Source organism: Lepeophtheirus salmonis, chromosome 10 (genome assembly GCF_016086655.4).
Source record: "Lepeophtheirus salmonis chromosome 10, UVic_Lsal_1.4, whole genome shotgun sequence".
Lineage (NCBI taxonomy): Eukaryota > Metazoa > Arthropoda > Copepoda > Siphonostomatoida > Caligidae > Lepeophtheirus > Lepeophtheirus salmonis.
In genome coordinates, this window is record NC_052140.2 from 12856014 (window position 1) to 13000192 (window position 144179).

At 33.0% G+C, this 144179-nt stretch overlaps 1 protein-coding gene across 2 annotated transcripts; it reads right to left on the reverse strand.

Annotated features, from left to right (window-relative positions):
- Nucleotides 1–310: 310 nt before the first annotated feature.
- spri (Src homology 2 domain-containing protein sprint) lies at nucleotides 311–73898 on the reverse strand. Of its 2 annotated transcripts, none has more exons than XM_040720304.2 (14): nucleotides 73603–73898; nucleotides 20814–20972; nucleotides 20647–20757; nucleotides 17761–17939; nucleotides 15207–15298; nucleotides 11771–11911; nucleotides 7114–7755; nucleotides 5916–6215; nucleotides 3757–4017; nucleotides 2617–2858; nucleotides 2304–2555; nucleotides 1663–1920; nucleotides 1396–1603; nucleotides 311–519 (listed from the first exon to the last, which is right to left on the reverse strand). In XM_040720304.2, the coding sequence occupies exons 2-14, from the start codon at nucleotides 20943–20945 to the stop codon at nucleotides 395–397; spliced, it is 2943 nt and encodes a 980-aa protein (XP_040576238.1). In that variant the 5' UTR covers nucleotides 20946–20972; nucleotides 73603–73898; the 3' UTR covers nucleotides 311–394. The 2 variants fall into 2 exon arrangements, with proteins under 2 accessions (XP_040576238.1, XP_071747679.1); XM_071891578.1 differs by lacking the exon at nucleotides 73603–73898 and adding an exon at nucleotides 50510–50564.
- Nucleotides 73899–144179: the final 70281 nt, after the last annotated feature.

Genomic DNA, 144179 nt, shown 5'->3' on the forward strand with positions numbered 1-144179 from the left:
CTTCATTCTTTGTTTCTATTCCCCTCTATTCAGCTCTGCAAAACGGGTATCCTATATCAGAAACTTTTAAGGGGATCCACCCCCTCCCATGGGTCTATCGACGCCAATGCTGAGCAGTGTTAAAATGTTCCAAAGCGACATCTAATTATAAAGTGTGTGTACTCAATATAATGAAACGTCATGACAGCTAAGTTGTTCTCTACCTAAACATTCTTTAAATTGAGAGGGTTACGGCGTTATTTTTTGGTTTTTTTTTTTACATATCTGGTACATCTATAATTTTTATGAATTAAAACAAAATGTACAGTGATTGTAGGTAGTCATTTTCTTTATTGGAATAACTAGACTTGGGATATACTTATATGTATTCAAAAATAAACATTAATAATAACTTTCATGAATTGAGCTGCTTTAAGGGAGGCAGTAAAAAAGATATGTCTTTGCGCTTGTAAACGAGAACAGTTTGATCCTTTTGAAGGCAATCCTGATTAAATTCGTAGAAAACATTCAACGCTTGTTCTAAAAGAAACAAAAATGTATTTAGTAAGTTATTTATCATCAACGGTGAAGTTGTAATTGTATTAGGGGTGACCTTACGGCATTCGCAGAGGCGGGGGGAGGGGGATTATTTTTTAACATAAATAAAAAAACTTTTTTTCTAAAATTGAAATTAAATTATTTTTGGGTTGACCTTAAATTTTAACAAGTGACCTAATTGACCTGTTTTGTCTTGAATTTTTTGTGAAGGCATTTTTTTTTTTTTTTTTTTTTGGGGGGTCCTCGCTCTGTGGATGCCCCTAATAAATAACTGTTCCTCCTCATTTATTCAAATAACAATCACATTGAAAGTTGCGGGAACAGCAGCTCTTAAAATTCAATTGAACAACGTAACTCAATGGAGAACGCGCTCGGTAGAAATTATTATCTTGAACAGGATTTGCTTAGATTCATGCCCGGTCGTTCCTAGAGAGGGAATGCACTTTATTTATAAGGAATTTCAAGACAATTTTAGGTCAGATGGAGTAAATGTAATACTTAAAGTGAAGACGCACTAACAATTAGAAGTAGTTCTTTCACTTATTACAATTTGACAGAGAATCCACTATAAATCATAATTTATTTCAAAAGTTTGAATAATCACTCGATTAAGCAAGAATGGGAACGCGCTCATTGATTCTAAAAAAGTGTAAGAGCGCACTCGCAAAATGGGGGTAGTGAGCTGGAAAGAGAGAGAGCGCTCTTGATTTCTTTAGTGGCTCTAATGTTTTGATATGACGTCATTAATATTAAACTGCTCCCCCAATTTTGAGCGTCCTTCACTATAGACGGAGTTTGCGGTATGAACAGGGGCCAGGCTACCTCAAGATTGGTCACCCTTATTGGTATTAATCTTACCGCCTTCTTCAGACAAGCATGAGAGATCAAATTCCTGCGAATCCTTCAGGTTCTTTTCTTCTTGAATCATTTTGATCAAATCCGTCTTGGATACAGTTTTATTGAGATTGAGCTTGGAGCGCAGGAGTGAGCCATCATTCTCATTGGGGATGAGAACAGTGACCATGGAAGAAGATAAATCCAAGGAATCATCCGAGTTTTCCATATCCTATAAAAAAATTATTTTAAGGCCCATTTCATTTATTGAGTCAATTTTTAATGTCTTACCCATTTGGACTCAAATTTACCAAATATACAACTCTGACGAAATAGAGAAGTTTTGACACGTGAACGAAAGGCCACAGATGATGAAACAATGGATAAATATCTACGAGATTCTCCATCAAGACAATATTGAGGTAAAAGACAGAGAACATACTCCATCTGTGACCGAAACCAGTCTTGGCAGTTATAGCGATTGAGAAATTGTGAGACGTAGGACTTGAGCCTTGTGTCCAAAGTCTCATCTCCATCTTTACCCTTGAGCTAAAATAGATATTTATGAGTATATATTAAAAAAAACCAAAAAAACATTACTTATAACACATGGGCTGAAAAGTCCTGGCTTAACAAAGAAAATATGTTTTTGTCGTTGAAATTGACTATTTTAAAATTACTCTTATTTTTTATTCACTTAACGGACCAAAGTACCGAGTTTCACAGATAGATGGATCTATTTTTTTAATTTTACCTCATTTTCAGTTTGTACCAATCTTCAAAAGAGAGCTGTCAAAATCTAATGACAATCTGTTCGATTATTTGTGAGTTATTCTGCTAATAAATGAACTATTGAGAGGGAAAAAAGAAACCAGCTTTACTTTGTTAAGCCTAGGACTTTTCGGCCATGTGCTATATGGAATTCAACCTACCATTCTTTGAATAAATTGTAGAGCACTCAAAAGGTGTCCTATTTTCTTGCTCGGAGAAAACTCTGAATTGATCTTAAGGAAGTATTTAAAAGTAATTTTATGTATCTTTAATTCGTCCTTTTGAAGTGCCTTATCATCCAAAACATGATTACCAAGAACAGACAATAACTTCCCATATAAAGGCTTGAGAACAATGTCATATAAAACCTCTTCGTAAATGGAGTTTAAATTCATGCACTCATTGGATTTCAGCTTTAAGAAAAAAAAATAAAAAATGATGGATTCTTAAGTACTTAAATCAAATGAACTAAACCTTTTTTCTCTCATTTTGAATAATGCTCTTGAGACTTCCCTCACCGGATCCAACCAAATAGTTTCGAATTCCGTTCAAAAACTGCCGCACATTTCGAAGTAAAATTCTAGATTCCACCTCCTTGCTCTCGCATGTACAAAGTATAAATTGCTTGACTAGAGTACCGAAGGTAGAACTTTCATTTGCATAGAGTGAGTTGATGTAATTTTGAATCTTTTGAGAAGCATGGATCTCTTCTTTATCTAAGAATATGAATAAAGACCATTTGAAGATTTTATTAAAACACTTTTATGAGTGTTGAGACTCGGTCCTAAAACGAGTTGGGCACTATGTAATTTTTAGAGACCGATTTGGACCGGGGAGCGAAATTTAATTGTTTTTAAATCGTGGTTGATTTTCAGTCTCATTTTATGGACCGATTTTATCCACTATTCAGATATTATGAAAGGTGTATACATATGAAACACATTAAACCTCGTATGACGTCATGGTACCAAATGTTTGCAATGTGGAAGCAAATACATGACGTCACACGCAATTCATCTAAAAAATCGGTATTGATTGGTTGGACTGCACAGCGTTACATTACCAACAAAACATGTACACTAAATTTGTTGTCAGCTGTCGATTTTTCTGCCCCCCCCCTCTTATCAATGTTCTGAACATTGATTGGTTGAATTTGAATTCACTCTTGTTACACTCCGTTAGTCATCATCCTTTTTATAACGCAGTTAGTGTATTGGGTAAAAAATAAATCCCAAAAATAAAACGTATTTAATTATATGATAAACAGTTGACCAATTATAATAATTACATACATTATTTAAATTTTGCATTATTTTTGCAGCTATTTCATCCATTTTGAACTTATAAGTACCAATAATATAGGTAAAATGTATTCTATGAATAGAATACATCGAGAAAAAAATAAATCCTTACTTTGAAGTAATCTTAAATATTTGAGAATTAAAAATTAATTATTGTTAAAACACCATTTTCACAATAAATAATTTGTTATTCTTATAGTAACGGCCTAAATTCTTTAAAAGACCGAATTAGTTTGGTTCAACCAAAGTTATAACAGTCTCTGACTAAACTAGAATTTCCGAACCTAGGCCAACACTAATTGTTATCTCTTACCGATATCGATATATGTATCATAGTTCCGGAGACAGAGCTCCTCCTTGTTGAGTTGACTGGATGTGGTTGTAGTCGTGGAGGACGTATTATTGTTCTTACTACTATTTAGAGATCCGTCATTGGAGGAAGAGCCTTTGCTTTTATTGCTATGATTCATTGGATTCCTCTCTGATTCTTCTTCAGCCTCTTCCTGCTCTTCTTCTTCGAACAGATACTCCCAACTCGACGAATCCACTTGCCCCTCATGAAAACTAGCAAATTCTACAAAAATAGATTGTAAAATATTGTCAGTACAGGATTTTATAGTGACTCAAAGGAAGGAATACTCTAATACGGAGCTAGGTAATTTCGCCTTAAACCATTTAAAGCCAATTTAACTCAAGAAGATTTCTCCTTTATAAACTAATAAATGAGGTTTATAATATGTTGTTACAAGGGCTTCAGAAGGGGGTCGGATGGAGGGACTGTGTATATACCCCACTCCCAAAAAAAAGTAAATACATTTTTACTATTTTTAGCTAAAATTGATGTTCCTTTCGAATTTTTTTATTTGAAAATATGTAACTATAAAACGCATTAAATAGTTGTTATCTGTTGACAAAATATTTTGGAATTATGGCCCAAAAATTTCAATGTATACATACTAGTGTTGGGTTTCGGTCTGGAAATCCTAGCCCGGTCTGAGACCGTCTTATTTTTTATTGGACCAATTAGCTCGGTCCAACAAAAAAGCTTGGTCATGACCATTTTTATATCAAAATTCGCTTTAGATAGGTCCAAAGGATAAATTGTTTATAACTTGACATCATTTGTTTTTCAAGTACAATGACGTTATACGAAGTTTAAACAGAGATAGCTCGGATTAATATTGATCCCGCCGTCTCTTATATGTATACAGTATTTTTTCTAAAACTTATCGTTAACTTTTTTCTTTTTTTCCAAAAAAAACAAAAAAACGAATGATAGTTGATCTAGAAAAAAAAGAAGATCTCTCTTAATATATGAGACTGAAAAAAATCTTTCAATAAATTGAGACCGAATCAAAATCGGTCTACAAAAGTAAGACCAAAATAATCTGTTCACGGTCTGGACTTAAAAATCGTTCAAGAAAAAATCACGTAAGACCGAATCGAAAAAAAAAAATTCTGTGCTGGACCGAGTTTCAACACTAATACATAGCATTAAAATCCCACTTTGTAATGAGTTCCAAGTATAGACAAAATGTGTTAATATTATTAGTATAAAAAGAAAAAATAACAAACACGACAACAGTTCCAATAGAAGAAGTGCTTATCACTTATCATTAGACATGATGGATATTTCATATTGAAAATACTCATGGATTGACGAACATGCATCATATGAGGCAAGAGCATTAGTTAACAATTATTTAACACGTTTTATAATAGTGCATTTGATTAAAAAGTTCTAAGGGAATATCCATTTCTATCAAAATATTTGACAATAACGACAATAAACTTCGTGCATTTCTGTTTATCTTGATGAGGTCTTGGAGCCACATCTATATAAGCATTTGGACCACGTGATAATTGCTCACAAACACAAAAATGTACACTGTGTTTGGTTGTCAGCTGTCGATCTTTCCTCTTCTTTCATATAATCAGTGTTCTTAACATTAATAGGTTGGACACTAAATAATTGTTATCAAGTTGTGAAAAATGATCAACTTATATATTATTGAATAATTATTCCATATATCTTATTTTAACTACCAACTGATTTTGGGCCTTTTATGTGTGTTTCTTTTTAAGAAAGAGGTTGCGAGATACAAGAAAGGAAACGACGTTTTCATAAAAAAATCATTATAATATAAAGAAATAATTATGTTTTAATAATAAAAAATTGGGGGATTTATTGTTTCGGCATCGGTAATTTGTAAAAATGTAATCTTATTATCCGGATTCTATTTTATTAAGATCCGAACGTCGGCTAAAATGCTCATACAATTTGAGATAAGTATATGTCTTAATTTGGTTTGGCATACCCGAAATTTACTCGTATATTTAGCTCTAAATATCTGAAGAGACTCGGATCCGAGAAAAAACGGATCCTTCCTTTCATAAGCCCTTCTTAGTTAGTCAAAAAAAGAAATGGGGAAAAAGAGGAATTTAGAGTATTCCTTGCCCAAATAAACAAACCTTTATTAGATGCTGTCCGTTGAATGTATTTATTAATGATAAGACTAAATCTCCTTGTTTCTTGAACCAATTTGGGCAAGGACTTCTTACGAGAGGGCTGCATAACAGGGCCACAACTTATTTTTCTAGGTTTGACATTAATATTTTCAGCACTACTGGACTTTTGTACCCGTTTAAAATGCGTGATTGAGTTTCTTCTCAGAGGGTAATTGTCTTTTGATGAGGATAAGACTTCGTTGTTATTCACCTCTGTCTCATGGGTTCCAAAGGCCTGTTTCATACTATTTGCTTCTTCTATAGCTGAAAAAATAATAAAAAAATACTTAAATTCATTTTGTTAAATATATAAAGTTGTAAATTAAACCAAAAATCAACATGGTCAACCTGACAATTTGAAAAATGTAGCAAGTAGATATTTATGGAGCTAGGTATTTTCGCCTTATACTATCTTGCCTCAGGACATTTTGCCTCAAGGATATTTTCGCCTTATACTATCTTGCCTCAGGACATTTTGCCTCAAGGATATTTCGCCTTAATATTTAAATAAATGAGACTTATATGTCATTTTAGTTATTTTTGGTCAAAATTGATGTTCATTAGGAACTTTTTAATAAAAATATGTAATGTAGATTACTGCAAAATAGACAAAATGGTTTTATTCTCTTGGAAAAATGATGGAATTTAAGTCCTAAAATTTCAATAAATGCACCAACAAAATCCATTATCTCAAAAAATTGTGAACAGCTGTGGAAATATTTCAAATTTATTTTCCAACATTTTTTTTATGTGATTTTTTATTTTTTGTCAATAACTGTGGATTTTTAATCTTTTTCAAAAAAAATAATAATTTTCTATGAGTACCTATGGATTTTGATTTTTTTTTTCAAAAAATTTCATATTTAAAATTTAATTATGTCGAAAAAATTTTAATTTAGCCTTTTTTTCAAAAAAGAAGCCCCTACGAATTGATATGGACGCATATCGAAGAAGTATCCATGGTGAAGTCCCCTTTTTATTAGCCTTACAACATTGGTGCCCCCTGCTCTTATAGGTCCACATAAATTAACCCTATTTATATAAGTAATTATACATATAATGGTGTTGATAATTTTTGGGGCTACGATCCCTCCCCAAATGAAGAAAACCCTGTGACCAATTATAAAAATGCTTTAAATTTACAACCTTAATCAAAACATACTTAGAGTGTTTGGCTCGGATGATGAACTTCGTGACGAATCAGGATCTATTGAGTCGTACACTTCCGTATCCACAGCATTTTCCAGAGCATCCAAAGGATCAGAATAGAGCTCTTTTTCTTTGTCTTCCATGGATTCCACATCGAAATCCGTGAGACAAATATCAATTATATCTTTGGAACTGGCACTATCACAAATGATTGAGGATGAAGTAAAAATATTGGATGAGATGAGGGAACGAAGACAGGATGAAGACTCTTCAGTATCCTCTTCTTCATAATCCTCATGGTTAAGAACTTTATCATCCTCATCATAGCTCGGACTCAATTGGATTATTTTATCCTCAGAAATGGGACTTGCCGAACTCATTTTCAGTTTTCGATGTAAATACTGTTTGAATTTTTTCTCAGACTGAGAGAGTGTTAGATCCTTATCCTCCCAAATGTCCTCATAGTCGGAAATCTTGTCAGTGATGGAGCTACGGTTATAGGATGAGGATATTGAGGGATAATCGCTGGGAGATCGAGAAATGTGACTGTTTCTCTTTGGGAGTTGAATGACTGGAGATATTGGTTTTTGATGATGACTTAATCGACGATTTGGATGAGGTTCCATGAATGAATACTGAAGTAAATCCGTGATATCTACATAAATCATATGGAAACTAAATTATTATTTTTGTTTAATAAGATAGGGTGGGTTTAAAAGTTTAAGGTATGATCGTAAGCATTACAGGTCTTAGGTATAAATTCCACCTATGCAGCGTTAATTTGGAAATAAATAAAATGGGTGGTAGAACCGGACCAAATATCCATGGGTGTAAACTGAGTGAGTCGATGGACCACGGTCTGTACCGACAAGAATTAGAGAAAGAAAACATGTGACGTCACATCCTTTTTTATAATAATATGTATGAATTATGATAATTCATTTTGTTGCTATTTTCAAAGGACAACTCTATGCCTCTGCAGGCCGGTTGTATAATTTTAAAAGCTTTTTTTGTGGTCTATGTCTTAAGTCCGCAGACCGATGCAGGACCGAGTCACGTGTCTAGGGATTTATTATTGGTTCATTTTTTTGGATTGACCCAGTGAGTCGATCACGTGATCCACTCAGACCCATAATTATAGACCTACCAATCACTGGTAGTAGATAATGTTGTTTCAGTCCAGTCTGTACTAGAACTGATTAAAAAAAAAAAAAAAAAAGTTGTGTGACATAATAAAGGACTGAACTTTATAAATTTTACGATTGATATGTAGCCTCAACCGAACTGAGACTAAACTAGACGGTACACCAGTCTTCAGTCCTAATTAAGGACTGACACAATACTATACTAGACTAAAGAGTCTACTAGGAAAGATGCGACAAACATTTAATATATTTAAAACGCTCTATGTTCATCATCTGACTCACGTCATTGTTTTATAATTTGCGTGCTCAACATAAGTCCCATCCCTAGTCATTTTTTGATTGAATGTGGATGTGAATTAGTGAATATAATTTACATATGTGTTTTTTTGTTTCATTTTATTGCAAACCCCTTGTCCCCTCATTCCTTACACGGGGAAGAGAGCATTATATACACAGAGAGTACACTTATTTTCAGAAAATGCATAGGTTGACATAAACAATCATCTTTAGTATATCTAGGTAGTGTTTGACTGGATAAAAGATTATACGTAGATATACTAAAGATGTTACTTCGCTTACGATAAAATAACCTATGTATGTAGTTATCAGCTGTCAATCCTCTCGTCTCGCTTGATGGCTATTTCATAATTTATTATTTTTGATAAATAAGCAAAGTAATAAGTTATTATATACCAAGATTAATAGAAATACTAGGTTATACAATAACGCATCTACGACTGATGTTTGACTTCCACCACGCTTTTAATATTAACCTGATAGTGTATGAGTGGTTGTGTGTTTTGCCAAAATCTGTTTTTCTTCCCTAACAGTCGGTACGATACATTAAATTGAAAATTCTATCAATAGCGACGTCAAAGACTAAGAGTGGTTGCGTGTTTGGTCAAAATCTGTCTGTCTTGCCGTGCAGTCTGTACAATACATCAGATTGAAAATTCTACCCGATTACATGATGGTCTAACGTCTTATTTCTATTAACCTTGTTCTGTAATTATGCTCCGTTTCCAAAAGAACAGGAATCCAATCTCTTGTTGATACCTCCTTGTTTATATAATATATATATATTGTCCATTTTATTATTTAAGGGAAGAAATTTGGCTATGATATAGACATATAAACATATAGCTACGCTTTTAATAAAATAATACGAAGCAATATTATAACACAGTATCGAAAAAAATACTATGTATGTTAGTATTTAATCATATTATGTAATTCATTTTCAAAATGGTGAGGATATAATGTGACAGGGATAGTCTGGCAGTAAATAAAATATAAATAGTAGTTGGTATAATGGCCTTATTTGTCTAACTACCAGATGATTTCGGGCCTTTTTTCTCTTTCTTTTTAGAGGAAAGTTTTCGTGGTAAACTTTTGTGCATAGAGTTTATTTAGAGACACCTATTTCACTCCAACCCTGTGGTCAAAGTTCTGTACTATACGTCTTCGTACACCACTAAAAAAATGAAAACTTTATTGAAGCACTTTGTGTAGAAGTTCATTAATAAGGTAGGATTAATTGAACTATTGTCCACTTTTTACTTCTACTGATAACCTCCTTTTTTTAAAGTACCATAAAACAAGTTTTTTAATAAAATAAAAAAAAGTCTTGCTTTTGTTTAAAAAAATGATAGTTCACACTTGTAGTTTTGTTATACACAGTTTTAAAAATCATATCATATAGATGACGTGTCCCATTGCCCATATACCAAACTGATTCTTTCATTTCTCTTTCAATAACTTTTTATTGGGACGTTTTAGAGGGGATACCTATTTAATACATCCATATGCAAATTTAATTGGCAACATATCTTAATTTATAGTTGTGGATGGTAAGTTGATTAAATAATTAATTATTGGCAATTTGCAAATGCCTTAAAAATGTTGGATTTTTCAAAATAAATCAAGTTGGAATTCTCCGATTGGAATAAATTGCACCAATTTAGAATCTTTGCATAACACCAAATCTGATGGTTTCAATTTTATATCTCTAGCATAGTTATTTGTTGAGTTTTTGGCGTTCAAAGAATTTTAGTAATTTTAAATTAGGAAAATGAATTGAAAAAATTCTTATTTGGATAATAGAAATCGAAGCAATTAACAGATTTTCATAAACCTCAACAATAAAAACTCAAGAGCTAAATTGAAAATAGTTTCATTTTATAAAATATTATGTGCATTCATTTATTTTTGACGGCAAACGCACGTTCCTAACTACCCCGACCCACAATATCGACCCAAAAAAAAATCAAAACTCGCCTCTAGGCTAAAACCCCGCCCATTCTGCTACTAATTCTAATCCGTACTTGCCACGCATTATAAATAAGGAATTTATAATGCCGCACCCTGTATTCCTTATTGTATTTTATTTACTGTATTGAATAACTTATATACAAAAAATCAAATCATTATTTTCTTTTAGTTTTTAGGAGCTTTACTTTTAATCATTTTTTCCCTACTACTATTTTTTAAAGCCCCCCAAACATAGAGTCCCTTGAATAAATTCGTTCACCACTATTGGCTACATTCAAGTATTTAAGTAGTAAAAATTGAATTTACTATTTGAAAGTGACGAGTGAATGTAGGAAGGGAGAGCGGAAATACACACATTTTGAACACACTCTACTCTACTCTATTTTTGTACCGAGTGTGTTCTTGAAATCTGGACACTTATAAAAGAGATAAATAAGAAGAGTACATTATTATTCATCCCATCAGCTCACAATCTGTGGTTATTGAGACTCTCCTGCCAAAAAAATTACACAAATACTTTGTACATAGCCTTACAAAGAGACAAAGGAATCGAAATTCCTGATCTATTTCCTACAGAACACTCATCAACAGAGATCCAAAACTGGAATAAAGAAAGGTAGGTAGACGTATTTAAGAAGAGCATTAATCGAAAAGTTGAGGACTGAGTTGATTCACTAGATGAAGGAGAAGTTTCTGGATGGAATTCTGTAGACACAACAAAAGTTACATGGTGCTTTTTCGTGGCCCAACATTCCATTGTGACTCACAACATTGTCACCTCCATATTCGCCAGATACCAGACCACTCGACTTTTCCATTGACTGAATGTCGAGGTCAGGCCCTGAGCGCAGAATCTCTCAAGGCTTCTCTTGATGAGCATTTGAACTCTATGAGTCTCAATGACACTATTACCATCTGTCAACAGCTTCCAGCGGAGTATTAAGGCCATGATCAAAGTTGATGTTTTAATTTTTTTGGGGTGTGTGAATAACCATAGCTTGTCAGCCGATGGAAGGAATGTGTTTTATGTGTTTTTCTTATTCCTCTCTTTTAGGTATAAGTGCTCAGATTTTAACAATGCACTCAATACAAAAGAAGATTAGAAATCGGTTCAAAACATCTACCAACATCTGTACAAAATTTAGTTAATACAGCTTCTATAGTTTCTGACATATAACTGGCAAAAATTCCAGATTCAAAGTGTCTAGTTTTCAATTATTCACTCCATATAATATACATAGTTAAAATACTCACCCTGAAGCCCGCTTAGGGCATCATCCAGGAGTTGAGGAAGGGATAAATTACTTTTAAAGGATTTGCCCTTCTTGCTATCAAATGATGAATGAGAACTTAGCTCCTCCAAGGGTGGAAAAGACATGGGATAGTTCCAGAAATCTAAAAAAGGATAAACCAATTTATATACTGCTCATTATATACATTTCTTCATGAATAAATAGATTATTATAACTGATAAGTGATAGGTTCATACATATACCTATAGGTAGATCGATCGTAGTTATTTGAAAATTCTTATCTAATCCTTTAAATTTATTATACGTACTCCTCTACTTTATATGTCTAAGCAGATGTATCTAAAATAGTGTTGTGTTGACTCAAACAATTACAAACTCGGTTCGACTTCGCTTGAGTCGATGTTCAAATGCTTTGAATTTTGTGGCACTGCCTCTCAAAGTTATTTTCTAATCTATCTTCTTCTTAATCTTATTAATAAAGCAAAGTTTATCTGTATGAAAAATAGTCACAGGGTGCACTGTATAGAGTGCTCCCTGATGTACATATTTCCTAATCATATTTTGATCTAAGAAATAACAATGTAGTCGTATTAATGAACTGTTGAAAGGGTTAACATATAGCATCGAACGTGCATACAGAGTGCTTTCTATAAAGTACTCTCATACACATATCGTAGTTAGTGTTGAATCAGTTTAAAAAAACTAAAAATACTACCGTGCTATCACTTCGGTACTAATAAAATTTGTCGGTCCTAGAATCGTTCTTTATGGTAATTACCCCATCTGAAATGACGTAGTTACTGACTATGTCAGTTCATCTGATGGAACTTTGTCATATGCTCTTTCAAAGTAGGAGGTGTGTGGTTAGATATCATCTAAGTTAAGTATTGAGTAACTACGTGTGAGTCTGCTGATGCAAAACGCAAAGTAACACTATGATTCCTTGGAGAGCTTCCTTTTATATCCGTAACAACATGACTCGGTCCAAATCGACGTCAAAACAACAACACTAATATAAAACAAATCATGTTTTGCTTAATGGAGAAAAAATATATATTTTGGATTTAAACAAGTGCTTTTATCTGTCAATATAATTTATATTTGAAATAGACACAATATGGGTTAAATAAACATTTCAATCCTTGGATCGGAGGAGTTATGTGCAAGACACAAAGTCATTTCAAGTCCATTTGTTGGGGAGAGAGACAAAAAAATCATGATTAATATAATACAAAATTAATCACAGATGACTTATTATAAGAATTACTCGTTGTAACAATACATATTTTACTCTCATTACGCCCGTTTAAAATCATGACACACTATACAAAAAACAAAAGATCAGAACAAAGTTGATATTTGAAAGAATGGCTTTTGATATAATGAGTCATCATATTTTTTAATTGAGTAATTAATTTTCAAGTAGTAGCTTTTCAACTTCAGTCGAGGCGTACTGATTTGAAGGTAGTATTGTATCGGCCCTATTTTTAAAGTCCAGTCCAGGCGTAGTATCGGCCCATCAGACTGACGGTCCTTGGAACTAGTTTTTACATATGTAAGCCCTTTAATTTAAGTTTAAAATAGGTTAGTTTTATTAACCCAAATAAGATGTAGGTATGAATTTAGAATTGTTACAAAATAAGAAACTTGGGGTACGAGATCCATTACAATTCAACTGATTTTTAAAACAGCAGTCTGTCAAAAATTGTGAGGATTCATGCCTCTCTCACTAAATTAATATCATTATAATAAAATACTAGAATATCATTACAGGTGTATAGGTATAGAGTTATATATTTGGAAATGAATAATATAATAAAGAATAGAAAAAAAACACTTCCTTTTTGGATGGAAAAAACAGTTGAATATAATCAGGGTTGCCAATAGGTGATAATATGGCCAGATATGCAAAAGACTCGGACTCCAACACATGTCATTCCCTGGAATTTTTCTCAAAAGCTTCAATGACGTCACGAAGGATCAAATTTACCTTCTTCCATGACTGAAAAACAGGACCGGTCATGAACATAGTCCTAAATAAGGCCCAACACAACCCATGTTAAGGCAAATAAAGTTATCAACGAAACATATGGCTATTTCATGGGGATTTTCGGTAGTTACATAAATTATTTATAAGAGTTTTCTTTCTTAATTTATTTTTCTTTCCACAAAAATACAATTTTGAATTTAAATCTACAAACAATAAATATATTAATTAATATTTATCATTGAGGGAGTAGTATTATTTTGCCGCAAGAGTGTGCCACTCTCTACCAATTTGTTCACAAACGAAGAACCTCAGTAAACAATAGTCATGTTTTATTAAAGTATGAATGTTTATGATCAGTATCAAGTAGTGTTCAATGCGGATGTTAAGTTTGTTTTGATTATGAAAGCTATTTAAAGAAGTTGAATCAAGATTTATTGGAAATTTGTTCCTTTTGCCGACTGTTAATTTTGACTTAAACTATTTTGCTTCAAGGATATTTTGCATTCATGTATAAATAAATTAGCTTTATACTAACTGAGTTTCATATGCTTGCCCTAGGAATTGAAATATATATATAAATCAGTGTTGGAGTCCATACTCGTGTCTTTTTTAATGGGCCCGAGTACATACACTGATAACTCTAACTTGACTCAGAAAATATGTACTACACTTCATTTCTGTTATAACCCATATTATTCAATAAACATATAAAAATTAAATATTTAGTAAAAAAGTTACCTAATGGTTTTAGAGGAAAACGCTCAATCCAATTCTTACCGTTATAGACTTTTTGAACGACTCATGATACAATTCAAATGTAGGAAACACGAAAAATGTGGTTATTTCTAAATGGTTACTTTCAAGTAAATTTCCAGTACAAACCTGCAAATTTGAATAATCATCTTTGTACGTCCCCCACCACATCTTTTTTTGTTTTGTCTTTTAGTCTTGCTATTTTACTGATTTGTAAGCATAATTTTATCTCCAAAAATGAGTTCAAATTAGGTATATTATCCATTTAAATAATTAAGGATAGGTATCGGTGGAATCGGTAATATTGAACCTATTCCGATAACCGATTCGGCTACTTCAAAAACGTCCGATTTTTGCCGATTCCGATGCAACGGTACACCCCTAGTAAAAATATCAACTTTTAGTTCCCAAGATGGCGTCTCCTTCAATTATGATGGAATTTATGACGTCATTAATACAGCTCTATATTATTAAAGCAAAGTTTATCTGACTTTTTGTTCATTCATCGACGAGGAATAAACACGAGCAATACCGGATACTCCCGTTAGTATTTAGGCCTGCTTTTCAATCTTTTTCCATGAAAACTGATATACTTTGTTTATAAGACTATAGGTTTCTTGGTCGAGTCGAACCGAGTTGATAATTGTTTGAGTTCACACAAAACTATTTTTAAAGCAATTCAAGTCATATATACCTTTTCCTAAAAGAGCCATGGAAGTTAAATTACTTCTCGAATGAGTTATCATCAAAAGATGTGGTAGCTTCAACAAGATGGGGAAATCCTCTCTGTGAAAAGAAAAAAAATAATAAACTAAAATATGTGAATACTTATTGTTTTAACGGAATAATATACAGTGTACCCGGAAATAAATTTAAATGGCTTTTATGGTAATTTACGATGACACCTGGCAAACTTTTTTTAAATTGTGTTAGAGCAAACACCTACTTCTTTTTTCTCACCAATTTTCGTTCAGATAGCTTGAACAATGAATTCACAGGAGCAAAATTAAACAGCCATTGCCACGGTCCTTCAAACTCAAAAGGAGATTGTCGCCAAAGGCAGGGGTGTCCCTGGTTATTGTCTATGCCGTAAAAAAGAGGATGAAGGATAACCCCACCAAGCATTCTGCCTCCATCATGGAGTGATAGGGAGAGGATGGGGACTTACTTACCTTTTGAAAAAAGGATAGTCTGTCGATAGGAGGCCTACTATAAGGGATTTAGGTGCACCATATTGTCATGGTTGAAGGTTAATTACACCCAAGGGTATTATTTGTGGCAGCAGGATAGAGCTCCCTGCCACACAGCCAAACATAATTTGCAAATTTATGGGCCTTGGACTTCTAGCCCCCATCATTCTCTACCTGAACCCTCCAGACCAGGGATGTCCAACCCGTTTCCCAAGGGCTGCAATACGGCCCGCTTAATGTCTAAGTACAGCCCACTACTCATTCTAACTTCAATTAGTATTTTCTTAGCAAAATTGTCAATACATCATCAGTACGCTTAGAACGCGCGTAATACATATAAACATTGAAAAATATTTCCCAAATTAAGAAAATTTTTGAGAAATGATCCCTCTGGAAGGAATTTTTTTAAAGTCAAAACCGAGGAAAAAATATTTTTTTTATGATTTATTTTCCAAAAAAGGTCATTCGATCAAATTATGGAGGGGAGTAAAAATTTTAATTAAAAAAAAAAAAAAAATCCAAATAACCAAGCCCCCCCAAAATATAATCCTAGAGACACCCCTTAGCAAGATTGCTAGATTGGCCAATTTTGAAGCAGTTTGGCGTTGAAAAATTAGATTTTGCATTTTTTTTGGTCTAAATCTTAAATAAATATGTACTTAATAGTTTTGTTTTATGAAGTTATTTTTCATAAAATCTAATTGAATAGGTTTTCTAGCCCATTAAAATATTTCAAGTGACAATACGGCCCATTATATTAAAAGGTTGGACATGCCTCTATTGGTAGAGCAACGTGGGCACAAGTGCAACAGCACCCACCTCAACAGTATTGACTCCATCAAGACAGCCATGAGGGGGGGGGGGTACGGGAAGCCCAGTCCATGAAAGAGATTCATTTCGACAAAGTATAAAAGCTGTCATAGCAGCTGAGGGAAAATGCTTTAAATACCTCAAATAGAAGCTATTGAACTCTCAATGCACCAATTTTCAATTCAAAAGTCATATAAATAAGAAATTTATGGCTGTGAAACTGTTTTTTGAATAATTTAAGTTTATTTACGGCCACCCCGTACACAATTAGTATCAGCAGATGAGTACAAAAATATTTATCCACACGTTTATAGTTTATGATGCTACTTTTTATTTAGCTGGTTAAAAATTATCAGTCGTTATCATTTACCAGGCTTTATAAATATGTAAATTAGGGTGGTTTGTCTTTCAATTTTTTTTGAATTTCGATTATGGCGGGTGTCATGTGTATGAAAATTATCCATGCAAAATTGCATTGTCCTAACAGGTCATCTTTAGGTCGCACATCTCGATAAAATTATGAAAAAGGACAGCTTTTTACTTTGTAAGACGAAGAAGTTTTTTTTGTTATTTTCTATCAATTCATTTGAGAAATATTTTTTGACCTATAAAAAGTGTTTAAATCGTTTTTTTCTAAAAAAATTCTATGGAACAGAAATGTAGAAAGAAGTTAGGATATCGTGTAAATCATTTTTTTAACATTTTTTGAAAGGAAAGGTCTTTTGTTATTATATATATATATTTTTTTTTTTGCTGCATAGGGTTTAAGTAGAAAATAACTTTGTTAATATTTTTATAGATTAGAATAATGTCTATCATAATTAACAAATAAAAAACAATGATTAATTTTGTATTTTAATCTCGAGTTTGTGGTACCTTTACCTCTCAAAAATGTGAATAAATATTATCTTAGTACCAAGTTCCATTAAAATGGATCATAATTAAATAAACAGGGGCAAAAAGATAATCTTGGTTGGTGAGAGTAAAAATACATAATCCACCATAACTTTGGAAAAAATTCAGATACATAAATCAGTTTAATTTTAGATAGAGTTTTTGTGCTCCACCGAGTGTCCGTTCTAGTTATGATTAAAATCATCGGTTATGAACATCCATAACAATGCTTTGAACTTCATTTAGTCAACTTTCAAAAATTAAAGGGTGATAAACCTGCAACACCCGGTGTCAACGAATCAAGAGGAACTTTAAAACTAATAAAATAATTTAAAAAAAAAAAAGGCTCCTTACTTGACGGTCATATAATGATATACAAGAGAAAGTATGTTGTCAAAGGTCCGATCCGATATTTCCAACTTCAATCTCTTGGATTCAGGGATTTGATGAATGAGATAATGTTCCACAAGAGTTCCTTGACGTATCGTAAGAGCAAGTGTACGCTTTTTACTGGACTTTCGTATCAAAAATGTCTGGAGATTCATTGTGAAATATAAAAAACATAAGTATATTAATAACTAATTGTAAGAAATACATTTCATTGAATAACAAAGAAATACTACTTATAAATGGAACCCCCTAGTTTTTTTCTTCCTTTTTTTTTTTTGACTAACTAAGGGCTATTTTTCTATGAGAGAAATAGTTCTGAAATGAAAGAGATACTTGAATTAAAACAATTGTGTGATGATTTTTTTAAGGAATTAAAATATTTTATTCAGTTAATCTATTTGTTTTATATGAACAGAGTAGTCTATTTTAATAAATCAAAGTTTATCTGTATGAATATTTGTCTGTATAAAAACAGTAACAAGGTGCACTTTATCTAGTGTTGCCTGATGTATTCTATATATGAATATGGCATAAAGAAATAAAAGGGGGTAAAATATACACGGGGCACTGTATAAAATGAATGAAATCTCGCACGCATTTAGTTCAATTTATATTAAAAAAGAAAAGAAAAAGGAAGTACTTTATACAAAAAAAAAAAAAAAAAAAAAATGTGACTTTAGATGAGTCTTACAAACGAGCTAAAGTACTCCCAGGATCATCAAACCATATTAGGTTTTTTTTCAAGCTTTTATTATTAGTTACAAGTTTCAGGAGGGAACGTCTAAGTATTGAGAGAGTGTGTAAAAATAGGAGAGTGAAACCCAGTATTTGTTGTGGAGTTATCTTTTATGTTATTTTAATTCCTTAAGACAATCATAAAGCTATTGCAATGGTTGTACCCTGTTCGGATCTCAGATTTTTCATTTCACACGTCTCGGTCAAAGTTTTGCCACTCCGATCTTGGTTCAGTAATCGTTTCAAATTTTTATTTGCCCAACTATTGTAATTTTTTAGGAAATAACAAATTTTGCCCTATTATCTGGGACTATATTTTTATCTCTTAATTAATAACACCGGAACAGATAAGCAATAAGATCCGGTCTGAGTTAGAGTTTGTAGGCTCTAGTTCTAAAAGTTCAAAAACAAAAACCAATAGGCTGTACTCAGTTAAGGTTCAATCGGTTCTTGTATCAGGTTTTTCATTTCACCAGTCTCGGGGAAGCTTTCATTTGTCCCAATAATGATAATTTGTTAGCAGGTAACACATTTTTGCCGAATATTTGGGAGATCCATAACCTTTCTTTGAGAAAAAAAAAACACATCTTGCAATTTATTGAACCATTACAGATAAACAATATTATCCAGTCTTTTAAATACTGGAGTTTTTAGACTCTAGTTGTAACGGTTCGAGAACCGGAACCGATAAAGAAACAGCCTTGCACTATTAGAAATATGGCAGGATTTGGATCCCGATTTGAAGTAACCGGATACGGTATAAGTAAAATTGCATTATCTGAAAAGATCCAAGACCCGAACCGGCTTCGGATTCTCAAACTTTTACGGATTATAAGAATGATTTGTGGGATTTTCCTGATCTCAAAAACCTTAGTGTACTACTTAATACTTAATCCTCGTTATGAAGAAAGATATTATAGATATCGAACGTCACATCTCTATTTATCTTGATTACTGTTTGGTGCCACATCTACCTGAACAGATGCATTGCGTAGTTATTCTTCTTTTCTTCTAATCAGTGTTCTTAACATTGATAGGTTGAATAAGTATTAGTTCTTATTATGCTGTGAACAATGATCAACTATTATAAATATAATAATTCGATAATTGGAAGAATTGGCTAACTACCGAAGGATTTTGGGCCTTTTTCTATTTATTTTTGGATGAGAGGTGACATATACAAAAAAAGTACTGACGTACCAAGAATCTAATGTTTTTAAGTGTATTTAGGCCTAAATTAAGGATAAAAGAAACTATGCTCCTGCTTGAAAAATACTTAAAGTAATAACTACAACTAATAATCTTGTTCAAATTGCTATAACATTAGATTCTTCATTCTTTCGGCATCTGTATTCGGTAAAAATGTAACCTTAATCCAGATCCTAATTAATTCAGGTCTGAACTTTGGGTAAAATGGTCCAAAAATTTGAAATTTTTGGATCTGAATCTGAAAGTTAGGGTACCCGAAATTTGTTCTAATATTTAAATCTAAATACCCAAAATGACCCGGATCCAAGAAAAATTTGATCCGTCATATCTTTCATTCCATAACTATTTGAATAATAGACAAAAAGACACAATAATTTGGTCCAAAATAAAGAACTAATAGATTGTGCCCAGTTTAGGTTCAATCGGTCAGGTCTCAGGTTTTTCCTTTTACCAATCTCTGAAGATTTTACGATTTCCATTGGAATTCATCAATTGTCTCAAATTTATTTTTGGGCCAAATTATTATAATTTTGTAGAAGGCTACAAATTTAGGCTAACATTTTTTATGGTTTAAAAAAAAATAATACATTTATTGATGACTTTTTTCCCTTTTTGAACAACATTCTTTGTGACCTTTTTAAAAAAAAAACAGAACAATTTATTGAACTGAGACAATTCCACACAATATTATACTGTATCGGATCGACTATGTAGGATCTGGGTCTAACGCTTCAAAAAATATGAACCGATAAATCTACCAGAACGATAATGTTACGGCCTTGCACGTTTGCATTAATTTAATTATCTCTATTCTACTTATAAAAAATATCCTTAAGTTGGTCAAAAAAAGAAAGGGGAAAAAAGATTGCGGCTTCCATGCATTAAATATTCCTTGGAGTAACTTACACCCTCCTCTTTTCCTCGAAGCATTCGTTCCCCGTCCATCCTATTCTTCTCTGGTAAGAACCAAATCGGATGTGCTCGAATAATCCTTTCTAACTTGGTAATGGGGATCGTCTGTGTAATAGAAAGATGAATGTATATAAATCAAATTACAATAATGAAATACTTACGTCATTGCTCTCCTCTGACTTTTGACGAACCATGGTGCTTTCCTCAGAGGTTGAAGTGGATTGGCTTTGCTTTTCTAAGAAGGAAAGTAACCGAACAGCTGAGCTTTTGCTAAAAGCTGGACCTGAATCCATTCTCGTGGCATGAAAAATCTTGTCTACCTAAAATATCAATAAATAATTAAAAATATGTAAATATTTGTCAAATTAACATAAAAACAATCTTGAATACAATGAAGAAACGGAGATAGATTTTTTTGCATAATATATGTCTTTGAAATATTTTGTAAATTATAATCTTTGCCTTCAAATTCATTTATGGGAATAAATTTTGAATAATTTATATAAAATCCATCAAAAAATAACAACATTTATATACCTTTATTCATGGAATAATCAAATATTACTTAATCCTTATCCCAAGCGTGAGTGGACAATAAGCCGAAAACTCTTTTGCCCATCTACAATTTGTGGAACGGTCATTTTGCCGAAGGAGCGTTTGGGATTTTGGGCCGAAAATAATGTTTAATATACTGAGATTGTATTTTTTAAATTGTCAAAAATGTAGATTAAAAAAATAGAGAACGACGAGTCCAACCGTCATCATGTAAGCGCTGTTTTGATAGCCAAGTTTTTAAGATTTTGTATAGAGTTAATGGAATAATCCAATAGAAATGTGTGTTTATAACAGTCTGTATATTTATAGTATTGTATAATACATTTAATTTTATCAGGTATTTAAACTCTAACCCATGCTGGCTTATAGGCTTAAACAAAGTTTATAGGTCAGGACTTCATAAAGACACTAGGGTGATGATGATTGAACAAGATGTTTATAAATATTATAATCTTATAACAGGGGCAAGCGTAATATTTTTTTCATTAGGAAGGAGAGCTAGTCTCTAGTTCGTGATGTTAATATTTATGGCCCAATTTTCTGCAAAGGCAATAATACATCAATTTAAGGGTAATAAACTTGAAAATTATTGAAGGGACGGTATTATTTTCGATTTAATACGAGATTGATGTAATACCGAGTTGCCCATTAAAATCCAAACACCTTGAATTTTAAACTTCAACAAAATATACATAATTTATTAATTAACAGATTAATTTCAACAAAATTAATACTATGAATAGATGTGTGTCTGAGTTCTCTTAATAATTAATGAAGCCGCCCTTAGCGGCTATGATGGCGTCCAGGTGGTGGAAGGCCTGGCAATAACTGGGGATATACTCCTCTGTGATGACATCCCAGTGTTGGATGACAGTGGAATTGAAAGGTTTGGTGTTTGGGTTGTAAAAGGTGTTGGTATCAGGACTGTAGGGGACCAAAAGTGTCAAAAAAGAGTTCAAAAGAACTCAAGACTCATTCAAATGAGTCTAAGCAACAGATGAGAGGAGTTTTCTTAATTACAGGTGTAAAAAATGGCCTCTGCACCCTCACAAGGCTCTTTTCACCCATTTTTTTAATAGCTCTTTACAGAGTCTGGTGTGAAACCCGGAGATCATAGGTGCTCATGGATTTAAAGTGATTGGCCTGGGCTGTTTTCTTTAACTCCTCTGGATCCAGTTTGGCCTTTTTGACAGAGGCCTTCTTCCTCTCCAACGTTTTGGACTTGCTGACTGTGTAGACGGTGGTCCTGGTGATGCCTAACTGCTTGGAGTGCGCAAACCCCTTGCAGAAACCTCTGTCTTGCTGGTGTGAGGACCTGAACTTGAACTCAAGATAGTTCCAGACAAAGTAATAATAATCTCTCGGATTCAGGTCAAGGAAGGTAGGAGGCCAAATATCCTTGCATACACAGTCATAGCAGTACTCCAGGAGCCAATCCTAAGTCATTCGTCTCCACTAGGGCCTTGTTCAACTCCGCAACCCTTCTTCTGTAAATCCCTGTCATCTTTGAAACCTCAGGTTTGCTAATATCCAGATCGTTGTTCCCCAACACAACCTGCGTAGGGTCTATGAAAATCTAATAGGCTTAGAAATCTTCTGTTGTTGACTCAATGGTGGTATTTGGCGTCTAAGTCAAAAGTTCATAACTATATTTTACCATTAAAAACATTGCACAATTTCGTCGTCATATATTCTGGGAAAATCCGGAAATTCCGGATTCCGTTGTGTCACCTTAACTAAGTTTTAAATAACCACAATTTAATCTCATAATTCAATCTATGGTAAAACCCTTAAGAAATACCAGAAAAAAAGTGGATCTCAGGAACCTGGGACTAGTTTCCCTTGTAAACCCTAGTTTCAATAGATTGCAATAATAGCATTTGCACGAATATATCTTACTATAACATACTTATAAAATATTTGGTAATTGTTGTATACCGCCCACATCCAAATGAATTTTGACCATTATTATTTTTTAAATATTAAATAAAAATCTCCGAAAAGCAAGGTATATCTTTTACAAAAAGAAAGAAATGCAGAGTTTATTGCCTTTTTTTGGTTGCCTCCATCAACAGGTTTCCCAGCTTAAAGAAGTCTGTGCACCACCTCATAGGTACATTCTTATGTAGTTGTGAGTTAACACAATTATAATTTTTTTTTTTGTATAAAAATCAAGAAATCAGATGAGAGGTCCAATTGATTTTTATGCATCATATACAATACATCCCAATATTTCATGGGCATATTTTGATCCATCATACTCTATTTACATTTCTAGAATAAATTGAGACAGACAAGAAGTTTAACCAAGGTTTAAAACAGGGGTCAGGTAACTTTTCTTAAGGTTACCCCAAAATAACTTCTAGTAATATTAAGTTACACCAAACTAGTGAACAGGTTTATAATTATGAAAATCCTACAATATTTATTTTTTTTGAAATTTTTTTAAAAATTTCAAAAATCCGCATCTGTTAAACAATTTTTTTTTGAAAAAAAAAATTCAAAAATTAAACAATTTTTTGGAATCAAATTTCAAAAATTCATGCTTATATAAAGGATTTTATTAAAATAATTAAATGTTTTGTAAAAAAAATTAAAATTTCTTAGAAAAAATGTGAAAAGTTAAATTTTTTGAAAAAAAAAATTCAAAAAGCCACACTTACTCACAAAAAGTTAAATTTTTGGCAAAACTAATTATAAAATCCATAGCTATTCACAAAAAAAAAAAAATAAGTAACCCTAATTTTGCGTTAATTTTTTTAATCCTGACAAAAAAAATCTTCCCTTTTCATCTAAAAGGCTGTTATATGATACCGAATGTACTTGTCTTGTATTTTCGTATTAATATCAAAATTCCATAACTATAATAATCAACTAAACTACAATTTCAGATTGCCCAAGATGAATAGGAAATGAAATATAATGAGGGTTTTTTAAGCATGGATATACTTTTATAATTGAAAACAAAACAAAACAATATGTCATTTGCAAAGAAATGATGTCAGCCGAATCGATGAAACCCAACAAAATTCAAAGCCATTCTTTTGCGGGGATGTCTAGTATTTTAAGAACAAAGCTGATAGTGTCAAAAAAATAGCGGCAAATACCAACAACAAATTATGGTAGCTATTTAATCTTCATATTTGGTAGTTCTCAGAATCACCAAAACCAAGAAACCTCACACCATTACCAAGGAGTTGCTTCTACCAGCGTCCAAAGGCAGTGTTCGAGTATTGAGTAGGTGCTTAATATGTATACAAATGGAATACAATATCCTTTTCTAAAAACACTTTCACTACTTAGCCCCAAAAGGCAATGTAGGAGGATCAACTCAACTAATTGTTTCTTTAGTATATCAAGGGGCAACGGCCCCAGAAAGGTTGGGAACCGTTGGTCTAGAGTCTTTATTTGATTTATAAAACTTACATTGGATGGATGTTACAGCCTCTTTCAAATACAGAGCACGTATCAAAGTTGTTGCGCTCAAAAAAGTATATGTAATCTAACAACTCAGATATTTTGTGCAAAAACTTTGGTCAGAATTTTATGCATCAAAGCCTCTTGAAACAAAAAAAAAAAGAAAATGAGACGAGGATGGAGGAGGCCAAAAGGAAAAGGATCGTGGATCTTGCTCACGCCCAAGTTAGCAAAACGGAGATTGCAGAGATTGTATAGGCATTGTATCGATAACAATTATGCTGGGATCGACTATGTACGGCAACAGGATGGATTCCCTAGCCACAAGGATTCTCTAAAGTGGCTAGCGGAGAATATAAAGGATTTCTCACGAGCATCAATGTGACCTTCATCTTCCCTAGATCGTTCACCTTTGGACTATGGAATATGGGGCTTCGCGAAAGGCCAAGACTGTGTTACTCCTCACAAGAATGTGGACGACTTCAAAGCTGCTGTGGAGAGTGAGTGAGCCTTCAGGCCTCGTGCGGAGGCTATGGTTACTCCTGTAGGACCACATGCTGAATATAAAATATAGTTAACAGTTTCGTTAATAAATTTAAAAAAGTATTAGAGTTGTAAACTTATTTTCTCAAATCAGTTCCTTTTCATAGTATCTTGGGTGAAGTGTACATAATAATTTGGTTCGACCACACTGTACATATATAGCATCTATCAATTTATAATTCTGTCATTGTGACAATGCGTTTTTACTTTAATTTAATCAACTATTGGTCAATGGGCTTGCACCGATAAGTTATAAATTGACATCCTAGTACTACAATTAATCCATTTGACCTAGGAAATTGAAGATAGTCTAGATATTGACATGCATATTCCTTTTCATAGGAAGAGTTTTTGGTTGTGTAGAGAGTTTTTACAGACGGTATAAATTGCATCATAGTACATAAAAAGGACATATTTACAATAAACTTTGATAAAAAAATTACAAGTGGCTTCAAGAATTAAGAAAACTCAATAACTCCCTTAAATACTTTTTGATACAAATAATTAACACTGATATTCGAATTTAATTAAAGGAATATCTACTGAAAATCTCTAAAAAGGGGTGGATGTGTACAATTTTTTGTTTTGTTAATTGATTACAGACGAGAAAAAAATATTTCAAGAAGAGGAAAATAAGATTGTATAACGATGTAATAGCATATTTTTAATAGATTTAAGGATCACATCCATAATACAACTAGACATTTCATTTATTGGTCCAATTTTGATGTACAATAGTTAATTATTTTCCTTAGTATTAATGAAAAAAGGGTTTAATTGTTATATAACTTTGTTGTTTAGGGTCTTAAAATGGACGAATCAAAGTTGCGACGTCACTTGAAAACACTCAATAAGTGAAATTTACGATGTCTTCAAAGGATTAATCATAATTTTTGTTAATGGAAATTGGCGATAATTATTAAGCAATATATATAAGCATATTAATTATATATTAATATATTCAATTTTGAGAAAAATTACTTCAGCGGGATTTTGAGCTAACGATATTTATTAAAAATATATATGTATAATGTTTGTTTTTTCTTTTGACAAAACATTTTTGGCATTAAAGGATATATAATTATGTTCCATCAAATCTCTAAAGAAAATGCCCAACAGGTGTGAAGAAAGGTTGGCTTATTCCACATTTTACCACATAATAAATAAATATGCAAATTGGGAGAGGATTTTATGACATACATAAATAACACTATTATATAATTAAGAACCTCACTTAATTGGGAGTATGTGCCAATAAAGTGGTAAGGATCAAACCAAGGTCTATACAGGGTTGATTTTATCTAGTGGTAGACATTTTATTATTAATTATGCACATTTTTTCAGCGTCGATGTCACTGTGAATAAGCGGAAAAGCCGCTACATCACAACTAAACATCCAGAGAATGTCCCAGCTTCTGTGAGACATTAATTCGGAACATTCGGAGTTGTGGAGTCTTCCCTCCCATTATTGTGAAACAGAAGGTTTTCACTCAAGACGGAGACCTCTGTCATCACGCCGCTAAGCCTTTCCTGAGATAAAATTTCCGATTTTTTTGGACCTCAACATGTGGCCGTCCTCATATCAAGACTCGAACCAGTTGAACTACTCCATCTAGGCGAGTCTGGAGGAGATGATGTGTGATACTCCTCAGAGGAGTGTCTAGTCCCTAGAGGCTTCCATCAAGAAGGAGTTGATCAAGAACGAGTTTGACTACATAAACAAAGCCTGCAAGGGATTTAGGCCTCGAATTGATGCAATTATTAGAAATGAAGGCACAGATTATGAATAAAAGTTGTGCAAACACTATTTTGAGATGATTTTGTTCCATAAATGTACTCACAAAACCTTTTGTTTGAATTTTACTCTTGAAAAATTGAAATAAATAAAATGTGTAACTCTTGATAAGATAAACCCTGTATAATAAGATCCGTTAAGAGAACAGTAATTCCAAGAAGTTTGGAATATCCAAATGTATTATAAATAGTTCGAACTAATGATAGAACCCAGCATTGCCCATATATATTTAACGTCGTCAAACAGACAAACTTTGCTTTAAAAAAATCGAAGACAACTCCCCGAAAAATAATTATTGTTCCTCTCCGCTTTTCGTGAGCTCACTCTCACTTAGTTACTTAAATGTTATCTATTTAATTTGAAACCATAATAATAAGAGCTTGACAAAAAAGAAATAACATGATGAGTTAGGGAGTACTTTAGTCTCTAGAACGCTACCTAGCAGTGTTGTAGCTCTACACGCCCGTTGCTAAGCCTCATCTAAAGTAACATTCATTATTTTTATTCAATATAATCTACTTATTTCCGTTTATTCTTTAAAATGAAGTGCACACTCGGGACTACATGCAAAACGCTTATAAAATTGAATGAATATGACTACATTATCAAAAACGAGTGTACGAATTACACACGTACATACATTCAGACAAACTTTGCTTTATTAATATATAACCAATAATTGGTTTAAATGGATTCCTACATGTTGATTTTCAGTTTCATTTTTAAACCGTGTCTGGTAATTGCATTCCTAGTAAATTCATTCCGAGTAATTTCATTTCTAGCAAACTAATCCTTTGAAAAATAAATACATCCCCAGATATTGCATTCCCATTTTGAAGAGGGGTATTTAGTGACGTCATACGGTTTATGCTTTTAAACTAATTAGTAGTTTTGTGTAATGTTGTACAATGAGGGATGAGTTGGCAGTAGGCACTCGATATAACAAGTGATGGATGGGAGACAGATACTGGTTATGGATTAGAAATGACGTCGTCAGCATATTTAGTATTGAGTAGGAATGGAATCACGTGATATTATTGGTAGCTTAGCTTAGAAAATACAAGTAAATCTCGTGATTAATCTTCCCAGTATTATTGTCGATCTCTACTCATCCAGCAACAATCATAATCATTAGTTCTCTTTCTATTATCTCTCTACAATTGAAACCTGAAATTGCTGACTGACAGTGCCTTTGAGAGACTCGGTATTTGCAGGCCTTCCCCTCTACATGTATAGGTGTAATCGAGGGGGTTGGGATTAGGACTGTAGGGGGGGCAAAAATGTCGAAAAATAATCAAAAAACCTCCTTTAAAAGAGTCTTGCAACGGAGGTGATGATGGGCTTCTTTCATTGTTGTTGTCAAAGTTTACCTATCCAACCTCACAGGCTCTTTCCATAAACTTTTTTGATAGCTTTCTGGATAATCTGGAGTGAAACACCGAGATCTCTTGTATGAACTCCCATGGACTTGAGGGGATTGGCCTGGCTGTTTTCTTTAACTTCAAAAGGCTAGTTTTAATCTTTTGGACAGAACCCTTCTTCCTCTCCAAAGTTTCGCACTTGCTGATGGCGTAGAGGGTCGTCCTGGAGACGCCCAACTGCTTGGAGTGCGCAAATGGAAATTCGTCAATCACGTTCAAGTGTCATTTTCTCGATTTGTAAGTAAGCTAGAGAGCTTAGGTTTGTTTTATTTTGTAACTAACTGTTTATGATTTAATATATCTAGTTATATCGAAATATGAATTAATTTCAATCTCTCAACCTTCGTTAATTATTTTATTAGTTAGTGTTCCGATTTCATGTAGATTTCATGTTCGCTTGGTATGTAGAAAAGATATAACAACAAATTAGTTATAATACCCCGTTCTACTCGGTTCGACAAAAAAAATATAATAATACTCGTACCCATTCCTAGTAAGTGTATAATTCGATGAACCTTGTGAGTAGGTTTTCATTGAGAAAATCAATAGGAATAACAATAATTATATCATGATCAAAGAATTGCATTGAACATACATTAGTTAAACTACGTACAACGATCTTTGATTCTACTTTTGTTTGCAATTATTATCATATTATGGTTCTAACTATGTACCTATATAATAATAATATATACAAACATTGTTGTTCATATACGGTCAAAAAAATGTGGGTATTTTCCAGAGTTGGGGCACTTACATTAGGGTGGGTTGTTTTTGAGGGATTCAATCCATTTTTTGAAATTTTGAAATTTTCAGCCTCAATGACGGCCGTCAGCCTCTTTCTGAAGAAATGAGATACTGGAGAGAAAAATGCAAGTAATAAACATTGCAGCTGATTAATCAAGGAACCTTTTGTATTCCAGACTTTTTTAAACAAATGTCATGAAACACATCAAGAAAGAAAGTTATCCTTTTGTAAAGATTAAAAATTAGTTTGCGGTGGTTAAAACGATTATGGTCTCTTACTATGGTCGTCAAAAATGTAGATACAATAATGAAAATCCTCGAGTTGGACCGACATGTGAGTAATTATTCAATTGCTCAGGAACTGAAGATTAGCCAGAAAACCGTTTGGAACCATTTAAATTGGATAACCCTAATTATGTTAATTGTATTGTAAAAATAAAGAGAAAAAAAACGCTCAAAACTGTTTACTCTACCTATTATTAATAAAGTAATGTTTATCTGTCTTTCTATTTGTGTATCGGATAATATATTACTGTGTGTAGGTAAAGTACAACCAGTGAGGATTCTAGAGACTAAAGTATAGTCTGGTTCATCCCATAATAATCTTGTTATTATTCTTTTATTTTAGAAGAGAAAACATCTTTCATATGTGAGTATCCTCATGAAAAACGGAGGGTAACATTGATGATATTTTAGAAAGATTCCTTCCATATTATTTGAGCAAAGTTTATCTGTTCGTCGACGCCTAAAAAATCAATATTTATAAAGAGGTTCTTCTCATCTCTGACGAGATAGGACTAGACTTATGTATGGTGCTGAAAATCCTAAGCATTTTCAGAATGCCAAAAAAATGAAACCGAGAATTAATATGGTAACGCAGACAATTTGAAGAATGTTTCAGAGGAGAGCAGCTTCTAATTAGAACAGCTGCAATCAGCTATTAAAGGAAAGAGCTTTATACAGAGGTTCTACTCCGTATCAAGCAAGGATATACATAGACGGAGATTACTCCGATGTCTATCCTCAATTCTACTCTAAGATCAACAGTCACTTAAAAGTATATTATTCAACGGCCAATTACTCCGGAAAATGCCGGGAACTAACAATAGTGTATAAATACAGTTTATACTTAATTAAGGAACCTTCAAAATGCGTTCAATCGTCCTTAAATTTGGCTTAGAGTAGTCTTTCATAATTGTAATATATTTCATAATGACACCATCATCGATTTCCAAAATTTTGATTTTCGGCCCACCCTAATATACATATGGATACATATGTATACGTAAACATTTTCAATCTCGATAAACAATTTGTGTAGGTATGATAGACATAAAGTACCAATTTTTTTAACTCAATTGCTACATAATTAATAAGGACATACGGGGTTATTTTTATATAATTCCATCATAGGTACGCCATATTTTTTTTTTATACAGAGACAAAGAAATACAGATTTTTCACTGACGTCATAAATTACATCATAGTTGAAGGAGATTTCATTTTTGGCGGCTCAAAGTTGATATTTTTACAACATAAAATGGACAAATTTCCCATAAATCTTCATGAAAGTTCATTAATTGACTTTAAAGTTATAAAAAAAACGAATTAAAAGATGTACCTCAATTTGTTACAAAGTTATGGCCGATTGCAATTTTTTTTACAGTGACCTTGACCTCTTACTGCTATTAAATACATATTGATGATCAAAAACTTGTAGTAGTATGCCTAAATTACGAATAACGTGATTTTTTTTAGAAACAACTCAAGACTAACTGATGCTATGTTTAAACACTATATTTAGCCAAGGTTATTACAAATATAAGGCTATGCCATGATGAAATTGGACTTTCCATAATTTTCAACTTGATGTACCTTATCAACTACTGAGCAAGATAGACAGATATGACATCATAGAGTATTCCAAAGGAAATTCTAACAGTAACAGTAAAGGAAAGCGATATATAGCTAATCTTGATAGCAGTTATACTACTTGACGTCACTCTTAAAAAGCGGGGTGGAAGTTAAACATAAGTAGGAAAAGTATTTTTGGCAATTAAGGGCGTGCATATGGGGTATCATAATGTCATGATGGCAGCTTGGAGTGAATCCAAACTTGAACCAGAGGTGTGGCAGAAATTCTTTTCGAAGACGCCCCAAATTGGAAATGGTAGGGGGTTGACGTCATGGCGGTTTTGGTTCCTATTGGCTGTATGGGACTATAATTTATATCTTGATATTGAAGGCATTACGGATGGAGATGCCTGCTAGTATATAAGTGATCTCAAGATAGCCTTCAAAAGCATAGATAAAGAGGATCAAATAAAAAATATAATTGACTCTAACACATTCATTTTTCTGGTATCTTGTAAAGTTTTCAAAAAATAACTGCAGGTGTCTGCAGCCTGGTCAGCACTGACTTCGGCGTGGAGATGATCACACACGCGTTGCCTTGTTTGTTGTTGCTCCGAGATTTTATACTTATAGACGTTACATAACAACAAAGCTTATTTATTTATGTTTCATCTGTTGTTCTGTTTCGTAATTAAAGATAACGTTGATAAAATTGTAATTAAATGTCACTTCAAGTTTTTTCGGTATGTAAATTTAAAATTGTAAGCAGCGTGGGGTCCCAATCATGAGCAGGGACATGCCTCTTGCTCCTAAAGACCCCTAAAACTACCCCTGGCTCCCAGTTAATTCTGGTTCTAAAATGGTTCCAATTTCATGTAATAATGACCTCTACAGTCTTCTCAGTGCTGATATGAGGCGGAGAGAACGTGGCACGTGCGGCAGCCTTTCTGTTATTCCAACATTTTTAAAAATAGAGAAATGGGATAAAAACAAAAGTTATTTATTTTTGTTGCAGCTGTGGTTTGGTTGCATAATGAAACCTCGTAATGGAAAATAAGGGGAATAAAATCGTAACTAAGTGTTACTGAAAGTTTTGAGTCCAGCCTCTCTATAATCTTCCTACAAAGTCTAACCAAAATCGGTTCCTAACTTTTACGTTGTCACGCTTACGAACAAACCCAGACGAAAACCTAACTTCGTTGCTGGCGGAATTGAAGACCCCACCCCAAAAACATTCTGTTTCGGACCGAGTTTCAACACTAGTTGTTACTAATCGTAAGATGGCCCATATCAACAATGCTGTTGCCACATGAAAACGCTCTATACAAGCTGCAATACGCAAATAATGGTACTTTGCAATATATGTAATAATTGTAATTATTGAGACATTGACTCCTATATGGGTAGAATGCAAATATTTAAATATTGTATGATTTGATAGGCACACAAAACGCATCAGCATCACTACATACTACTTCATACTTTAAAAGAATGGAGTGGGATGGCAAAATAAAAAATATATACATACATACATATACTTGAACACGTCACGTCATTAGAAAATACAATAAGTGCACAACACACTGAAAAAGGCTAACAAAAATATACCCTACATATATTTTACTATTGACCTTACTGTATAGATAGGGCTGGCCGTGGACCTGGATACGAATTACCCAGGTACAATATAAGTAAATGTGTAGTATCCGAAAAGATCCGATACCCGAACCAGCTTCGTTTATTTGAAATTTTGAAGATCTTAAGAAGATTTATGAGTTGTACTTTGAACGCTGATTAGATTAAACTCAAATGATTTCTTGTTAAGCTGGTGTGATCATTTTTCCAAAATTAATGGAAGCAGTTGGCAAGTCGTTATCTTGATTGTATCCCGCAACCTTTGCTACAAAAAGAAATAGAAAAAAGGCCCAAAATCATTTGGTAGTTAGCCAAATAATTCAATTATACCAACTGCTATTTATCTCTTATTTACTCCCATTGATTAATGTTAAGTTATACATTAGTAATTGTGTATGATAGCCAAAATTTCTTCATAGAAATAATAAAATAGCCAATATATATATTATATAAACGAAATTGAGCAGGAATTGTATTCCTGTTCTTTTGGAAACGGAGCATATGTATAGAATAACTGATTACTTTGTTTATTTATCAAAAAGAATGAATTATGAAATAGCTTTGACGCATCAAGGGAAAGGGGGGAATCAACAGCTGACAACAAAGTACATGGGTATTTTTTGCTAACAATCAACTGATTTTAACCCTACTGTGCTGTCTCTCTTTGAAGAAAAGACGAAAGGGCTTTATATTTAAATTGTGGGATATTTCAGATTTCTGATACATCAGTGAAAAGTACTAGTTATGGTTAAGTTCATAAATGATACTCCTTGAAACTCACTTGGAAATAGAAATAAGACGGGTCGTGGACCAGGATCTGAAGTACACGTCTACGGTATAAGTCAACTTGTATTATGCGAAAAGATACAAGCCCCGAACCGGGTATTCTTACTTTTACAGATCTTAAAAAAAGCTACGAGGAATTTTTCGGATCTTAAAAATATCTTATTGTATTGCTTAGTCCATAGATTTATAAAGATATTATATATATGGAGCGTAGCATCTCGTATTTATCGTGATTAGTGCTTATAACCTCATCTACACCAACAGTTGCATCACCCACGTCGTTACTTTTATTATATCACGCAACTTTTCCTCCGAAAAGAAACAGAAAAAAGCCCCAAAATCAGTTGGATTTATTATTATTCATAATTTGTTGGTTAAACTGCTCATAAAACTTGAGACAAGAGTCCGTCTAATTTTAGTGTCGGATCTGAAACCAAAAATTCGGGTACTTGTTTGGAATATTTCTTTCTAAAGATATATACCGATCCAGATCCAAGGCAAACTAGATCCGTCCTATCTTTACCATGCGGTGACGTCATATGTACGAGATCTCACCAAAATGAAACCACTATTTTATATTGCGTATTCCATTATCATTCGATTTGCCAATTATTTTTCTTTATCAAGTTAGAACACATGTCAACAACGTTATTTACCTTTTGAGACAACGCTTTTTGAATCAAATTGCAAGAAGGACAAATGGGTTTGGGTTTCGATACTTTGTGTCAAGATAAAGAGTGAAAAACACTTTGTTTCATCATTCGCAATTTTTTGATGAAATACAAAATAGTAAACTACTTACTCCTTCTGGGTAATGTGTCTGGTAAGACTAATGAAGTGAGAATTTACTTCTTTTTCAAAGATATTAAGGCATTTTTTATTAGAATGTGATATTTTTGTAAATATCTGGGATTTAAGGTGTGTTTTTTAATTTGAATTGTAAAATATTATTAAATAATAATAAATAAAAATATTGCTACAAAAGTGCAGAGAATCTTAGAAAAATCCTAGTTCCCTAGAAGGCAATTACCTGATAATAATGTCCATATTATTAATAAATGTATATAAATATTTTTATTCAACTCTTATTTGATCTATTTTTGTCTTTCTTTGATGCATTAGGTGTAAATTTACCTTCTCATTATACGTAATTCAAAATACAATAAATTGAAATATAATTGCACTTGGGTAAAAAAACAAAAAATATATATATATTTGAATATAAAAGTTTAAAAAAATCCCATTCTAAATTGATTTTTCCTTCCATTTTTTCAATATTAGAGAATCCCAAAGCACACCAAAAAATTGTCTAACATTTTTATCTATCAAAAACAAAGTAACGATGCAAAAGAACCGTTAATGTCACCATACATTGTGGCCAAATGTACCAACAAAATTAAAAAACAAATTGAATTCTAATTAGAAAATAGGGGACGTACAATTTAGATTTTTTAAAATAAAATAAGAGATCTATAGATCAATAAATGTTAGGTTCCTTTTTGATTAGACTAATATGTAATACCCCTAGTAGGTATTCGAGGAAAATAATATAATATTTGTACTTCTCCAGAGAAGATTAGTGAAATGAAAGTTTTTGGCATGAATAATGATCACTACATGTCACAGAGGAAATGTATTAGAACTGTATGAATCATGACAATGATGACTCCTTCAAATTTCAAATAATTTCCTCAGATAAATCACTCTCAAGTAATGATGTTACTTACATATGAAGTGAAACTGAGTTCTCACATAATATATGATACATATACACGAAAGAGACTCACTCACTCTAAGAAAAGAGACATTTACTCGGGTGATTTGTTAGGGATGGGATTTTTTGTAGATATTAAAAGTGTTATTCAATTCGATGTCTACAAAAAAGTTCCATCCCTATTGTCATTTTATTGTTTTCAACGAGGTTGAACATAATTAAAGGGCATGTACTTTTTTTACCCAGTATCGTTTCAACTGATTCTTCACTTCTTTCCCTGGCTTAGTATCTCTTTAGTGTACACACGATAGGTTGTTTTTAATTAAGATTAATTGTTCTATCATGAAGGTTTATTATATATTGTCAACTAGGAGTAGTACCCAGCATTGCCCGGAGTTATTATACAGTTTTTTTTTCCAAAATAGTCTAATCGTAACTCTATATAATTCTCCGAACAAAATTACAGACGGGACAGGTTATACAGATGGGAGCATCGCCGGAAGAAGTTTGTCGAGGTACAAGGAATCAATGTTGAAATATAAAATTAAGAATTTTTTTTTCTTACAAAACCGCTACTCGCTAAAACGGCTAAAAATTTGGTGTGTAGCTGTCAATAGATGCTAAATAGATATGATTAGTATTTATGTACGAGGTCAAAAACTTTTCTTAGTTCTTAGAGCCACTGATCTTAAGATTGTACCATACTGTACCCAAGAAAGTCGGACTGACACAACACTATAAACGATCATATTTTGCCTCCTTAAAAGTCTACATAAAATTTCTCCCCAGCATTTTTATTTGTTTACATTGAAGGAACAGCATCCTGGCTACAATTATTAACGTACTCTTGTTTCATTTTTCTGTTTATGGATAGACATTTAACAAAATAGACTAAACACCTAATAAAAAAAATCAATAAAACCGACAAATAGTTATACATTAATGTATAAGTACATTATTTCGGCTCCTTATGATCGGGGATGTGTAGGAATTTGATCCACGTGTTTTGAACTTTTAAAACTATAATAAAAAGCTCCATCAGTGAACGATAGAGTAAACATCAGAGGAGTCGCTAGTCCCTTTATTTATGCCGTTTTCATTCCAAGTAAACGGGCTTATTGCAGTTTTAGGGAACGATAAAAATCCGTGTTATATTGAAATCCGGATTGTAAGGGGATTTTTTTAGTACTAAACCCCATAAAATGGGAGACATAATTTACGAATATATGTGGGGAATTTACTGCACTATATGGCGAGTCAAACACAGCGTTATGCCAAATCTTTGGGATTTTGAAACCTTGTTATGTGGGCCCCCATTATATCTAGATTTCTGTGTTCTACATATGCTTAGCTGTTCTTTACTCAATAACAATTCTAACAGATTTGGAAAATATATGTGTTGGGGCGAGAGCCAACCTAAAAGTTTCTGAAGTTCCCCCGCCCTAATTTTATCATATCATATATATATTTATAAGTGTGTTTTTCGTTTTTAACATATGATCAGTCTGAAATTTAGCAAATATACGGATAAAATAACCAAACGGGTTGTACCGATATTTTTTTTGATTCTTGAAAGTAAATAAGAGCCTGTTTTTAACGGAAATAAAACATTTTTTTCCTTTTCTGTTCCTACAAGGGTGGTCTGAAAAGTTTCTAACCTAAGAAAAATTCTTAAAACATTTTTTCTGATTTTTGTATTCTTATTTTTCAAACTGGCTTCCGTGTATCTCTACACACTTCTCCTAGTGATATTCCCATCTCTGTAACCCATTCAAATAGTACTCTGTGTTTATCCCTGCAAAATAATTATTCTAGAGAAACTTTATATTTTTTGGCTCAATTACTCCGAGTTGCATTGACTCAGATCCGTCAAATTTTAACACATCAAACCTTTATATGCCTGCTATATTTTGAATCTATTTATAGCTCACACTTTGAAAAACAAATATTTAATGATACTCGATTTTGTTCATTTTGACACAAACACTCACATCAACGACTCTTACATGACAATTACACCTCCAAAATGGATGAAACTTTGGTGAGTAACTTTCAATAGATTCTAGATAGATGTGACTCGCGTTTATTTACCAGTTCAGGTCGGTAATTTTTTCAAATCACCCACTCCTTCTCTCTGCTCTTCCCTATTCTCTTCTACCCCTATCTCTTTTTACATCCCACTCTCTGTTTCTTTTCTTAAACCTTCATTCTTTGTTTCTATTCCCCTCTATTCACAACTGCAACACCGACACCGTTTCCTAGTATATATGTAAAATAGGGAAGTACCCATACCAAAATTATACGATCTTGAACAAAAATCACAAATAAGAAAAATGTCTAATATATTTTTGTACATGATATATTTACATATACATAGCTAAATATTTCATGGACGGATTTCGGTCAATTATCGACTTTTAGGGATATCATTCCCTGTCAGAAGCATCAACAGAAAGAGTTGAAGGTAATCAATAATCGTAATCGGATGTACAAGTAAGGTAGCATTAGCTAGTGCTGATTTCTTACGATTAAATTATTCTTTTAATTCCATATTAGGCTCAATCCTGACTTTGATGAGAGAAGCTTTGGTCATGAGAGCTCCTTTTTAGTAGTTGAGGGAAAGGTCGTAGAAGTTTAGCCATACCAGGAACAAATCGATGTCGATCTATAACCACTCCGAGTTAGATTTACTTAGACATGTCAAATTTTAACACAGCAAGTCTTTATATGTTTGCTATTGGTTGAACATATTTAAAGATTACTCTTTAAAATACAAATATTTAATGACAGCTTGATATTCGATTTTGTTCTTTTTCACGTAAACGCTCACATCAACTCACTCAAACGACTGTTATACAAGAACTGGGCGTCCAAAATACTGGAAACTTTGGTGAGTACTTTTACTGAATAAACTTTAATTTTCAATGGATGTACCTGAATTTTGTTATGTAGGTTTTTAATTATTATTGCACTTCTTTTAAATTAAAATTAAGTAAGTAGAGCTCTAGTCTTAAGCCTATGTTAGTCTATACTATGATATATGGTTTTTACTCAATAATGTATATAAATAAATATGCACAGGTATAGGGTGGAATCCGCATTATTGTGCCAATTCCGATGCATTGCCCCACCCCTATATAACCCTTTATATAACCTTTTAATATCAGTAATTATGTAACGGGTTTAATATTTTTTTGGGGGGCTAAGACCCCCCCCCCCTTCCCCAAATGACGAAGGCTAGCAACAGCCCTGGTAAACATACCGAATTACACAATAAAGTAGGATTTACATGAATTTATTGTTAAATCTTTTTTTAATATCTTTGTTTGAGTCAGGAGGGGTCACGCATAAGAGTTATTTAAAGAGGGTTTTTTCACCTCTCCTTTCCTTTTCTTCTTTCTTATGTAGATGTCTACATTTTTTACAAGATTTAAATATTAAATGTCATGGGAATGTTGTCATCAATCACTTTTAGTCGAGCCCACGAAATAAATTGAAATCCATCTCATGTCGTCAGTTGAAAGAACAGGAATCGTGTAAAATGTGTATATGAAGAATGACTTATTGTGAGGTGAGTAAACACACACACACACAAAAAACAATCTCTGGCAAAAATCACGAAGAAAAGGAGAAATCTCCAATTGACCCAAAGGAAATAGGCGATTAGTCGAGTGAATTAAAAATAAATCAAAAAAACATTTACCAAAATTATGCTGACTCGTTCACAAATCCTCAATCAAAAATGACTAAGGATTAAGGATAGTACTGAATCACATTTTCTTAGATCTGGGTGGTTCAGATCTTTTGACGTAAATATTCGAGTAAATTTCGTGTCCAGATTAGGCGGCTACTAGTCTTCAATTTTATGAGCATTTTACCCAATGTTTGGACCTTTATAAATTTTTTTTTACTGATAATGATTGATTCTGAAGCAATGAACTACCCAATGTTATTGCTATTGAAACAGATTTATTATAATCATATTGGGCACGATAATAGCTATATTGTATTTCGCAACCTCTCATCCGAAAAGAAACAGAAACAAGCCCAACATCAGTTGTTATTTTGCCAATTCTTCCAACTATGGAATTATTATTCAATAGTTGTTGAGAATTATAAACAGCTTAGAAGGAGCTAATAAAAATCCAGGTAGTCACTATTAAGAACCCTGATTAAAGGGGAAAAAGACGATCAATCGACAGTTGATAACCAAATATAGAGTAAAATTTTGTGTTAGTAAGGTAGTACCGGGTTTAATAACTTGAGCACCGCGTTACTTCGCTAACACAAAAATATAAATAATATGTTTGTTATCAGCTGTTGATGTTTCTACTTCTTTTTCTCTTGACTAAACCTATAGAAAAATACGTCTTCCTTTTAATATTCATTGTTTGAAATGAAAAATATCAAGAATGCATAAGGATGGTCGACCCAGGATATTACAATGCTATTTCAGTATTCAGGGTAAATTGAAACCCCTTGAAAGTAATGAAAAGGTTAAGGACAATTTATGACGCCTCCAAAAGATTAATTATAATAATTTGTTTATAGAAATTGAGGATAGTTCTTCGTAGTGTACAAAATATAATCTGGACTCAATTTGTAGAAAAATCATTCTAGTTTACTTTTATATTAACGAACCACATAAGCTGTGGGCCTACATTGTATATACTTATTACATCCACATAAATCCGAAAAATGAACATAATTTACTCGTAATTAATGGATAAATAGAGCTAACTAAGAGCAAACGTAATGATAGAATTGCCTCAACTATTATATAACATAACATTATATTTTTGATAGGAAATATTCATATTTGGTCACAATATGTACTAGAGCAATAGTCCATAGTGCACTTTTTTTTATTGTTGATAACAGCCATTTTGGGGGTCTAAACAATCAAGTTTTATAATAATTAATTCCCTTTTTTATTTATATTACGAAAAGTATTGAACTATTTGGTGTCAAAATGGAACCAAGAATTGAAAAGGACTTAAACCTTATTGTTTATCAAAAATATATCACCTTTTGCCTTATTTTATTTAATAACTGACCTTAAAGTGTATTATAAGTATGTATCGGTCGTTGGATCTATTTTTTACAAGTGAATAATTTAGCATGGAGTTAGTGTGAATGGGTATTTAAAAAAAAGGAGGACATTACTTAGCACCGGTAGAAACCATTGGTGGCAATGGGCTCACCCCCTACCAATATTATTGGGTAGAGAAAGTTGGTTTTGCCATAAAAATAACATTTAGGCTAATAATACCTACATCATTTACATATTTTTGTCAACTTTTTAATTTTATTATTAAATAATTTTTGCTGGATGAAATACACTCACGGGCCAGACTTGATCTCTCTCCTAAGAAAATAAATTATCTCTTTCTTTTTCATTTCGTTTTATTCCATATATAAAAATGTCCACCACAAATATTTAGAATTATTTACCAAGATATCTCATAGAGCAGGACGAAAGGTTAAGTCAAGGACAATGATGCAATTAGCCACAGTATATTGCAACCAATATATATGCATATAACTATTAAATATTATTTACACGAAGGAAAATGCCATTATCACGTTCTTGCCTTACTTTCAAATCTCTAATCCGATTAAAAAGACAAACAAACACCGTCGAGGACAGTGGAAATTCCAGTCAAATGATTCAAATATGATATTTAATGCATTGCAAATTTGTGTCGTAAGTTATCTCGCTAATACTCTGATATTTTACATATATAAAAGCATATAGTCATATTGACAATGCATTAAAGGTACTTTTGTAAGGTGACGTTTGTGGGCCTTTGAAGTAGCGTGTGGACATGAGTACATAAAGTATTTTAATATTAATGATCTGAATGGATTGTGGGTTGATTGGAGCAGGTATAGCAATACAGAGTGCAGGAGAAAAAAATTCCGAAATTCAATCATTTAAAAAAAGTGTGCAATATGGAAAAAGAAGCACTTATTATTCAAAAACTCTTATAACAAAAAATGTTCATCTGTGTGAAAATGAGCACCATTTTATGGGTGCAAGAGTGCAGTTGTACAACAATTTTCTTGTACAAGTGATAATATCATGGTTGCAACTTGTCCAAGCAAATTGTAGAATTATATTCTTGTACGTATAGAATGTACCTCAATGTATCGCAACCGTCTACTGAGTCAAGGAGCCCCCAAATATAATGGTGCGGAGCCCCCAGGAGTCGTCAACCAAGAAAATTTACTACTCAAGCTGTAATAAAAACCTTTAAAGAAAAGATGGATCTCTCCATGACGACCATGGACGTCAATATCTCATTGTCCACAGTGTCTCATTGACCAAGGAGATATGTAGGTGGTCAATTTTTGTCTTTCAACAGAATGAAACTCTCCTCCACACGGTCAAGATTGTACAGAAATGGCTAGGATACAATTGTGAATTGTGGGACAATAACTCTTGACCACTCGAATCATCAGATCTGAATCTCCTGGATTATAGTATAGGGCGGAAAGTAGAATCCATGGCCTGCAGAATCAGACATCCAAATTTTAAAATACTCTGTCAATAAGCAGCGGATCTCTATATCAGAGGTTTACATCAAGAGCACCTGCATTAAATTTAACCTCCACCTGGAAGCCGTTATTACTGCTTAAGGTGGTCATATTCAAGACGAATGATTATTTATATGTTAAATATATATAAAATATTTTTGGATATTAATTTATAGAAAACTATACATCATTGTTTAATTCGTTCATACGACATGGTATAGTAGATCATATGAAGATGGAGCCTGAAGGATTTGCCCTAGTATGAAGCAAAATTGTATATGAAAACTTTTGGTTTATTAGAGATATATAAAGTAAAGACCCATCCCGAGTCCACACCTAATTTTCCTCCGTGTAATTGGCCTTCAACCTCGACAATACGGTTAATCTCAAAAACCTTGTAATATGAATCAAAATGAACTTTTTCCTAATGTTTCAAGAAATATGAGTCCATCCTCTTCTCATCACACACTACAACGCCCAGACACATAATCTAGGCCCCTGAATGCTTTGTTTTGAAGGTCACCTTAACCCCTTGTAATGACCTTGCAGACAATCTGTCATTTGGACGGCTTAGGACCTTGTCCACAGTGAAGTTCCTTTGGCTATAGAAAGATTTAACTGTCCAAAAGATCAGACACTCATTGCCTTTTGGCTTGCTAAATCTAAGGGTAAAAGGAATATCCAACTTGTCAGCTGCTTGTATTTTGTTTTTTTCACACCTTAGATAATACTATAAATCAATTAAAACAGTGTGCAAAAATTACCACCTGCACTCTGTAGTCTGTATATAGAATGAACAAAACAATTTATTTTACGCCATTGTTTGGCCTATAATCAATTAGCAAGAACCAATTATAAGTATTACTGAAACTAAATGATAAAATATTTTTGGGAGTCCTTGAACAACATTAAATATCAAATAATAATTAATCTATCACAATTATTATTAAAATTTGTAAATAGGATTTGAAATTTCATCATTTTTGAATAAAGAACTCAGGTTATTTATGATTTTTTTTTGGACATAGCCCAACTTACGTGGGCTGATTATGTCTAGGGGAGACGTTGCAACAGAGGATGGTTGCAAAACTTCCAAAAAAATCTTTAAAAAAACAACACTTCCCAATTGTAAAATATAATGCAAATAATTGTCAAGCTTTTGAGGGGTAAAAATAATATTTTTGAGTAGCATTTTTTTTGTAATAATGTAGTCATTTTTTGATTGTATTTTGTGTAACTTATATAATTTGAATCATTGATTATTTTCTATCCGTTGATATAATTTGATCAAGGATCTAAACTCACTCAGTGAGGATAATTTTGTACATATGGTATCACTGCGTACAAAGGAGAAAGTTACTACAAATATTACAATTTCCTTTGCATTATTTATTATTCTAAATTAATTTACTACTACACGGCATTACCCAGAGTTATAAGGCCTCGTCGAACAAACACACTTTGGCTAAAAAAATATAGAAGATAATTAGGTGATCCTTAGTTTTACTCGCCTTTTTTCATTGTCAAACTCAATCGTAGTCATTAAATATATATTAATGTTTTCTTCTAAATAATAAAATACCGAGTGGTCCCTTAAAATCTCAACATATCTGTCTGAGCTCTCTTAATCATTAATATAGGCGCCCTTAGTAGTAATGATGGCTTCCAGGCGGTGGCGGATATGGTCTTCTGTGCTGAGTGACAGTTGTTTTGAGAGCCTAAATGTTGGGATGATGGGCACTGCAGGCCTTCCCTTGGCATGCGCCCAAAAAGTGTAGTCGAGGGCGTTGGCATCTGGGCTGTAGAGGGCTAAAAGTGTCTTAAAAGAGTTCAAAAGACTCATTCAAAACTCATGAAATAAAGTAATGTAACGGAAGAGACGGGTTTCTCCCTTTGCTGATGTCAAAAGTGGTCTCTCCATCCTCATAAGGCTCTTTCCACCCACTTTTTTGATATTTTTTTTTATACAGTCTGGTGTGAAATCCTGAGATATCGCGGGAATGGAAACTTGTGGATCATGTTCAAGTGTCATTTTCTCGACATGAAGTAAAGCTGGAGAGCTCAGATTTTTATATATTTTGTAACCTATTGCTAATACTTTAACATATCGACATATCAATTAATTTTTATCACTCAACCTTAATCAATTATCGAATTAGTAAGTGTTCAGATTTCAATGGACCACCTGATAATAATAATTAAAACAGCTTGACCAATAAAAAAATCACGTTATGACCATAAATGGAAGTAATTTTATATTGGAAGAGGTCTTTTTGTAGTTGCTGACTGAATATTTGTTTTTATTGCCCAAAGTTATTACTTTCTTGATGAGAGAAGAAATAAGTATAAAATAATCACTAGTGTTTAAAAGACAAAAAGTAACATTGATATTTGTTGCAGAGTTAGAAGTGTTTGACCCTTGTTGAACTCGGAGTGGAATTGACCTATATACCTTTTAAATAATTTCAAAGAGTTTATTTAAAACAGCTCCAAGTAATTGATCCCAAAACGAAAAGTGTTACGATTGACCTCGGTCTCCCATATTTATTAAGGATAGTCAATCAAAAATATCAACAATTTTGCATATGTGGAATCGTTAATGATCAATATCTCAGGATTTTATTTGACCATAATAAAAGAGTGCAAATTTAACTGCAATAATGTATCAAGGCCAAACATTAAAAAGATATCAATCATTTATACTATGGTTTTTTTTCTCTTCTTTCAAATATAAATGTACTTAGTTTGAAAATATCATTAGAACTTGACAAATGATCTTAATTGCAAAAAAATAAAAAAAAGGATTGGAAGTTTTTAGAAAAATATATATTCTGAAGGACATTTTAAGCCATTGAATGAACAAATATAAGGTTACTGTTGAATTCCTGGATCGGTCTTAGAATAAAATATTTTTTGCCAAACCAAACTATTTAGTTCCTTTAATCTAGTTTGGCCTGGATCGATCTCATAGACAAATTCGATGTCAATCAGTTCCAAGATAAAAATCATTTTATATTGTACCCACAAAAAAGTGTCTTTTAATGGGTGTTATTTAAAAATCGAGCTGGATTAATTTCATAGATGATTTGCTCATGAGACCATGCTGTGTATTTCTAAATTTTGAACATCGGTAATATGACGTCAGCCAAAGTTTAAAGTGTTAAAACAATGAAAACATTTGCAAACCGTGGTGTTAAAACGGTCCATTCCTTATCAGTCTTTTTCGTAATCGGCCCATTTTTGTTCACCATTTATCAATTCATAAGGACTAATCAGTCGGTCCTTCAGCTTTCTCTCTAACAAAAAGATGTGGACGGTTGACTTGTCTTGAAAGAGCCAAAATAATAGAAATGTACATAAAATCGGGGTTTGAGTGTATTTACGCACACAAATACTATTTTATGTGAATGAATTTTTTAAACAAAGATTGATGACGTAATTATAATATTTGTTATAAAAGTATTTAGTATTTATCAATTTTAGGAATGACAAGGATCGACACTTATGAGTCATGTTGTTACACATTAAGGAAAAGGGTGGTATTTTCTCTAGTTAAGAATCTACAAAAACATATTAGAAATGAGTAATATTTAAATGAAATTCTTGTCAGGGATTTTGAATGCATTTAAATATTTGCTAAGAAGGAAATTCCTGTATCATGACACATTTCCTTATGAGATGTCTGTGGGTGTTTATACTTTTGATGAAATATTGATTCATCCGTAATGGTACTCCCAGTTAGTATCGAGGCTCGGACCGAAACTGATTTTATTTTTTCGTTTCGGTATTAAGTTATTTTTTTCTATATGGATTTGTATCGATATTTATGTACAGACTGCGGGCTCAGGCCGTTGAATCGAAACTACATCGTGTTCAAATCGAGGAAAGATAATTTCGACCTCACTCTACAGTGCCGTAATCACAGTATTTTTTAGTGCCTATATATGACTCATCAGGGTTTTTATACGATAAATACTAATTCAAAAAATATTATTGGTCATACTCAGTAGGGCGATAATAATTATATATTTTTTGACAAGTAAATGCAAAAAAAAAAAAACATTTAAAAAAAGTATGAACAGTTTTGAAGAGTATTAAATGGTAAGCTCAACGGCCCATTAGCTTTGAAAATTTGAGTATTTTCTTGCATACTAACTATATACTTTAAATTAAGGGTTTTTTATGTCAAAATAATAAATTGAGATTAATCAAAGTTAATAGAAATACAAGGTTATACCATCATGTAATTGGCTTGCCAGAATTTTCAATTTGGTGTACCCTTCCGACTACTGGGAAGGAGAGTCATATTTTAATGTCATAGAGAATGATCGGTAAATGGCAGATTACTAGCATATAATTCGAGAAATTATATGATCAACATTAACAGTATATTATATTCTTAGACGTCACTATTAAAAAGCAGAGTGGAAGTCAAACATCCGTCGTTATGGTATATTCTTCAATTTTAATAAACATTGAGCTTATAAAATTTACAATAAAATATATTTAATAATTATTTCGAAAAAAAAGTTATATATTTTCGTTTATATACAAAATAACGTTAATTGATTGAAATTTAGCTCATGAGCAAATCGCAACCAGAATATTGGACTGATCAATATTACATTTAGAAATACATGTAATTGACATTAAATTAAGCGAAAAAAATATAAATTTTAGACAACTATTCCCTAAGTGACCTTTTTATAACCAATCAAAAGCTAAAAACCAGCTTTAATATAAATCTACAAACCTATAAAATGACACATCATACAGCTCAATCCGAATGTTGCCGAAAAAAATAATTTATTTTTAATAAGGAGAGTCAGAAACAGTTAATTGTTAGTTACTTTCTAAGTTTTAATTAAAAAATTCAAAAATGATCTTTTTCTGAGTCATAACTCAAAAATCTTCGATTTTGACCAATTTTCTAAAAACAGTATTTTTGATAATAAAAAAAGGCAAACATTTCAAAGAATATGGAAATTTTATCTACGCAAGTATTTATAGGCTTCAAACTCCATTAGCTAACAGTGCATATCATTTCTAAAACATTGTAATGTAGAAAAAAATCTAAATTTCTAATAAAAAAATGATTTATTTCTTACCAATTACTCAAAAATCTTCGATTTTGACAAATTTTACAGGAAAAAAAAATTGATTTAAATTCTCATTTGAAAGAATACAAAATTATGTATGCGCATTAACGGCATTATGGGCTTAAAAGTCAACATCCTTTTTATAACATAGTTAGTGAACTGGATAAAAAAGAACACCCCTCGCCCCCCCAAAAAAAAAAAACACCCCATGTACTTAATTATATGATGAACAGTTATAATAATGACGTTATTTAAATTTTGTATCAATTTGTTATCTATTCCGTCCATTTTGAACATAAAACACAAAGAAAATATAAATCCTTATTTTTTAAAGTAACCTTAACAATATGAGTTTGGGGCTTCAACTATATATAATTGGTTATTCGTATAGTAAAAACCCTAAATTGAAAAATAAAGAATTTAGTCAATCAAAAGGAAAAACAAAGGAAATACTTTTTAGCAAAAATATTAATTAAATTCACTAAACCTCAATTATAAATGGCTAAAAATATAAATAAATCCGAAACAAGGCATTATCAAAAGAAATAAAGAATGTCGTATAAAGGGATTGAATGTTTCAAGAGCATACTGTAGAGTATTGACTAAGGAATGATGAACATTTATCTTGGGGAGGTTAATCAATCTAACTAGTTCGTTCCAACACAAATTATTATTAGGGATATAGCCATACCGAATTTTCAGCTAATTCCGGATCCAACACCATCTTTATGGACGATTCCAATTCCCTCTGTATCTGATCTAATTTCAACTGCCTTACTGCTAAAAAAAAAAATATTTGCGACGCTAACAAAAAGCTATTTTCTATTATTTTAATGGTTCGGACAACATGAGAAAAAATCATCTTGAACATTATCGAGTTCCTAAAACTGAGTTTTATATACTTGCCTAGGAATTAAAATATGGATAAACCAGTGTTTGAGTCCATACTTGTGTCTTTTTAAAGGAAGAATACTGATGACTTAAACTTGACTCAGAAAATATGGACTCGATTTCAGTTCTGTGTTAAAACAATACTATTCAACAAACATACAAAACTGAAATATTGAGTGAAAAAGTTACCCAATAGTTTTAGAGTAAATTCCTCAACCCAACTCTTACTGTGACATAATTTTTGAACGACTCATGATACAATCAAATGTATGGGGCACTAAATATGTGGTTATTTCTAAATTGTTGCTTTCAAGTACATTTCCTGAACAAACCTGCAAATTTGAATAATCATCCTATGTGCTTCCTCCACCCTTTTTCTTTTTCTTTTTTTTGCATTTGTCTGAAGGACTTTGTCTTGGTTAGATATTTTATTGATTTGTTACGGTAATTTTGTCTCCCAAAAATAAGCTCAAATAAGTGATATTATCCATATAAATAATTATACATATGTATCGGTTGAATCGCCATTATTGTGCCGATTCTGATACTTCAAAAAAGGCCAGCTCCGATACTTATTTTGATGCATCGGTAAACTTCTTAAATATAATGGTCTTAGACCGATCTAAGATTTCAGACATCACTAATTTGGGTTGTTTTTTTATGAGGGTGAGAGAGGAACAAACGGGTTCTTATCTATGAATGTAGGTTTACCTAATACAATCTCATTTAACTATATAATGAGTTATTTACGTGATATTTATATGAATGATTATAACTCTGTGTATTAATTATACATATTAAAAGCTTGAATAATATGTTCAAGGGGTGTAGAATATAAATAGACACCCCCATTATGAGCTGGATAATCATGAGACGAGAGGTCAGGATATTTTATTATACACTAAGATTATAACAAGGTTTTTTTCAAGGACAATTCCAGTTATATTTATTTAAAAAAAAGGTTATTACGGATATATGAACATGGGTATGTAAATTAAAGACTTTAAATCTAATCACGCATTTATTCATCCCTCCCCTTCTCACAAGAATCCCTTTCTGTCTGTCTAGATCAATAAGTCTAAATAACCAACCATTTAGAACATTTTATGTACAGAGTGGTACATTATTATCTGAACACATTGGATTTTAAACTTTAAAGAGATATAATTTATTAATTAACAATAGAATTTCAACAAAATTAATATGTACTATAAATAGCCTTGAGTCTGAGCTCTCTTAATCGCTGGAGTAGCCGCCCTTAGGGCAATTATGGCGTCTAGGCGGTGGAAGGCCTAGCACCCACTACGGATGTAGTCTTCTGTCATGGCGTCCCAGTGCTAGCTGACAGTGACTTAGAAGACCTCAGTGTTTAGATGAAGACACTACAGGCTTTCCTCTCGACATCTTTCTAAAAGTTGTGGTTGAGGGTGTTGGCATTAGGCCTGTAGTGTGAGGCAAAAGTGTCCAAAAAGAGTTCGAAACCCCCGAGCTCTCTTGCATGACACATCATGAACTTGAGGGGATTGCTCTGAACTGTTTACTTAAACTCCTACGGTTCCAGTTCGGCATTTTTAACAGGGCCCTTTTCCCTCTCCAACATTTTGGACTTGCTGACGGCGTAGACCGTGGTCCTGGAGACGCCCAACTCCTTGGATTTCACGAATGAAATTCGTCGTATACGTTAAATGTCATTTTCTCGACTTGTACGTAAGCTAGAAAGCTCAGGTTTTTATTTGTAACTATTTTTTTATGTTTTTTTATATATCGTAATATGAATTAATTTCAATCACTTAATCTTCATTAATTATTGAATATTTAGTAAGTATTTCAATAGGCCACCCGGTATCTTTATATATAAGGTCATGCTCGACAATTGCAACAAACTTTGACATCATCGAGATCCCGTATGAGTGCATCCCGGCCAAGTTTTGCCCCCTGCACATACAATAGGTTAGACAGCAAATAAAATTAATTTCCGTTTGTTTTTGTTTTTAGTCTGTTGTAGAGATGAAGAAGCACGATCACTCATCAAGTAGAGTGTTGCTAATTGGAAATTTTCAAAATTATTTGGACGCCAATTAATCGAACCTTAATGATGTTAAGAGTCCTATAGCTGGTGTTATCGGATCCCACGTAATTCAATAATTTCAAATGAGAGCAATTGGTTCAGATTTACTTTATTTATTTATGTACATGGAAATATTGACATGTAAGAGGTAAAAAAATTAAAATGTCAGTAATACCAACGGTTTCCAATTGAACCACAAGGCCTAATACGGTTTGAAATTCTGAAATTTTATTCATTCAGCGTCTATTCCATGAAAAAGTGCAGCAAAGAGAAAATGGAAAGGAAAGCTAGTTTAGATGTGATTAAATCAAATCAAAAAATCAGTAACAATGTATTTGTTCAGGATCTGGATGACGTCAAAGTTTGCTTCCCCTTGTAGTGCACGCCCCTGAGCAAACTAAAAAAATATATATATTCTCAGCAAGGTTGTGTGACAGATTATATAGCTTGTTGTTTAAACTAGTTGTGTAAAAAAATGGCACATTCACAGAATAATTTTCAAAGGACCCTCTATGTGAGTAATATACACCTCTTTTTTTTTGTTCAATAATATAATCATTCAGGGACTTGGATTACTTCAACGTTCAGAACGATAATCAGGGAAAAAAGTAGAAATATCGACAGCTGACAACAAAATACACTGTATATATTTGTGTTTGTAAGCTAAAGTCGTGCTAAAAGAAAATAATTGTAATAGTAAATGTGTGATTGATCTATTGGTAGGTTGTAGGCCTTTGTTGTATCTCGCAACCTTTTCCCTAAAAAGAAATTTAAAAAAATATTGCTTCTTACCTATGAACAGACATATTTAAATGGACATTCCAACTTGTTCAACAATATTTACAGACATCCCTAACAACATACATAATTATGAATATAAAACAATTCTTAAGCCAGGCATATATTTTATTTTAATGATATTTCACGACAAATAAAAAGCTTAGACGAATGCACTTTTTTTTTAACAACAATAGTTTTAGTTTTTTTTATAAATAAAATAATTAGTTTGTTTCTTTCTGAGAAGATTTGATGCAAACAATGTTTATGTATAGGGTAGGGCAGTACAACATGGACTTGATAAATTGATTTAGAAATACAAAAATAATTTTATATTTTCAATACTAGGTAAAAAAATAGTGTTAACAAAACATGTAGACAAGGTTTTTGCAAAACTTTTTCTACTTTTGCAGGAGTTGATGAATCAAGCTCCTCTGACAAGTCACCTGCAAGGTCATGGGAGTTGACTTCAAAGTGAGTCCACATTTGGTTGCCAGGTCCTGTTGGTTTCCCCTTCCAATGTGCACCATATAGAAATGCTCAGTGGGTTCAAATCGGGCCAGGAAGGGGCCATATCGCTTTGGGCCAGAATCAACCCATGCTATCTGCGTACAACTTTTAGCACTTGGCCAACATATGAGAGGGGGCACCGTCTTGAGTCCACACATAGTTACCCTCCGTGTAGTTGGTCTTCAGCCAAGCCAAGATGGTGTACCAAAGCACCTTATAGTAGTCTTCCAAGCCAATTTTCTGTCCAGCCTTGAAAAAGAAAGGAGCCATCTTCTTTTCATCAGAGACCACAACGCCGATAACCATTTTTTTGGTCGGAAAATTGGTGTAGTAATCCCCTTAGACCTTTTCTTTTGTTTCTGCAAAGCAAGCAGTCGTTCCGGTGGTTGTGGAATTGATTAACTGTGTAAAGCTTTTTGTCCAAAAAAAAATTCCCAATTGACCCATTTGCCTTGATCCATGGGAGGACTTTCTTGAACCTCTTGAGCCTCATGGCTTTCATGCCCTCTATCAGAAGGTGGGGTGGGATGCTTGTGAAAGAAAAAAATCCCAAGTTGTGCATAAGAGCCCTCCTGATGGTCCTAGGAGCCACCAAGAAGTCGTTAGCGAAGCGATTCATTGACTTAGTGGGATCCTCCTTTATATCATTGTCGAAACTTAACAAGAGCTCACTCTATAAATTATGCCCTCAACTTCCTGACGTCCTGGAAAGGTCTTCTAAAAAAAAAAAACTCTATATATAAACGTATCGAACCTTAAGGGACATACCAAACCGAACTGCGGTGCAACCCCGTACCGTACCAGCTCTAGTATCTATATACTAGGCATGAGTCTGGGTAATACCTGTACCCTTTGAGTTGAATCTGGAACATCAATGTAAAATTTACTCCCATATAAGACACACAAACAATTTTGTGGCTAATTAATGGGAAAATTGAAAAAAAAAAAAATATTCGGATCCTTATTTACAGGCAAGTACCCATTTTTTGCCCTGGATATTTGGCATAGATAACTATATCTACAGAGTGGAGAGCAAAAACATGCAGTAGTATGACTTAATTACGAAAAAACATGATTTTTTATTAAATTAAGAAAAGAAACAGCTCGAAACCAATTTGAGAATTGTTTAAATTCTAAATGTAACGACGTAGCTGAATCGACAATGCACTCCGGAGAAATTATTCTCTTCAACTCAATATGTGTAGGTTTGTATCTCATTCCTAGAGAAGGAAATACACTTTAAGTTTATGCACTTCAAATAATTCCTAGATCAGGTGGAGTAAATATAACTCTATAATATTTACTTATACTTAATCAGCGTAACTCCATATGACCAATTAAAGTAACACTAAAAAAAAAAGAACCTATATTTGGATATATTTTGTTTCTTTCTTCACTCACCGGCAAACAGATTGGCTGCTCTTACCGATGAAGGGAGTGCCCATTGGGAATCACGTTGTCATGATGGCAGCTAGGAGCTATTCCAAATCTGGATGAGATTTGCAGGATACATTCTTTTCCAAGACACCCCAAACAGCAAAGTCTTGGGAGTTTATGTCAGTGCAGGAGAAGGTTTATACGGAGGCAGGCCAGGAGTCAGTCATATTATCGATGCAATAGTTTTGTGACATTTAGGATACATGGAAATGGGTACTATCTTGCCATCCTTAATGGACTTCTTGACATTGCCACCAAAAAGGGATTCGTCCTTCCCTTATCACACACCAAGCCTGCTTTATATTTTTGTTGTATTATTCCTAGTTGGCTCTGATATGCAGGGGTTCCATTCATCATAAAACTTCAATATGCCTGTCCAGCCTTTCAACATTGTATTGGGCAGGGCCCAATGCCATGGGGTCGTTAATTGTTTTTGAGACGGATGTGAACATTATGTAAAAAAACCGCTGGAATGGTAATTTTAGCCAATTTTTGGCAAGATTTAGAGAAATTTTGTAAAGAATATTCATCTTTTCCCCAATAGTTTGCTTTAGTAATGTGTATCTCACATTGTATAAGTGCGATCGGTTTAAATTCAATGGTGTTAGAAAGATAAAATTTCAAACAAAAAAACTTTTTTGACCGTCTTGTGAGGGTTTGACTCAGTTTTGTTTGAGTGTCAAAGACAGACAGCAGCAAAAAGAAAATACGCCAAAGATGCAACAGGCTCTGGAAGGCCAATTGTCGAAAATAATCGAGTCGGATCGTCATGTAAGTACCGTTTGGATTCCCAAGAAGATAAAAGTCAATGGAAAGAAAAAAATCAATAAAAAAATCCATTAAAAATAATGCTTATCTTTTTAGTATATAAGATATTTTAACAGTTTGGGTCGTTTCTGATTGCTTGTTCTAAAATGGGTCGCTATATTTGACAGGTTGGGAAGCACTGCCCTAAAAGGTTGGATTGCTTTAAAAGAAAAAGAAGAATGCAGTCCTGTCAGTCTGGTACTAATATAATATTTCATTCCTAAAACCGGTCCCTATCGGTCTTTTATGGAAACTAAAACAGGTCAAATAACGTAGTTACTACTAACTATGTGATTTGATTCGCTGAATTTTCATTTGAATTAATTACTTTCTTCAAAGAGACAAGATACCTGTACGAAATGTGTGACTAGAACCGTATTATTATACGTTTCAGCTATCTTTCATTACTTTCTTCGTTCTTATATTCTTCAATCTAAGCTATGCGTGAAGAAAATAAAAAGATACCTGGGACCACAGAACCTTAGAACCGTTGAATGCAAAAAATATCGGAATGATATATATATATAAAGACTTAAAGGGGTTTGGGAAAAAAGACGGAGAAAGTGTTCAGTCCTAGGACATATCCAACACTAGTTACTACAGAATTGCCGAGATAAATCTGGACAAAATTCAAAAGCGTCTTTTTAAAATTGTAGACTAGATAGAGATGTAAGCAATAAAACAACAATTATTTGTATGGACTATTTTAATCAATGGGACTGCCCTCAGTGGCAATCACTTTCTCGATCCTGGCCCTGAAGCTCTTGCAGGCATTTTCCACATCTGCAGCCGAGATACTCGCACACTCCTTCTTCATGGAGTGTCTTCAGGCTATCCACGCTATTGTGTTGCCTTGAGCAGACATCCCTCTCAAACTTTGCATAGAAGAAGTAATCCAACGGATTGTAATAGGAAGAGTTGGAGGACCGTAAATCGTAAAAGTTGGTGCTAATATACTCTTTGCTGATCTTAGATGTGTGGGGGGGGGGTAGAGTCATGCGGTAACACGTAGGGCTCAGGGACGTTTACTTGCACCCACGGAAGCATAGTGGACCTCAATCACTCCACTTACACAGTAGAATTGACCTTTTCTCCCCGCTTGAAGAAGAATGGCGGCATGACCTTTTCTGTGCTGGTGATTACGCCCAAGACCATGATGGAGCTGGAGTTCTTTGACTTGTACACAGTGGGGACATTGCCACTGGACTTAGAGAGCCATTTGTCATTTTGAGAGCTTCTTTTGCGTTCAATAGTGAATATTTTCTCATCTGAGTAAATGATGATAGTTACTGCTCCATGTTCTGCAAGAGCTAGTTCGGTGACAGTGGATCTTTTGGGTTGCTACATAACTCCAAGTGTTTATTTTGATAAAAAATTGAAAGAATATTACACACAAGACTATAACCTCTTAATTAAGACACTCTGATGTGAGCTCAGTGCAAGGATCCCAGTGTTATTATCTATTGAATTTTGTCGTCCGGATTTATCTAGGCAACCCTGCAAGTATAATTCGTTGATTGAGTAGAAATACTCAATCCACACTCAATTTTGATTAAAATCCTTCTTGCTTGCTTTTGTGTTGACAGGCCACATATTGATAATGTATATATACAAATTTAATTTCTTCATGAGTAGAGTCAATGTCAGGAGGTGCTTGGCCTAGCCTAGATAATCGTTGTTTTTATTGCTACTTTTGTACCCTCTCCTTATCATTCATCTGTCAGTCCAAATATTTTGTAGTAAAGCTCGGCTTGAATACATAATACATGTATGTTTGTTGTTAAAAGAACACATAAGCTCTTCACTTCAAATGACATTCTAATTCCTAAATAGACACAAACCCCATTATTCTGTAATTAATAAAATATGAATCATTCTCACATCATTAACTATATAAGGTATCTTGCAACCTTTCATTAAAAAAAAAAAGAGAAAATGTTTAAATCGGTTATCATTATTTTTTATGAAACCGCTATACTGGGTGCGAGGCTAAAATCTGAAGACTAGATAATTGGCAAATTGAGAGCTTCTGCTGATTTTTTCATAGAGGAACCTACATAAAGTTAGGCACGTTGAAGACTTCATAATACTCTGTAGAAATTTCATTTGTTTATCTATTTTTAAGTTATCAAGAAAATGGATTCTGAACGTGACACTCCTGTAAATATCTGAGCCCTTCTTGATGCAAAAAATAACATCTAGAGGCTCACTTCCTCCCATGGTTTCGGGCTAACTTCCGGGATGAAAATGTAGTCTTGGAATAAAACGGCCCTCCACACTACCAAAGATGCACAAAGATCGTTGCGCAATAACATCAATTTATGGCCAAATATAAATATGGTCCCTGTATTTAATGCCACAAACCCTTTGGACTACACCTTTTGGTCGCTTGTAGAGTCCAGGGCCAGTTCTCTTAGGCACGAAAACATCCCGGCCATGCACCCCACCGTAAATGATCACTGGACCAATATGTCCAAAGAGTACATAAGAAAGACGTGCTAAACCTTCAGCAGTTTTTAGCCTATATCTAGCAATTTTTGACTGGTATAGCTGGATAAAATTTCATCAACCTGATGGATGGAAAGCTTAGTGGATATTTGCTAAAGTTTAGCCGATTTTTATTTATGTCAGAAATATATACATATATATATTATCATAGTTTCGATTTTGAGTAAATTGAGTACATTCATATTAAAAGATTCAATGAAATAGTTCATGGTACACTCAGGGTTGGATCAACATTATAGTGGGCCAATTAGTTGTGTTTCATGTATAGACTATACTGTAGCCCCCTCTCCAAATCGAGAAATTTTTATCATTGTCATATAAAACTATCGTCTTGAAAAAAAAAAAAAATCAATTTGTCATTTCTAAAAAAAAGATAAAGTTGTTTAAGTCAGTGCACTTTCATGAACACAGGTTTAAGGTTAACTTTTTCTTTTGTAGACAGCCTCATCGATTTTCCAATATTGAGTACAGCCTCAAATGTACCGCTGAAACTTTGAACAATGATATATTCAGGGTCCCAAAAAAATTATACCCCTGAGGCTATAAACCAATAATTATATTTAGCTAGCTGATTTTTTAGCCGTTTGTTGTCGAAACTATTCAATTTTTAGTAAATTTAGTTTAGAAGTACATATATCCAATTTTACTTATCTCCACCTGGTAACACTGATAATAATATCCCCCATCCGTTTATCATCAAGACTCACTCAACCTTTATACGAGGGTAGTCTGAAAAATTTCCTAACTAATAATGGTACTAATCATTTATTCCGTATTATTCATTTTTATTTTTCATCATGGTCTCATTGTATCTCTACACACTTCTCCCAACGATGCTCCCATCCCTGTAACCTCTGACCAAATAGTACTCGACGTCTTTGTCTACAAAATAGTTGTTCACGGGGGTTTTTTCATTCTACGAAAATCTTTGCAGTCCACTGTTTGGACTGTATTTTGGTTTCGGGCGTATAAATGTGTATCCAAGTTTCATCTACAGTTATTAATCGGCGACCAAACAATGATTTTTTGCACCTAAACTGCACCAACAGTGCATTATTCCATTTTATCCATTTTCACAAAAACATATACATCAACTATGTCTTCAAAATGGCTAAAACTTTGGTGATTAACTCTATACAGATGATATAAAGATGTGATTACTTTTGTTAACTAGTGCTGCTATCTTCATGTTGAGTTTGGAAACTTTACATACAACCCTCGTTTATATATCTCTTCACTCATCATGACAAGGTTAACTGTCATTTTCTTTAAATATCAAGGTGCTGTCTTAAAATGAATGCGTGTAGGTACGTACGCGTAACATATGTACATTATGAAGGCTGCTCCTAATTGCTCAGTGTCATTCATCAGAGGAAAGGAGGAAATGAGTTGTGTGTGTATGAGCGTGTAGGCAAAATAGAGATGTATCTGGACAGACTGTAAAGATATGGGGGGGATACGGGAGGAATATTATTATCTCATAATTATCGTTATTGTTACGTGTGTCGGTTCTTATTTATTCGGTCCAGCCTTAGGGACGCTCTTATCAGTCCTCAAGACCGGTCTTTCCGACTGTCAGATCTAAAACTGATTGAAAATAAGAAATAAAGTTGACTGACGTCATCAAAGACCGAACTTTATAAGCTGCAGAACTGATACATAGTACTGAACTGGACCAGGGGCATCACTTTTTATAAAATTTTCTTAAGTTAAATTAAAATTTTTGAGTTATATAAACAAAAAGTCCTCCATTTGATTTCTGTCCATTTTTTTTTCTTCAAATGTTTCTCAAATAAACTAAAAAGTATATATATTATCCGCAAGGGGGCGTGCAAGTCTGTAGCTTGTTGAAAAATATGGCACACATTGAGATGTATTGTCACAGCGTCCTCTTTTTGAGTAACGTATACCTATATTCTGTTTTAAATAATATTATCATACAGGGAGATGCATTACTTTGCTGCAAGGTGGCGCTCCTATCAGAAGCTTTGTTTACACTTTTATACAAGTAAATAACGCTCATGCTCCGTTAAAAGGGTGAATTCATGGACAAATGAGTGAGCTCATGAAGGTTACATAGTTAGTTATAGAGTTATTTATCATGGGGGACAATAAGGAATACTCAGTAGTGATGTGTCGTTCGAGAAAGTTACGGCTCTATAAGCAACCTCGTTCAAATGATGTTTTGAGTATATATTTCCCCCCTCCCTCCATAAATATATATAATCGTTCGGACGTCTAACAAAATAATCTCTGAAGATCCGTTTGGGAGCTGAAAAAAGAGCCCACCTCTTTTTTATTGAGCCGAGCCAAAAGAGCCTCTTCTCCAAAAACACCCGGAATTTCCATCACTAATACTAAGAGCAAAAATTGGTCACGTGGCTGTTGTTTCTCCTCTTGCGTTTAGCTACTGTCATGAACAATAAAAAAGGATGGAATATCGTTAAACAAAAAGCATGAACAACGCCATTTTCCTCCAAATATCCCAGCCTGGTACATGTTGCCAGGATGTAAGTAACTAAGGGATCAAACAAACAAGAGATCGTCACTTCAAAAAGCAGTCTTTGACATATATTTACCTTAGGTATAACATGGCTTTTGTCTCTTATTTTCCCTATAAGTAACAAATAGGAAATTCCAGAATTGACAATTTTCATTTATATTTATAAATAATATTATTATATAATTTGTAGGTAGATGGAAATAACTGTAATTCATCTCTCTTTATATTTGTTCGTCAGTTTTTTGACAATAATAAATAGTGTATATTGTTATACTACTAGTAGCAAAAAATAGAGATTTTAAAAGAACTCGTTTGACCTTTATGTATCGTCTACCTATACATGTAATTACATATTTTTTATATAATAGCTATTAGTTACATTGTGTAAGAAATATATGTATATGCCTTGTACAAATTAGGATTTTGTACGAGTTGTAACTTGTATAGGGAGATTGTACAAGTTGCGTCTTGTTACATTATATATATACAAAAATGGTAATTTTAATTAGCAGCAATTAATCCATGCTATCAATTCATTTTGATCTATTACAATGGCTGTATCGGGCCTCAATATGAGGTTTGAAATTGATCCCATCATTGTAATTTGGTGTTATTAGGCGTCGTCAAACAGACAAACTTTCTCTAAAAATATCAAAGATACCCAATAAATATTAAGTGTTACTCACCGTTTTTAATTAACACAATTCCACGTAGTTACTCAATACATAGATGATAAATGTTCTCTCCTCAAGAATGACAGAATAATAATGGCTTGAGAAAAAAAAAATACGACGCTATGACTGACGAGCCAGGGAGTTTATTAGTGTTTAGAGTGTTACCATACTGAGGCTTAGCTACACACGCTCCATGCTACATGCAAAATACCTGCGAGACTCCATTAATATTACTATATTCTTAGATGAAAAATATGTATACTATGTACATCTAGGACACTATTCATTGGCACCACATGCATGCATGACGCTACATGCAATATTCCTCTCAGATTTCTTATTTTTTAGACCAAAAATATGGATATGATATACATCAGGGAACATCAGATAGAGCGTATCATGCATACACACTCAATGCTATATGGAAAACACCTACGAGATTTTATCAATTTGACTTGAATATTATTTCTTAGATCAAACATATTTATATAATATACATCAGGGAGCACTATATACAGTGCACTCTATATATATGCTCGATCCTTCATGCAAAATACCAGCGAAATTTAATTAATATAACAAGATTGTTTTTTTTAGATCAAAAATATGTACATAAATTGAATATGATATATCTCCATTCAAACAAACGTTATTTTTTACTAGCTAGATGGTTCTTAAGTGGAATAAATGTTACTTTTTACTTAGCAATATTTGATGCAAAAGAGCTTAATTCAGTCAAATTGTATTAAATCATTGAATGTTCAAACATGAGTCGCCCCAATTCCCTTAATGGAACATTCTTTTAGATTAAAAGAAGCAAAATTGATGTTATCATAAATGCACTATTGTGAAACTTTGCTTTATTAATAAGATAATAAACCATTGGATACTTGATGGTCAAGATTGATTGATGAAAACGTCTTTGGCTGATATCTATTAACATGTCATTTTGTAAAGTCCATAAAGATAGAATTCGGACGCGATATCAGAAACGTCATAATTTTGCGACCGATATATCCCTAAAAAAATTCTTATTTATTGACTACTTTGAAGTAGTATAATTTTGGGCATTTGAATTGTACAATATGCCATTGAGTACGTCTTATTAATTAGTAATTTAATAATTTGTCAAAAGTTACAAACTTCATGTATTAAGCATTTATGAAATATTTAATTATCGTACTATCCTTCTCCCACGCACTCTAAACTTTCTTCATTTTCAAGTATAATTCGTTTTCATTTTTTGATTGAAACTTGAACAGGACATATCACCAAATACTATCATTATTTGAAAGTGAATAAAAGTATGTATCGTCAACATAAAATGAAGAAAAAAAAGTGTCACCTTTCATCTTTGAATTTATGTCAAGTTCATGACATCTAATTAATAAGACAAAAAAAGAAAACATATATTGCAAGAATCAATCTTTCAAATTGCTCAATGAAGTAATTTTGATAACCTATTAGTTGAATAGGTATAAATACAGTCGAGCTTGATCGAACGACCACCTGCTTTCAAATTGAGTATTCTTACAAAATAGGAAACTTGGTGTATAAAGAGGTCACTTGCACTAAGAGATTGTTTTTTCAGCTTCCTTTTCCTGACCGCATATTGCAGGCTTGACTGTATTTATAGTGGATTAATCATCTATTACAGGATGCAACCACTATTTAACAACCAACACGATTGTTGTTTTAAAAATGGATTTTCTTCTAAACTAATTATAAGATTTTAATAAAGACCAATACCAAATGAAAGCTAAATCAATTTTTTATAATAATTATTAAATATAATCGACTTCGGAAACGGAAGCAGGTCTTGATGGGAGTATTCTTTGGCAGACTCCCGTATTCCTCCAGAATTCTGGATATCAGCTAGGATTTTTTATTGCAGGAGGATCTGTTGATGTGTCGCTCAACTGAGTCTCATATAAAAACGTCCATGGGATCCGGCAAGTGAGCTTGAAAGCTGGGTCCCAAAAAAACAACAACGAACAGAGTCATAATCACCTCAAGACTATTCCAGTACCTTCCTGACTCTCCAGATAAAGAACTAGGCTTAAGAAGATTTCTATCTCAACATTGTCTCGTCCGGGGCGAATCGTGACAAGGACACTCTGCCTTTTCCATAATTGTGGAATAAATACTTCGGTAATCAATGTCATTTTTATTAACTGACACCAAACACTTCTCGCTTGCCACAAAAAACAAAAAAAATAGGTACTACCTGCACTTGCGAAGATGTCACAGGTGGTATAAGTTCGTTGTTAAACAACGGCCACACGCTTTATACATAATTCAAAGTTGGGATTTGAAATGAAAGAGGGAAATGAATTAAAATAATACTCTAATTAATGTCTTGAGGAATTAAAATATTTTGTTAATGATTAGTTGAGGTATCCGAACTTATTGCTATTTTTTAAAAGTTTAATTTATTAATTGAAATAGCCATACACACTAAAAACTATATAGCAATTTTCTGAAGGGCCTGAGGCTAATGACAAAAGCCTGAGGCCATTTTGGAATCATTAGATTAAACTCTACAGAAATAAGTGTACTTCATTATAGTGAAATTTTTGCTGGGGTACTGAGTGCGACACTGAAGTCGAATCCCTATATAGGACTTAGTCCAGATTCTGTACCCTTAGGAATAGTAACATCAGGGCCATAAAGGCCAACGTTTAACAAACACTGGGACAATAACTCCCAAGAATACATTAGAAAGACGTGCCAAGCCTTCAGGAGTCGTCTTCAGACCATCGTGGATACCAGATGGGACTACATAGTAGATTAGATGAGATAATATAACATGACAAATTGCCTCGAAATATATTTGTACATGTATAGTGGCTACAGAAATATATCTCGTTAAAGTTAAAGGTATTGATTGCTCCGACTTCAACGTCACATCCGGTAAATGATAGGTTAAAATAATTGAAATTTAGCAAAACTGGGTCTCATGGAATTTGGTCTAAACGGAGTATTGTTGCAGAGATGGGGGGGCTAGGATTCGCTACTGCAAATAAAATGTGATTTAATTTGTATTATTTCGAACTCAACGAAAACAAAAACCACAGACTTGAGTCGGAATCATAGCCAAAAGCCTTCAAATTCGACCAAGACAAGTGGTCCAAGCCAACTATCAAATAACAATTAAAGTTTTTTCATAACCTATCATTAAATTAATAACTATTTGCTTTATGTATTCTTAATACTAAGAGAACCATAGTTACATAATATGCCTACAAGATTTTATGACTCGAAATTTAGTCCTAAAAAATATTTAATATTTCTTAGAAAAGTGCATTTTTTAAAATAAATCTACTAATTCTCATAAAAAAACATCAGATATGACAAGGAATTATATCACTATAATTTTTTTAAATTATATCATTAAGACTCTTGATTCGACTACGACCTGTTTTAAATTTTAAATTGGATTCAAATATTTGCCTAAAGGCTCAAGACTTGTCTTATACTCATTTTGTAATTGAATTTCTATCGAATAGAGGGTATATTAAAGGCATAACCCGTTTTTCAAATTTTATAGAATATTATTAATTATTAACATTCTTCACATGTTTAATTAATTATATATGTATTACACATAATTATATGATAATCAAGAAAGTTTAAAAGATCAAAATGAAAGGATAGCCTTAATAAATATTTGGTAATTTTAATGACGGTGATATGGTGCCTAATGTAATACTATTTATAACTTTTTGGCCTTTGGGACAAAACAAAATACGTTGACATATTTCAAATAATTTTTTGATTATCTATTCATTAAAAACTATAAATATTACTTGTGGACTTCGGTCTGGAAAGACAAGACCCATTTGAAACCGTTTAAGCTAATGTGGTCCTTTAAAGAATCGCTATGGATCATTCATATAGAAAACTTGGTCAAGATCGACACAAAAAAATAAAGTTCGGATTAGATTGATTTAACAATAAACCCGGTATTGATCCACTTCAACCTTTTTTATGAATACGAAACCTCGATTGGCAGTAGGGAAATGATAAATAAGAAGAAAACAAGGATCTGGTAGATAGCTTTCTGTATTTTTCTTGTTGTCAACTGTTCATCATTATTTACATATTAATTATTATAAACATTGAATTGATCAATGACTGCGTTTGAAAAGACACGAAATCTAAACAAAAGTTCTTGATTTATATAACTAGTTATAAATATATATCCTATGTAATAATATGCTTTTGTAATTCATCATACGTAAAAACCCCTGAAAAGTTAACACATTGTATCTTTTTTTATTTAAAAAAAAGTATGGTTCCAGGAAACACTGGTTTCATTTAAAATTCAGCCTAAATTTGTTGATAACTTCATGTGTGTCTTGATATCATGAACATCAATACAATGGTGTCCTACAGGTATAAAGTGTTGGAACAATAAAATATCAATGACAGTTGATATAAGAAATTGTGTCCCTCGTATAAGACAGAGACTAAAATATGTCAGCTGTTTGAAAATAATGTCATTTCGATCCACGATTTAAGTACAAAGTCCTTACCAAAATATTTGTCCAGACCGGTATATAAAAAATATCACTTGAGACCGAACTGGGGAAAATCATCGGGTTCTTTTGATTCTCAAACCTAGAAGATATAATTATGGATAATATACAGGGTGGAAACGTTATTGACACCCAAAAATGATTATGTTACAAGAACTCTCATATCTTGGTCAAAAACAAAGATAAATGCATGAAATGTTTTTAGTAAGTTCATTTACTTATGCACTACCTGGATGCCCTCCTCGAAGCGTCCTTGTACTCGACTCCAGGTCTTTTTGACGTCTTCGGCTAGCAACTTTGTAAATATGTTCATAATAGAGTTGATGATGAACTCCTTGGTGTTGACGGGGGAGGGGGCTCTATCCTAGGGATTCAGATCTGGGGGTTCGAGTCCATATTTATTTCTCCCAGAAGTGGGAGAAATTGTCTTGTTATCATTTCTGAGTTTTACCAGAGTTGTGCTCAAGGTGATGAAAATCGTGTATATTTTGGGCATGTTAAAAATAAAAAACCGAAAATCAACATGGTGCCCCTGACAATTTGAAGAATGTTTTGGAGGAGAGCAGCTTAGCCGTCTTGACAATGCATTAGATTCACTACAATCAGTCGTGACGAGGGAGAAGGGTGGTAATACAATCAACAAGGCCAATGGCAAGAATGACGCCGATATCAACCCTCAATTCTAATCTGAGTCCAACAAGGACTTAGAATTTTAACTCTGCAACAAATCCGGAGGGATACTTTTCTTCTTTTATGAGTACTCACGAATTTTCAATTATGGTTTGAATATAATTGAATCTAGTAGAAAGTGAAGTTCACTGCTCATGAGTTAAATAATAACGACCATAGTAAAGGAAAAGAATATTAATTCATCAAATCACCGACTACAAAAAAAACAACAACGTGCGAGCATAATAATAAAGCTAATTTTCACCCTTTAATGATCTTCCTACAGCGACATCCTCCATCAATGTTTTGACTATGATGTACAAGACGTTGTCCATATGAACACTGGTTCCAGTGTTTTGTCCTCCCTTTGTGACTCCTGCAGGCATGCCTTCATGGGGAGACACAAATTACAACTGAGGACTAGTTCCTTACCATCAGCCTCAACAGTTGAGGGGTATGGTGCCCATTACAGCCGTTTTCAGGGGTAGATATGGACTACTCAAAATAATGCATCAACTGTAATTCGAGCTATACTTTGAAAAATGGAGTGAGCAAAGTATGAATTGAATATTGATTTAAGGGATTTGATTGACAAGAGTAGAAAAGCTCATGCAACAATAATTTATTTTCCCTACTTTTTCTTGCATATATTCGTGTATATTCAAACAGTATATGTACCCAAATATGTAGTGTGTAAATACACATTATTTGTTTAATATTAATAGCTATTCATGCTGAGATAGTTTTACTAACATCATATACATATATCATACATGTGTTTGAACATAATTGAGGCCAAATGAGGGATGAGGATCATACTCCTTCACCTGAATGAAAGAAAGAAAGTTTGACTTGTCATTATCCAAGGAGTGATGTGTATTCACTATTCATAGTAATGCCTTAAAATGAAACAATATTAATAATAAATATGTCACGTGGTTACATTTATTGTGTCACCCAAACTTTTATATAAAAAGAACCAATATTTATAATACAAATGTCACGTGGTTACATTTATTGTGTCACCCAACCTTTTATATAAAAAGAAACGGGAAAAATCCCTATAAGCAGTTGGTAGTCACTAGTTAACCAATTACCAGGGGCGTCCGTAGGGGAGGGGATGTATCCCCGTCAAATTAAGGAATTTTTTAATTCTTAATAGAAAATTTAATCATTCAAATTTAAACAAATTTTTAAATTTTTCTAAACAGCAATTAGTTTTTGAAATTTTCTTCCGATAAATTTAATACTTAAAAATGTTATATTTGAAATTTAATTTTGGAAATTTTTTTGTCCAAAAATGTCAGTTTTTTGAGAACAGCTCTGGATTTTGAAATTTTTTTCTCCAAAATATAATTTTTTGAGAATGGTAACGGATTTTTGATTTTTTTTTCTAAAAATTTCTATTTTTTGTTATAAGCTAAGGATTTTAGAAAATTTTCCTCCGAAAAATTTTATAATTTAAATTTAATTTTTTCCAGAAACTTATTTTTTGTCAACAATTCAATTTTTGATTTTTCCGTTTAATTTTTTGCTAACTTGATTTTTGATTTTTTTTTCCAAAAAATTATATTTGTTGTTTTTAAATATAGATTTTTTAAATTTATCTCAGAAAAATTTTATATTTAAATTTTTTTCCAAAACATTTTTATTTGAAATCTAATTATAGAATTTTTTTCAATAAATTTTTACTTTTTTGGAATAGCAGTTGATTTTTTAATTTTTTTTTTCGGTTACGAGTACATAAATTATCTTCAGAAGAAACTTATTAGCAATATATTTTTGATCCATTTCATTCCTTGTTCATTTATTTAATTATCTTATAGTCCAAATATTTTCTTTATACCCTTTATAACTAATAGCTATAAATTTCATCTATATTTAAAGTCTCTAGACTCAAATGACTTATTAGTACTTATATAGGCTTTAAAATATATATTATTAAAAAAAAATGGTGTGTTGGACTCAGAGTCGTACATTTCATTTACCGTCTCCACAGTCCTGGTTATCAGTATTCTAGTGATGTGATAATTAAACGCATTAGTGAGCAAGGATAATTATAGTTTTTATGTATAGGTATTATTTCTGTTCTCATATATGTCGTGGATCAAAGTTACATATACATATACTTTTCTTCTTTATTTAAACTCACGCCGATTTATACAATTTGCACATCCCTATTAATAATTAATAGAAGCTTTGTGTTGAAAAGAATTATTAAAATTATATGATACAAAATATTGTCTCTTGTATTTTCGTCTTTTCATATATGAAATCCGATATTTCTTTTCAAGAAATATGAAGAAAATTGATCGTCATCCCCCCCCCCCTCAAAAAGAAGTTGCAAAAACTATTAACAAAAGAAAAGGAATGATTGTTTATATATTTTAAAAAGGGGACTTTATGCATAGAATGAAGAGAGACCAAAAGTTTGCCTCAGACACCATCGTGAGTCAGTCCCTTACAGTACTTACACATAATTTACATACATGATATTTCAAATGATTCCCCGCCAAAAAAGTAATACAATGTATGTCCAATGACGCTAATCAAAATCATTTTAAGGATGTTAAAGAAAAATAAACCGAACATTAACATGGTAACCCTGACAATTTGAAGAATGTTTTGTAGGAGAGGTGCTCAGCTGTCATGACGTTTCATTAGATCAGCTACAATCAGCTGTGAGGAGGGGGAGAAGGAAATAAAAAAGGACTTTGGCAAGAATTACTCTGATATCGATCCTCAATTCTACTCCCAGTCCAACAAGGACTTAGAATTATAACTTGCAACAAATCCTCAAGCTTACTCTCCATCAGGCTTTGAAAATAATTAATTACATGTAGTAGAAATGGAGGATCACTTTCAGATATTAAATAATACAACAGCCCGTGATTTTCATCATTATGTATGACTATAAAATATGGAAGTACAGGGTTCCTGGAATCTTTGGCTACAATTTTTTTTTTTCAACAAAATTTACACTATAAACTCCCTTCTAACTCAATGGCACCTTGTAAAATTCAAATGCCCACAGTTATACTATTCCGAAATAGTAAATAAATAAGAATTTCTTAGGGATATATTGGTCGCAAAATTATGAAGTTTCTGATATCGTCTCCGAATGGAACACAAAACTCGTGCTATCTATATGGACTTTACAAAATGACGTGTTTATAGATATCAGCCAAAGACGTTTTCATCAATCAATCTTGACCATCAAGTATCCAATGGTTATCCAATTATCTTATGAATAAAGCAAAGTTTCACAACAGTGCATTTATGATAACATCAATTTTTGCTTCTTTTAATCTAAAAGAATGTTCCATTAAGGGAATTTGGGGGGATTCATGTTTGAACATTCAATGATTTAATACATTAACAATCTTATCGAGTTCTTCATTAAAATCTAACCACTATGATTTTTAAAATTCAACAAGATTTAATCTATTAATTAGCAATATCATTTCAACAAAATTTACACTATAAATAAATGTGTGTCTGAGATCTCTTAACTATTAAGGTAGCTGTCCTTAGTGGCAATAATGGCTTCAATGCCCGAGTAAGGCCTGAGATCTGATGGGGATGTAGTCTTCTGTCATGGGTTCCCAGTGCTGGCTCAAAGTAGCTTTGAGGCCCTTGTTGTTTGGATGACGAACACTGCAGTTTTTCTCTCGACATGCACCCAAAAGATGTAGTCAAGGGAGGGGGAGATGGGCAAAAAGTGTTCAAAAGAATTCAAAAGACTCATTAAATACTCATTCAAAAGAGTCTTGCAACGGAGGAGATGAGATTCTTTAATTGCTGGTATCAAATGTGGCCTCTCCCCCCTCACAAAGCTCCTTTCCCCACTTTTTTGATAGGTCCCTGGACAGTCTCGTGTGAAATTCCGAGATCTCTTGCATGGGCCGTCATGGATTTGAGGGATTGCCCTGAGCTGTTTTTTTTTAAACTCCCCCTGGTCCAGTTTGATCCAGTTTGGCCTTTTTAACAGATCCCTTCTTACTCTTCATCGTTTCAGACTTGCTGAAGGCGTAGAAGGGGGTCCTGTAGACGCCCGACTCCTTGGAATACGACAATGGAAATTCGTAAATCACGTTCAAGTGTCATTTTCTCGATTTGTACGTAAGCTAAAGAGCTCATATTTATTTTGTTTTGTAACTAATTGTTTAGGCTTTAATATATCGTAATATGAAATAATTTCAATTACTCAAATTTCTTGTATTATTGGATATATAAGTGTTTAGATTTCAATGGGCGAATACGTATATGACGGGAACTTAGTTGTATGAAATAGGGGTGGTTGATTTTGGACAAAGGCCCCCTCCCAAGCCTAGTAAGATTAGTGCAATTATTTTTTGTTTTTTAAATACATATTTTAAAAGGTCAGAAATAAACTTTTCAAAAAGTAACGGAGAAAACTTTTTTTGTAAACAAAATGTCATGAAAAAAAAAAAATATATATTTTGTATAAAAAGGTCATCATTAAAATGTATTTAAAAAAATCCTCCTCGTAAGTCAGTATTGTAGGGATTGATGTATTAATCTCTTATTAAAATCCAGTGAGATAATTTGCGAGCATCGAGGCTGCGTTAAATATTATAATTACCAATTCCCCTACTTGGCAACTATAAAAAATATTTCATAGTACATAAATACGGTAACGTAATTACCGGACTTAGGCCGGGTAATCTCCCAATATTCTATAATTAATAAAAAACTAGTCAAAATATCCGTTGGAAAATTCTTTCTCAATAAATCAACAATCACAGGATGAAAGAAATTTCAAACTTAAAAATCTCTCTTTTATTTTTCTAGTTGGATCCCAGATCTAAGCCATTAACATTCAAAAAATTGTTTTCCACACTTGATTCTTTATAGGAAAAAAAGAGAGGAAAAAGTGCGATAGAAAGTGGTGTTGTTATCGTAAGCATTACCCTCTAATGTGACATCTTCACAGGACGTTAAATCAGAACTTCCTTTTTTTTAAATACATAGAAATCAGGCTGTAGAAGTATTGGCGGACAGAACGTGGTTTCATTATAGAGCTGATATTCTAAAGTTGTATTGGAAATAAAGTCAATTGCTACCATGCCTTAAAGTAGGGAAAAACGTACGTTTACCGTCGAAAATCAATATGGAGAAAAAATGGTTTGACAGAATATTTTATAAATAAAACTAATAGAAATTTATCTCGTGAGTTTTTATTAGTGCGATGTATGGAAATCCCGTTATTTGCTTCATTTTATGATATATAAACAACAGTTTTTTATATTCATTTTCATAATTTGAAATTTGCAAAATTCTTTCAATGTAAATAACTCCACAGATAATTATACCAAAGAGCTAAAAGTACTACAATTGGATTCGGTGTTATACAAGGATTAAAAATTTGTGTAATAGATTCATATTGAGTAATTGAAACCGGATTTATTCCGGAAAAAACAATATTTTTAAGACTTGCAGAATCTCCAATGACTAATTATTTAATCAATTACTTATCTACAATTATAAAATAAGATATTTTGATAATTTAATTTTACATCTTTTTATATTTATTAGTTATCCCTCTAAAACCTTTCAATCAAAAGTTATCGAGAGAGACACAAAAAAATGAAAATATCACCGGGTATTAAAATACCAAAGTTCAGTGTATGGACAATAGGGGACATTATCTATCTGATACAATTTTAAAAACTGGGTAAAACAAAACTTTAAATGTGTACTATCATTATGCAACAAAACAAAACTTTTTTGATCAATAAAACATGTTTTATAGTCTTTTATGAAAAGGAAGCTATGATGTCGTACCCTGTACAAACCACACCAAAGGCTACAATATCATTATGAACAAACCTTATTAATACGTTTATTTTAATCGCTTCCCTTGAAAAAGAAGTCAATATAGTATCTATTTTACTATTAGACACCTCAACAAACTATTTATTTTGTATATGTGTGCTTCAACGATTTTTTCATAATTAAGTCTGAATTACATTTGTGGGATTTTTCAACAGATTGTCATTTATTCATCCTTCAAAATATTATGAGTCATCCTTTGAAAGTGTCGCAAATTACGTCACAAAAGTAGCAAAAATTCATACATCGTCATTATGAAAGAGTTATGTATGAATAAATTTGATTTGAAAAGGCAATATCGTGGCCAAAGACGGTCACTTAAATCCAATAAAGGTTTTAAACCATAGGTAACATTCTTAAGTATATCAATTTACCACAGACATTTGAATATAAAGGCCCATAATTTCCCTAAATATGGTCATAACATGCATTTCCTTATATGATGTACATTATTTAGGTTAATTTCTCTTTTTTTGCTATATATATATTCGAGATTGTTTGTTTATTGATGCACCGTTTATAATGGATGTATTTATTTCATGACTAAATATCATAATTGTGTAATGAACCACTGCATTGGCTCGGAAATTCAAATTACATCATTTCTATTGGTTATTAATTCTAAAGGAAATTAAGAATATTTGTTTTCTTATTCGTGTTTAAACAAATATAATATAAAGTGACATTTAAGTATTTATTTTAAACACTGATGAGATGAGAAGAGTACGAACAAAAGTCAAAAGGTTAAGCCATGGAATGTTCATGATTCTAACAAGTCAAACTGAGGTATTAAAAAAGAAGAAAAGAATAACACACAAACTTAGAACTTCATTAGTGTTGTATTAAGTCTGGAAATCCCGGATCGGTCTCTCATTTTGTTAGCCCAAACTCATTCGCTTCTTTAAAGAAGCTTAGTATGACTAGTCTAATTTAAAAAAAAAAAAAAAATAGATTTAAATTTGTTAAAAACCACCTGATAGAGAATCAAATATTATTTAAGTGTTACAGCAGTTGGACTCCTGAAAGTATTGATCTATTTTTCAAATCCATCTCAACTTTTTAGAGAAACAAATTCTAAGAAATAACATAAATATATTAGTCCTGATTCCTGAGAGACAGCTGTCGATTAGCTGTCGATAGTGTTGGGACTGTCCTCATTGAAGACTGCAGTCTCGTCCAGACCTACATATCAGTCCTAAAACTTATAAATTCCGATCTTTGATGACGTTAGTTAAATTCATTTTTTCTTTTTTTAATCAGCTGTAGTACTGATGGTCCAAAGTACCGAAAGTCTTAAAGAACCGTCTCAGAGACTGAAAGGACCAGCACCAAAGGACTGATAGTACTGGTGCTAAGAATGGACTAGACTGGACCGAATAAGTAAGGACACACACAACACTAGCGATCGCTATTTGAATCTCTGAGGAGAGAGAAGCGGCAGGGATGGGACATGGTGGATTCATCAATTATCATCAAGCTCCTGCGAAAGAAAAATCCTGATACATGAATCTTGGCTCAGTAAATGTATTGATTCTCCGGGAGAGCTAAGTCCATGAATCCCTTTTGTTCATCCCGTTTGAAATGATCATGATGATGGATTTACATCGATTAAAGAGTCTTTGAAGTTTATGAACTCCATTCCGCTTCATAATCCCGCTAATTTATCAGCTGGACATATTAAGAACTTATTATTTTCCATTCAATCTACACCAACAGGTTATCTTTCGGAGTACTCGAATCTGGTTCTAAGGTCGCTGAAAGTAATACTTATCTCATCTTTTTATTTATGAAGTTATATCACGTCTGCTACAAAAAAAATGTAGAGATTGGAAACGAAATGTATCGTGTAAAATCCGTTTAAGGTTTAATTCATTACTGGACTCGTAAGTCAAAGCAACGCAGCTTGAAATGGATCCTGCGCCCCGTCGCCAAATCTTGATACAAATTAATGCTCATAATCCCCCTCTTATATAGAAAAATTTGTACGTTAGAGCACTCATATCTCAAGGTATTGGCGGAACTTAAAATTGGGTGTTCGTCTGGATATAATAAACTCGTTGAAGACAGTTTTTGTTGGGCCGAACTAATTCAGTCATTTAAAATATTGTTGGCCAGTGCTATAATGTAAGTACCGGAGACATAACACATTTGAAACGGTACTAATCTCAATTATGACCTCTGCCAACAAAGTGAAACGTAGTTTATGTTTATGCCACTATTGGTTTCTCTGTTGGTCATCAGGATTACAGTAAAATTTACAGACTTATATTGATTTAACCCAGTACGAAGATTATAATATATATTTAGTCACAGTAAGAGGCCATTAAATGATGAGAGGTCAAGGAAGCAGAAACGTTAAAAGTAAATAAATAATTTAGTTTTAACTTTGGAAGATATTGAGGTTCAGAACTCAAATTATTGTCTTTATATAGGTTTAATAAAGATGATTCATATAGCAAAAAATCTAATTCTGAGAAAATTACTATAGGTGGAAGTTTGCACTCTACCGAGAGCACATTCTAGTTAGTATTAGAACCGGTCTTGTTCCCCTATTTTGTTGTATAAATAATGCCCACCGATGACATAGTAAAATTTTGTTAAGGGGAAGTCCCCCCAAAATTTCTTTATATAAAAATGCATCCAATCCTTTCATTCAATATCCCTAATAAATACAATGAACGTCCATATAAGGGCCTGTGAATGGACGTAAACGATATTTTTGTTTAATATTTTAAGTCAAAAAGTACCACCGAGAAGTGCCGAAATACCGAATTTCAATATTGGAATCAGCACGAAAATATTAGTATCGTAGCAATCTCATATATAGTTTGGTCTGCATTGATTTTATGGATGAACTGTTGATGAAGTCATGTGTTTTTCCAAAATTTGTACGATCGGCACAATGATATCATATGAAATTTAATGTGTTTCAAATTTGTATTATTCGTAATTAGGGAAATCAGGAAAATTGGTCGGTAGAGTGAGACAGAAAAACTCGGCTTGTTATCTGGATAATAATATATCAATCCAAACCGGTCTAGAAAAAATCACTTAAAATGGAACTGAGGAAAATCTAGCTCGGTCTTCGTTTCAACCATACTATCTGCATATACAGAATCACACCAAATCAACACAAAAACTGATGATTTTTCTCAAAAATGAGTCGGAATTACATTTGTATTCCTCAAATAATTAATAATTATCTTCCATCTTGATTATTAAATTATTCTAATTAACCCTCTAATAGCACCGCAAAATGCACTCGAAGCCACATAAAATATCGTTGACAATTAGAAAAAGTAAAACAAACATAATTGATTCTATTGTTTGTTGAAAAGGGCCATATCAGGCCCAAATAAAATCTCATAAGCTAAACAAAGGCCTTGGACTGTATCTAATTAGCTTGGCTATTATAATTACCCCAGAAATTTGAATATAAAGCCAATAACATACCAAAATAAGTCAATGAAACTTGGGGTTGTAAAATTCAAAATATTTCTAAATTTAATTCAAGATTGTTTTTGAGTTGACGCAAAATATAAACATATTATATATACTAAGTGAAAATAAATTATATGAAATAAACTAAACTATGGTTCTTACTTGACTCAGCGTTTGGCTTAGGTCTTCTTAAAGCCCTCGGAACTTCATCCGGCTCTCAAAAAAGTACAATATAAAATGGATCACTGTGACAGAAATGGATTTGTAGAATATCACTGATTTGTGTTATTTTTTTTAAAAAGTCGTATCAATAATTGTAAATAATATTATAATTAATTATATAAGACAAAAAAATTAACTTAGTGAACGCGACTCCTTTTCACCTGATCATTTGCCTTTTTCTAAGCACACTAAAGACATTAAGAAATGAATTCAATGTACACACATAGATATACACTATGTTGAAAAGGGAAAAAAATAAGTGACGTCAGAGGCTCGCCCGGGGTTGTTACATGGGCCAAAAAACATTTTATTTTGAGCATGTATTATAGTTTTTTATTTTTTTACATATAATATGTACGTTTGGTGTTAGATCGAGCTTGAATCATTTAATTAGTAAGAGTTTAATTAAAAAATATATATACATAAAAAAGGAAAAATGTGATGCGTCAACTTAAAAACAATACTGAGATGAATATTTTCAAATGAAGTATTTACAGTACTGGAGATGAGAATCATGTAATTATAATTGTATATTCCATGGATAATCAATAATCTTAAGTGTGTAGTTTTTGACCATTTTAATATATGCTAATCATAAAAATGTAGGGTGCGCGAAAATCAGTTATGAGATTAAAAAAATAAAACCAGATTCTGAAAGCTTGATGGAATTTAATTTATTTTTATAAAATCAAATCACCTCCAGCCTTAACTATAGTCTCTATAACAGGCTGAATGGGCAAGCAGACTTTCACCACTTATTCCTTTGGTAAATCCTGGAATTCCTTCATGATCCGAAAATAAGTTCGTCCATGGTATTGCAAGGAGTTCGGTTGGTTTATCGTTGTATTGCACCCCACACAAGAAAAATCCATGTACACGATTCAGATCCGGCGAGTTTTGAGACCAAAAGTAAGGCAAAATTAAGTCGTCAAAATCGTCTTGGAACCATTTGGTACTTTTTTTCGAGGTATGGGAGGGAGCCGAGTCCTGCTGCAACATGTAAGACCTCTCATTGGCTACTATATCGATCCAGAGATTCGCGTATGTCTACAGCACGTCCAAGTAGGTATCAGTGTTGACCTTCTGGCCTTGGTAACAGTTTATTCTCGTCTGAGAAAAACAGATCATGTTTCGATGTAGTGGGTGCTTGAGGCAGTTGAGGAGCTTTTGTGAGTGATTTAAGCGTACTTAGGCAGCTGATTTTTTTTTTTTTTGTTAGATAGTTTGCTGAAACTTGCACCAGTTGGAAAAAATGGAATCACTTGAATAATTTGTTCTGCCGAATAATTGGAAAAGACACGGAGCCCACCTTGGAATCTGCACCGAAAGTGACAACATAATCATTGCTTGAACTTTGGGACTCTGTGACACGTTCGTTGGCAATATTTGGGGGGAATTTGAGGCATCTAAAGGTGTTTTTGATGCAACAGCAATCCGGGCTGAGGTCAAAGGTAGGAGTTACATTGTCCAGGCGCCGGAATTCGTAGACAGAATCCAGAAAATCGTCAATTAGGATCAAGGGAAGTCCATCAGGGCAATTGCTCGAGATGTTGGCCGGTCAGAGTCACTGATCCTCCTCTACATTCACGGAAACCTTCGTAACTTTTCATATGTGATGTACAAATTTATCAAATGATTATATTTTTTCCAACTGGTGCAAGTTTCAGCAAACTATCAAACAAAAAAACAAACAAAACAATCAGCTGCCTAAGTGCCTTTGTTTGCCCAAGAGTGCGCCAAAGTGGCGGAATAGATATCTTGCACACCCTGTATAAGTAGTATAGTTTTTTGTTGCACATTATCAAGATCAAATGCCCACAGTATACCTCATAAATACATAATAAATAAGTATTTTTAGGGATGTAAAAGTCCAAAAAATTTGACGTCCGGTCCGGTCCAATATCTCTAATACGGGTCCGAATCGAACACAAAGCCACCCATACAAATGGACTTGGACAAATGACGTATTTATAGATATCAGTAAAGACGTTTTCTTCAATCAAGCTCGACCATCAAGGATCAAATGTTTTAATAGAATAACAAGCGGCAGTACCCGGCATTGCTCGGAGTTAGGCGTCGATGAACAGAGAAAAATACAACAAACTTTGTATTAATATTATAGATTAACTTTATGAGTAATATAACTCTCAGAGTTATATTACTCATAAACACATAATAACCATTTAAATTAATAAATCAAAATGAATGGCACATGTTGTAATTAAATAGTGCATTTTAAGACCAAGGAATTGTAACTTGTACAATTTGTATATACAAATTGCAACTAGTACAAAGCATATACGCACAGTCCAATATTTTGTAGACATATTAGAGCCAATTATAGGGGCCTTTGTATACAAATAGTAGGAAAAGTAGGGATACCCATGAATTTTAGCTATAATTTAGAAGCTTTAATTGATTTGAATGACTTATGTTGGGCCTGATATAGCCTTTTACCTATGCACCCTCATCCTTAATTTTGACAATCAATTTTAGCTACTGTAATTGCAATTTGCAGCAAAACCAAAGGGGTGATAAGAATAATTTTTCAAAGAATACAAAATTTGTTATCCGCACCCAATTTGGAGAAAACTCATTTCTAGTTTGCTTTTGTGTTGACGCACACTTGAATATTTTATAGGTTTATTTCGCTCAATTATTGGCTATGCACTCAAATTTGTGGTATGATTTGAGTTACTCAGAATGTCTTCTAACGTATAGATTTATTATTTGATTTATGAAAAAATAAAATAATATTATTTCAATTACTACAATTTTTTGTGATAAATCTTTTACAATTTTGATAGAATTTTACAATATATTTTGTATAAATGACAAAAATTACTAACAAAATTTTAGAAAAATTAAAAATTAGAAAATTTGACAACAGTTTTTTTACACATTTAATGGATACACTTTTTAGAGACGCCAAAATTAGACTATATTTTCTTTTTTTATCGAAAAGACTAATTTAAACACTTTATTTTTTTGATTTTGACAATTTTATTTTATTTTAAATAATACAATTTTTCAAAAAGACTATTAATTTTTTTTTTCCTCAATATAGTGACAAAATATACAAATATTTGATTAAAAACGTTTTCTTTTCTACGAATTTGACTAAAATACTTTAGTTGGGGTGTTCTAGTCATAATCCATCCACAATTAATTTAAGTTGATACTTTAATTGCAGTTAGCCGGGACTCCAAAGGATGAATCAGAATACAGTTTGACAATTTTATTTTATTTTAAATAATACAATTTTTCAAAAAAGACTATTAATTTTTTTCCTCAATATAGTGACAAAATATACAAATATTTGATTAAAAACGTTTTCTTTTCTACAAATTTGACTAAAATACTTTAGTCAGGGTGTTCTAGTCATAATCCATCCACAATTAATTTAAGTTGATACTTTAATTGTAATTAGCAGGGACTCCAAAGGATTAGTCAGAATACAGTGGTTAACAACGAAATCTGGCGCTTCATATTCCGGCATATAGGAGGACGAAATTGCATCATGCTTTTATAAACATTTCAATGAGTAGCCAAAGATCTGCCACGGAGTCAACAACAGAAAATGTCAAGTCTATCATATTTTAAGAGGCTCAACGCAGATGCATTATTGCAATGATTATGGTGAACAGCGATCTGATCTATTAGCAATGCCGAGGTCTCAAATATGAGAGGGGAATAACAGAATCGAGGAAGGTCCTTTTGGAAATGAAGGAGCCCATGATTGCCTCCAAGAGCACTGCCACAACTGGTTTTCCAGTGTTTTTAGGTCTATTATCTTCCTCGACCGGAATCCAATGTATTATTTTGTCAGGAGCTACCTTGAGTCAAAGGTCAACAAACGTCTTCACACCATTAAGAAGTCTCTGATCAACTCCAACGTCCTGGAATCTAATAATTTAGATCGGGGTCTGCGTGCGGTTCAGTACCCAAATACCATACTGCTATAGGTGCCAATGAAGGCTATATATATTCAAAAGGATTGTATCTGCTTTTGTGTTTTTGAATCAATCTTAAAAAATGAACATTCAATGTTTATTTAAAATGGAGGGATCAAATGTACCGCATATTGGTGTTATATCCATTAATTTCTGGATAGAAATTAACGATCATTCATCCAAGAATACGAATAGAGTCCAGACTCTATTTTGGGAAAACTATTTCTAGCTTGCTTTTGTGTTGACAAGACATATATAATGAGATGAATGCCAGATATATTCAATCTTTCTTTTTATTAAGTTTTCTTTTAAAAATGACTGATGGAAATGAATAAATACATAATATTATTTGAAACACAATCATTGCGGCTTTATCCCATACTTACAGCACATCCCTTGTTATAGGTGCATGCCTGTGCGCTCATAACTTAACGGGAATGAAAGAAGACGTCGTCGTCAGAAGAAGAAGAAACAGAGGAACTCTTTAAGAAATACATATTGTGCCTACTATGTAAAGTTTTTTTTTATAGTACTATCATACGGAAAATCAAAAAAGAAAAAGAAAAAAAAGAAGATAATATATAAAGATTAACAGAGTACTGCATAATCATCCCTGAGAAGTGACTTAGAATCAACAATACAATTTATAATTTGTGATGGTGTTTGGTTATTTTTTTGGGACGGAGTATATACGAATAATTATGCTTTGAGCTTGGTTAAAAGCGGGTATTTTCCCCGGTGTTTTTATAGTTTTAATTATAAAGAACCTTGGGAAGGTCAAAACAATATGTTAATTCAACGATGTTTAGTTGCTAATGAGTAAAGATGTCATTTTTCTAATGAATAAACTATCTTTAAAAATTAGAAAAGGAAAAACGGTTGTTGCGGTTTCTTTTTCTACTTTTTGTTCATTATGTAATAGTTCATCTTCCACTGAAGTAAGCATTCTCACCTATCTTTGGTATAAATTGTTTTAAAAATGCATAACCAAATAACAAAAATGTATTTCAATCTATATTAATAAAGCAAAGTTTGTCTGTCGTCTGTCTGTACGAAAAACAGTCATGGGGTGCACTGTATATGATGTGTGTGCATGATGTGTCTCATGAACATATTTTTTATCTGAGAAATAACAATTTACGCGTATTGATTAACTATTGCAGGCATGTGCATAAAGCATCGAACGTGTATACAGGATGTACTGTATCAAGGACTCCTGTAGGCAGGACCGGGCACGCGCAAACATGAATTCAAATAAGCCTGCAACATGGGTCTATTGAAAAAAAAGCAAAAACAATGCAACGTGTTTGGTAAGATAATAACTATTAATTACTTTGTGGACGCCATCGTTATTGTGTTTTGTAATTCCAATCATGCCCACTAAGTGTTGTGCTCCAGTGTGTAGAACCGGCTATGACAACGAACCACAACAGTCTGGTGTTACGATCCATCTGTGTCCAAACAATAGAGAGACACCCCAGATTTGATACAGCCTGGCTGAGATCCATTCCAAGAGAAACATATCTGAAGAAGACAGATTAAGCACCATCCAAAAGTACAAAGCAGTGTTTCAACGACTCTGATTTCATCTGTGAGTCTAAAAGAAGTCAGACCCTTGGCAAGGCTTTAAAGAAGAGCTAAGACGGCTGCTCACTTTTGATGCGTATGCTGATAACTGTCCTTCTTTTACAGGTACCTCAAACCAGATGTAGTACCATCCCTATGGCCCAACTACCTCTCAACTCCTAAAGTGTCATCAAGGCCAACTCAAGCTGCGACCACGTCACGTAGGGCTCAACAGTTCTATGACCTACTACAGTATTTGGAATTTGAACTCTTGAATGAGGAGTCAGTCCTCTCTGTGGAATAACTTGTTGACAAATTGGCCAAGAAGACACTCCCATCAGACGTCATCCTCATCGCAAAATCAAGTGTTGCCCTTCTGAAGCTATCCTAAGATGAGAAATTAGGTCCCCAAGGAGTAGATAGCATCCAGTTTGAGACAGATATGTCATTCTAAATGTACCACTCAGCCGTGCCACACATCACCTCAGAAGGCAAGGTCAACACTGTGATTCAAGACATCAATTTGACTTCTTTTCTGGGAGCAAAAGAAGAATGGAATCAAACAGAGACCTGGAAAGACATTCTCAACAAGTTAGCTTTTAAGCTCTCTTTCATTCGTGAGTAAATGTCTCCTTCGTCAAAGAAACAGCTAGAAAATATTCAAAGCACAAAATTGTCCTCTCTTTCTGGAGAGATTTTGTCTACTTTCTCATCGAGTGGCAAAACAGTAAAGCACCTGGCATCACAGGAGAAACCTTCCTAGCAACAATGTGCCTTGCTGCAGCAAATCTGGCAGAGGATCTTTTCCTAGACGATACTTCTTCTAAGTACTCCTTGGCATGATCCAGTCTGATCCCATCGAAAGAAGGTTCGGCTGGTACACACAATTAAGTGAAGGTAACTACTACATCAGCGTGAGACAAATCCTGGAAGCAGAGACAAATATTCGTCTTCTGAGTCTTGTCAAATTCTCAGGTAAATATGATATTTGTTAATAGTAAGCTTCTTTATTTAGGTATTCATTTTTACTTTTTTAAATTTTCAGGTATGACTACTTCAGAAATTAAAGCTCTGCTGGATGAAGACCTAGTAAAAGCTGAGCTCATTTTGACTAACTGGCAACCAGATGACCTCCAGGAACTAGCTTCCAAGGGAGAAAGTAATGTTCTTTACTTTGTTGCCGGGTATATTGGTTTTTCTTTGAAGAATCAGAGACACGCCTCCGAACTCAATAGCCTTCGATAGCCCAACCAATCAGCACGTAGACCTGAAAGAGTGCATCGACATAATGATCAGAGGGGGGTTGTTGACTCAATCTTACCTTCTCTACCTCTCCTGTCTTTATGCTCACTCCATGTTCTCTTACATCACAGATATTCCTGACAGTTTACTTGGCACCCCAAATTCTAGAGCTTCATTTGTTGCCACATTCATTGACAAGATGCAGGACATTTTCAACTCTGACATTATCGACGTTGTGGGAGTAAAGTGCGAGGAAGGACACTCTTGGTTAGCTTTTATTCAAAGAATTTCATTCACTTTGTTTAATGTCATGGGTAAAAATTTAAGTGCTAAACTCAATTATGACATCCGATTTTTAACAAAAAAGAGAATGGCAGTTAAGAATTCAGAAGCTAATAGAAAAAAAACTAATTTCAATCAAAATCTTCTGACTAAAGTAGTCATTTTTTTTATTATGACACTCTTATTAGTTATACTTTCATTAGTGAGTACAGAACATCTAGGTATAAACTGTGAAAACCATGAAAAATGTAACTACTCAGTACACACTTACGTGTGGGTAATGAAAAATGGAGTTTAACACTCAGGATTTATTGGGGAGTTATCTTCTATATTATTTAAACAAAGTTTGTCTTTTAGCTGCCGCCTAATTACTCCGGGCAATACCAGGTACTGCCGCTTGTATAACTATAATAAGTTCCATGCACTGATGCTATTTAAAATGCCCATAATTCTAATGTCTCTTATTCCACTTTTTGAAAGACAATGACAATGAAAAGTTTCTCTATTATGTTGTTATTAATATTTGACGTTGTTTTTATGAAACTGCCTACACTTTTGAATTGTTAAAGCGCGGGAAGCTAACAATTTAATTGTATGCGACGTAATTGGAAAAATTTTCTACACAGATAATGACGTGAGAAAGAAAATACTATGGACTGCTTCGTTTACTTCAAGGCATTACTTGTACCTAAGTACTCATGAAAAAAGGAAATAGTGATAGATGTTTCAAAAATATCGGTGTAAAAACGAGTACACATAAATATTAGGCTAAGTAAAAAGTTCTGAGCGTTTTTCGCTAGATATCTTAAGTGTATTATATCTCACGATTAATTCATTGCATACAAAAAAACTTAAAGTGTGCACTTAAAAATGGTAAAAAAAGAGATAATTCAAAACATTCTTCAGTATCACTAACACCAAGGTGAAAAGGCGGAGCAGGCAGCCAAAAAATAATTGTGCTGTTTATGGGCCAAATACAGTATCGAATGCAATAGCAAAGCGGTGGCTCCAAGGATTCTGTTCTGGTAATATGGACGTCGAAATTGTCGCGTAAATGAATGAAATCGTCGAGTGGGACGGGTATGTGAGCACTTGTTCAATTGTCCAAGAACTGAATATTAGACAAAACAGCCGTTTGGAACCTTCTTAATTGGATAAGCCTAATTATTTTCATTTTATTATCCAAAAAAGAGAGAAAAAACGCTCAAAAGTTTTAACTTCACCTGTTAAATAAAGATCGTAATTCTTTTGTTACGTGTAAACAACAAAAGGTTGCATGTTTTTGCGAGTATTTTTTACATTTATATTCCTGGTACAAATTTCACAACTACAATTATTAACCGGACCCATCCTATGTACAAAATGACTTTTTTTCGGGCCTCCAATCATCTATGGTCCCAAATTTACTTATAATATAATTCAGATTATTACGACCAAAAATCAAATTTTTTTCAAAATATTGCATCAAAACTAATTATGTTTTCATATGATCTATTGATTCGCATACTATCAGTATATTCAAAATTCACTTATCAAGAAAAGATTTGAGTTATATGAACTCTATAAGTAAAAAAAAAAACAAAAAAACAATTGGGGAAGGGGGAGGAAACTTCTGAATTATATAATTCTTAAATCAGTGGTCGGTGAATATTTTGCCCCCCCCCAACTGGGAGTACTACTTCCTTATATTAAATGAAATAAACAACATGCCACTACAGGGTCACCTGGAGGGGCCCCTCCCCAAATTAAGCAATTTCTGCTTTTTATTGGATTTTTTTTTAGTCCTGATGAAAACATTTTACGAGAAAGTAAGGGTGAAAATTTAATTTTTTGTAAATAGCCATGGATTTTTCAAATTTTTTTCCAAAAAATTTAATATTTCAAATTTAATTTTTTTCCCCAAAAATTTAATTTATTGTAAATAGTTGTGAATATTTGAATTTTTTTTCCCCCAAAAAATATAATTTTTTAAATTTTTCCTCCAAAAAATTATATATTTGTAATTTTTTTCCAAAAAAATTATTTTTTAAATAATTTTTTCCGAAAATATTTAATTTTTGAAGTTTTTTTCGCAAAAACTTTAATTTTCTGTAAATAGGTATGGATTTTTGAAAAAAAAATTAATATTTAATATTTGAATTTTTTTTGAATTTTTCCAAAAAATATTTGTTTTAATATTTGAATTTTTTTCCCAATATTTAGTTTTTGTGAATAGCTAAAAAGTTAATTCCCCACCCCCCCCCTCCCAAAATAGAACCCTGCGGAATCCCCTGCACTAGTTTGTGGTAAATTAATTATTTATCTTATTATTAGTATTATGAACGTGGATTCACACAATTATAATCCACTCTTGTAAAACTGTAACTAATTCCAAACAATTATTGAATAATAACTCGAGAGTTGTGAAGAATTGGCTAATTGTTTCCCGTCTAATTTTGGGGCTTTTGTATTATATCTCATTGATACAGCAAAGTTTGTCTGTATGTATGAAAAAAAAACCGGTACCCTGGTATGACGTATATCATAAACATATTTTGATCTAATAAGTTAATGGGACCTGTGCATATAGGATCAAACGTAAATACAGGCAGTACTGTGTTCATGAAAAACGAAGATAAAAAAAGAGGATTTCGTGGGCAATTATCTCCTTTATTATTAAAACAAAATTTGCCTTTGTACCGCTGGGACATTAATATATCAGAGTAAAATTATGTCAAAATATATTGCCCTTAACATTTTAAAACTACAAATTTCAGCAAAGATTCCTCTTTCTCACATTTTTTAATTAGGAATTATAATCTTATGAGTTATTTTTGACAAAAATTAAATAATAATGGATATTGTATAATATGTTTTTATCCAAAGAATTACCAACGAAAAATATAGCTAAATATGGATTAAGCACTAAGAACTGTAAAGTGTATAGAAGAAGAAAGATTTATGACTCAAGTTGGAAAATAAAGGAAATCAAAATGACATCGATAGACTTCAATGTATCCATCTAACTACATGGTTACAGCAAAGGTGACGAGTTGTCAAACAGAAATATATAGATACAGTGTGAAGAGTTTGTTAAACTCTGAACAATTTAGCCAAAACAAAAATGTTTTAACTCTCCCACGCCTCTTCTAAATTCAAATAAAAAATATCAGAAGTTATATTTATTATTTTACCAAATTTCTAATTTATATAACATCATTCTTTTTCTTCTTCCAATGGGTCATTTCAATTCATCCTTGAGTTGAAATATCCTTTTCATTCATTTGTTTTAGATAATAATTTCTATTTTTTATTCATATATGATTCATATATCTATTAGTGCTGAGAAACAGTTCAGAACCGAATTAATTTTAAGTTTCTCTATACCTTTTTAGACGGATATTTTGTTCCAGAATGCAATCTCATTAGTAGGTAGAAATTCAATTATTTTAAATCGTGGAACGATATTTTTCAGTCTCAATCCATGATGGACCATTATTCTCCCTACTCCTAATTTATGTTTTACAATGTGCAGATGTTCACAATTTTGAAACACACATGACGTCGTTTACAATTCATAAATAGAACTGGTATAGACTGCATTTTAAAGAAAACAATTTTTGTATGAAAGATTCAAACCAATTATTTCTTTGATACCGATCTAGACAATTGCATTATATAGAGAGACAAAGTTTTTCTTGAGGACGTTGTTATTGGCATAAGTTCACGTCAGCTGTTCTTGGAGGATTTATACTAAATAAATATACATATATATATTTATTTTTGGTTTTTGCTCTTGATTTTTAAATTAATATATGTATATGTACATTATAAAATGGAGGAGAACAAGAGTTGACGTGAACTTATGCTGTATCAGGACACTCTAGCAATCTATACTTATTTATGGACTGATGTGTATAAATATGTCCTAGAAAGCCGGAGTGGCGTTTCATTTTTGAAAGGTGGTGTCAATATTACAGTATTCTTGAGATGGAGTTATTTGTAAGTGTTAAGTAATAACAGGCGCGTGTGATCATTAAATACGAAAAGAAACAAAAAGGACTTGCTTGGAAGTTATAAGTGGGGTTTCTTGCTGAATTTGGAGTAGAATTGAGTATGGACATTTGAGTCTTTCCTTCCTATATCATTGTTATTTACGGAGTGGGATTCGTGATTATTTTCTTTCTCTCACGGTGGCCAACAGCTGATCTAAATAAAGTGTCCTGACAGCTAAGCTGCTCTCCTTCTACATATTCTTCAAATTGTCAGGATTACCAATTTCATTTTTTTATATTTTTACATACAGGCACGTCATATTTTATGCATTAATGCATAAAAATACATACCTATAAGCAAGAATCCCACACTTACGTATCACTACAAGTTTATAAAATATGTCAGAGAAGTTTATACTTGGCAATATGAATATTATTTAATTTTTGAAGACAGAACATCTAAGTATAAAGTAATAACTACTGTGTGTCCTCCTGAAAGACGGAGAGTAACAATGTGGGCTTGCTCCTCGGGAGTTATAAGTGTAAGTTCTTGTTGGACTCGGAGTGAAATGGAGGATCCAAATCGGAATAATTCCAACCTACATATATGAGATTTGTTGATTTCCTTCATCACACAGTTGATCGCAGCTGATTTAATGAAACGTCATGACAGTTCAGCTGCTCTTCTCCCAAACCTTTTTCAAACTGTCAGGGTGACCATGACATTTCTCAATTTTTTTTTCAACTGAAAATCATAGCAATCTCAAACCGGTCTAGTATTTTCGAACTGGAGTCCAACACTAGTATATGTATATGTTTATTTTTTGTTATCGCTCAAAAGCACGTATTTTTATCTTTTGGGTAGTTATCAAATGCATCACATATTTACTATATCTATATGTAGAATAAAATTTGATGAGATATTCAATCATTTTTGAGATACGGGATTTCATGGGGGTTTCAAACATTTCAAATATACACATACTACACTTGTATGTATGTAGATATCTCATTAAAAGGGCTGTAGTAGTCCATCAAAGAGTAGGGTTTCGTCTCCATGTGGTCTAAAATATTGCATTAAAAATTATATTTAATATTTCTTATGATCTTTATTAATTATACAGACTGGGGGTCCGCAGGGGGTTGGATGGAGGGACTGTATCCCCCGCCTCTTACTATAAAATTTAATTTAATTTTACAAATTATTTTCCTAAAACTTATTAGTATAAATAGTAATGTATTTTTGAAATTTTTCTCCAAAATATTTAATATACTGAAAGCTACAAAACCTCCTTTGAAAGACCTTATTAAAGGTCACAGAGACTCGTCAACTAAGTGGAATGGGTAACGAGTGATATTAAACAAACAACTTTACAGAAACTCTAAGGATTATTTTAAAAATAATCTTTAAAAGCTATAAAATATAAAACTTAATATTACTAATGCTTGCCTAAATAAAACCTATTCTTATCAACCCACCCCACTTTAATAAAAGCTATACTCATATTTAGCCTACTTAGTAAGATAATATTCAAATATACATAAAATATAAATAACCTTAAAATAATTAAGCTACAATAAAACAAATCTCTGTAGTTCAACCTCAACAAAACCCTAAATAACCCCCCTAAAAACCAAAAGTGTAGAAGCTCACCACCTCTTAGACGCATTTGCTGAATATTGTCCGCCTTCAAATTATTGTGTTGACTTCAACAAGGCAATAATAATAATCCGTACATAAAAAATAATAGTATTATTAACTGAAAGGAATTAACCAATAAAACTAATAACCTTAGATTAAATAAAGAAAAATAGAATATTAACTCCTTTAATATACTTTTATGTAAACTTTCTAGGTACTTAAATACTAGATTTATAAAAACAAACCCTCACAACATTAAACTCTCTTGGCTTAAATTTATAACCAAATAAATAGGTAAACCTTTTTGAGAAGTTATTAATAATAATCAACAATTTCACCCCCTATTCACCTCCAAATCTAAAACCCCATAAATAAAAGGAAATAAACTTAGCTTTAACGAACCCCCACCAACATTAGTGGACCCAAAATAACAAAATACTCCTAAACTATTATCAAGGACCAAAACCCTAAATTAAAAAGTACTTTACAGCCCTCAACTCGGACATTTTACTTGGTAAAAAAATTTCAAAAATTATTGTATATTCGAAATTTATTTTTATAAAAAATTTTTTTGAATTTTTTTTTTGTTTTTTTTAGCTCTAGATTTTTGAAATTAACTATTGATTTTTTGAAATTTAGTTTAAAAATTTTTTACAAAAAATTAATATTTGAAATTTTTTTTTCCAAAAAATGTAATCTTTTAAATATAGTTTCAGAAATTTTTAACCTAAAAATTAATAATCTGAAATTTAATAAATTTTTAACCAAAAAATTAATATCTGAAATTTAATAAATTTTTTCCAAAAATGTAATCTTTGAAAATTAGTTTCAGAAATTTTGAACCAAAGATTTTTTTTTGTGAACAGCTATGAATTTGGATTTTTTTCCCGAAAAAATTTAATTTTTTGGGAAAATTTTGGATGGATTTTGAATTTTTTTGGCAAAAAATCCGGAGAGTAACCCTATGGATTTGTTGTGGAGTTATAATTGTAATTTCTTTAATTGTTGGCGTTAACTTATACAGCAGCACTTCCAAGTAATCTACACTTATCTATGGACAGATGTGTATAAATATGTCCTAGATGCGGGAGCAGCTTATATATATTAACAATCTGAACATAATTTAATAATTTGTGTTATAAATGTAACTCCTTATTGGACTCTCAGTGTAATTTGGGATAGCCATTGGAGTAATTCTTGCCAATGGCCTCGTTTATTTCCTTCTCCTCCCTTATCACAGCTGCTTATAGCTGATTTAATGAACTGTCATGACAGATTAGATTCTTAAAATGTTTCAGGATTAACACGCTAATTTTTGGTTACTTATTTTTTACATGCCAGAAAGGTTCCTGTTTAGCATTTCAATCAATGATTTATGCTGGAATATGCTCTAATGTTGATCCTTAATTCTACTCCAAGTCCAACAAGAACTTACATTTATATCTTCACAGCAAATCCAAGATATTACTCAGTCTTATTAATGTTAAAAATAGTATGATCTGCATGTAAGCTATAAAAAAATAAACCAACCACACGAAACAGCCATATTTCCATTTTAAATTTCTGAATTTTGCTTTTTCAATACAAAAATGACATCTCTAGTCATTATTCATAGACATTTATGTATAAAATATGACCTCTTGATATGTAAAAATAACGGAAAAGTAACTTAGTAATATGTTTGAGAGGTGAACAGTTTAGTTGTGATGACGTTTACTTAAATAAGCTTCGAGCAGCTGTGAAATGAAGGGAAAAATACTCTCCGTATATAGTAATGATATACGTTAAGCTGATGTCGATCCTAAATTATACTTGATATGTTCTCTCTACAAGAACAAAATAATACTGATAACAGCTTCTATAAAAACAACATATATTTTGGTAGCAGCTACAAAAAAAGAATGACCTAATTTTCTCCGATTGTTCGATAGTATGTAATACGATATTATCCCCCTTGTTCAGACATAAATTGAAAGCTCTTGCGTCAATTTTAAGAAATTTCACTCCGAATTGAAGTATTGTCCCTAGTTTTATAAATAAAGTTACCCTGTCTTTCTGATGTTACATATAACCTGAAGGTTGTTGATGTTATTAGTAAAAATAGTTTGAGGTGCTCATGTAATTATTCTAAGTCCGTATTTATAGAAATAAACATTATTCATTTATTTGTACAAATATAGTATGTCGTTAAAGTAATTTACAATATAATCCATTATCAAGTTGTTATGTAAGACCTGAATGTAGCCACTACGTAAAATGACAGTTCAATCAAGGATGGAAGGAAATCGATTTATAAGCACAGGGTCGGGATTTGAAAGACTGAAAATAAAATGATATTGTATATTATACATTTATTTTCACAAAATTAATTCAGCAATTCACAAATCCATAGGGAAGTCAATCACTCAAACTAACCCCCTCCAGCTTCAACCATAGACTTGAACCTGTCCCTGAATCTGATAGATGCCTTGATGAGGAACTCCTTGTCCTGGCTCACCCCTGCCTCGAGAATAGAAGCCCGCCAAGAGTCTACTGTGTTATGCGATCATTAATTGTACTCTCTTTCTTAGACGTCAAAACATATAGTCCAAAAGGTTCAGATCAGGCGAATAAAGAGGCCACATTTCCTTTGATCAAACATTCAGCAAGTCAGGAGTCCTTTTTGGACTCGGAACGATCATGCCTGCAACATCGGCAGCAGTTGATTTGGGCAGGTTTGTAAACTCAATAATCTCATTGGGCGTTCACCAGGCAGTGAGGGGCACAATGACGATTTTACGTCATTTTTATTCAGAGGACATCTCAGGGATTAAATATATGTATATATATATTTAAAAATCGTATATTTTCATTTAACAAAAAATATTAACCATAATATTTTATAAATAGGTATTGGATTGTTGCCAGTGTTAATTTTAGAAGAAAAAAAATAATACAAAAATCTGAAGGTAATCTTATTAGAAACTATTGCTTTTATTGATTCGAAACACTCATTGCTCTAATTTTTTCAATTTAAAGAGTAAATGCTGCGAGGATTAGTAGAACGGAACGCTAAAACCCCATTTTTAGTGCTCAGAGTTCCGTTCATTGGACTAGCGTACCGATGAACGCCGATAAAATTCAAGTTCCGTTCAGAAACCTGAATTAATGCAACAAATTTAACTTCATATGACGTCATTGTAGATCGACAATTTTAAAACATACATGACGTCATAAACCATTCATCTACAGAATAAAAGAAAAGCAAATTATAAGTGAGACAAATAAAGACCAAATAATGATTTAGTATTTATCTAGACCGCACTTCTTTTAATAGATCCAATTATTTTGCATTGTCCATTGAGCTCCGTCGTTCCATTTGTTGGATTTTAGTATGAACATCCTTGACGGGTCTGAGAGTTTTATAATATTTATTGGATCGAACTCATTGAGTCTTTTCAAGAAGTTCGATTCGGACTTGCCTCAAAGAAAAATCCGTAACAGTCGGTCTCATTTAGTATTACTTCTATACACATAACATAGACAATCGTTGAGACCGGTCCAAATGACTTATAGGACCGGTTCTAAGAAAAGACTGGACCCGGTAAATAAGGACTGACCAAACCTCAGTGACACTTACATCTCCCAAGCAAATACTGATTGTTACTCCTCATTTAACACGAACAGTGAGTACAGTCACTAGTTATTACTTTATACATAGATGTTACTTTTTTAACAACGAAATAGTAAAATAAATCTAATAATGTCGTGGTCACTTTGACAATTTTAAAAATATTGGGGTAAAGAGCTGCTTCACTCTTCACCTCTGGGATGAAGGAACTAAATCAAGGGCATATTGGCTGAAAATAGATGTCAATCCTTAACTACAATCATTGCCCAACTCCTGAGCAAGTCTTTATTCATACTCTCGCACAATTTGTTACTTAATAAATTAATGTTTGCTTCTTAAGAATGAAATTATAATGACATCCTCTTTGGAAAATGAAAAAAAAAAAAAAAAAAAAATAACTTGATTGCCAACGAGAAAAAGTCGCTCTTGGTCTCTAAGACATATTATATACACCTCTTTCCATAGATAGTATCAATATTCGTCTCATTTAACATATGTGCATATATTCCCAAAGGAGATAATATCATCAAATTCCTCCTTACATTCCATTCATGTCTGTCGTCTACAGTTCTAGCCTCTACTAGCCTCATCATGAAATATTATTTTTATACATATCCGGAGAAGTTAATCATCATTTAATGAGAAGCACCTTACTTCCTCTTCTTACCATATTATCAGTCTTATATTGACATATAAAATATATTTTGTTTATACATACCTTTGTCATCGGAAGAGTAAAATCATTTTTGGCCCATGAACGGTTAAAGCAAGCAATAAATATTATTCTCATAATGATACATTTGTATTTTTTCACAAATGTAGGTCATTTTTTATCTTAATAATTATTCTAATTAATCAAATGGATGAACCGCAAATTGTGCATAAAGAATAGCTAAAATTCATTCTACAGAATGAAATAATTCGGAATTAATATTTTACTGTTGAAAGGGGCTGTATCGGAACCAAATTCATCCCCCTAAATAAATTGAAGATTTTAAACTTTAGTTCATGTTATTGGTTATCTAAACCAATGGCAGAAATTTGAATAAAAAACCTTCAACTGACCAAAGTTGGTCTATAAAATATTGTGTTGTATTGTGTATATAATAGATGAAATAATTATAAAATTGAACTCATATTTTTATTTTTTTTATTTTCGTTCAAGGTTGTTTATGTGTTTACTCAGCAGATATGTTATCAAACATATTTGATTCATATTAAAAGATCTTTTATGTTTATAATATACCTTTATTCATCTGAAATTTATAATCATTTGTGCCCCATCAACACAAAAACAAGCAGGAAGGATTTTTCTAAAAAATAAGTCTGGCTTATATATAAGTATGAATCTTTCGACGAAATATTATCGTTCAGATCAAAGAGGAACCCACCAACTCGATAAATCGCCTCGCCAACGACTTCTCTGTAGCTGCTAAGACCATCAGGAGGGCTGTGAAGGGCGACTTGGGATTGCCTCGGTTTTTTATGATTGAAAATAAACAAAATATTTTTCCAGTAATAAATCCGGTTCCAATATCCGATTAGTACAAGCTCCACCAATTTAAATTTTTTAGCATGACACCAGATCTGTTAACATCTATTCAAGCACTCTATCATAATAATCTATGGAGTTAATTGGGTCCTTGGGCGTAAGCATAGTACGGAGAAGACACAATAATGATTGCAAGGACATCTCCAGGATTGCGTATTGTATTTATACAGTTTCGGCAGCTGAATCTGATGAGTACACTTTCATAAACATCTAAGTGTTGCCAAGATATGGAGGTCTAAACTTGTTCCAGGATTTAAATCCTGACACTGTATAAAAATGTAGTGGACATTTTCTTTATCTTTCTGATTTTTTCCCAAAACTGTTTTTACGTTGACTCACCTCGTTAATTATCAAATTAAATTTTTTTCATAATAAAATATGTTTTTTTTTGGTGTGTTTTTACACCTTAATTCATTTTGTGAGTTTTCAAGAAAATATTTAGAGAAACCCCTTCTCAAAAGAATTTTTACACATGTGTTCCCAGTTATAAATTTCTTTAGACTTTTGCTTAAAGTATGTAGTCTAATAATAGATTATTTGTAAATATAATACGCTAAGAGTCTGTCTTGCTCCTGAAGAAAATATCAAATAAATAAATGTTTTGCCCAACTTAATTGCAGAAGTATTATAGGCAATAATGAATACAAGAGAATAAAAATTGCAACTGTCGATAGATAAGGCAAATATGCTCTGATAAATAATTAAATTATGTATGAAGAGCTTGAAGAAGTCTCACAGATGTTTTATGACTACATATACATATTCCCTAGGTATATATTAGTGTTGTGAGTCGGTTTCGGACCGATTATGTATATATTTTATTTTTTGAGGGGAAGAGGGTACTTTTGCTGGAAATATTTTACGGCCCTTTAATTTTGACTCATGGTGATTTTGCCGTATAACATAAAATTAGAATCCTCTTCGATGCCGTCTCGCTTCAGTTCTAAAAGTCTGTCAATTTTGTACTTGGCACCATTCCTGCGATCAAAAATGTCCCAGCAAAAAGCAAAACGGCAGAGGGTGTGCGATCTCCTCCGTAGGAGAAATGATCGCTTCTTGGCTGAATCAAGAGTTCAGGATCAAACATTCACCTCAGGTCATGGTCCTCGGCATCATTGCGTCCGACGGCAGCAAGATGTCTCCCTACTTCTTAAAGGTCAAGAAGAAAGTCAACACGAACGTCTTCTACAAGGTTCTCAGGTACCATGTCTTGCCATGGTTGAAGAGCACATTCCCCAGAGACAACTATGTGTTAACCCAAGACGGCGCCCAATACTTTTTAAATAGCTTATATGAAGAAAATTGTTTTTGAAAACCGTCGGGCACATATGACCAAGAAGGTGCAGAATTTCTGAAAGGAGAACATGTTTGTCTTCTGGACAGCAGAGTTCTGACCTTTGTTCTCACCCGACATGAACCCCCTAGACTTTGTTGTTTGGCATGTCTTGGAGGGGAAGACGAACAGGACTTATTACACGAATGTCAACGCCCTGAAGTCCGTGAGCAAGGAGGAGTTGAACAACTTGCCCTCGGACTTCATTCAAGGCCAACTGTGCTCCTGCTTGTCCCCGTATTGATGCCATCATTCAGAATGGAGGGGGACATATTGAATAAAAATTGTAGAAAATGGTTGATTTACCAGCTTTTGATTCAAAAGTTTGCCATAAAAATAGCACATGTTAAATTTATGGAGAAGTGAAAAGGACTTTTAAAACTTTCTAATTTTTAAATCCTCACCCTGTACAGTCATCTCCGGATCCAGGAAATATAAGATATTTTTTTTTTTAGATGAAAGGTTGCCAGACGCAATAAAGGGGAACGTCGTATTGTATGATGTTATTCTACAAATGTTCACATTATTTAAACAAATATTACCTCATCAGTACGAATGAGATGGGAGTTTGACTGATGGTATTACTTTTTAATATCGGCTGCCTCTTATTTGATTTCTAGGATAGTAAACGAACTACTACTATAAAGATATAAAGCTATACCTTCTACATTTAAAATAACATTAGTACAGAGAAAAAATTATAATTACATATATTTAAATATTTATTCAAATATGCTTTTTAAAACAATTTACACCAAAGATGGGTGAGAATTCTTCTTACAGAGAAAGATGTTAACACCACGATTATCTATTAAAGAATGAAAAAATAAGAAAAAAAGAGTAGACACACCAACTGCTTCTCATTTTCTAGTCACTAAACTGTGTTTATTCACTTCAAAAATCATCAAAATTCTTTTATCTAATTATTTAAGACTGATTTAAAAAAAAATAAGACCGATCCAGGCTGCACTTTGGTCCAACACGTAGTTTAAGGGTCGCAACACTATTATCTATATGATAATATAATATAATAATTCGTGTTGTTTCCTTATCTCTTAAAGTATCTTAATTAAGAATAAAATACAAAGTATTTAATAAAGGTATGCATGAATTCCCATTCCTTTTTTCTCTTCATTAAGTCTATGCATGACATGAATTAGGTAATATACTAACACATAAACTCTGCTTCACAAGTATTATATAGCTTAATTGAATTATTTTTGTTAAATGAACTATAAAAGTATTCTTACTGTTCGTAAAGCGATACACATGTTTAGGTCCCTCTCTAATCCTTGATATCCATTAGTTTTAACTACAAAGTAGGTACCCAATACTTGTAGAAGTATTTTATTACGATTTTATTCATGTTATATGACGAGATTTAATAGCTTTGTATTCATGGAGTTTATTGTGTACAGCTCTGAATATTTGACATTTTTTTCTAAAAAATTAAAATTTTTGTCAATAGCTGTAGATTTTTCATATGTTTGTCAAAAATAATTAGTATTTGAAATGTATTTCCCAAAAATAAATAATTTTTCATGCAGAGATGTGGAGTTTTGAAAAATACTTCTAATAAATTAACACTTTATATTTATATGTTTTCTCTTTAAAAATGAAAAAAATATTCATTACAGCTTTTGAAAATAAAAAACACTCTCTTGATTGCCAACTGCAAAATAGTTCAAACTATAACAATGCATAGGATTAACAAAGATAGTTATAACTACATCGTGGAGGATAGTGTCATTGAAGGCCACATTTAGCTATTGACAATCGTCCATGGCAAAATTTAGGGCTCTTAAGTCTAATGTACTTGCTGACCCACTCACACATTTTCAATCAATATCACCCTTTACTTTGCATTTATCGTGCATTTGTATCATCTATTTAAAAACTTTAAAGTGACTGATTGTGAAACACAATGTTTCCAAAGGGAAACCAACCAATTCAGCCATAAAGGCCTCAAAACAAGCCACATCTCCGTTTACTGTTTAATATGAAGTCACGTATTATTTTTTTTATCAGAGCTTATTTCAAAACTTGAGGGCACGGTTGGAAGATGTCATAAGATTGATAACGTCACATTATCATTTTTCATGTTTGCAATAGTTTCTTCTCTACTGCTAGTTAATTTCTAGCCTTTGTTTTTCATTCTAAAAGAGAAATAAAGTTGCGATATTCAATCAAGAGCATAATCTGAAAACGATGTTTGTAGTCGGATCATAATTTTGTTTTCGGTCCTAAATTTGTACAGAAAGTTTTGTGACAGTTTTTGGAACGTTTTAGCTCAGTATATACTACAAGAATTTGAATTTTTTCTCCTTGCACAGAGAACCTGGAGTCTCTTCTTTTTGTTTACGTTAAATAATAATCATAAAAAAAAAAAAAAATTATTAACATTTTGCAAGAACAAAAAATGTGTAAGATTGCAACCTTTATTGCCACCGAAATGTCCGAAAAAGTAGTAATTGCAGGCAAATATGGCTCAAAGACGACCTATTATCCCATCACGGAGCATCTGGATAAAGGTGATTATCTCGTAGAAACTCCCTGGAGTACTCGTTCAAGAAAATGAACTAGTAAACCTGTAATCAAAGCCTTTAAAGAGCAGTCGGATAACTCTATGACGAAGATGAACATCAATGTCTCATGGTCCATTGTGTCAAGGCCCAACAAAGAGGCTGGGGGTGTCTCTCTACGAGCCAAAAAGTACATATTTTTATAGCAGAGATGGATACAAAGTGAACCATCAGTTAAGTTCCAGTTTTTTTGGTGTACTCTTGGCATCCCCAATCACCAGATCTGAATCCCCAAGATTACAATATCTTTTGATATGTAGAGTCCATGGCTCGTAGAGTCCGAGACCCAGATGTTGAGACATAAAGACTTTGTCAATGAACTGCCATGTGATCAAAAGTACTTACAGTAAATTATATCGACGCCATGAAGCCGTTACTGCTGCCTAACATGGCCATACTCAAGATTAATTATCTGTAATATCATTTATATAAATTATATTAATAATATTGTTATGGATATTAACGTGACCGGAAGATTAGTCCTGATATATAAATGGCATAAATGTATCATTAGGATTATTTTCTCGGCTAAAAATTTCATTTGAAGTCCTTTGTAATTCATTTTTTTACATAGAATAACTTGAAATGAGGGCATTTTGATTCAATTCGAATGTGTAATATTCATATTAAATGAATGTTGTTTCTCATTATAATGAATTTTAACCGGTTTTTTTTACCGATGTTCTTCAGCTGATAGAAAAGAATAAGAAATAACACAAACAAATTAATATGAATACACTCAGTCAGTGTCGCAACTGCAACTTTTGGGTATTTTGTGATTCCGACTCTGGGTAAAAACCCCTCAAAACTGTCAGGGAGATAAAAAACCATGTCATGTTTGGTATATTCTTTTTTAACGATATAAAAATTGAAATCATTACCCTCATTATACGCTAATGAATGCAAACATGCATTAAAAAAGACTTAAGTGGAGAGGGACCCATTTTAAACCTTAAACTATATGTGAGGAGATATATTCTTGCCACAATATACAGGGTCGTTCAAGTAAATCCGGACTACCTTAAACAGTTTCCTGATCAATGAGGGAAGCAAGTTGAGTTTTGAAATTATATTCATAAGTTCTAATAATACAAAAGAAAAAAAAATCATTTAATGTGCTTGCCATTTTCGCCAATCAATCGCTCGATACGATGCCTAAAGGATTTGCAGGCCTTGACCACGTACGCAGGGGATACTTTGTCCCAGGACTTGATGATGGAGGCTTCAGATTGAGTGAATTGGCAAATACCTTCGTTTCTAACTCCCTCTAAAAGAACTAATGAATGGGAGCCATATCTGGGGAGTCCCAAGATGGGACCATCCCTTCTTTCAACAAGTTTTGAGTTTTGCAGGCCTTTTGAGAGGGGCCGAGTTTTGTTGAAACAGGAACTCCACGCCATTAGCTTCACCTTTTATCCAAAGTAGTACTTGGCTACACAGGAGTTCACCGTACCTGTCGGCAACTACGCTCACCGTTGCCTCTAAAAGATGGAGAACATGACTCTACCGCTACTCTCAATGACTCCAAGGGGCATGATGCTGTCCGGAAACTAGGTTCTAAAGACGTAGGGGCATTAGCACTCTCTGTGGCCAACAATCTTTCGTTCTAGTTTTTGGTGGATCTGTAGACAGTCCATTGTTTCTCATCCGAATAAAAGATGATTGAAGGCAAGAAATCCCATAGGAGAACATCCTCGAACCAGATATTAAATGTATACAAAATGATACATCGTTATTTAATTAATTCATTTTCGTCTCAAAACTTTGAACTACCCGGTACAGAGTAGTAGAGGAATTTTCCCATTTTATATACTCTATCAGATTAAGGACTGATATTGATCAGTATAATGTACCAACGTATAAAAATTATTTTAAAGAAATTAACTGGAAAAAATATGGGAGGAAATGGTTATAAAAAAATAAAATATTACTTTGTATATAGTAGAATATTTGTACCTATTATATTCTATATACATATATACAGCTGGCAATCCACAAATTATTTGCAAAACGAACCGTACTCATAAATCATTATTATCATAAGTCAAATAATACACCTAGATATTTGTACATAAATATATGCAAAGATAAAAAGATCTTCTATGATGGGAGTTACATATTGTTTGGACTTGGAAAGTTTCCATCTTTGTCCTTTTTGGGCGATAGTTAGGGATTTTTGAAACCATATGTACCAATGATATTGGGAGGAATTACTCCAATGACGATCCTTAATTAGATTTTGAGTCCAACAAGGCCTTACACTTATAACTAAGCAGTAAACCCTGATAGTTACTCTTCGTCGTTGACGCGCTAGTCATTAGTTTATAGTTATATGTTCCCACTTCACTATCCAAAAAATAATGATAGAAACATTGAAAAATAAAAGAAAACCTTTTCAAGTTGCAACACCAGAAATCTACTATAACATAACATTATAATAGTACGTATTTCCTCTAATGAAAACGCTAGCCAGGGTATTTATTTCAAAACCGGAGACAGATACAGACTTACAACATAAAATAATGGTTGTTCAGAATTCTGAGTAACGTACATAGGGGTACTAGGATAACTGCCCACGGAAGATTGCCCTGGAGAAAATAGCCATGGAGGAAAATTTCCAGTTAGGAAAATTGCCCAGGAGAAAATTGCCCGTATTTTTTTCAAACTTCATGATGAATAAAAGCCCAATATAAATTCCCTGAATATTATTTATGAAAAATATCTAAGCATATTTGTTTGTTCCATCCCCCAAGGGAGTGCCTTCGAGTGTGCAATTTTTTTAAATTCAATCCAATCTTCTACCAGATGGATCAAGAGGACTTGTAGGGGGGGGGGGGGAATAAATAGTCAATGTCCTTTTAATGTGGTTGAATACCCTCCGCCTCAGATTGGCCCAGGGGTAGTGTCGGATTGCTAAAAACCACCGGCGATACATCCAAGGAACCCCTCTACTACCAAAAATAAGTTCCATGCTTTTAGCTTACGCGGGGTACTTGGGCGTACCCTGGATCCTTAAAAACCACTACCAATTCATCAAAAACATCCAAGGAACCCTTCTAATATCAAAAAATAGTTTAAGCCTACCTTCTTCAAATAGAAAACTGCATTTTTTCTTATGGATGCAATGTTCCATGAAATAACATTATTTGTATATCAATAGTTTTATTTAATTTTATTTTGGTAATGGGTATACTCAATTTTAAATTACTTTTTGGAAAGCACATTACAAATTCGCAATAATGTGTTATTAGTCATCATGAAGTTTGAACAAAATACGGGCAATTTTCCTAACTGACAATTTTCCTCCATGAACATTTTGTCTAGGGCAATCTTCATCAGCCAATTTTCTCCAGGGGATTTTTCCATGCACAACCTGACCTATGTTTTATTTTAATCAGACCAAATTCCTGGGCTTTGGAGGTAAAGTTTTTTTTTCGATAATAAAATGAATTTATTTTATTAAATAAGATCGATTCCCCGTATCTCAAAGTTTTTTTATTTTTTTAGGTTTGGCTGCCAATTCGAAAATGTACCAAAAAACTTAAAATTCCAAAAACCAATTAATGTACTAACAGAAAGAGGGAAAACGTATATTGAATACGAATCAAGAAAGGGAATTAGTTAAATGAAGGAAGAAGGTGATTAGTGAGTTAATCTTAGTTTGTACCTTCATTATGTTTAAAGAAAGAACATATTTCATTTTATTCTAACTGGCCATAGGGATTGAAGAACTTCAAATGTTGTCTATCGATCAGTTTTACTAAATTCTTGAGTTATTTAATGCATTAATAAAATTATTTGAAATAAAATATTAATACTAGTACGTCCTAGTATATTATATTTTTTCATCACTGAATATTGCATTATATATTTGGACCTCAAAATGGAACCAAAAACAACAGCAACATATACTTATTAATGTGTACCATAGTTCTATCATTTTTTTACGAGCGTGGGGGAATGTAGCTTTCAACTTTTGCGCAAATATTTGTATATACCATTTCCAGAAAGATCTTATATATTTTAGAATAAAAAAAACCATTTTTTAGGCGGTCTTTTTAATGACATTTTAAGTAGTATTTATCAAAAAACTTTTTTAAGTAAAATAATGCTTTATTTTATTTCTAGAATGATCTTTTGTTGATTAAACGACAATCTTTTTTAATTATATTCTTTTTATATATATTTCTTCTCATTTTAAAATAAATTATAGTTCCCTTGCTACAATAAACCGTCTTACATACCCGAATATACCAAAAATATCAATAGTTTCTAAACAATAGGAGATTGACAACCTGTCTCCCTATCTCTTAAGGTCATAGTGACCAACTGTCCTATTTTATGCGAAGATATTCAATAATCGTCCCTTATCAATTCAAAACAAAATTAATTTGTACTTTTCAGTCTCTATAAATTTAATTTAATTCAAATATGATTATTTTTCTTTGACGTTATTCAAATTATATTATTTTTTTAAATTTTTAAACGCCATTTGATGAGGCTTAATCCAAATTTTTGGCAAATTTGTTCTCCGTAATTGTGAAAACATTAAATCTACACCTTGTAGATGCAATGTGTGACGTCAAAAAAAACAACATTATATATGTATATAGTCGTAAAGACTTGCTGTCTTTCTTACACAAAAATACTATTGATATATCCATTATCTCTTGAACTCATTTCATCAGTTAACTCTTGATGGCTTAAATACTTTACTTATTTATGAATATAAAAGAAAATTATTTCATTTTGTATTACCAGAAAAGTTTAAAAGTTATAAGACAGAGAGGGAGAGACGTAGCTCAATGTACAATACCAGATGTGTCCTAATGTATTTGCAGGGGGAGGAGGGGATATCAAATTATATAATTATGAAATTGGGGGGCTTAGTCCTTTTTTGACAATTTTGACAAAAGGTTATTGCTGTTTTTATAAATACCAAATTTGACAAAAAAAAAAAGATTTGTCAAAAAGACTTTTTAGATTTAAAATGTTTGGAAAGAGTCAAAATTCGAACAAATAATCTTCTTTTCTTCGGCATTATTCAACTTATAATAAATCTTTTCTTATATTTAAAGCCATTGGAAAAAGTTTCTTCCAGATTTAAAAGCTAATTTGTTCATTTTAAATTGTAAAATGATCATCTCGAGGCCTCCAAGAGGCTGTCACTTCGATTTTGGATTCATCTCCCCCCTCTAAATGATGACATTTTCATTTTTTTATTCAAGATGATTTTTTTAAAATTATCATACCCATAAAAATTCTGCGAAAGTAAGGGGACAATGACCCCTTAGCCCCTATGATTCCAGCACCACTGGACAACACACACAATGAAATTATTCTCTTCAACTCAGTATTCGTTGGTTCAATACTCGCCTACTCCTGGAAAATAAAATATACATTAATTATAGGGACTTCAAAAAAGATTCCTAGGTCAGATAGTGTAATTGTAACACTATAATATTTAAGAATTCTTAATCAGTGCAACTCCATCTGACCAATTGAAGAAACAAAGTGCCGAAGCTTGACAATTCACTTAAGGACTACGTGAAGACATCTCCTGGCAAGATGTAGCTTTTAATCATTTAAAAGGGTGAATTCATTGAGTCATATAGTCCTATTCCAGGAACACTTAGTAAAAAAATGTTATGTACTCAATTATATTAATTTTGGAGAAATTGGGGTCATAATTTCCCCACTTGATTTCTAGCTTTGACCCGGACATACATAAATATGCCAATACTTTATATAACAGCTAAATAAGAGGCAAAAAGCCCTTGTTACCATAAGTAGATTCATGATGGTATTGATATATTTTTTGCAGGCAATATGTCCCTTTGTATGATAACACAGATGACGTCACTTATGACGTATGCAACTTAGTCTTCCCTTTGCAGAATTTTCCTTGTTGTCTCAGTTAAAAGGTGAATTCATAGAAGCTACTAAATAGTTACAATTAATGGTGGATTCAAGTCAAAAATTTTGGAGTTTTTTCGAGCAGTTGTAATTGAATATTGAGACTTACCGAGTTCAAGTTTTTGAGCATTAATTAAGTTGATATCGAGTAAAGTTGTTAGTGTAACAAAAATATGTTTTCATAGACATTCATCAATAAAGTGTGTTTGACTACTTCAATTAGGCAGTCAATTACTAATCAAATAATGTAAATAAATTATCTATGTCATCAAAACATACTAAAAATTTATTTAATATAGGTTGCCATAATGTATAATTATAATCACAACCAATTTCTTTTCTTCCCTTAAATATAATTTCCTTAAAAGTAGGAAAGTGACAACTAGGGATAAGTTTTGATCATTCGAATTCGAGACTAGTCGAGTGTTTAAAATAATAATTCAGGTGAGCTCGAGTAACTGTCAGAAAATAGTCGACTTTTGTCTCTTTTATGAACATATGCAAGTGTTCAATCCAGTTTCGTATTTATGAAGGATTGCTTTTATATAGTGGAAAAGGAAGTTAAATTTTGAGAAATTGGATAATATTGACAATAGGCTTGGAAAAAAAGAAAAATGTATTTTCAGTTTGCCAACTCCGAAAAAACTTGCGATTAGTCAATAGGTTGATTTTTAGGGGAATAACAAGGGCAGTAGAGCAATGAATTATTGCCCTTATTGCTATATATTCTCTACATACTTTGTGGAGTATGATTTAGTCATTTTCTTACTTTTTTTTAATTATTGCAAATCGAGGTTTCGAGGGCACAAAAATACTTATCGTGGGTATTATACCCATGAAAAATTAGGAGCAGACCATTATTTACATATTATCCCTTATGCAAATAGATGCATATAATATATATCTATGCAAATTATGTTTTTTCGAATTGCAGAATGAGTCAGTAGTTAAGGGAGACCGGGGATAATTGAAACACTTTTTGTGGACTTGGGACTTAAAGTCACTAAATTAGAGTTGAATGTGAGTATTACTCGAACTCAAAAAATACGGAACATAAGTAAATACGATTTTTTTTTTGTAAATTTCTTAAACTCCTACTAAATATCTTTTGTAAAACTCAACATATATCTTGAAATTGAACCACGTAAACTCCAAATATTTATATGAGTCACAAGTAACTGGTTATTTATTTTCAAGTAATATCTAATTATTCTTGTGAAATACAAATTTATAAATAATACTTCGTAATAAATTATACTCATTGTGCCAAATTAACAAATATTTTTTATATAATTATTCATAACTTTGGATAGGAATGGCGCAATAGCCTACATACTATAGAATTCATACTTAGTTTTAAGGCCTTCTAGAGTCTTAGTTTATAACTAACAATTTTAACTGCGCATACCAATGGCCACGAAATATTTTTATGTTATAATAGTTATGTTTTATTTCAGAATCAATATTAAGAATGGCTCTGTATCGATTGATCAAATGATCCGCTAAAGTTTGTTAATATATTTAAGTTAGACATGAGGTATTTATCAATACTCGCATTTCAGTTCCTAGTGAGAGGGCCTTCTCATCTCCTGTGGAAATAATTTATATAAAAAAAAAATATTAATGAGAATGTAGCAGAAATATTCATTACCTTTCATGGTAACCTAGATTCATCAAGTATTAAAGTGTAAAGAATTCAATAATTATTAGAATTAATGCATTAACTTTTTGAGAAAAACTTCATTGGTGCGTCAACATGGTATTAAATCAAATATATATAAATACCCCATTAATAAGCAACATAATTTCTGTTATTTCTTGTTAGCAAACTCGAACCCTATTTTAAAAACTCAAAGTAAATTATGAGTAGCATCCCATTACTCACACTCAACTTCAATAATCTACATCTTAATGTACAGATGTGATGCAATTTTTCTGTCTGTAGGTTTTTTGATGTTGAGACAAAAAATATTTTGCAACGGTCTACCCTAATTATATGTGTTTTTTTCCATAAAAGCAAGTCATTTAAAAAAAAAAATATAACTATACAGAATTTTCTTTCGAAATTCACCAACTCCTGTTACTAAATAATATACAGGGTGGAATATATTTATTACCGTTTTTTAAACCTTAAATTAAACACATGTTTATGACAATTTATAAAAACGGTTGTTGTGATTGAAAGGCTTAGACTATCAGTTTCTAAATGATATGCCATATGTTGTATTAAGAGCACTGATGTTGATACAAACACAACAAACAGATTGTTGATTTGATTGCAGCAGAATAACGGAGATTGCCTACATCATCAAGTAAAAATCCAGTCCCTCAAGTGTATCAAAAAACACCTCAAAGTCGGAGAGCAGCCTGAAGAAGTTGTCAGGTATTCGGGACAGGCTAGTAAATCTCTTACCGATATCCAAAAGCTAGAATAAGAGAATCCAAAGAAGTTTGTGATAAGAATTGGAAGAAAAATGGAAGATTCGAGATCAATAAAAGGTCAAAAAGCTAGACTTGAGGTCATGTGTACAGGTCCACATTATTGTTATGTCGGTGCTTATTTAGAATCGAGGACCATAGTCCAGTCTAGTCCCTCATGTGCAATAATCTTAATATGTATCTCTTATGCGCCTTAATATACCATCAACATTTTCAGAAAAAAATCTTAGGACCGACAATTATGGACCGGTCCCAAGGATCGTAGCTCTCAAAGGATAGGTCAATGATTGACAGGCATAGGGACTGATAGGATAGGTCCCAAGACTAAACTGGACTGAATAAATAAGGATCGACACAACACTAGTCTCTAGGCCTTTTTATCTGTATAAGGCAAAACTGACTGAGGCATTGACAACTTTAATTTTTTCTGAGACCAATATTTCTGGCTCTTATCATTACCTGACCTTAATCTCCTTGGCCTTTTTTATTTATAAAGTGCACTAAAAGAAATCTCTTCTTCCTATTATACTCAATTATACTAGAGTGGGTTTAAATATTTAAGTATAGTATTATCAGAGTTTTGGAAATGAAATTCGATAGTGGATCGATGCTAAAGGTGGCTACTTCGAATGGAATGCCTCCTCTTTGTATATAGAACTGTACCATAATGACAAAAGTAAGGAATTTGGTATCGCAGTATATTTTGTATTTTGCATTTTATACATATAAACAAGAAACTACCTTTAGGGTTCCGAAACAAGGTCCTTCATGGGCGTGTATTGATTTGAAAATCTGTAAAATATGGGGAAAAAAATCATATGTTTCATTAAAATTATCGAGTTCCATTGGGATGCAGGATTTATTTGATATTAAAAGTAAATTTTTTAACAATATTTCAAAAAATTGTTCTCATAAGCTTCACGTTATGAGTATTTACTCCTAAAGGTCTCCCAAGTAAATAAATATACTTTTTTTGGTATCGCGTATTATGCGCATATATTTTGATTAGTTTGTTTATTTTTACTTCTCAAATATCTCGTTTTTTTATAACAAGAGCAAATATATTATTACCAAATATAAAGAGTTTATTTATGTAAACAAACAAAAATTTTACTTATTTATTATGGACTACAAAGACTGTCTTATATTTTTATATATATGCAGCCGTTGTTTAACAATGAATTATAAGCACATACGCAGGTAGGACGTTGTTTGTTGCTTTGGCTGCTAGCCAGAGGTACTTGGCGTCAGTTAAAAAAATGGCATCGATCAGCAAAGTATTTAATCCACAATCGTAGAAAAGGTAGAGTGTCCTTATTGCGATCTGTGCCACAGGTCCTTTGTCTGGAGAGTTGGCGAGGACCTAGAAGAGTCTGGAGGGGATTATGACTCTGATTTATGACATACAATGTTAATCTGGCTGTCATAATTTTCTTTACATTGTTGGACCAAGTGTTTGTACTTTATGTTCACCAAATCTTAACCCCATGGACTTCTTTGTGTGGGTGCAATTAAGGAGCACACCAACAGATCCTCATACAACACAAAATCTGAGCAGATGTTCATCTGCCAAAGGAGACTGTCATCTACAGGGTGTCCACGATAAATTGGAACTACTTTAAACTTCATCCACATCGATAATGTGGATATTCGGAGTTAAATCATACTAATATAAAAGGTTGCGTGAACAATACACTATAACTTCCACCACAATTGTTTTGACAACAAACAATAGTCATCATGGAACAAGCAAGGAGAGACACCATCCTCGAATTGGCTCGTGCGGGACACAAGCCCTCTGCTAACTACAAGCTTCTTAACTACCCCAAGACCACGGTGTACCGGATCTTCAATGCCTGAGAGGTTGAGGGGAAGGTCTGCCGCAAGGCCCACAACATGAGAAGTGACCGAATCTGCACTCCCCGCTTCCTTGAAGGCCTCCGGAAGTCCATCACCACTTCGCCGGGGAATTCCTTGTCCAGGTTGGCCAATAACCGTGGAGTAAGCAAGCAGCTGGTCTCCAAGGCTGTGAATGAGGACTTTGGGTACAGATAATACCGAATGGCCAAACAACATATCCTGACGGCATCCATGAAGGCCACCAGGCTCACCAACGGTAAGCGTCTCCTCAATGACCTGGAGAGCCATAGAGGAAGAATCATCTTCTTCTCCGACGAGAAGAACTGGACTATCGACTGAAGCTGCAACGTCCAGAATGACAGGTGGCTTTCCAAGGAGAGAGAAGAGGCCCCTGCAGTCTTCACCACAAAGTTCCCGGCCTCCGTGATGACCCTGGGTGTCATATGCAGCACCGGTGAGGTGATGCGTCCTTTCTTCTTCAATCCCAAGGAAAGGATTAACGCGATAAGGTACTGCAAAGTTATGGAGGAGTTCGTCATCCCCTGGATGAAGGATACGGTAGCTGGGAGGGAGTTCATATTCCAACAAGACTCAGCGCCCGCTCACATCGCCATGAGGACCACTAACCTCTTCAACTCCCACGACATCACTTTCTGGGATCGCAACACCTGGCCCTCCAACTCACCCGACCTCAATCCGTGTGATTACTACTGGTAGGGGAAGTTGGAGAAGGAGGTGTGCAAGGTCAGCCACAAGAGCATCGCGGCCCTAAAGAGCTCCATTACGAGGGAGTGAAATGCTGTCGATTCCGCGGAAGTCATCAGGGCATGCAAATCCTTTAGGGGCAGGATGGGGAAGATGGTGGCTGCTGAGGGAGGACATGTTGAATCATTTTATTGTTTAATATCATGTCTAACTCTTTCATATTAACAAATACACTCCAAATTCCATTTTTATCAAGCAGGTTGAATTTGAAGATAGTTCCAATTTATCGTGGACACACTGTAGACCTGCTCCCATTTTCAAGATCTAGTCGAGACCATTATTGAATCCAAAGGTGATAATATTGAGTAATTAAATTTTTTAATAATTATTATTCTTTTATTTACAGTTTTTTTTTTTTTAAATCGTGATGGTTGTTAAATAGAAGTCGCACCCTATATGTATGTATATCTTAATCTCTAAATAATCATTTAAAAAAATATATATTTACAAAAAAGAAACTTAATTCTTTAAAATATAACAGAAACGACAATAATTATGAACCACCCCGTACATATATTCCAATAACAATAAACACTGCAACTTTCATTCAATTTAATATACAATTTTGTGAAATCGTGATTCCTTATACAATATAAAATTGAAATCCTATTGACCCAATAATGACTCATAGATATTCGCAAATATCCCATTTTTGGAGTTACTTTATGTCTATCTATGTACCTGTATTGTACATTGTGGGTGTTGGGAAATTATTGGGTAAAATATGTCTACTCGTATATTTGTACAAATTGGTTTTGGACTCGATAATTACTCAAACTCGAAACAACACGATTATACACATGAAATACTCTTTTTCACCCTTCCAGTTTTTGACAAACTAAAGGCCATTTTTCTATTTGTAGAAGAGGAATTTAATTGAAAAAGGGAATTGAGTAGCCATACTTTTATTTTTTAGATCACACTATTCTAAGATATTAAACACACACTCTAAAATAAGTTTTCCAGACAGTGACAGACAAACGTTGATTTATTAATATGGGTATTTTGTAACTTAATTTTCCTGGCGAGAGTCCATGGATACTAGAATTACCCGGTAATATCCCGATCTGTATGCCAAGATTGAACGAAGGTTATGTTTTCACATCGGTTTGTTTGTTAGCAGGGTTATGGACCAAGTTACGTGTCGATTTGATGAATATTTGTAGGAAAGTTATATACATTAAGAGTAAGAGGCCATTAAATTTTGAGAAGTTTTACTTTACTTTTCTCGAGGCTTTACTAACCCCCTTTTGTCTGCAGCTGAAAAGTGGGTTGCTTACAGAGTCTGTACAGGTACACTTGAAGTGTATTCTATATGTTGAAACCAGAGGAGCGGTGTTTTTTCTGTAAGGTGGTTGAGGAGACCCCATTTCACATTTGATATGACTGCAAAGCTCTCCGGGCAGCTTTTGACGTGGTTGCAAAGGAGGTGGAATCATCTTTTGGAGGGGAAATTCTGAGGGACGACTTTTTCTATTGACGTCCCCAAAAGAAATCCTACATCATGCCGTTATGACAAAAGTACAGTATTACCTTTATTCACAAATGGCAATTACTGACGACGCAAATGTTCCGATGGAAACATTGTTAAAGACTATATTAGATTGTTACTCCTTGTTTAAATTTTTTTCAAGCTATTGGGTTTTATTTGGTTGTTTATATGATTTTAAAAGTAAAAGTACATTAAGGAAACAATCACTTTTGATTAAACTTTGTTGGAAGCTAATATAACTTTACTGTAATTGGTCATTAAATTGTTAGAGGTCAAGATCAACCATAACGTGGTATGTTTTTCAATTTTTCAAACAAGAATTTGGGAAAAAGCTAGAATACATTTTGGTGGAACATTGTAGGAAGGTTATAAATGTTAAAAGTAAGAAGCTATTAAATTTTGAGAAGTCAATCATAAAGGTCAAGGTCACACAAAACTGGTTGTTTAAAAAAAAACAGGATAAGGGAAAAACTTGCAGATCGATTTTGGTGAAAGTTTGGCGGAAAGTCATATAGGTATGTTAACAGGAAGAGAGAATTAAAATTTGCAATTTCAAAATGTTTAACAAAATGTTAAAAACACAAAATCGACCATAAGTTTTAATCAAATTCAGATACGTAACACAAATTAAATTTTAGAGCTCAATGTCAAAGGTCACACAAAACGTATAAACACATTGGAAATTATGACACAAATTGTGGCAAATAACTCTAATGAATGTTAACTTTTAAGGAGAAGAAGATTTTAGGCGGATGTTCACAATTTACACTCTACCGAGTTCCCATTCTAGATACTTCTTAGATCACACAGTTCTAATATATTAAGCTCACACTCAAAAATGAGTTATCCACAGACTGACAGACACACTTTTCTTTATTATAACGATATACCTACAATGGGGATTTTGAGGGAATTTTAAGTATTAAATCAACTACTACCATAGGTATACTCCTATTCAATTATATTTGATGTTCGTAGGTGTGACAATTTTTTCAGTCTTACGAACAGTCCATAAAATCTTTTGTTTCTCCAAATGATCCACCACAATATTTTAATTTTGTGTATGTAGGTTGATGCTACGTTTTTGCATAAACTGCAATGATGATATCTAAGAATAGGAACAATATTTGATCCCACTTGTAGTCCGTGAACATTAAAGCAAACTAGAAAGATTTTTTTTTCCCCTCAAAATAAAGTCTGGATTAAATTCTTTTCTTACACGACTAATTATTATTCATATATATTAATAAAATATTCTGATTCATTCTTTAGAAGTACCCCAAATTATAGTTCACTGTTGCAAAAATGGCCTATCACAATTGATGTAAAATTATATGGAATGACGTAGCTCAATAGACAACGTACTTGAGAGAAATTATTATCTTCAAACTGAATGTGCGTAGGTTCACGCCTCGGTTGTTCCTAGAAAAGAATAATAAATTATGTATATGGACCTCAAATACAATTTCTAAGTCAGATAAAGTAATTTTAATACTGTAATGTTTGCTTATACTTAATCATTACAACTCCATCTGATCAATTAAAGGAACATTCAAAAAATAATTATATAATACATTTTATATATGTTACCGGCAAAGTATGAAAATCCGGCATTATATAAAATACCCATGTAATGTATGATGCCTGAGGTCTCAGGCGAACTGTATAATAATGGACATTATATACATTACCTATGTAGTATATATAATGTTAGGGTCACATGTTGGCAAAGTATATAACATATATAAGTTAAAGACTGTATATACCAATACAAATCAAGCATAGTGCATAGGTTTACACACTCATCGAGCTTGCATTAAATAAAGCATTTGAGTTGGACAAATGAGGGATTACTTTCAAATATAATTTTAATTGCTCCAAACCTTAAGATTTAAATATATTCGAAGATTCAAGAAGGGCACAAATTGAAGTAACATTTTATAAGTTTTTTTTTTTTTTTTTTTAACTAGTGCCATTTCAGCTTTTATATACATTATCTAGGTATTCTATATAATCCCAAATTATACATATTGTCGGTAACATATATATATATACACTTTTCCCCAAAATTATTCATACCCTTGTTAATTTTTATGAAGGGTCTAATGAATTTTCGTCAATTTTTCTTTATAAAAATATTTTAACTATATAGTTCAAATGATGCCACATTAGTTGGGATCAAACTTCTTGTTGGCACTTGAGTTATGAATAAGAATAGTTTTGTATTATTAGCTATTATAAAAACCAATTTAATGCTGTGACCTTTTAACATATATCCGGCAGAAACTTTAGTAGAGATAAAAAGCTATCAGATGCTACTAATATTATAGTACAAAATTTAATGTAAATATATAAAATATAAATAAATTCTTTTATTTTAATTGACAAATTGAGAAAAAAAAAATATTAGAATCGTAATACCCATTTTGTATTTCAATCTTTATAAAAATTCTAAAAAAAATGGTGCGAACAATGGCTTCTTGGGTCCTATGGTTCCTATGTCACGTGACCATACAAATTACAAACTAATTTTTGTGACCTTTGTCTTTTTTAAAACAAGTCTGAATGGAAGGGAAAGATAACTTTACTGGCATCTAAAATGAAACTTGGATATAATTGTGTACGTGAGCAAATCGTTCCGTTTTGATTGTAAGATTTAAATCAACTTATTCAGGAACAACATGTACATTGTATCAGGAATATTTTTAAAAGTGAAACATATTACTGGAAATATCTTCCTTCTGCAGCCACCATGGCCTTCAGATGGATCCGTAGTCCTTAAACACCTTAAAGATGGAGTTATTGCAATATCAGCCCACTCCTTTTCAACGGGGACCTTCAAGAAATTAACATTGGGGGTGGGGGGAGGGGGCTTTGCAGCTTTGGCTCTTCGCAAAGCTGTTTATTCATTAGTATTGCAGCAAACAGTAATGAGGGAAGCGACTAGTTTGGAGGCCAGAAATCAGTGAGGTTTTCCTTGCACCAAGCTTGAATTGTTATAGCCAGGTGCTGTGTCTATTGCCAGCACTAATACCTTCGGAGTAGTAGGCATCAAACCAGGGCTTCAGTACCTCCTTCATCACCCTACTGCTGGGTGAGATTATGACACTTGAAGATAATTGACGAATTTCCAATCGCGTACTCCAAGCAGTGAGGCATCTATAGGACCTCCTTCTACACTGTCAGAAAGTAGAAAATGTTGGAGAGGAAGAAAGGCTCTATCGAATCAGTTGAAACTGGACCTGGAGATGTTAAAGAAAACAGCACAGGCCAATCCCCTCAAGTCCATAAGTACCCAAACAAGAGATCTCGGTGTTTCACACCAGATTGTCCAGGGAGCTATCAAAAAAATGTGTAGTAAGAGTCTTGTCAGGCTTAAAGAAGTCACTTTTGACACAAACAAAGAAAAATGCCCATATCCTCTGTTGCAAGACTAGTTTGAACTCTTTTTTTTTAAGACTTTTGGCCTCCCAAAAGGGCCGATGCATGTCGAAGAAAAGGTCTGCAGTATCTGTCATCCAAACACCAAGGCCCTCAAAACCACTGTCAGCCAGCACTGGGACGACATGGCAGATTACTACATCTGTAACGGGTGGCATACCTTCCACCACCACCTGGGAGCCATCTTTGTCGATAAGGTTGGGTACATTAATGATTAAGAAAACTCAGAAACACATCAAATCTATTTATGGTATTAATTTTGATGAAATTCTATTGTTGATTAAAAGATTATAACTTATATATGTTTAAAATTCAAAGTGTGCAGATTTGAATGTACAACTCGGTATTTTCAATTTAGACCTAATTAAAATATTTATTACTAAAATAAAACTTATTTTTCTACAAATTGGTAATGATTGATAAATGATGACGTCATTATCTGATAACTACAAAAGATAGTGTTAAATAGCAAAGATAGTTCGATGGGATTTCTTTTTCGTTCGATTTGGATACGTCCTTAAGATTTGTTAGGGATCGAGGACGAAAAGTTAAATGTAAGGATACTTCCCTCCCTCCATTTTTAGATATTGAAATATATTTTCATTTAAATTCAAATAATCATATTTGCCGAAGGAATACAATAAATATTATTATCGAATTAGTCCTATATAAGTTATCTCATAATGTTAAAAATACATAATTATTATATAAGCTACTCAGGTTGAGTAGTTAATATAAAGTCTTGAATGATGTGATAGTCCTAAAACAGTGTGGATAAACCAGTTCCATTCCATTATAAACACAATATCTATATTCATTCTTGATTAGATATCTCGCAATGCAAGGCTTGGACAGTGCTTTTGATTCATTTTTGGCAACTTATTTACATGTTTAGGTACATGTAATATATACTGAGTGGTATGCAATTTGCATATTATGTTATTGATATATTCATAAATACTGGTCCATTTATTTGAGCTAAAGTGATACATTCATTTTTATGTATATTAGGGCGTAGCGAAGAGTAAAGGAAGTTCACTTTTCATTGATTAACCTGCTCCATTACCTTTAAAAAAAATCATATTTCAAATTCAATTTAAAAAAAAAAAAATCAATATACATCAAAGACAGGCAAGAATGCTTACTTCAAAGGAAGAAGTTAACAACACGACAACTGATTAAATAATTAACAAAAAAACATAAAGGGCACACGTTACAACCATTTTTCCTTTTCTTCATTTTTTCATTACAAAAAGGACATCGTTAGCCTGAAGTCCTATTGCAAAACGGCTTGACGAATAACCGTCAAAAATATTTAATTTATAATGTCGTAACTTCTCTTTTTGAGTAATTCTGAAGATAATCCGGAGAAGAGGGATTGTCGTTACTGTAAAAGGGGATTGGAAACATATTTTCCACATTTAAATTTGTATTATTCAGTGAAGGGAAAATATTGTCAACAATGAGGGGGGGGGGGAATTTGGTGAAAACTAATTGTAGACAATAATCGAAATTATCTATGAGCGTAGAATCCAAAACTGATGACATTTTTTTCTTCAGTCATTTTAATTTTTGTTCCATTTTGTAGTGATCCCATTTTTTATGGTACATTATCATAACATTTTTTTTCGATTTCAATGCCAATTTGATGACGTCATGCCCTGTAAAAGGAAGATTGAGTTAATCTGAGGAAGATACTTCTAACTTGATCATCCATCTCAAAAGATGTTCGAATTCAGATTCCGAATTCTTCGATGGACGACGTGAGGAGAACTCATCCGAGGAAAACTACTAAACCCCAAAAGGGAGTAGATTGGACTCCTTCCTTGGGAATGAGACTGCAGGATATAAACAATCAAGCGAACCATTCATGATGAGTAGATCATTTTAATATTTCAAAATTAAAAATAAACGATGGATCAAAATCCATGGAGATCCCTATTTTTTAAATAGATCTTTTTTTAAATTATACATCGAATACTTCTCTATACCACCGAAAGTAATAAGGACTGGTCCCTTAAACTGAGGCTTAAAGACTGATAGTACCGGTCCTAAGACTAGACTGTACCGAATATATCAGGAACAACACTACACAAATTCATGCTTCCTTGTTGAGCAGTCCCTGTTCTCCAATGGTGTATACCTTTAAGAAACACACAAATGTATTTTGGGGATTGACAATTGGATTTTCAAAGGATGGGATTGAGTCAATAGTGATTATTTAAAAGTATGCACAGTCATGTCAACTGTGCAAGACTGTACATTTGCGACTCCTTAGTCTATGGGTAATCAACGTGTCTACAAACATAATTCAATTAATGCGGTGCAAAATCCTATTATACAAATTGCAAATAACAAAACCCATAATATATTGTTGCAATTATTGGCGCTATGCAAATCCATTCCAAACCATTACAAATCTATTCTTTTAATCATCGTGGCAGGGACTTACAACGAGTATGTAGAGTATAGAAATCATTTATCATCGGTAAACGAAAAGTCATCAATAGAGATTGAAAATATGTGATTGCTTTTTAGAAGCAAAATATTTAAGAAATAGTTGATTTTTTTGCTAACAAAATATTGGGGAAATATGTGGAATAAGACACAGTTATGATATTATATGTTTATTAAAAAAAAGAATTACATTATTTCTTAAAAGATGGTTTTAGTAATATATTTTTCGCGTTGTATAATTGTGATCGGTTTACACTTGATGGCGTTAGGAAGATAAGATTTCGAAAAAAACCAACTCAATTAGTATTAATGATTAACAAGTAATTTAGTAAACCTCTAAGTATCGCTCCCGCGTCTCGCCCTTCCCCATAATGCCAAATAGAAAGAAATAAACCAATCTGGCTGAAAGTTGATGTGTGCTTTACTAAGAGATGCTACTAACATAACCCCAACATGCCCCAGTAGTGCCATCTCTCAGACTTTGCACAGACTTTTCAAACGACCCTCGTATGTAGTATATTAAAAACTTTTTAAACATCTTGCTTAAAAAAAGATATCACTAACACACACCATGCGAACAGGTGCGATTCGCTACTTTGTTTTAAAGCTTTAGGGGGAGGGGAGGGGAATTTTCAATTTTTCAACAACAGCTCTGTAATAAAGTTCCTACATTATGTGGTCCAAATACGAACATGGGGAACGTGAGGTCCAAAAATGACAAAAACATGCACACACGGTTTGTATATGGCCCTTAATAATTAAAAGACGGATGAACGTTTTTACTTAAAAGTAGGTTATTTATAGTGATTCCAATAGGTTGCATCGTTTAGCTTGCCCGTATTTTTAAAGTTGGCATCCTGTAGAGTGTATTTTCTTTAATTAAGCAGTTGTTGTTGAACATTTGCGTGGAGTCATAACAGACAGATATGAATCATAAGAATTTGTTGCAGAGTTATTGTTGTAAGTCCTTGTTGGACTCACCTGTTGATTTGAGGATTGACGTCTCAGTAATTCTTGGGTATGCACTTCTATATTTCTTTCTACTCCTTCCACTTATCACAACTGATTGTCCCTGATTTGATGAAACGTCATGACAGCTAAGCACCTCTCCTCCCAATCATTCCTATTATTGCCAGGGTTATAATGCTAGTAGTCATAGTAGCACTCCCGTCTTGCAACCCTCGACATTAGTTGTTTTTATTTATTAGTAGCTAATATACTTATTTTTATATTGCTGCATTGAAGTATAGGTTCACCAATTATCGATAAAGAATATTTTTTAGTTTGTTGATACCTCATTGGTAGAGTTGATATCTTTGCAAGAAAAAAACAAACACAAGGAGAAAGTGGGAGCGAGACATAATGAGGTACTGAATTAAGACCTTTTTTAATTTCAGCTGCCTGATAAATAGTATGAGTACAGGGAAAATACTGTATATATTTGAAACTAATATATATTTATTCAATTATACATTCATAAAACAATTGACACCAAAGATAAGCAATAATTCTTCTTTCAGAGGGAGAAGCTAAGAGTATGACGACCGATTAAATAATGAACACAGAAGAAGAAAGAGCACACGGAACAACCATTTTTCCTTTTCAAATTTTTAAAGGAAGTTTTTTCATTACAAACTACTCAGCTCCACTGATTGGTAAACGGGGGCACTTAACTATAATATTAGATTATTTGATGCTTTGGTTAGGGTGCTTTACATCATAGAGCTATGTTGGCTAAATGACATCATCATAAATATAACCGGTGACGTCATTATCAATCTACATACCTCAGCCATAATGAACGTAGTCTCCCTAACACTAAAAAAAGGTTTGAGAGGAGAACAGCTTAGAACAGCCATGAGATAAAACAAATTAACTCAAACACCACTAAGTATCTAGAAATGATTTAGGTGTGAATCACTCCGATGTGGATCTTCAATTCCACTCCTAGTTCAACAAGGACTAACACTTATGATTCCACAACCAATCCTCAGAGTTACTTTTCGTTTTTCATCCATTAGTGATCACCTTATTATTTTCTCTTAAAAAACTACCGCGTATTCTATTGAAATTTGAACACTTACTAATTCAATAATTAATGATTATTTGAAATTAATTCATATTTTGATATATTAAAGCATAACCAATGAAGTACAATATAAAAACCTGAGCTCTCTAGTTTAGGTATAACTTGAACGTGATCGACGAATTTCCATTCGCGCACTCCAAGCAGTTGCGCGTCTCTAGGACCACCGTCTACGCCGTCAGCAATTTCAAAACGTTGGATGGAAAGAAAGCATTGTCAAAATGGCCAAACTGAACCCGGAGGAGTGAAAGAAAATAGCCTAGGGCAATCCCCTTAAGTCTATGAGGGCCCATGCAAAAGATCTGTTGGTTTCTTACCAGACTGTCCAGAGAGCTATCGAGAGAGTGGGTGGAAATATTATTGTAAGGATGGAGAGGCCTCTTTTGACTCCCGCAATGAAAGAGTCCCCTTTTTCTCCATTGCAAGACCCATTTGAATGAGTTTTGAATAAGTCTTTTGAATTCTTTGTTTGCCACTTTTGGTCCCCTACTGCCCTGATATGGAACTTCTCGACTACATCTTTTGGGCACATATCGACGGGAAGGCCTTTAGTGTCAGTCATCCAAACACTGAGGCCCTCAAAACCATTATCAGCCAGCACAAGGGTGCCATGCTATAGAACTACAAATGCAGCAGGTGCCTGGAAGTCCTCATTGCCGTTAAGAGCAACTACATTAATGATTTAAAGAGCTCTGACAATCATCTATTTATTTTATTAATTTTGTTGAAATTCTACTGTTATTAATAAATTACATCTTGTTGAAGTTTAAAATTAAAAGTGTTCCGATTATAATGGACCATTCGGTAAATTAAGTATATTTCCTTCTCTAAGAACGATGGGGCAATTTTCCCCCAGCACATTACCTTTCAGCTACATCCTCAGACTTTTCGTCCGTCACAAGCTAGTGATTACTCTATACTTATTGTTTTCACTTGAATAACTATAAAGACATCTTTATAATATTATCTTGCGCGGGTGGGACACATCCCAGTGTATATCAAGAAGATTCTTCGATCCAAGACGTCTACCATCGCTGGAAAGAAGATGAGGCATATAAGAAATAAGCCTACAAGTCCCATAGTTATAAAAACACACTCCCAGATTCTTCGTTGGACTGAAACGGTCCGTGAAGTTATCTCATGTGACTCTGATGAATATTCTAGCCAAAAAGTGCCAAGTAAGCAGTGGAACAGTCTCCAGAAATATACGCACTTACCTGAGGATGAAGTCATACAGCCTAAAAAAAAGACAAATCCTTACAGACAAAATGAAGCTCACCTTGGCTGCTACTGAAGAAAATGACTGAACGATTTGAAGTCCCATGGTAACTGAATCATCTTTTATTTGGATGAGAAACAATGCACTGCCGACAGATCCCACAACATACAAAACAACAAATGGTTGGCTTCAGAGAGAGCTAATATCTCCTCACGTCTTTCAACCAAGTTTCTAGCCAGTATCATGACTCTTGGATTAATTTGGAGCAAATGCCGTGTCATGCCCTTTTTTTCTTTGAGCCAAAGGAGAGGGTGGTTGCCAAGAGTTACTCTGAACTCCAGTCTTTTCTATTGGGAAGCCTCCAAGCTACATAAAGAAGTTCATTCATGACTACTTCTTTCAATATTGATGTGACCGATATCAAAAAGATCAAGCTATGAAACATACACAATCTATGCTTAATAAGCCGAAGTCGAAGTGTATCCAGCTCGGATGATAAAAATTGAAACTCATTGTACAAGCCTATACTGGACATGGTCCTTTTCTAGACAACCTATGCAAGTGGAAGGGCACAAGCCCAACGTATAATGTATGTAATGTACGTATGGAAGAATTGCAAAGTGCAGACCATCTCATCAATAGATGCCCCGCTCTATCTTACGAGAGACATCAAGCAATGAATGAAGAAAATGAAGACATTCGTATTTTAATATGTATGAAATGTAGAAAAACAAAACATATTATTGAACAAAATTGGAATGTAAGCTATGTTTTAGAATCTGCTGTAGTAGCCCAAATGCCCCGTAGTGTGGTCATGTTCGTGGCCTTATATTTATAGAATTTTATTTTATGTATGTATGGCATGCAGGAATAAATATTTAACTAACTCCTCTCTGATCAAGTGATATCTTGGATGAAAGCTGGGGCTAAGGGTGTTGAGCTTCTGTTTAAAAAAGACTATTTGTCAACATAGGTGTTCAGGAATCGATAAAGGGGACAAAACCGATTTTAAGTCCCATATTAGGGACACACTCAATCGAACTATGTTGTAACTACCTCCATACAATGTATCTTACATTAGATGGAGTAAATCAATAAGGAACAACGAGCCATTGTTTCATTTCTTTATGGGAGATTCTTGTAGGAATTTATAGCACATCAAAATCTCGTAAAACTTCCCGCTCTTTCTACATCGTTATTGTGTCCCTCTATTTTGGTCATTCTTCTCCACAGTTATAATTATCCCTTTAACACTAGAAATAAGAGGTCATCATTTTTCTACACATTTGAATTGTCTGTTAAGTACTATCCATTATGTAATTACGACAGCTTAGTAATTCCGTGTCATTTTGTAGTTTTTAGTCGACATTCGTTGCATCATTTTTTATTACAATTCCCTTTTTCATTTCATAACTAAATACAAATAAGATAGGCGAAATAGGCCATTCTTTGGTCAAAAAAAGGAAAGGGGGAAACAAAAAAGTACACGTTTAATGTATATCTAGAGTAGTTTTTGACTTAAATTATGCTTAGAATTGTACAAAATATGACCTTCTGGTATGGAAAAATATAAGAAACCGAAATTTCACTGACAATTTGAAGAATATTTTATGAGGAGAGTCGCTTAACTATCATGACGTTTTATTAGATCAGTTGCAGGCAGGCGTGAGAGGAAGGACATCATCACACCCCTACACCTTACATAGCAAGGTCATACAGGCTGGAATTACTCCGAGTCTTATAACTCTTGAGTAAACCATCATTGTTACTCTTTGTCTTTCGTGAGCACACGCACACCCTATTAATTTATTTTTAGATGTTTCTTTTTAAGAATTAAGTAATTATGAAGACAGCTTTAGAAAATCTAAAATTCTGTTCAGATTACCAACCACAAAAAATCGCCCCACTTTCTAAGACATTTTTTAAACAACTATACCAATACCTTACTCAATATGCTTGGTCCTGTGCTGAACAACTTAGTGGAGTCCTTCTATAACCTGGAAACTGCATTGGCTCTCACCTCAACCATATCCTTCATTAAAAGTCAAGATCAGGTGAAGAGGGAAGTCCAAAATACTCAAAATTGTATTTGTATCACTCTTACAACTCAATATTTTTCTTACAAAACGCTGTTACAATATTTCCTAATTGGGTAACGAAATCTCTTGAGGCAATACTCTTAATTTAATATTGTTAAGGTTCATGCTTCAAAAGAGAACCCAAAACTTAACATAGTAACCCTAACAATTTGAAGAATGTTTGAAAGGAGAACATTTTCGCTGATAGGTCGTTTGATTAAATCAGCTGCAATCAGTCGTAAGAAGAAGGGAATACACACTAAACCCACTCCTTATAAAGTAAAGATATAGAAAGAAAATATCTACGATGTCAATCCTCAATTCTACTCCGACTCCAACGAAGATTCACAATTTCATGAGCACATCCAATAGTAATTACTTTATAATGAGATGTTCTCTCTTCAAGAGTTAAATAATATTTGGGATATAAAAACTCTTTAGAATACCAACCATAAACAGCATACGTTTATGTCATATTTTATGCTACTCTGAAGATGATGTTCTGCTATTGAACTAATGAGTCATGTATGTAACATGGACATAATTATTTTACTTTTTTAATAAGCAAAGATGTGTTTTACCTATATACGTATTACCAGCTGCTTTGTTGATGTTCGTCACTTTCTGTATAATAATGTAGTATATTAGAGTGGTTCTTAAATGTGTTGTTTATTCCTAAATGTAGGGGGGATTCAGTCACAAAAGGTTTCCTTTTGATAAAAAACGAAGAAATATTATCCTCATTGATCCACTAGCGGGATTAGCCAGCATTGCTGAATGTTATTAGGCAGTGGACTGTCAGACAAACATACAGATAAAATATCATTTAAAAAATATACAGCGTGTGGCCTCTATTTAAGAATATCCACGATTTTTTTTTCAATGGATATTCTCCTAAACTCCGATTTTAATCAAAATCAATGCCAAATGAAATTTGAATAAAAAAACAACCCATTAATATTCAGTATAATCGCCGTTGGTGTCAATAACGGTCTCAACTCGCCCTAATAAATTGAGCAGGTCTTGATGACAGTCTCTTTTCGCATATACCGGATCCTGGACATCAGCTTAGATTTAGTATTGCAGAAAGATCTGTTGGTTTGTCTCTCAACTGCACTCCACACAAAGAAATCCATGGGGTTGATGTCCAGTGAGCTTGGAGGCCAAACGCTGGGTCTAACACAGTTTCAAAAAATTCTGACAACCAGGTCAGAGTCTTGTTGTCACCTTACGACTTTTCCAGTTCTTTCTTGACTCTCCATACAAAGGATCTGCCCATGGTTAAGAAGTTTCTTATCTCAACGTTGTCTCGTCCTGTGCGTATCGCAACAAGGGCACGATTCCTTTTCCACAATTGTGGAATAAATACACTGTTGATCAATGGCATTTTTTTGACTGACGCCAAAACCCTGTGACTAGCCGCTAAAATAACAAATAAATTCCTACTTGCGCATATTCATCAGTTACTCAGATACTCAAACTTCGTTGTTTAACAAGGCCCGCACGCTATAGATATGTATTCTTCCTTTTTTTTCTTTTTCATATGATGCATTGAGCTTTAGTTACACACGCTCGTTACTTCATTGTTATTTCTCAAATGAAGTATTCACGCAGTTCAAAAATATTAAGCCTACGCTCAAGAATAAGACTTTGACAAACATACACATATCTAAAGAGACAAACTTTGCTTTATTAATATAGATGTTTAGAGGTTGTACAGGCCTCTTAAAACTGTAAATGTTACAATGTTATGGTACTAAAATCACTTTTACCAGACAATATACTTTTTTTAGTTTAAATAGAGAAGTTTAGGATACATAAATATTTTAGATGAATAAATAATCTTTCAAAAGCTTGTATATAGTTTTCCCTAAAATTATTATTTCTTATAAAAAGTGTTGTTTTACTAGCAATAGCGAGCACTTTATGGTGCTTTACGGATTTAACTATTTTTAAAAAGCACTATTAAAGGTATTAAAGTGCAATATTTCGAAGAGAAAAGTCAATTTAAGAGACATTCTAATTTGTATCTTTGTATATATTGGTACTTTATCCCTCTCAATAAGGAGATTGTAAGATATAGATTAATTAAAATGGTAATTAGATCATAAAGGCGTTGTTTATGGGATTTTATTGCAATGTAGCTTTAATAACTGGGCGTATTCTCCTCTTAAGGATCCAGGCATCTTCTACATACTGAGCAAGATGTGAGAAACGAAGTAAACAATTTATTGATCGAGTAAGAATCCTTAAGTTTAACCAAGAGGGTTCTTCTTCCATATTCTTGGATTAACTCCTTAATGATTTATAATAATAAGTGTTCCCTCTTCAAAATTGAATTGAATATGACGTAGCTAATATCAATAATATCAAAAAAAAGATATGTAAAGGCAATATGACCTTTCGAGAAGAGTTTGAGATCCAAGCCCTCTAATCTCTTTCCTTGCGATTTCTATTGTATTTTTCAACCTTTCCTGCAAAATGTAAAAGAAATCGAGGGTCCAAAATTGATTTAAAGCACTATCCAACTAATCACACATTTTTTAATCACTAAAACAGCATATGCTCAATTTAGTGAAGTTTGATCCCTTAATTCCTAATATGGGCTTATTTTTTCGCAGTTACCCTCAGGGCCTTCAGAAAAAGGCAACAACTTTTTTCTCGTTTTGAGTTATTTTTAAGATTCAAAATTTGGTTTTGAAGATAGGGATGAATAAGGATTATGTTAAAAACATTTTTTAAATGTATATATAGTGCTCATAACTCGAGTTATCTTTGTTTAAATTAATAAATATGTGCTTTTTATTCAGAGGCTCATAGTTTCAAAACAATTATATTCAGAAAGTATAAAAGTATCTCATTTGATAACGGAAATTATCAAGTATAATTTTTTTAGAGAACCACTCCCAAAACGCTCTATATTGTTGTCAATTTGGGATAAGGCCGCGACATTATTTCAAGGATAAAACTCATTTTTGAATTGATCTTATAACAAAAGTCCATATGTTTGCGTGCCATAGCTAAGAATTGTCGGGACTACCATGTAAATTTCTGATTTCTTTTTTATGGGTATACCTAAAATGCTAAAGATTTTCATCAGTGGTTATGAGTGTAAGTTCTTGTTGAATTCAAAATAGAATTTAGGATGGAAGACTGAGTCATTTCTCCCTATGTCCTTGCTTGGTATGAAATGGGCATCTTGTTTATTCCCTTCACCTTTTATCTGCTCTCAGTTAATCTACTAAATCGTCATGACAGGTAAGCTGCTCTCCTCTAAGACAATCTTCAAATTGAAGGAATGACCATGTTAATTTTCTTTTTTTTTTATATACCCAAAGTACAAACAATTTTCATCGCTAGCTATAAGTGTCCGTTCTCGATGGAATCAGAATAGAATTGAAGATCAAATACAGTGTAATTCCTGTATAGGGTTCCCCTTAGTATAATAACTAATTTAATTAAAATTAATGACGGCTATGCTGTTATCTCCTGAATGATTATTCAAATTGTCAGGCCTACGAATGTTAACTTTCGGTTCCTTTCATTAATCATGTTCAAAATATTAACAATTTTAATCACTAGTATAAGTGTGAGTCGATGTTGAATACAAAGTAGTATTGAGGATTGAAAATTGGCTAATTCCTGTCGAAGTCCATGCTTGATACGGAGTGGGACTTGTGTATATTTCTTTAATCTTGTGGATGTTTGTAGCTTATCAATAAAACGTCATGAGAGCTCCTCCAAGACATTCTTAAATTATCAGGATTACCATGTTGATTTTCAGTTCCTCTTCTTAGCAAAACGGCAGGTCAAACCTTTTTACAAGTATATATATTAGACAAAAACTCGTCACTGGACAATGTATGACACATTTTCTATAAAAATATAATATTTATGTACATGAAGGAATTCAAGAAAGAAACAAAGACTCATTTCTCAACGTCAAAAAAATATACAAAAAAATATTTACATATAGTTATGTACCGTGTGTATTTATATAGCCAACATCCCACGTCGGAAACTCCGGCAAGTAGTCCATTCGTACTAATCTCCACCTAAAACCCTCAGAGAAAAAAAAATATTTTTTTTTGAAGATAAGAATAAAATATTATTTACACATGTGAAATTTAAACTTCCAAATGATCTTCAAGAGAAATAAATGTATATTTATTTTCTTGAAACGTCTTCAGGTAAAAAAAAAATATATAAATATATTTGTACTACTACTAATAAAAGGACCTGCTCAAGGTCGAACAACAGGGACAAACCTAATTGATTTTATGTTATGTTTTGTTTATCCAAGTAGAGAGATAATTGATGGATACACACTACTTAAGAGCGTATTCAATAGAGTGCATCATCAACCGATAGCGAGGCTATGTTGGGGGTTTGAATCAATTGATATATATATTTTAAATTAAATGAATAAATTTAATCAAATAATGTAGTAGAAACTTCATTTAATATATTATAAAATGGAAAAAATGACTTAATAATAGTTGTAGTGCTTACAACTTGAATGATGGCAAAGAAAATTCGTGATAGGTCCTAAGTTAACACAAAAATCAAGAAAAGGAGATAAGTATATTAGATGATGATTAATTCTCCAATACCATGTAATTATATACTAGACTACTTCAATGACAGATACGTCTTGATAACTATAGAGTCAGCGACTACGTCTCGATATGCAAGTGTCGATCAAGACTTGACAAGGTACATACTGCCCGCAGAGTTGAAATCTAGACATTTATAAAAGAAAAGAATAAGAAAATTATAAAGTTCCCCCCCCCCATCAGATGACAAACTGATTATATTCACACACCCTTTAAAAAAAAAAAATAATAATACGAGAATCAATCGAAAAATCCCCTCACAGAGAGACAAAGAATCGAGATTGCTGCTCTATTTTCTGTGGATAAAGCAACAATAGATATCTGAAACATGACTTAAGAAAAACTATTTACAACGTCAAAAAGCCCATTAACGACGGTATTGGGATAGAGACGAGCTTCAATAAGATGGTGCACCGGAACACATATACAGCAAAGATTACACAATCCTTTTAGAAGATCAAGATTCATTCTGGCCGGAAAAAAATGTGCCCCAGATGCCAACCTGTTCGACTTTTACTTCATGCCAAATGTCGAGACCAGGGGTTTCCGGAAAAGGGCACCAAATTTCGATGCTAGTAAGGCGCTTGTTCATGAGTGTTGGAAATTTATTAGCCACAATTACATTATTACAACTGATCAGAGCTTTCGGCGGAGCATATATCCCATTATCAACGTCGATGGAGGCTAAATTGAAAATTAGAAATGTCAACACATTTGTACAAAGTTTAGTTTATATAACTCCCCTAGTTTTCAAAATTAAACTTGTTAATATTCCAGATTCAAAAAGTTTAGTTTTCAATTACGTGGCCGCTAAGTGCTCGAGAACATTCGATCCAAACAACTGATTCATTGGCATTGTCCAATGAATCTCAATCATTGATTGATTAACTCACTCTTTCTCTTTTTAACCATTTCCTTTCTTTCTAATTAATTTATTTATGGAATGGATGTCATGATTTTTATTACAATGGGTTGAATGGAGGTTCAATCCTACTTATAAAACATCCTCATAATTTAATTAATCAATTATTAATAAATCAACGCTTAATTAATACAATTTGTGGGAAATAATTAAACATTCTGTCTTTTAAAATTGGATTAGCATTGATAGGAATCATAACTATACGGTATTGTGTCATGAACCATCATCAAATATATTTACTATTTATTTCGACAAAGTGTCCGTGTAGCAATGTGATAATTCGGTAAGATATCCTTTTGGCAAAATTTCCGTTCCGTAAAGTGTGTTTCGACAGTAAGATTTTTAGCAAAGTGTCCTAGAACCCTTACTAATAAGTACTGAACATCCTGTAGTATTGGCTATATCTATGGCATTAATTTTGATTTAAATGGATTAGGGACGGATAAAGTGGGATAGTTGGATAAAAATATGGAATCCTGGCTAATTTAATATGGCAAAATTGCATGGATTGGACTCCAACTTGCTTCCCTATCCACTCTATTCTATAGATCTGACCCAGTTATTTTTTCCTACATACTTGTGTAGATCTAAAAAAATAGCTCACTAAAAAAAAACAAAAAAACCAAGGTATATTTTGAGAATTGATAGAATTCCTACTATAAAAATGTCATTCGAAATTTGTATAACCACTATAACCATTGTATTGCCGTCGAAAATGACTACATATATTGAATAAATCAATCCAAATTCGGCAATTAAATGTGTTTTACTATGCTAGACAACAAAATCATTAGCATTATTAAGCCAAAGGAGGGATAATATCAGATAAGTAATAAAAAAAATAAACATAACAAATTCTTGTTTTTATTATTATGCTATATGATACAACCACATTTAAGTTTTACATAACAAAACTACTATCAGCTACTTGTTAATGACAATACTCAATCAGGAGAGAGTAAAAAAGAGGAACCCTTGGAGTAACTATCAAAGAAAATTGACCATTAAGGAAAATACGTGGAGAAGACTTAACTCAGTTTGTTTATTAAGGTATTAGTACCAACAAGGTCTATTAATACTGAAGATAGAGACAATCTTTTCAATGCTTCAGACAGAAATATATTCGGCGAGATGCCGCAAAGTCTACCTTCCCAATAGTATCAATACCCTTGTAAAGAATGAAACTATGGTAATGGGAAAATTCTTAAGAGTCTAACACATTTATCTTTTTTTTTATGATTTTACCTGCATTTTACAATATTTCAATTTTATTTTATAACGTTTTCATTTTACTTTACAGGTTGTCTTTCTGCTTTGTTTCAAGTTCAGTTATTTTATTATTGTACTGGGTTGTATATATAAAGTTCTGAATATAACAGGAATTTCAAGTCCAAGTCCCGAATCTGGCTCATCACATACTTGGATATATACATGTACAGGTGTGAGGAATGAGTTCTTCAATCTATAGTTTAGTTTATAATGGATGCTGTCAATGATCTTGCCTAAAACAGGGTCATTTTGCGTGTTATAAATGTATTCAACGGTAAGCAGCATTGTATGTTCTGCCTCTACCTAAACTCCTCTTCGTCTCCGCCATCTAATCCGGACAATAGGTGGGTATTTCGTAGAAAAGTTTCTTTAAATTAATATTTATTACAATTTCATTATTTTCACAAAAGCTTATGATTGTTAATAAATTTATATTGAATGTATGATCCAAAACATATCTTCCTGAACTTATTCCTCATCCTTTATATTGTAATCTGTCAATTGATCTTGATTAACAATTTATAACAAAAAGATGAAAAAACACACTCATTTTCTGCCAAGTCGTCCTCTTAGAAAAGGAATAAAAACTCATAAAAACTAATAGTTATCTTCAAAATTAAATATTTTCGTTTCGATCATGTATATTTACAAATACTATATAATCAAAAAATCAAGAGACAAGTATTTACATATTCCAGTTTGCTATGAAAAAAAAGGATTGTAATCAGAAGATCCTCCTTCATTCATGCCCTTTGGTCACTTAAAAGAAGGAATCTTCCCTCAATGAAGCCGCAATGGATCGGTTTGATCTTCTTTAATAACCGACACCTTGGACTGGACTGTACCACGGTCCTTTTTATGAACTGACACCACATTACTTCTATCCATACATAATACTGAAGGATATACTATATGTATGCTGTACTTATATCCGCTGCGGTAGTTGTATCTGTTCCAATGGTTCCGTTTCTTGAATCACTACGTAGAACCAGAATCGACAAAGTCGAACCAAGAAATGTGTTGCTATAAAAAAAGTTATTCTTTTTCCACTCCTATAATATTGAACATTTAACCATCTACATTAATATGTGTGGAACAGCACTCTGAACTCTGAGCCAGTTTTAGCGAGAGAGGGACAAGGGGGAAAGATGAATATGATGGCTTCTTTTAGTCTTTTTATAAACAAGCATTTTTTATTCGTAATTTTACTTTTTTGAAAATAGAATTATGTGACCCTTTCTTTATTTTTTTCAAATGTCCTTTAAAAAAAAGAAGGTAAATCCTTTTTTTAATTTTACAGCCTTTTCTTTAATAAATTCTAAGCATGCTTTTAACGCAACAATTTTCAAAATTAAAAAAAAAACCTTCTCAGTGTTTATATTTCAATCTAAAAAAAATCCAGTGCGGATACTCCAGTCAAGAAGGGGGCCTGTTGCAAGTTCTGTTCCTGTCCATACCTCTACTTTAAAATGATTTGTGAACCAAGATCAGAGCTGTTAGGAATTAAAATAATAACCGTAATAAAGTTTTTGGAGATCTTTTTCATTGATATCACTCCAATCTTGCAGAGTAATCCACTAGTCATTCATAAAAAAATCAATGAATTCTTCGCACCATTCTAAGGCTTTATGCCTTTTATGGCATGTTAAGTCATGCCTACATAATATATGTATTGATTAGTATATACTTTCTAGATTGATCAAGAGGTTGTTTCACGTTATGCATAAAGACTTTAACATAATTTATTTATTACTCACGTCTATAAATCTTTTTTACGTGCCGTTAGCATGGTTGATATTGACGATCATTGGGTCTGAACAACAAAGTTTTATATGAATAATAACCTTTTTTTTCAAATTAATGAATTATATTGTGCATTCATTTGGAAGTCAAAATGGGACCAACGAATATATGTAATTATTTTATAGCCAATCAATAATATACTTCTCTAACGTCTAGGTGAATCATAGATAAATAGGTATCAGTGGAAATGGAAACTTGGTCTCGAGACTTGCTATAATTACATTTGGTGATTACCCTTTTGATGAAATTATGGAAAGACAATTTAATCATGGTTGTTTAAGTTCCTAGTAGAGCTAAGTAATCAAATATGAAAGACATTTAACTTTCATAAAAATGGATAATTGCAAAGCTAAGATAATTAGATCCTTAAGTATCCACAAAACCCAGCATTTCAACACCATCTATAATTCCATTAGATGTCCATTTCAGTTTAGTCGCAGCAAAACATACAGAAAACTATATGGATGATCAATAGAAGCTTTTCAATTTGTCTGTAGTCAAAAAGTTGCAAATATCTACATATTTATTTACATTTAAAATCTAAATTTTTTAACGTAAAAATACACACTATAAATTAAAAACATTACTTATTACATAATCATCAAACAATAATGTAATGAATAATTAAACAATAATTAACATTTCAACTAATAAAAATGTTTATAGAATCACTATTAAAAAAATTATAACGAAATTACGAATTATGGCTGACGAATAGGATACAGAGCGTAGTGATCAATTCCACTGTTTCTGAGCCTAGTGACGTTACTTCATCTGTCCCACTAGGCAGTGTACTTGAACCTACGCTCTTTGACATTTACATTAACGACTTAGTAGATAATTTCTCAGAAGATACATTCTTATACGCGGATGATACAAAAATCATATGTTCTGATTTAAACTCTTTCGACGATGTCTATACCAAATTTATTCAGTAGAGTGTAACTTGGAGAATGCCTATAAATGTTAATGAATGTGTCTTGCTTCCTTTCTCCAAAAAGAGTTAATCCACCCAAGTCTTAAGGTGGTAGATTATTACTTGAACTTAGGAATCTACATCTCTCGTGATTGAAAATTTAAGAGGGATATTCAATACATTATAAAGAAGGGCAATCGTAACTTAGGAATTATTAAAAGAAGCTTCAAAACTCATAACCCTTTGTTGATGGTATAACTATATCAACTTTATGTCCTCCCAATTTTAATGTACGGATCTGAGATCCGGAATCCTTCAAGAAAATATTTGATTGATTCCTAAGAAAAGGTGCAAGTCGTGTTTTTCTTCATGAGGAGATAACGAGAACGACGAATGCAAAATCAAAAGACTTGGCCTCATCACCTTTTCTCATAGACGCCCACTACACCGAATTTTAAGCAAAAAGATGAACCTCTCTCCCCCAACCTGGATACAAAACAAAGGCTATCTGTTCCACAAAACAAGACTCTCCACTCAAAACACCATCTACCTACCAAACCCAAAGATTGACATTTTAAAGCATAGTTTCTATTACAGGGAAGTGAGGCTGACCTCAAGCGATTTTTTAGTAAATTCTTTTTTTGTGTGACACTTGTTTTTTTCTTTATTTTTTTCCTCTTCACTGTCACGTTTTTTTATGTTTTTGTCCTATATATTTTAACATTTGAATTATAAATGCATCACTATTATTAAGAACGGTAATTTTTATATTTTATAAAATAAGTCGACCTTTATAGGCTTTGTTTATCGCCACTGGTCGAAATAAATAATAATAAAAAAATGAATTTGAATGCACAAATTTCAACACTTTACTATTGCATTTATTTCTGTTGCTCTCCCCTTTCAATTGGCAGACGCGTTGCCATTCTAGTTCTCCATATACAGGGTGCACAAGGTGTATTTGCCACGAAAATGATTTTTTTTTTTTGAAACTCCATTTTCGCTACATCAGATTAATAAATAAAACCAAATACTGAAAGCTTGATAGATTTTGATGTATTGTATTTAATAAAATCACTTTTCCAGCCTCAAATACAGCCGAAAGTGCAAACAGGCCTTCGCCCCTTGGTCCCTTGGCAAATTCTGGAAACCCTTCATAATCCGACTGTTACTTTCGTCTTCATATTTTGCAGGGGGTTCGGTAAATTTGTCGTTCCATATCTTCCCTCTCTAAAAAAAATCCATCGATTCAGATCCGGCGACTTTTAAGGACATAAATAATAAGGACAAAGTCGTCAAAATTTTAATGGATCCATTCTGTACTTTTTTCGAGGTGTGGCAGTGAGCCGAATCCTTTAAGCACCTCAAATCCACATCTTAATCTTGCGAATGAACGTCTCATTACGTCCCAGAGTTCGAGCAATTGTTAATGTTGTCGTGTGTGGTGTGGATTCCCAGGAGGACTCCGTACCTTTTCCAAATATTTGGAACAACGAATTCGTCAATTGATTACATTTTTGAGACTGGTGATAGTTTGAACAAACTATCAAACAAACAAAAATTAAACACCTAAGTGCCCGCGGATGCCCAAGAGATGCCAAAGTGGCAGCATAGGTAGCTTCCACACCCTGTATATTTATCCAGTATTCTATTCCCATCACAACTCTTCATCATTGATATATATCTCTTTACCATCATCTCCATCCCTTAAGAGATTCCCTTTTTATTAGTACTTGCTGTGTATTTTTGCAATCAGGTCTTCTATTTTGAACTTATCTGTATAAGTTGACGCCGTTCTCACTATCCAATCCCCCTTCGTGATTATGAAGTTCCATTGTTTCTGCAGTATCCCCTCTACTCTCTTAATTAATTGCTGCACGGATGGACATCGGAAGAAGAAGTCTTTCTTATGAATTCCATCAAAAAAAGATAAATCAATATATTCCTGTATCTTTTTTTACCTTGTATATTAAATAGCTACGTCTACTGGTTTTGTTAAAAAGTTCGCTGGGAATCCTGCATACTCTATCTTAAGCATTATGTAAGGCAACTTTGATTCTTATCTTTATGGTTCTTTGTCATAATTTGATGTGTTATCCTATTGTATGGTAAAGTTAACTCCAAGACAAACCCTTTATAAGGATTTGAATCATGACTTTATTTATCCATTAAAAAGTGCCCTTAATATTTTATGTTTATATTATTACATATTATATACAGTATTGAATTTCCGTTAGTGTACACGATTGGTACGTACATTATCTATAAGAATATTCGACACAAAAATGTTGCCTTACAAAAACAAGGGATGGATTTGGGTGTAACTCAAATTCTACCCTCCATGATTTTTATATCCATTTCGTGTATGTACACATAGTCCTCAATTATGTGTAGGTCTAGCAGACTTTCCTGTTTTCGGGTTAATATTTGTATAACACTGCTCAAAGACTTTTTCTTCTGAGAACAAACAAAAATTGACTTTGAAAAATATATAAATATATTATTTTTCAGGGACAATATTCCGCCTCAATTCCAAATGGAAATTTTCCTTGTACCATTTTTTAATATTAGGTTTATTCGTTGAAAATACTTTGTACAGTTTGTTTTTAATAATTTTAGGGGTGTGGAACATGTACTCAATAGTTTACGGTTTCCCTGTTTTATTTAACCTAATATACCAAAACTTAAATCTATACTATTTCTAATTCAAATTGAAAATACTCGAATTAAAGATGGAATAGACAAGTTCAAAATGAGAATATGTAGTCTAATTCAAAATGGACTGTTGGCCCGAATGTGGCCCTTTCATATAAAATCTATCAATTTTCTCATTTTATTTATTAAGATGATCAATTTCCGATCATCTTAAGTGTAATTTGCAACACACCCAAACGGTAAATAAGAATAATTTGGTGATAGAAACGGACTATACTTCATCAAAGAATACAAATGTACTCCACACTTACTTTTGAGAACAATCATTTGAGCTTGCTTTTGTGCTGACGGGCCACATATTCCACACCTCAAAGAATCAAATTTACGCAATAGGTATCTATCCACTCGAGATCGTGCTCCTTTGTTGCTCTTCACAACGTATTCAAATATGTATCCTATAATATATACATTGTTTACTTATTATCTATGAATTAATTTAATACTTAATGGGAATTAAAAACACCCGTACTTTATTCAATTCAATTCTTTAGAGAGTTTTGTTATACTAATAATTACAGCTCGATATTACACTGTTATACTATAGGTCATTTTTAGTGTAGTACAGACCGTTTTATTTAGGGAAAAATTGTATTTGAGTGTCACAAAATTAGGGATATGTAGACCTCTTGTACCATAGTTCCAAATATAATCTGATAAGTAAAAACTCGGGCCAACTCTTCAATCAAATATATGAACGTACAACGGTAGCTTTCTGTCCATTAAAATCTGAACACTTTGAATTTTGAACTTCAACCAGATATGATTTATTAATTAACAATAGAGTTTTAACAAAAATAATACTATCAGATATGTTTCTGAGCTCTCTTAATTAATAATGTAGCCGCCCTTAGCAGAAATGATGGCTTCCATGCGAAATACCTGGTACCTGCTGTGGTTGAACTCATCTGTCATGGTGTCCCAGTGCTGGATGACAGTGGATTTGAGGGCCTCGGTATTTAGATGAAGGACAATGTAGGCCTTCCCATCATCATTCACCTTTTGGTCGAGGATGCTGGCATCAGGGCTATAGGGGTGTCAAAAGTGTCAAAAAAGAGTAAAAATGACTCATTCAAAAGCGTATTGCAACGGAGAAAATGAGTTTCTTTCATTGTTGGTGTCATAAATGGCCTCTCCACCCTCACAAGGCTCTTGCCACTCACTTTTTAAATAGGTCTCTGGACAGTCTTCTGTGAAATCCAGAGATCTCTTTTAAGAACCCTCATTGACTTGAGGGTATATGCTAGGACTGTTTTCTTTAAATCCTCCGGGTCCATTTGGACCTTTTCGACAGAGGCCTAGCTCCTCTCCGACGTTTCGGACATGATGACGGCGAAGACAGTGGTCCCGGAGACGCCCAATTGCTTGGAGGGATTTGTCAATCACGTAAATAAGGGAGCTCAGGATTGTTTTGTTTTGTAACTAACTATTTATGCTTTAATATATCTAAATATGATTTAATTTCAATCACTCAACCTTAATTTATTATTGAATTAGTCAGTGTTGAAAATTTAAATGAACCCCCGAGTAATACATGCAACCTCATCAAAAACTGATGGTTACTCCGTTGTTTCCTTGAATTCGCATAAAACAATTAATATTTCACAGAAATTTTTATCAAATTTTTTGAATATTTTGTTGAAACCCCAAGTTCATATTGTTAAGATTATTTTAAAACTAGTACTAGTACCTGTGCATCACCTGGAGTAGTTAGGGATCGACAAGCAAACAGAATTTGCTTTGATAAATCCACTACAAATCCTCACGGGTTACTCTTCATTTTTCTTGACCACAATGACACTTAATTACTTAATACTCATGTCTAATATCCTATTTATATGCTGTGCACCCTGTATTCACGCTTGATACTACATGAAAACTGCGTGTGATGTGTCATTATTGATATTTAATACAACTCTTAACCTATAATGACCGGAACTTTTACCCAACGGAATTTTCACTCAGGGAAGTTTTGGACTCATATATACTCGTTTATATTATAGCATAAATGTACCTTAGCCCGTATTTTGCGGTCCTTTTTAGGTCTTCCTTCACTTGAAGTCCGATGTAATTCTTTTTTTTTTTTTTTACATGGAATAACTAGAATTTTGATGTATAATATTCATATACAACGAATGTTATTTCTCATTATTATGAATTCGAACAGTTTTTTTATGGCTGTGCTTTAGCTAAGAGAATAGAGGAAGAAATAACTCAAACAAACAAATTTAAATAACCGCAGTCAGAACTGCTACTTTTTGGAATTTTATTACTCCAACTCAGGGTAAAGTCTCCATGAGCCTGTCAGGGAGACAAAGACCACCTCACTATCAAAAGAGTTGAACCATAGCTTGGTTGTGTTGGTTCGTTGTTTCTCTGACGAGATACGCAAGGATTCTTCTCTTCCTTCATGGCCCTTGGAGTCATCTCCGCTTATATGCGATAAGATATATTTTTGCCATAACATATACAGGGGAGCGGGGATCAAATTATCGCTTACTTTTAAACCTTGATAACTTGAAGACGACATTATCAAATAAAAAACCGGTTACCAAATAGGAAAGCTATTCTTGTCAGCTGACGATACGTACTTCAGTTAGCATCATGCCGTCATCATATGAGGAAATAAAGAGCTATAAGTGGAACGAGGAGCATTCGAGGTCTGCCGTAGTCATAGCATTGGTTAATAATGGAGGTGAAATCTCCAATTCAACGATTGCTTCAACCTTAGGAGTGAATTTACAGACTGTTCAGCGTATCCGTAAGAAGCTAGAGGACACCTGGGATGTTGATGCCACCATAAAGAGACACCCAAGGAGGAGGGCGCCGACAGGAAGGTCAGGGACACCGACTTTGTTGACAAGGTGAAGAAGAGGGTTGAGGATGACCCTAACAGGTCATGAAGGCCATGGCGAGGGATCTGGGCTGCCATGAGAAAAAAATAAGTCCAAACAATCCAGACAATGTCCAAAATCTCCATGCAGTAGTTAACCGAGAACTGTTATGACATCGTAACCAAGGATTTTTAGCCTCCTAACTCTCCCGACCTTAATCCTTGGGACTATTTTGTCTGGGGCTATGTCGAGAGACATACCAACAGACATCCCCCCTAGTACCAAGGCCAGCCTGATGGACTCCATCAAGGAGGTATTCGGCAACATGTACAATGAGATGGTCAGAAGAGCCTGCGGCCAGTTCAGAGGCCGTATTGAGGCCGTTATTGATGCCAATGGTGATTATATCGAATGAATGACTACTCTATACCTATATGCTCGTCATAGTTTTGATTTTGAATAAAAAAGTTAAAAAATGTATACTTTGTGTCCCTGTATATGAGGGCGAAAGTTCCCAGGGGGAATATTCCTGGAGTGAAAAATTCTAGAATCACTGTATATATAATATACATCAGGTAGCATCACTAATTTCCATTCAGCCTACTCTATGGTATATGCAAAATGCATTAAAATGTCATTGTCCAGATATACAAACATTCATAAGGACAGAAATATAGATAAAGTTTGGTTCATTTATCTAAGATAAGGATTTAGTTTTTCTCCATGAGTTACATTCATACAAGTATTTTTAGCATGTTAATTGAAATTTACGATTGGAGAATGAAAACAACATGTAAATAAATGATAAAAATTGTGAATAAAGTAATTGTTCAACTGCTTATCGTGTACTGAAATATGTTTTATCCTTGTGGGTTTCTTTCTACCCAGTTAACTAACTACGTTATAAAAAGAAGGTTGACCAATAGAGGGTTAAAATAGTTGTCATTCTTTTAAGGATTGTGTAAGATTGATTGATAATGACGTCATTTAGCATACATTGTTCTATAGAATCAGCGGGTAATTGCCCACAGAATATTTTTGCGGAAATACATTTCGCCGAGCGCATATTTCTCCGAAAGACCATTTGGGACATTTGGACGAAAAATGATATTTAATTTAGGAAGATATACGTTTGCATATTTTAATTCAATTAATTACAAGAATTAATTATATTCTTTAATGATTATTATATTAACGGAGCACAGTAGTATGTAGTTCGAATCTATTTCCAATATTTACCGTTGTAGTTTTTTAAGTACATTAAATAACACGAAAACGCGACAGCAACTCGAACGGAAGAAGTGCTAAACACTTCTTCGTTATCAATTAGTTATAATTCCATATGAGGAATTATTCATATTGGAAAATACTCATGGATTGACAAACACCCTAATAATTTTTTCCATTCGAGTTGCTGTCGTGTTTGTATATTATTTAATTTACTATGTATTACAACAGTAATGATTTGAACTATATTTGAACCACATACTACTGTGTTGTGTTAATATCATGATAATTAAATATAAAAAAATATTTTTTCTGCCAAATAACACTAATTAATTTACTATATGACAAATATAGTCATCCTAGTATCATAATTAAATTGAAATATGCATCACATATATCAATATAATAAATATTATTTATTGTCCAAATATTTCAAATGGTCCTTTGACGAAATGTCCGTTTGGAAAATTGTCCTTCGGCAAAAAAGTTTTCGGCCTATTGTCCTTGATCCCTTCTATGGGACTGCATTTGTATCCGATTAGGACAGGATGAAATTTTTTTTGGACAGTTATTTCCCTAATAGAAAGTAACAAAATATTAGAAGAATCAATCCACAAACACCTGTATAAAAAGTTTCTCTTTTTGAGCACTTCCAGAAACCCTCCAAAAATTACTCTTTCATCATAATATTATGTTTGTTAAACAATTTACCTAATAAAATATGTACATACACATTATGATATATCTTTATTGAGTGTGAAAGACAATTGTATGTGGGTATGTATATAGAAATGTATTTCAAAACACCCCAAGCCCCTAAAAAAGTCATGGTATTCATTCAAATCCACTCTAACCATAAACGAACAGAATAACGATTTATGGAATAATGATCAGAGTATGTACCGAGCGTTTCAAAAGTCTTGGAATGTTATCAAAATGAAGAATAAAGAGGTTTTGTAGGCATTAGTTTGTAAAATACGGTTCGAACTTTAAGGTGCAATAGTTTTAGCAGCTGTTTATGTCCTATTAAATACTTTTAAGAGAAAAATGGAAGCCAAAAAAAAAAAAAACGTTCCCGTTCTTGTCCAACATGAAGAACATGCTCTCAATCAGCAAATGGACGCTCTGGAGGGTCAAGAAACGGCATGAAGCTGAATACGACATTGAAAAGAAACCACGAAGTATTTGACCAATCATACTAACTCCAGAAGCTGCTCGAGATACTTTTGAAGCCAGTCCAGACATGAAAATAACTGAACTGGCGAAGAAATACATAAGTTAATGCCAAGTATACAGTGTAATGAGCCGTAAAAAAATGCTGGTGGTAAGTCCCTACGGCTTCAAAAACTACCTTTACTTTGTCAAGTCCAAAAAAAAAAAAAAAAAACCCACTCGTTTTCAGAGTTATAAATACATTTGGAATGATTTTAAACATAATGGAAACAGGGTTATTTTCTTCAGTGATATCAAACCGTAACTGTTTATCCTCATATTATGTAAACAGGCAAAATAATTAATATAGAACACTTGATAAATCCCTAGAGAGAAACCACAAAATAAATATTTATTTCATATTTAGGACAAACTACTTTAAAAAGGTCAATCTAGCTACCCTGTTCCGGAGTGTCCGTAGGATTATGTTTTTGGGGGTTTTGTCATTTTGAAGACCTCATTTTTAAATATAAATATAACTTGAAGTGAGAATGAGTAGTGGGCAGCAATTAAGCATTAAGCAATGCGGCCCACAGGCCAAAGGTTGGCCATCCCTGCTCTAGACCATTTCGTTGCTAAATGAGAGCATGCTGAAGATGATGGTCGATCGGTGAAGAATAAAACGGTAGGATCCAGTGAGAGAAACCTATGTTCATGCTGTAGGTGTTACCGCCGCGGACTAGAACGGCGACATTCTTACTTTCGGCTTCCATTTAGAGTATTTAATCGAACTTAATTAACTGACCTCACTTCTAATACAATCCCGCCTAAAAGTTCGAATCGGTTGCTTACAAATCATAATAAAAATCCTGTTACAAATTCATTTCCGTGACTTTTTGGAACAGACGGTATGTCGATGATTATATATGTATATAAATCTCTGCAGGCATCCATCAAAAGCCTCATACCTATTCTAAGTGTGCACTCATTAATGCTAATTGAAGAGATGTATATGTACATTGTAAACCGTTAAATAAACGATAGGACTCATTTGTTCACAAGCTGTTTTTATAATTATAGGGGAGACCGGAGCATTTTGTCACAATCGATATATACCTTTTAAGGAAATGGGTTCATTACGGTGTTACCTCAGTAACACAAAAAAATATACATTGTTTTAAGTTGTCAGCTGTCCATGCTACTAATTTTTTTCTCTAATCAGTTTTCTGAACGATTTTTTATGCCGCCCAAGTTCAACGTATTATTTTATCATGAATTGAGTAAAGTTTGCCAACCTATCTATATCACTTTGGCACCACTTAGACAACTGATATTATTTTGTTAAATAGTTTGTTCCAACTTGCATCAGTTGAACAAATATGGAATAAATTTACGAATCGTTGTCCAATTTGACATGCTCTCTTGGGCACTTATACAGCTGATATAATTTTGTTAGACAGTTTGTTCCAACCTGCACCAGTTGAAAAAATATGGAATCAATTGACAAATTTGTTGTCCAAATATTTGGAAAAGGCACGTGTCCCTTATTTTTGATTTAGGTGAATATACAAATATGTAAAATCTTTAGTTTTAATTTGATTTAATCATATTTTAAAATAAACACACCTAAAACCTCAAAAAACAAAAAAATAATACAAAATAATGAAAAAATCAGATTCGTAAAAAAAAAAAATTTTGTGAATAATCGAGGAGAGGGATATCCAGCCAAAGATTATTTTTGGAGTAAGATAACCAACGATTCTCCTAGTTGGAGTTAGGAGAGAAAAAATCAGTATATGTACATAAATATATTTACCTCCTTCTTGGGACACTTTTTCAATCGTAAATGATTAGAATAATCAAATGTCTCTCTCTAGAGAAGTATCCCTTCACTAACAGGGGCAATCAAATCCAAATTAATGATTACTCTCATATACATTTAAATAGAAGAAATCAAATCAAGATAAAGGATTGTTCAGGCTTGAATCTTAAGAGACTATTTGAGAAATAGCAGTGGGGATATTCGGACAAGTGATTTAGCTATGATAGCAATAAATGTAACTAGAGCAAGAAATATGGTGAATGACTAAATTTTTATACGCCATTACTCTAAATCACGATTATATACGAATTGTACTACTGTAAATAAATATTTACTTAGAAAAAAAATAAGTAAATCTTTTATTGGGATGTTGTCGTATACTTATTAAAGTGATATAATATTGAAATAAAAACTTAATACGTTTCTATATTTTCTTATTGTTGCTTGACTTGACACATATAAAATGTTTATTTGCAAAAATCTCACTCCATAGTATTCCACAGACCCCTCATGAAAAAATCCCTATCGCCGCCTCTGAGTTGTGGACATAGTTTCCTCACGATTTCCTATTTAGCCTCTTTGTGTCGAACTTCCGTATGAACTCTCCCTTTCTAGTCAATCTCTTCACTTTTGTATTTGGGGTCACTTTTTTTACAATTTGCACTTTCATATAATGCATCTTGTGGGCCGTAGCTTCTTCTCCTGTCTTGATTTTATTCCAAATGTTCTCTCACTCTGTCTTTCTATCTTCTTCCTATTTGGTCAACATATTGGGCTTCACAGTTGGGCTTTGAGTAAGTAATCCAATACACTAATCTGGTTGTCTCACAGTAAACAAAATGAATAATATGTACAACAGCTATTGATTCAGTATCACAGACTTATTTGTAAATATTCAGAAATGCAGTAATTAAATTTGTCCTTTTTTCACTTTTTGATCTCCCAAAATCCTGGTTGAAGTTTCCTGAACTTTGATATTGAAGCTTTGATAGTTACGGGGTATCTAGCCTTTTTACTAAATCTTGAAGCGAAGTATCGAAAACCCAACCCCAGTCTTGGGTTTCTAAAAATTTGATTCATACAATTTTTTCTTGTTCTTATCTGAACTAACAAATAAATATGATTGTTATTCTTAAGCAATTACTAAAAATGATAAAAACTCTATCTAGGTCCTGTTTTTTTAAGCCAGTATTATCAAAATTTTCTCTCTTTCTAAAATCTCATTTTCTGAAAAAATAATCTCCTTGTAGAAGATTGTTGTTTTGAACGTTGATTGGTCGATCCATAATTATTCTTAATATAGGATTAATTACAGTGTTTATCATGTATAATAATCGAGCAAGATTGATTGGTGATGACTTTATATACAAAAGATTGTTCTATTGAACGGTTTTAGGATCTGATGCAGACTTGTCTTTAAGATTTAGGACGGGAATGTTTTATACCTACCGTATAGGCCTCAGTCATAGGGATAAAAAAATAGAGGGATGATTTGTAAAAGAAGTTGAGCCCGTCGTAGTTGACCAAAACATTCAAATTTATTATTCATTACAGTGGGTGGTCCACTGAAATCTAAACTCTTACTAATTTAATAATTAATTAAGGTTAAGTGACTAAAATTAATTTATATTTTGATATATTAAAGCATAAACAATTAGTTACAAAAAAATCATAGCTCTAGCTTACGTACAAGTCGAGAAAATGACACTTGAACGTGATTGGCGAATTTCCATTCATGCACTACAAGCAGTTGGACGTATCCTGGACCACCGTCTACGCTGTCAACAGTCCGAAACGTTGTAGAGGAAGAAGGACTCCATCCAAATAGCCAAACTGGACCCGGAGGAGTTGAAAAAACAAAAAAATCCAGGCCAATTCCTTCAAATCCATAACTGTAAGGGAAAGAGATATCGGGGTTTCACACCAGACAAAAGTGGGTGGAAAGAGCTTTCTCAGGGTGAGAGGCCACTTTTAATACGAGCAATGAAAGAAAGCCATCTCCTCCATTGCAAGTCTCTTTTTTGGGCCCCACATCCCTGATGCACCTCGACTACACTTTTTGGGTGCATGTCAAGGGGATGGCCTGCGGTGTCCTTTATCCAAACATCCAGTCTCTCAAAGCCACTTTCAGTCAGCACTGGGACGCCATGACTGAGGTACTACATCTGCAGTTGGGGGTAGGCTTTTAGCCCCCTGGAAGCCATCATTGCCGCTAAGGGCGGCTACATTAATGATAAAGAAATGTCCGACACATAAATATTTATGGTATTAATTTTATTGAAGTTCTATGGTTAAATAATGAATTATATCTGCTTTAAATTTAGAATTCAAAGTGTTTAGATTTTAATGGAGCACCTGGTAAATAAATAGACAACATAGATGGCGCTTTAAAATATATTTACATTCGATCCTCACTGTATTTTACATTTGATTATGTTTTCTTCTATTTAAGTCATCAGTTTTTAATTATAAAAGTATCGAAGAATATTAATTAACCTGCTTTAGTGAACTGGGATATTATACACCCCAGATTTATAAAAATTAATCTACATTTTATTTCCAATACTTTTGAGTATGTTCCTGAAATATTAAATCTGATTTCATCCAATGATTTATTTATCTTAATAATGCCTTGTTTAATATTTATTCGTGATTTAGCGATTATTATCGAGGTTTAGTCAATTTAATTAATTGTATTGCTTAAAAAAATTTCCCATTTAATTCCTATTGACTTCTTTAATTCTTCCTTTTTCAATGTGAGGACTGAGGCAATGGAGATAAAATACATAGAGTTAATCAAATGTCATATACATTGAAGATGGAACATAAAAGTATTTGAAGCACCCTCTGCGATTTTAACATGCACCTATTATATTACTAATACAGTTTAAATGTTTTGGTCAACTGGAACAGCGTCAACTTCTTCTGTACATCATCCTCTATGAAACAATTCCCAATAGTTATTGAATAATAGATCCATAATTGGATTAACTTCTTAACAACTACCCTTTTTCTGCCTTTATTGTTTTGGAGGAAAGTTTGCAAAATACAATACTCTACTAAATTACAATACTGTCCTATCTGACACTTTCAAAATATATTTTTTTGCATAAATGATATATTGAGAATATTTATTTTTATGTGAGAGGTGAATTTTTTTTATGTTACATTATAATGTTAGGCAGAACAATTCAAAAAGCATGGAACCCCTTCCCAATACCATGGTTGTTAGCCTACTTTGTGTCCTTTCCAACGCCTTTATCAACACATGGGCCTGGGCTTCATTTTGAAGTATTTATAGGGCACCTAAATGCTTTGTAAAGTGTTGGCAGTGGTTGTTATCCTACTTGGTGTCTTTGCCTTAATCAGCCCATGGGCCAGGGTTTATTTTGAAGTATTTGGAGAGAGTCTAAATGCTTTGCAAAAGGCAGCAGTGGTTTTTAACCTGTTTGATGTTTTTGAGGTAGCCTTTATCAACACATGGGCCTGAGGTTTATTTTGAATTATTTGGAGGGCGCCTAAATGCTTTGTGAAGTAGCGATGGTAGTTTTTAACTTGCTTAGTTGCCCTGTCATTGTACAAAATAAGTTTTGTTTAGATGTACTATGGCTTTGTTAGTAAATGACTGGAAATTATCCCAATGACAATTTTCCACACTTGCAATAATTTTGAAGGCAATTTTCTCAATCAAAATTTACTTAGAACAAAAATTTAGATATGTTACTCACATAACGGGACCTGTTCATTTTTCTTTACTTAAAAAATACCCTTTTTAATTTATTTTTGATGGCCACTCAAGCTACAGACTGTTACACCACCTTGCGGATAATAAATGACTTTAGTTTTTGTATCCCCTATTGCAATACATACAAAATCATCAATTGAAAGAATGCTCTATCTGCTAGATAGAGCATTTAACCATGAATATTTTCTAATTGATTAAAGATAGTGCATTAATCACATGACCTATCACATTTTGTTCTCAGTGCATTATATACGCACGTTCGACCACACTCCTGCAATAGTTTATTAATGCGGCTACATAGAATGTTATTTCCTAAATCAAAATATGTTTATAAAATACATCATGGATTACTATATACAGTACACCCCGTGACTCGTTGTCACATATTTGTTCATATGTAGATACACACCTTAGTTTATTAATGTAGATTTTGCAATGATTGTTATATGTAGTAACAGAAGTGTTTATTTGATATTTTACGGATAGGGTCTGTGTACATATTAAATGACATGTTTAATATCATTTCTCTCTACAAAATCATTATTGTGTGTTGTAAATTATCTGAGAAAAATGCCCTATCTAATAAAAATTAATAAACAATATTTTTTTGGATAAACACCCTATGTGCATTTTTGGGCCATATTGGCCGTTTAAAAAAAAAATCACCCCAGTCCATTTTATGTTAAGTATTCATGATGTTAGCAACCACAGGAATAATCATCTATGCTAAGGTCCATAGGATGGCAGTTGCAATTCAAATTTACCTCAATATCTCAACTTTGATTAGGGCATTTTTATAATTCAAGGGAAAATAAAGGTAATGATGACATCTATTTATGTGCAAACAAAAAAAAAAAAGGTAAGAACCTTGTAACAGAACTGTGTTTGACTCCTCTTTTTTGATTGGGCAGTTTTTCAATTTAAAGTAGTATTGATTCAATTATTTCAACCTTCTTCTTTTTTTCAATTTTACTTACACATGCTTTAACACGTTAGCTGAATTAATTAAAATTCTCAATTTCCGACCAACACGTTTTCCACATAAATTTATTTTTGAAGTAATTCAATTTTATTACCAATGACCTATACTTTCTTATTAGACATATTATTGTTAAATAACAATCGTCGATAAATTTGAATTCCCTTTTCAAAATAAATTTAATGTAGCACTTTCTCAAGAGTAGAAGGGTATCTACTTTAAAATTTGTATTCAAAAATAGTGTTGCTAGTTTTCCTTTATTATCAGTATTGTGTCGTTCCTTATTTATTCGGTCTTCTCCAATCTGGAAGCCGATCTATCACTTCTTAGGAATGGTCCTTCAGACTGTCAGTAATATAACTGACAATATAAAAAAAGTTAAGTGATGTCATAAAGGACTTAACTTAATAAGTTTTTAGTACTGAACTGGACCGGACCGAGACTACAGTCTCGAGTCCTAAATAGGGACCGATACAGTATTAACTATTGAGTTTGGTCGAGTTCAAATACTTCAATATTAAGTATAAATAAGTTTAGGTTGTACTTGAAAAGAATGTCTCAAGGGTGTTCAAAAACCTTATTACAAATTAGCAAGTTCCAAGGCCATGAAGAACCAGTGAACTAGAAACCCAAGACTGGATAAAAGGAATTAATACTGTCCCTCCTCAATATTACCACGGCTGGAGAACTCAGACTTTATAATAAACGAGGAGTTGGTCTTTCAAACTTTATAGTCTAGTTTTTCCTATTACATTTTAACAATGACAGAAATGCTTTTTATATGGTTAAAATGTGTTTTTTTTGTCATAATTAGAAATAAAGATATATCCATTAGTCGATGAAAAAACAACAACAACTATAATTCAATAAATAATTATCCTACATATAATTAAAATATTTAATGTGTGCGTCTGTATGTGTGATATACGTCCTCTTAGAAAAATAATCATAAAAACACATTTATTTTAGAAAAGGAGACACATACAGACTTTGGAGACAGAATTAAAAGTTGTTTGGAATTCTGAGTTGCG

Bases quoted from the DNA above. Each gene is read 5' to 3' on its own strand.
- spri (XM_040720304.2), bottom strand. From the start codon at position 20,945: ATGGATTCAGGTCCAGCTTTTAGCAAAAGCTCAGCTGTTCGGTTACTT. The intron at 2,859-3,756 runs GTAAGAGATAAC...TCATATTCTTAG, and splicing joins TGATACATATATCGATATCG to ATAAAGAAGAGATCCATGCT. The intron at 520-1,395 runs GTAAGATTAATA...TGTTTCTTTTAG, and splicing joins ATGCTTGTCTGAAGAAGGCG to AACAAGCGTTGAATGTTTTC.